The following is a 138516-nucleotide window of genomic DNA, read 5'->3' as shown; positions in this document are numbered from 1 at the left end:
GGAGATAAAGTTGAGAAAATCCAGTTACTACTGTACACATATCAGAACTTTTGTTTTAACAAAAATGACAAAGCCACAGCTAAGTCTAATAGAAGAAGTAGGAACAACTGGTATAAATTTCAGTGAGCTCACTTATGTTTGCCACATATGGTCATCATAGACTACCAACCAACATATGTTAGCTTGGGGCTTGAGTTTACAGTTGAGTCCATGGCCATGCATTCTGACTACTTGTTGGCTCTCAAATGCCATCTTTTGCCTATCACCAAGTTGAGCAATAGCTATAAATAGAGCTATCAGAAAATGCATAAAAGTTGTGAAAATGTTTGCAATTTTTATTTCAATTTTCACTAGTATTTCATTCCAACAAAAAAATTTCCATCTAGTGGTACGCAAAGTCTGCAGGATATTATTAAATAGTGTGATTAATAAGCAGATTTTCAAATATTTTTGGAGCAGATGATCCTTCTCATACGTGTATACAAGCAGTAATCCACTAGGTGGCAAGCACTACCAAAACGGCCTTTGGCAGATGCTGGTCTATCATTGCTTTAGACGATACAATATGATGAGTCATCTGCCTTAAAATAAAATTACAAGGTTAGTAGACATAAAACACACAGTCATGTCAGAATTTATGTATTTAGTTTTATATTCTTTTAAAGGGCCCACTTAAAATACTGTATTTCTTCATCTCTGATATTAGAAATCATTCTTTATTGTGCTCTACCTCAGACTTCTTAAACCCCTGTTTGTAACTTCCGTGTGAGTACAAGCTTGGTTAAAAGACGCAACAAAGAGAACATAAGAGCATGAAAGTTTAGGGATAAGCTCACACACAAGATATGAAAGTAGCAAGGATTAGAAAAAAACAGGAACTTCCAGTAGTTTTGCCATTTGATCTTGCAGTCTCACATAAAATTTGACCCTAAAAAAGTGAACATTAGTGCCAACTTCAAATAACCAAAAAGTAAAGTTCTCCCCTCTGATACATGCTAACAGCTTCTGTTCTTAATTTACTCTATTTGTGGATACTGGCTTTGTAAGCATGTGTTCTGATATATTCCACTGAATATACTAGTTTCAGTACTACTGAAAGCTATTGTGTACATGGTATGCAAGTGATACTTTTTGATCTGGCTTGCTTACCTGTCCTCTCAGCTTGAGCACTTGATCTTTTTGTTAAAAAGATCAATTGCTGCTGCAGTTAAGGGATAGCTCATAGATCACTGTTGCAATGGGATCACTAATACTGTCTGGCTACTGTTTCTGAGCAGACATAGAGAATGGGATTAAAAACACAAGAAAATGTACATGAGTGTTCACTGCTGTTATTACTGCATCTGTAACGAGGAATTTGAACAAAAGTTCAGTAAGATACAGCCCCCAAAATCATTTTAGTCTGTCCCAAATGCAAGGCTTCCAATGGATAATAATTTATATAATGTTACAACTGTCAGGGCCCTGAACACACTAATAGGCCTTAATGGCCCTGACCAGCCTCAGCTGGGACCCTCACCCACACGCCCCTGCCCATGAGTCCAGGGGCTCTAATTAAGCTCAACCTGGGTGCTTCAGTCCTTGCCTGTGCCCCACTGGACCTGACTTCCTGACTTGGTTTCTGCCTGACCCCATCACCGCGGACTTGCCCAGTGATCACAGGACTCTGACCCTCAGTGGGTCTGGTTATGACCTGTGAATTGACTTTGCAGCATGACTGTCGACCTTCCTCAGCTCCATGAACCTGCCTGATGATGTTGAACCTGGTTGCCATTTCCATGCCTGCCCTGCTCCCAGCCAGCCCTTGCTGCTCCCTGACAGCAATCTTCTTGTATATTCAGCCTGTACTCTGAACTGGATAGATCATTCTTCACGGAGTATTTGCTGTAGACAGGCAGTGGCTTCTCCATTTATAACTATTTCTTCTCTTCATATGGTTTTATGGAAATACTTTGCTTAAAAAGCCTTAAAGTTACATTTTAGTTATAATTCACCAATAAAGGATGAGGTGTGTGGAGTGAACGAAGAGGTTTGCTGTACAGCTACTCAATAAAAAATAAAGGACCTTTTTTTCTGTGTTTACGGAGTGATACGAAATGATACCATCACTTCACAGGTCTCCAAACCTAATAAGAGTAGCAGCTGGAAATGTATGAGTATGCTTCTCACAGTTTGTAGCAACGTAAAATCAGAGATAAATCTTGTCCTCACTTTATTGCATACTGTAGGCAGAAGTTGGAAGGGCCTTGCAAAACAAAACTGCAGCAGCTTTCAAAATGCTGCAGCAGGAGACTTCCTAGCTCTTTTGTCTGTACTGACAGTTATGCAGCTGGTGACTGAAAATAACGACTGCGGCCCAGCAAAGAAGGCACCGTTATACATGGATTTGGATGAACTGTTCTCTGCTACCAAGCAGTCGGACCCTGACAATGGCACTGCAAAAGCTTGGGAAGAATCTGCCTATCCACGAGACTGTAACTGTATAACCAAAAGCAGTATTTGGCTCAAAGAGGTTGCATTACAGACCTAAGCACTGCTACCCTATCCTCAAATAAATGAGAGAAAGTTCACAGGCAATACAGGCAGTCAGCCATTCCCACACCAACAGGGGTTCAAATCCCCCACAGTAGTGTTACTCCACTTTGAAAAAAATGTATCTTTAAGTAAGAGTTGCTTCCAGAGTTTTTAGTGGACTTCAGAGACAGTAGAGTTCAATGTTATTCCAATCTCTGACTGTACCTGTATGCTGTTTGTACCTGCTTTTTCTATAACATCAAATACTCTGGCACAGAATTACATATAGTGCTTATTTTGATTTCTTCCGTCGTGAGCCTACGCCAGTCATCAGGGAGTCTTGCGTACTCTCTTTGAGCCTCTTTGTAATTTTCAATTGTTACTCAGGTACTAATGCAGAAATGAATATAGGAACCTCTATCAGGGAATCTACACATGGTTTGAGCTCTTCGCAGCAATGCCCAGCTCTCCTTCCTAAGTTAAGAGGTGATTACAATCCTGTAAGAGTTCAGACATCTCTTCACATTTTCCCTACAAATTGCATTATTTTGCACTTACTAACATTAAGCTTTCCAAGCCACTGAGTTACATGTGCTCCATTCACTAAGTAGCATTTCTTTCCTATTCCAAGCTCCCTTCTCCAGTTCTTCTAAGGACATTTTATTCCTAACTTTGTATAGTTAGTTATTTGTATTATACTTAGTCTTCCTTTGTCTATATCTAGATACATTTAAAATACCCCTAATCAAATTACTAGTAATATTTTTGAATATGTAGGACTGCAATAATAAAGAATACCTTGGAGTTTTGATCTAACATACTGAATTTTCAATTAAAAATATTTTTTGTGGCTTTAGAGTCAGTCTGTATGTAAAATACATAAAATCTATCCCACCAGCTACATCCAACAATTTTTGGTTACTTTATAATCTGAGGTCTGACTCATTTTGAGAGAAGACAGCTTGTGTAGCCTCTATACAAAACACTAGGAAAAGCAGAAACTTCAATTTGTTCTCTTTATGGATTTGTTTATTCAGAAAGAAGCTTTGAAATAAAAGGCTTTGAAAGGCTGGCAAGCTTGCTGAACAATAAGTTGTTTTTCTTTGAAGGCATATTATCTTAAAAATTACAAGAAAACCTGAGTGTTTCTAATGAGTAGAACTCTTATTTTTGAGAGAAAATAAATGGAAGAGTTTGCAAGGATATTTTTTGTTGGTTTTTTTTTTCCTCCTGGGGCTGCCTGTTGCTCTTATGTGGAAGTTTCCTGCTGATTTGACTTTTTATTCTGCTGTGAGACTGATGCCAAGATTTACATGATTGCTGTGGATAGGAACTGGATTTAGCATAAGGAAGGTAACTGCTTTTCCCCTAGGGAGAGACAGCAAAGGGAAAGACACAGTGGGGCACATAGACAATATTATCTGAAGCTACATTCTTGTTCAATTATTTTATTCAGCCTCTATTTTAGATTATGCTGCAACTACTAAAAGGCAGGAAAGCTACTGGCCTCAAGCCAGGAACACAGATAAGCAAAGAAACTGCTTGTGTTTTAATGCAAATGTCCAACTATAATGGAAGCCATATACTGTTTCTATATAGAGCTGACCATAGTGCATCTTGTAACATACGTGTAATTAAGAAAAACTGTCATTAGGATTTGCCAGGTAGAGATTTTCCTTATATGCAGGGTCCTTCAGCAGAGAGAAAAGGGTGATTGTAGAACTGTGCATCATTACAGTTATTTTAGCAATTCATTGTCTGTATAGTCTTTTGTACATTCTTTGATTTTGGATTACATGCTCTGAACGTTAAAACAGGGGTTAAGATTTTTGCTTATAAGGCAGACTTGTGCAACATGACATCATTTACAGCCAGTTGTCAGACTGTTGTCTTTTGTTAACCTACAGTATCTATGGAAAATGCAATGTTTTGAGATACTGAAATATGTTAGCATCACAATGCAGGGAACTCCACAAGCAAAGCAAGACTCCACAGTAAGCAGACAATAAATACTGAGGGCAGAAGGCAGCTTGAGGGAGTTTAGCACTGAGAGGGTATAGGTTTTCAAATGTGATTATTAACAGAACATTTAACAAAATTTTAGTAGTTTTTCTAATTAAATCATATACAATGAATAAATAAAATTAAATCCCATAAATCCCATAATTAGTCAGTAATTAAACAAACCAGAAATAAATATTATCTACGTGGTCTAAAAGTTTAAAACCAGTAATTGGAAGACAGGATCATATTACTGAGGTAAAAGTTCTGGAGTTCCTGAACTAGATGTATATAATAGAAAAATGGGTAAGAATTCCCATAATTCCCTTTTCCTTCAGTTAGTTGCATGGACAACTGTTTATCCTGATATTAAAATCAAATCATCTAACTGGAATGACTGATTTTATGTTTTTGCATCTTGATGATTGCAAAGTTATGGTTATCTCATGACATTTAGTTATTAAGGATAACTGATCCTTTAATTAAGTTGTGCCTGTTGCAGTATTGGTTTTGCTGCTAGAAAATAGCACATTTGAGATACTCAGTTATCATCTGCAAAATTTTCAAAGGGCATTTCTTGGAAAAAAGTGTCATCTTAGGGCCACTGCTAATAATTGCTTGGTATTTTTGCATATGCTAAAGATTACCTTTAGTATCAGTGTTTCTTGAACAGAAATTTTAGCAAAGCCTTGAATTGGGGGTATATAGACAAGCTTCCTAGAGTTTAGAAGTTTATCTGAGCAGTTGGTACTACCCAAAGTCTCAGTGAACCCTCCATTCTACTGAGACTCCTCTGAACACAGACTTATTTTGAAGAGAATCCTCATAACCTGATACATAGCTAGAAAATTACCATAAGGGTTATGGCAGGCTCATTAGCATTGATCTACCTTCCAGAACCATTTATTTTCTTTTCAAAACATGGTAAATTGAGACTTGGTTTGGGGTTTTACATTTTTTCCCCCCTTTTAGAATGGAGCGATGACATGGAGCTTCTCTGTTTCAAAACCTCTTATTTATTTTTTACTACCTCCTGCTATGTCACATTTGACTTTGATTTCTCTTTCATGGGGAGGTGAGCACTGTGGGGAACAACAGGTGCCTTATTTCTCCCGTCTGTTTTCCATGGTTGGCTAGTGAGATTTCTAATGATGAAATTCAGGGCAAGAGGTCTTACCAGGAAATTCAGAAAGTGTGAAGTCCAGCTCCTGTGAACTATTCTGACCTCCTAAAAATCACAGGTTGTAGGCCTTTAATCAATAATTCCCATATCAGTTCAGAAATTGTGCCTCAGGTATACAGAAAAAAAAAGGCAATTAAAGACTTTAGATGACAGACTATTCCTCCTACCCTAGATACATTGTTCCAAATTGTAATGAATCAAATTTTTCACTGCTAGCTCAAACTGTCACCATATTCATTATGTTCCAACAGAGTCCAGCAGGCTCAGTGCAGAGGCAGAGCAAGTTCACATTTATCCCTGCAAAATACAATATAAAACTATCCTATATATGACAAAGGTGGCTTTAGGACTTCTTTGAGATATATGTGCTCACATAAATTTTCACAATTTCGTCTGAAAAATGAAGTATTGTTTAGTTTTGTAAAGATTTGGAATAAAACTGACTTTCGTAACAGGATAACAGGTCACTTTCTTTCCAGTAGTTCTTTTGGCCATTTCATTCATGCGTATGGTTCAGTGCAGGACTGGGACAAAACTACCAGCAGCTGACAGCACTCCTTTGCCTCAATTCTTTTCTACACTTGCAGCACAAGTCAGGGAGGTGACATTATGAAGACGAAAGACAATTCATCAGATTGATCAGAAAGCCAAAACATCACATCCTATTTCCATCCAACACAGAAACCTGTACGATGAGATGTTTTAAAAGCAACCAACCGGCCATGATTACAGTTAGCAATATAACCAGGAGAGCCTTTCTGAAAGGAAAGGAAAAAGTGCCAATGAAAAGGAAACAGTATATGGAACTATATATACACCACATCAGTGGAAACTAGCTAGAAACATAGTGCTTTCCTATAAAATAGGAAAAAAATGTCAAAACTCTTAAATATACGTGCAAACTGGACTTCAAGCAGAAAACCAGAAGTCTTGCTGGCAGCTTCCCAGCTTCCCAGACTGCTGCTGCTTTATTAACTGAGTCCTATTGAGCTATTTTTGCAAAATGATGAGCACATTGCTCCTATACTTAATAAGAACATATAAATAAGTATATACTGCAAGGATATTTTCAAGAATATCACTGCATGTTGTTTCATACTGGGTAAAAAATACCTGGAAGGTAAACATGAGTTTATAACAGTATATAACGCCTTCTTCCACTACCACTGTCATCTGTATCAATCATACAATTGGAAATTTAGAGATGTCAAATGATGCTATATCAATTAATTACATAAATGTCACTGGTTAACTAAATCATTCCACATTAGTTTTAGGGTACTCAGTTTTGCTTTGTATGACCAACATATCTTATCTCTGGCAAGAGACTGTTTGTTTTGACATAGTTTCATTTGACAACTCATCAAATAGCTCGATTGCTAGACTCTAGTCTCACTTTTCTCTTTCTCTGCCTGGCTGTAGCAGTGGTCTGCCAGCAGGTCTAGCTTTGTCCACTGCCAGGTTCAAGTGAGTATTCAGACCTGGATTGAGAAGCTAGTCCAGTTTCTGGTAGACACACAAAATGCATAGCAGAGATAAACCACTGCAGTCTGTGGTTCCATATATATTTCCTGACATATTTGATTTGGGTATACTTTCTTCTGTATTTGGAACACACAGATTTCTACACTGCCAAACAAATACTCATGTCAGAGATACTTGGAGTATGTTATTAATTTTTCATGCTCCTCGACTCAAAGGTACAAGCACAGATATTCTCACAAAACAAGCTTATCTGCTCATTGTGACTTACTGGATTTTTATCAAAAAGTTTCGCAATGAAAAAGGCTCACAGCCAAGGTACCCATGCAATACGCAACCCTATCTGTATATAGGCAGGTGATCTCTGGATAATTCAGAATGACATGGAAGGACAATGAAGTGGAAAAAAGTAAACAGGTAGGCAACTTTTACAGTTGTTCTCCATTCCAGAGACTGCTACTCTCTGAGATAAATGCTGCTCTGGAGTGCCATGATCACTTTACAATTCCAAAGCAAACTGATGATCAATAGTTGTAGGAAAGTCTTACAGTGTAAGTTAAATGTACTATGGGACATTAGAGGAAACATACAGAGAGCAAGGCAGGTACTACTTTTTAGACTGATATTTCCAAGTATTAAGATTCTTCTTCAAGTGGAGTTTTAATGAAACTCCAATTACAAAAACTCTACCAACATATGACAATAAACTCATCCTGTAACATAAAATTCAGGCACCAAAAAAGACAGAAACAGAAGTTTTCTAGAACATGCCCTAGGGTGATAATTTCTGACACTGAATAACCTACCAAATTCTAGGATATCTATAAAACTGTAACTTGACATAATTCAATACAATTTAGCTTTTTATTGGGAAGTCAGATGGACTCTAGAATCATAGAATCATTTAGGTTGGAAAAGACCTTTAAGGTCATTGAGTCCAACTGTTAACCTAGCACTGCCAAGTCCACCACTAAACCATGTCCTTAAGCGCCATGTCTACATGTCTTTTAAATACCTCCAGGAATGGTGACTCAACCACTTCCCTGGGCAGCCTGTTCCAATGCCTGACAACCCTTTCAGTGAAGAAATTTTTCCTAATATCCAATCTAAACCTCCGCTGGTGCAACTTGAGGCCGTTTCCTCTCATCCTATCGCTTGCTACTTGGGAGAAAAGACCGACACCCACCTTGCTACAACCTCCTTTCAGGTAGTTGTAGAGAGGAATAAGGTCTCCCCTGAGCCTCCTTTTTTCCAGACTAAACAACCCCAGTTCCCTCAGCTGCTCCTCATAAGACTTGTTCTCTAGACCCTTCACCAGCTTTGTTGCTCTTCTTTGGACGCGCTCCAGCACCTCAATGTCTTTCTTGTAGTGAAGGGCCCAAAACTGAACACAGTACTCAAGGTGCAGCCTCACCAGTGCCGAGTACAGTGGGACGATCACATCCCTAGTCCTGCTGGCCACGCTATTTCTGATACAAGTCAGGATGCTATTGGCCTTCTTGGCCACCTGGGCACACTGCCGGCTCATACTCAGCCGGCTGTCAACCAACACCCCCAGGTCCTTTTCTGCTGGGCAGCCTTCTAGCCACTCTTCCCCAAGCCTGTAGTGCATGGGGTTGTTGTGACCCAAGTGCAGGACTACTTCACTTCCTCTGCATTTGAGGCTGTCTCATATCTCTAATACACAAGAAATTAAAGTTTGACCTTAGTTACACACTCCAAATATTAACTTAAAAGAAATTGAGTTACTTCAGAGTTTATGGATATAAGCTCCTTAAACATGACTGTACTTCACAAGTAATCAAATTATCAATACAAAATATGAGGAAAGAAAAAGAACAAATGTTAAGTGAAGTCATATATTCCAATAGTTCCTTGACTGTAGAGAAATACTACACTTTTTTTTCCTTTTACACATCTTACTATTTATCTGGTTTTTGTTGGCTCTTTTAAAAAATGTATAACTAGCTTCCACAGCCCTTTATAGGAAAATATTTCCTTTGACTCATCTAAGTTTTTTGGTAGTTGAAATTTTCCACTTTTTGTTGATATAGGGATGCTGCAATAATACAGTTATTTGAAAAAGAAAATTGGACGGCTTTGCACTGTATACAATATTTGCATACCTGAGGGTTTTTAAGTGATTCATTCCTACGAAGATTAGCTAAAGAAAGGAACTCTGCCTATCTACTTTGAGTTTAGACATCTTTTAGAACAAAAGAATTAACTCACAGCGGTGCAGGTACATACACACAAAATGATAAATGGTACATAAAATGGCAGATTTTGCCCCAGGCAGTAGGTAATTTAAGATATCTAAAAGCTAGCATTTGAGCCTACAGTTTGTCATGATCCAAAACTTATGGATTAACTTTAACACCTTAAAAAAGTTATCTATAAACATAGAACATGCTAAATCTATTATTTTTGCCAAATGTCAAATTGTCTTTTATTTTGGACTATTAAATTACACATCTAATAACGGCCTAATAAATCACCTCCAACTGTATAAGCAACTGTAGAAATGCACAGGTAGCTGGCTTTCACAATTAGAGAGTTCTATTCCTCTTCCTGGAAGCACAAAGTTTTTTCTTTAATGCATATCCTCCTGACCAATAGATACTACATAAATAGCTTAGAAATGGCATAATTCTGCAGACTGAAGGTTTTTCTGAAAAGGAAGTGCCTTGACTACTGAGTGTATATGTGTGTGTGTGTGAGTGTATGCAGATACATACATACATACATGCACTGCAGTATATATACTGTAGAATCCACACTTCGCTACAGTTGTTCTTCCACCAACTTCTGTGGAGACAGGAGTTCAAGGAGTGTTCTAGCCAACTGTCTTCTTAGACCTTCAGGTGAAATTACTAAGGAAGGGTCCTAGTTCAGAACGCCATGCTCCACTACTGTCTTTACAACTATACAACCTTAAGAAACTGACTTGGAGATGCCACTGTTCACTCTCTTACCCCTGTCCACAGTTCTTGCTGACTTTATAAGTAATTTTATACAATTGCAGCATTGTGTAAGCAATGGACTATCAAAAGCTTGAATGTTTACATTCAAAGTTAAACTGCAGCCACAGAATGTAACTATTAGAGCTGTTATGAAGTGCTAGTTAACAAAAAAATTAAGGACGTTCTCCCTGAAGGTACGTTTGGGGTTTTTTGCCTTTTTTTTCCTCAATTGTATTGAGAAGGACATCTTAAGATTGTTGGTCCAAAAACAACATAATTATTTGAGATTTTTCTTTTGCTTACTGCCAAAGTTATAAGATAAATTATATAAGCTGGATTTCAGCATGCATTTTACTCTGAAACAGGTTTTTTGAAACACTGAAGTGCAGCTGCATTTTTCCTCTGAAATAAAGGGGTTCTATGAATGCTGTCCATATTTCAGACTTATAAATCCAGTATGTCTATTGTTTATATAATAAGATTTTTTCCCAACTATTCACCTCAAACTTGACTTAGAAAGTTAAACATATTTTTTTCATATGAATTAACTAGCAGGGCAGCTTTATGTGCCATCATTTTGTTTGCACTGATGGAACTGACTGTTCTTCTAAATGGAAGGCAGTAATTAGTTTTTGATGCCTTAAAAGTATAATAAAATCCAACTAATGCTTATTCAAAGTTGTATCTACACTGGAAAATCACTGCATAATGAGATATGGTAAAAGCCAAATCCCAAGTGCTACTCTGCACAACTGCCCTTCAGGTGTTTTTAGTGTATATTTAAGCACGAGTTAGCTTCTGCCAGTTTGAGAGGACTCATCCTTGTATTCTATTTGTAGTAAAAAAGCCAGCCAGAACGTATAAACATTTGCCATGATTTAAGCATTGCTTACCGATAGACTTATCATCAGTTGCCTAAGCAGTTGTCTAAGCTGTTGGGATCCAATTTTGCCAGCTCTCCAGAGCTCTTCCCTTAAAACTGTCTTGTTCCATGACGCTTACCAAAACTTGACAGTCCTTCAGTCACTGATACACTGAAATCACTGTCTATCATACTGGCCAATATTGTCTTGGGTTTTTTAATACTAAAGTGTCTACCTCTGTCCAACCTATTTTATACTTGGATTATAGGACCCGTCAGTGAAGAATCATCTTTTTTGTTTTTATTCGTATAGCCCATTGTACAGCAAATTCCTTGTTTCTGACTGGGGCCTTTATTTATGTCAGTAATACAAACAAAATAAGAAGAAAGCTTTTCACTGAGTACAGTAGATAAGGTCCGAAGTATTGACTTCAACTGAGTTCTATGACTGAAGGTCTAAGGGGATCAGGCCTACATTTCTACAGTAAAAGTGTCTGTATATCACCCCAAAGATGAAATGATGAATACTTCTGCTTTGCTTGAAATAAACACACTGTCTGGATGAGATTTTTCATCAACATTCCACAAGTCAATGTTGTTTATTACAGTGTTATCACACACATGCAGCCATTTGTTACAGAATAAACAAAATGAAAAATCTTTTATATTTCACTGGGTCAAAAATCACTGGCAAAGATGTGCTGCAATTCATTACTATGTTACTGGAAATCTAGCTTTCATAAACATGAAGCTTCCTTTCTCGATATACAACCAAATCACACCGAATTTGATGTCAAAGAGCTTATCTAATTAGTTTTCATTGACTTGAATATACGTTTATGTTTCTTGGCTGTTGTTGTAAGTTTTACAACAGTGTTTTTCATTAGAGGTTGGCAAAAATATTTAACCATATCTTAACTGGACTCTTCTGCACAGTTCTGGTTGCTGGGATATTCTGCTAAAACATCTTGATTCTTCAGAACAGTTTTGAGTATGATAAACCCTAATCCACTATCTTTATGCAGCTGGACACAGGACTGAAAAAAAATCAAGTTACGAAGGCTTGCAGAATTAACAGAATAGTCCTAATTGTGTGCATTCATGTTCTCTATGGGTTCACTCAATGAAACATTGGAGAAAGCTGATAAAATGAACATATTCTATCTTACAGTAAGGATAAGATAAGAATAAGCACATGGGCAGAAGAACTTCCATGACCTCCTGCCCCTTGTTTCTGACTCAGAACTTCCTCCTCCATCATGGTAATGTAAGTGTCAGCAAGGTTATGTGGTAAACTGTATTAGAATACTGATCCAGTTCTTCACATGATCACACAACCAACCAGCCCAATTAAGAGAAGAATATGGGTGAGAATGGGTGTCCACAGTGAGACCTACTTTAGCCAGGAGAGTCAATGAAAGAAATGTTTATGTAAACCATATCCTAAGTTAAAATGACATATCTTAAAGTAACTTGCGGGATTCTGTAAAAGTGATCTGCACTTGTTCAATTAAAACTGAATTAAGTTTTAATTAGAAGTTTGTTTAGTTAAAAATATGTTTTAGTGCAAACAAGGCTTACAAATAAAAGATAAGGAAAGGATGACTTGGATAAAATCGCACTTTTTACATTGGCAAAGTCAATCAGGGAACAGTGTTTAAGAGAGAACTGCAACACTGTGTTTCTAAAATTTAAAAAATGTATATCACAGGTTTCCTGATCATGTGAGAAGTACAACACACTAGAGCGAGCCTGACATCTCAATGTGTGGCAGGAGATATACAAAACACAACGTTAAAAAAATCCAGTAAAATTGTAAAGTTTTGTAGTATCAATTCTACAGATCACATTACCTCTTGAGTCCAGAGACAGAATCTCATAATGCGATCCTTTTCCAAATAAAACAGGTATCCAAGTAAAAGACAGTTGTGCTGTTTGACCACAGTTTTCAAGGGGACTGTTGACTTTGCATGTGTCCATTTATGTGTGTCTACTTGAGATGTGTTAGGACTTTTTTTTAGAACTGTTGAACATCCATAATTGACTGCTAAAGTCATTATAGTTCTTGGTATTCATTTTAGCTACAAAATTAAACCCTAAAGTAATACCCCTTGGTCACCAAAAATTAGTGTCACTTTGAGAGAAATAATAATTTCACGATTTTATCCTCACTTATCTCCTATCTTTTTGACAACTATTAAAATATATATGTTTTATATTACTACACTCAAGGCTTCAAGTACAAAAGCTTTTTTGTGGCAGGCATTATATATATGTTACTAACATCATCTCTGACTCACATAGTTAATATTCTTGTTAAGAGTATCCAATTTGTCATTATCTTGTTCAGCAGTTCTTTCTATTTTCTATACCATATTAACAAAGGTATATAAAAACCTTTTCTCTTCAACTCATTATCCATGGATAATTTCTTTGCTCTGGAGTGGTCTAGTGTCGTGCTCTGGAAGTTGTTTAAGACATATGCAATATATGTAGGATGTTCCTGCATCAATATATTCTAGCACCATCATTTTGGCAGGTCTTTCAGTACAAAATCAGTTCTGATTTATACCTAACACCTTTATTCTGCGGCCTCAGAAATTTCTTCCTCCACACTTCCCAAGTCTCCTGACACCTAGTTTCACAGATCTGGTTGTCTTTCTGTTATTTGCTTTGGACAGTCTCTTTCCACTTCAAGCTAAATATGGAATAAAGTATTTCTCCTTAAATGCTTATCCTTTCTCTTTTCCTGTTGTTACTGTTACTATTGCAAGCTTGCACATTTGGTAGCATTTTAGAACCTTCTATTTACCTTTCAAGACATTTCAGACTATCACAATATTTTTGTTCTTATTTTAGAACATTTAGAAAATCAGAACCTCTTTCTTGCATTCAAATGCAAAGCAACAGCAAAGAGAACCTAGCTGTACTTTTAAAAACTCAGAACACCAAGGTCTGATTAGTATTCTGAAAGAAGCCCTTTAAAAAGGGAAATCTGGGGAACATGTACTTTTGTGCACTACAGTACAGTGCAGAGACCTTTGGCATACTGATGACAGAATCTGCAGATTCCCTTTTAGCTCTCTAGGGAGTTCTACGAATTTCAGATGCAGTAGTCCATGGTTCAATTTCTTGCTGGAATGGATTCTTCACAAGTAGGGATAATCCGTCATTTGATGTTTACTCACTTGGATACATTTCTGTATTCCATATTGGCCATACCAGGCTTTGCAATGCTTATTTATTCTTGCCAGAATGCTCTCCTGCATTAGCTGATTTTATTACACTCACATGGTTGAAATGGCACTTTTATTCTATGACTTTCTTTTCATTAGCTTAAAATAACTTTTCAAAACAATTACCTCTAGGCCAATACTTCTCATGCTTGTTCTCAGACTAACAGTCACATTTTTACCATTTTTAGTTTGAAGAGAATGCATTCAGTAGTTTTTGAGGATCAGACTTTCAAATATATACAGATACAGTTGTTTTTATTAAATATTTACTGATTATAATAGTTCCTTATTTCCATTCAAACTTGGGGTTTTTTCCTTCTTAATTATAAATAAGTAATATAAAATAACTCCTCAAATACCGCTTTCAAAATTTTTTTGTTTTGAAATTCCTCCTGTGGTTTGTCTCCTCTCCGGTTCTGTTAAAGTTATAAGGTATTTAGAGTATCTTTTGACTTGACTCACTATCTGAATTTATTAAATAAAACTAATAATAACTTCAATGTCTTTATTATATGAATTATGCATAAGTTAATATACATACTATATGCATGTATTGATATATTACTTATATTACATCATTTTAATTTATATAATCATATATTGTATTGTAATATCTCAGTTAAAATGTATCTTAATTACATAAAATAGATGTTAACATTGTAATTTTTAATCTATAGAAGCTATATAACTAGCTAAGATTTCAAAAGATATGCTGTTCTCTAGGTAAATACAGCACAGTGTAGCATAATATATAACACGACATTGTATTATCTTATGGTCAATATAACATTTAACAATAATGCAGTTTAAGGAAACAGATTATTGAGCCTGAAAGACAGCAGATGAAGATGGGAGAAATGGAAAAATTAGCTTTATGCAAACCTTATGCTGTACCACCTGCCAGCTTGTGTCACGTACTCTTCAGCCATCACTGAATCTCCTGTGAACAATGGAAGATTCAAAATAAATCCAAATCAGAATAAGCCACAGTTTTTACATTAAAAATGGCTTAGTCTTCCTTAATGATTATATCTTGGGTTATCCACTATTACTGAACTGACAAATTTAGTATTGGTTAAGAAACTTCTAAAAGCATTTCCAACATTTTCTTAGCAGACACTGAATCAGAATTTTCAATTGCTGTAGTACCATATAAAAAGTCTATTTAAAATGTATTTCAGTCAAATGCCTGACATAGCAATTTCTCATCTCTCAGCTTCCTAGTACCAGCACTATTCTTCACAGTGTAGAAACAATTCAAACACGCAAAGAGTCACATCAGCATTCTGTTGAGTCCTACATGTTTCAGCAAATAAAACAAGGTGATTTGACAATCCCAGATATAGCTTAACCTTTTTGGATCAATAAAAAGCCAGTAAATTAAAGCATTTCCTTTCATTTTACACAATATTGTGGAATTTATTTTAATAAAATGAACTCCAATGTCTAATTGATTGGTTTCCAACAGTAATTTAGAGACAGATTTTCAAAGGCATGAAAGCCTATTAAGAACGCATCTAATTGATTTTTAGAAAGAGTTGAGGACTTGATCCTGTATTCACAGCAGTCGGCAGTGAAATTTCCATCAATTTAAATAAGAACAGGTTCATACCTGCAGTGACTAGCTGCTACTTATGCCTTTCACATTATCCCTTCCATAGCTAGAGATCTCTTCCCATTTTTTTTGCACAAGTAATCTACACACTTGATGTGAAGTGAAAATGCTAAGAGCATATATTCATGTCAAAACAAAAGAGGAAAAAAAATACTGATTTTGTACACGCACTCAGTATAATTTACCTTACATTATAAAAAAATAACAAGTCACATTTGCAAAGAAAGGTAATGAAAGTTTTAACACTGAAGATGAGTGAACACACTGCAACTGCCATTCAGTTTTATGGTGCCTCTCTTCACTGAAGTCAATGGGATTATTTACTCATGTAAAACAACCAAAATGTTGAATGCATAGTTTAGTTTTTAGGTATTTAGAAGTAAATAAGTTTACTCAAACAAGTTTGAGTAAATATACATAGAACTATTGCTTTACTGCTGCAAAAGTGAGGAAAATGTTATCAAATATTCAGTTCTATCAAATGATCAAATACATTATCAATAAATGAAACACTGTGATCTTATTCTGTTTTTAGTAAAGAAATGCAACTGAATATTTAAAATGTATTACTCTCTAGGGAATAACTGGCTTTTAAGAGAACTGTCACACTGATATATGCAAAGATCAAAAAGTAGCGGTAGTGTTAGTGTTCCAAATTCATCTAGATGAAAAAATAAGATAATCAGGTGTAAAAAATTCACAGTCTTATGTTCAACACAGTAAAGGATCAATTTCATCTAAAGGCCAGTGGAGTGTACACCATATCATCTGATCCAAAGTAGTGACCTTCTTGATTCAAATGCAAAATGCCTATTCCTATTGCAGATGGAATTCACCAGGACAAAATGTTCAATAGAAAGATTACATTTCCAGTGGGGCAGAAAGGTATTTGTCAGTGTCTCATTACAGCTTTGATATAAACATCTTGGATTTCAATTAGCTTTGAGATAGAACGGCAATAATCCAGCATTGAGACTACAGGGAGATCTTCGTTTCTTACACCATTATATGTGGATTTTTTTTTCATTTGCAGTAAGATATTGTAAGATTTTCAAAAGAAAATAAATAGAAGGAAATAGCATTCCAGTCATTTTAATGTTGGAGATATCACTTAGTGATGTCTGTCTGATAACTTTGCACTAGGAGGCGAGGGTGACATCATTTACATTTTTTCCAGCATAAATGAAAAGTGCTGAATTCCTTGAACCGTAAGTGTCCCATCAGTTCTTCTACCCTCACTGTCCCACCTCCTATTATTAACATACCATATCCACTCTGATGCTTTTGATCCTTTTCTATGAAAAGTAATTTGCCTTCTCAATGGAAATAAATACGAAATTTGCTTTAGTACATTTCAGGAGTTCAAACAATAGCCCACAGAAATTTCCACCCTATAGAGATCATCTTTTAACTTTACAAACTTAGAATTTGCATTCATTTAAAATGTTTACTTCTAAATATTATTTGATATTTAAGAAAACTAGTCTGTTCTTCTGAGTTGATCATGGAACTAGGAGTTGGAAGGGCATTTTTTAACTGTCACTTGAATATCTGTGCCTGATTTTGAGTTAACTCCTGTAAAACTCTGGATAATATTTGTTACCCTTACTTTATACCTGTGTCATGAGGGTAACTCTGTGAGCTTATGAAATGTGGCAGGAGGAAAAGCTCAGAAATCATGCAAGTATGATTCAGTTGTTGATTTCTTTGTTAGTAAAGAAGTTATGATCTATGCCATGCAGATCTGATTTTAATAACACTCAAAATTATATATGGTGCCTTCCATTCAAAAAGATTCCTTTCAAATATCAATTCACATAGCTTTAGCTGTAAGAAATATTGTTATTGAAATAAATATGGTTAATTTGAAACATTAAGAAACTGAGACTAAGAGGAAATAAAGATATGTCTGTAACCTAGGAACCAGTGGCAAAAACTACTGGTGGCAAAACACCACTTTTCCTTCTTTGATATCAAGTTGAAAAAGACATGACTTACGTCGCTTGCCCCCACAATTCCAGAGCAAGGACAAGAGCTGGGAAAATGGTCCCTTTTAAGATGAATTGTTCTACGTACTAGCCACAAGCTTCTTTCTCTCAGAGAAAGAAATTCTACAAATTCTTGATTTATCAGTAAATATAAAAATGATAAACATGAAATTACAAAATCGAATGGATCTGTATTTTTTACTTCATCTTGAGCTCTAAATGGCTGTTGTAAATATATCACAACAGTTGGTCAGTTACTGTCTGTGGACATACACAATGAACTAAGCAAGCATCTATAATGGGTTTTTTCCTCACTCCTGAATTGCAGCCACCTTTAAGGTAATGAATAGCAAGAAAAGATATAATACTTTATAACTATAGTGAAATTAAAAATAATTTTCCTGATTAATGAGAGTATTGCTTAAATATCACATACTTCCACTGACTTTAAAAACAGCTGTAAGTACATTTTGCTCCTACATACAAATCTGTAAATATGTGTTTGAGCTTGCTAGCATTACTAGCATACAAGATACTAACAAAAATAATGTTGTTTAATTTTTGTTATATCACTATAAAAAATTAGATTTAACAGGTTAGACCCAGCTTTGTATACGTAATGCAGAACAAAAACTGCCAAATCATACATGTAGATTTTTCCAAGAATATCTGAACGTATTCTATTTCCTGTAAAATAAATGCTATAAACATATATTTAATATTTTATTATAATGAAATGAAATATAAATTTAAAAAAATATTTTTCTGCAAGTATAATGTAGTTGAAGAATTGAATTTTTTCAAATAGTTTATTTTTTGCAGAGAAGCAGAGTTTGATTGTAAACTACTAAAGCTGCATAAGATTCCAGACTGCTGTTTCATAATAAGGTGTTGCATGAGAAGAATTACATCAGTTTGTTTTTTTCTTCCCGTACTCACAGCACCATAGGAAGACAGACTTGGAAAGAACATCCAGAGATCTAGTCCAACCTGCTTTAGCAGAATCAGTGTACTTTAACATATAATAGCTGTCTAATCTCCTGTTAAAAATATCCACATAGAAGAGATTCCAGTAGCAAATTTAACAAAACAAAAACACGAACTGCTTTCTCTGAGACAAACAGGCTCATATCTTATAAAACTTTTTCTGACAGAAATGACAGATTTGACTGCACCGAAAACTGAATACTGACAGCCATCAAGACCTGTGGTGATGATGCCTATGGTTAAAAGCATTTATTGGATAAAAATTTGCGAGCAGTAGAGTATCCACTTATACACATACATACCAGCAAAATATACCTTATTTACAGGAAATTGTATACTCTCAGCCTTTAAAAAACTGAAAGCAGTAGCTGTTTAAATTTCTAACATTATATAATGTGTGCGTTTCATTGTCTTAGTTTTCTTGAGTCTTAAAATCATGTGTCATGGGAAAGATGTACACTTACTTAAGTCTATACAAGTTCACACATACATATTCCATTTACAAGCCTTACAGAAGGCCTTTTGCAGTTTTTTCTCTTTTTCTGTCTTAATACAGATGCACTAATGTAATCAAGGGCATTGAATGATGTACCATTCAAACCTAAACAGATGACTTTTGTTCAAAATGTTTTTTTAAAAACAAACTACTTGCACAGATCAGACTATTTCACGAGAAAACATAACCCAAAACACTTGTCAAATAGATTAAATAACAGGATACTAATGTGGTCAAATTTTGTTCAAGAAAATTAGAAAGATCAAATTTATCCTGATTTTTAAAAAGCCAACAAACAGGTTAAGACAATATGATGTGTTTGTCTAGAAAACTAGACAAAACCAATCTAAAAATAAAACAAAGGAAATCCTGTTTGTTTGGAGTATACAAAATTAAACTAACATTAGCCCTAAACTAGCAAGTAGATGGGTTTAGCTATCCAAATCATATTTACTAACATTATATGTGGTTTGAGTTTAAAACTTTTCTCTATGATTTTTTCCATAGGAATGCATACAAATTTTGCAGATTCTCAGTGACTGATTTTAACATTTTTGAAACGCAACAAAAATCTGAACCAAATTCAAATACAGTTTAACAGCAACAGTCTTCATTGACAGCCAACCAGATTTTCAAAATAGAAGTTTTCTTGCATAAAAACCTTTGCAAGATCCACAGGAAATCCCCTTACAAACATTCCAAATTATATAAGGCCTAAACACCACTGTTAGCACATTACCTCTGTGAACAAGGACGATGAAGTTCTGTCACACTCTGGTAAATATTCAGCCAGAGAAGGGCTGCTTCCAGTTTGGACCAAGTCTCTATAGATTTGTTTGGGACATGGAACACATCCCTGTTATCTTGTCCCTTCTCACTGCATTTGCTCTGCCACTTGTGACATGTTCCAGCAGGGTGCTTACTATAAACCAGATGGCTGCAGTAATTGTTACAGAAGATTTACTACGCCATCTCCTTTCTGCTCAGGTGTTTATACACAGCCTAGGAGCTTGGGTTCTGCTAGTAATAAATACATTTCCAACTATCTACTGCTTTGCAACTTACATTAAAAGTAAAGATTTATTTAAGTTAAAAAGTAGGAGATATTCTGAGAAAATTTTTATATTAAAAATTGCTGTTCATGTGTTTGCTCTATAGTTTAATTCCATGTAATTTTTCAGACCTTCTTCCAACACATTAGCAAGTTTCTTACTAAAGACCCAAAAAAGGAACAAACTCTATCTTTACTTACATTGCTGCTAGCAGTAAAACGACTCCTTGGCACCAGTCTTTATTGAATAGAACTGATTGATGCTGTGAGCCAGTGACTCAACTAATTCTCAAGAGAATGTGAAAACATGAAAAGCTAACTGTTACAGTTAACAGTTACAGAGAATAAATATTACTTTGTGGTAAGAATAGAAGATATGAACCTAGGAATCCTAAATTCTAATCCCTGTGGTCTTGCCACTTAGCCTTTTTAACTCTCTTATTTCATTTGTAAATAATTACGAAGTACTTGATATGGGTTACTATTTAACATTTCTAGAATGAGATAATTTGTTGTCACTAGATGAAAAGTGCATTCATTTTCAGTAAAACTTAGTATTTTAGTGTGCCTTTGTTCATATTAATTCTAGTCTAAAATATACTTTAGGATTATATAAGATACCCCTTTTATTTACATACAGAAAAATAATTGAATTCTTAATGAAAAGTTTTAAAAAGCCCCTGGAAAAAAGTGAACACTTTCTCTCTCCTTATTTATCCTATTGTCTTTTTGGCTAATAATGCTAACATAATACAGACAAAAGGAACTCTGTTATCGTCTTAACCAATATTCAAACATATTGTCCCTTTGATGAATACACAAAACTTCCATAAAGGTTAATGGGAGACAGGTGCACAAACTGAGGGTAGAATATAGCCTGGAATACAACATATCTGAAAATAGCTCCTTTTGGCTGATCTCTTGGCAGTTTTCATATTCTCTCTTAAAACCATTACAAGTAGTGCAAGTTTTGGTGCATTACAGGATCCCTTAAGAAGCTCCCATTATCTCCTCTCTTCTTAACCACATAATAGAAAAAAATGAGAGTACCATACACAGACCACACCAAGGAAGGAGAACTTGCCTTGGAATTTTTCAACTGGTAAACCTATTTTCTATAATGCTTAGTAGTGAATCACTCTTAAGTGCTGCACCATTCACTAGCGTATGTGTTTAGTGCCAAAGGTTACCAGATTGCAAAAGTGTTCACATCTCAGAAAGGACACATCATTCACCATCACCTTATTTTGACACAACAGAAAAAAAAAATGTCCATCTAGCAGGAATAGGAAAGGGGGGAGAAGGACAGAGAGAAACCTATATTAGCAATGCAGCAAATTTTCTAATGGAAAAGCACAGACTATTAAATGATACTAGAAAAGCTGTATCTTTATATTATGGGATGAGATCTTCTTGATTATTTAACTTCCAGTAAGTCTGTAAGATGGACTTTTCATTTTCCTGAAATATGAGAAAAAAAAAAATTAAAATGGAGCCTTAATGGAGAAAAGTAGGCCAGCTGCCTTTTCGCAGTCTCTCGTACTGCTAGAGAGGACAGCGCAGCAGTGGCAGTTACTTGAGGAGGGAACTATCCTCTCCAGCATAGATCTTGGGTTCATGCTCCAGAGCAAATCGCTGTTCTCCAGCAGCACAACGAGGTGACAAAGTGAGGGCCCGCTTGCCTTTGCTATCTACTCTTCTTCCAATTCAGGCAGCACAGAAATCTAATGTTCTCCAAAAGACAAAAGTAGAGGCTCTTCTGAATCGAATGATATCTTCTTGTGTTTAGTCTGGATTCCTCCCCATCTGCAGCAGAGATCTGATGTATCTTTATCGTTCCTTTACATGTCTCAAAATAACTTCTCAGGAATACATTAATTCTGTTTCGTGGGCACAAGTACTTTAAAGCCGGTGTTCACATCTTAACCCAACCGTATTCATCCTAGACCCAATGCACAGGATGGGTGCATAAAATCCCCTACAAGCGGTTTTCCTGGTCCTAGATACAGAAAGGGTCCACCTCACAGTATAACTTCTCCACATTCTTAGAGACCATTATAAAATTGGGGTTCACTGTACCAAAAGATACTGTCACCAGGAAGCTGAGGCTAGAAGAAAACACTCACTTGTAAACATCTACAACCAGTACACTTTCTCAAGCCTGTCCTCCCACCATATATCTTACGAGCCTTCCAGCTGATGAAAAATGTATCAGATTATTTAAATTTAAACTGCTATTACTTGTGAGATCAATGACTGCTAAACAATCACAAATGTATGGAGTTAGCATTCTGTCAGTGTTTGTGTCACTGATAAACTGGCCCAGATAGATAGAGCTGTTTGAAAACTATAGCTATCATTTACAAAGAAAAAGGGGAATGTCACTGCTACAAAAATTATCTGTTGTAGTTACTGTGTTCTAAAATGAAAGACTAATGTAAAAAATAATAACATGACCTTCAGCAGATATATGTAGGCTCAGGACCAAGAAATATACTTCAGTGTTGAAGATCAATTACCAAAAATCAATTGGCTAAATTCATCACAAATGTGAAATATCTGGCTCCTACATTCATAATTGTAAATATAAACTTGAAAAATATTACTGGAAAGCTTCAAATACAGAATTAATATTTTACGGCCAAACAAGAAGTATATGTAAAATACAGAAATAAAACACATATTCCTGTTCTCAGGTGCACACGTTATTGTAAGTGATATTAGAAAATTCTGGCAAATAAATTCAAAGACAACAGCTGTTTGTGGAAGTTCATTACTATCATCTTCATATTTCCATCTCTGAAGAAAAATGCAACTCCTTCTCTCGTACATCATAAAATTTTCTTTGACAGTTTCACTTATAGTTTCTCTGAATGGTAACATCCATACTCTTACAAAATGCATGGGGGTTATTCAATGATCAGAAGTCATCTAGAGAACATACAGGTTTTCTAACTTTTCTTAAGGTATTGTATGAACCCTGACTCACATGGAAGACTAGAGAGGAGTAAATAATCAACACTGATTCCTGCAGCAACTGAAGTTCTGCTGGGAGCTATCCCAGTAAAGTACCAACCAACCTGTTCAGTTTATGATACATAACAGGACTGCAGCCTGACAGAGCCTGACTGCAAACGCAATCTTTTTCCAGTGCTTGTCAGCAGGAGTTCAGAAGATATACTCACCAGACATAAATATTTGTAGATCCAGTGATTTTAAATACATTATTCCAATTTGTAATAGCAGAAAATGTAACCCTCTCTGGAGCTGATAGTTATTGCCTCTAAATACTTCGTTTCACAGAGTGTTGTGAGCACATGCTCCACTTGAACTATACAAGCTGTCCATATTAATTCTGCTTTGGTAAGCACAGTTTTGGAAGATCAGCAGTCCGAGGAATCAAGCACATCGCTGAGATAGTAGTCAGTAGCGCTAGCTCAGCAGTTAGGAAAAAAAGGCAGAAAAACTTGACGTTTCCACAGAATACAAGTGGCAATATACTTATTAACTTAGGATGACTGGGGAACAGCAAAGTCACCTACTATCAGTTGGTACTTGTATCAAAATGAACTGTGTAACCTCATTCCCGCATTGACGCTCATTGATGCAGTTCGGGTTTGGCACAGCTTTACCCCATTCAGCACACACAATGAAGCAGTCCGCTAATGTATAATGCCATATCAATCTGACAGCCTAACTCCACTTGCTGACATGCACACAAAGCTATTTAGCGTGAGTAAATTTGTCCCTAGCCTGACACTCACAGCAAATCAGGCTTTTATACATTTTATCCTCAGGTCACTGAAGTGATTATGGCTACCAGCCTGTCTAGCCTACGATTAAAATCATACAGTTGAATCAGTGTCCGCTTCGGGCTGACTCGTTTCACTGCCTGGCTGCCGGCAGGGCGGCGGCTAGCGTGGAACCCCACTCCCCGGGAAGCCAAACCGAAGGAGAAAGTGAGGCCCCGCACAAGCGTCCCGCCTACGCCTGCTCTCCTCAGGACCGCCCGCCGCCTTGGGTGCGAGGCGCAGCGAGGCCCCCCGTGAGGCGACACCGCGAGACCCCGCCACGGTCACCGCCCTCGCGCTCCCGCGGCCGGGCGAGCCACTGAGCTGCCGCTACCAGCTAACCAAAGCAGAGCGCGCGCTCGCTCGCTCGCTCGCTCGCTCGCTCGCTCGCTCGCTCGCTCACTCACTCACTCACTCACTCACTCACTCACTCACTCACTCACTCACTCACTCACCCCCTGCACGCGGTGGCGCTCGCTTGCCGGACTCCGCGGCCGCCGGTCGCTGCTGCCGTGTCCCCCCAAAAGACTACAGCTCCCATCATGCAATGCGTGTCCGCGCCACATCACGCCGTAGGGCGCGGAGGACGAGGCCCGCCCAGCGGGGCGCGCTGCATCTTGGGCGTCGTTGTTCTCAAAGCTGCTTCACCGGCGCTTCAGGGGAGGGGTTCGGTGTTAGGCCTCCGGAAGCACCCTGTCCCCGCGTCGCTTCGCGCTCGTTCCCCGTGTGAATTCCTTTCAGATCGCTCCTTCTGACGGTGCGAACGAGGGGGGCGTTGGTATCTGAGCGCACCGCGGTCCTGTAGGGGCCTCCGTGTCATTCCGCAGCTCCTGTAAGTTTCTGCGCATCCCGCAACGCTTTCGGAGCTGGTTTGATCCTCGGCGCCCGCCGTAGGCTGCTGCCTGTCAGGTGCCGGCGCCTTTGTGGAGCAGCGGAAGAGGAGCGGTGCGCTGTGGCCGAGGGGCGGTTGGAGCAGAAGGAGGTCCCGCTGCCAGGTGCGCGGGGGTCCCGCGGCGGCCGAGCTGCGCCTGGCGCCGCTGCCCCTCCCGGCTCTGCGCCCCTGCTTCCCGGTGGGGACCCTTCTTCTTTCGGCCTCAGCCTGTCGAGTGAGGGGCGCGGCAGCAGGGCGAGGCCGGGCGGCGGCCCGCGCCGAGGCTCGGTCCTCAATAAGTGGGAGAGGGTACGGGCGGGCTGCGGTAGTGCTGGCTTGTCCTGGGCCTCAGGGTGTGGCAGCGCCCTGTCAGGGTGGGAGTGCGCTGCCAGGCTCCCTCCCCGGTACGGCCCATGTGAGATTTAGGTGGGGAACTTGGTGCTGGCGGCACCTGGTTCGTACTGCTGTTATCTTCAGGTGGGGCGGGGTGGGCGCTGCTCTCCTCAGGGATGGCTCGGTTTGTATCGCTTTGCTTTCCTGGCTCGGCATGAGAAAGACGAGTGGGGGCAGGAATCCATGGTGTGGTGACAACGCGCCTTCCTAGTGCTGTTTTAAAGTGACACCGGAATGCCATTTGAAAACCAACAGTAGGATTTTTTAAATTTATTTATTAGCACTTAAATGTTTGCAGACAGCATGGAGGAATACATACATTTACCCCAATATACATACTACTAAGTATATTGGGGTAGATGTATGAGGCTTGCATCATTTTGCATCCTTTTCTGTGCTTAGATGTGCTATGCAAACACTTGCAGGTATTCTTCATTTTGAATTAGTGAATAGTTATATTATTAATGCTTAATCTGATCTTTGTTATCAAGCTTAGTGTAAAAGCATTTATAGATCTGTCTTCTGTTGTAGAACCACTTCTGCACTTTCTTTACTGACTTGGATTTGCTTAAAACCAGTAAAGTTAAGCTTTTATTCACACAGTTTTTCATGCATGTGTTCTAAATCTTTGAGTTCTGAAGTGGGTTTTTTTCACCTTTTGTTTACTGTTGACCTTCTTGTCTGTATTTAATTGAGTTAGTTGTGTAGCAAAACTTTTTGTAGAGTTTTTGTCTTTAAAAGATCCACCAGTTTCTTAGCAGTGTACAAAAAGTTTGGGGAAAAAAATTGGTAATGCGCATATTTTACAGATTTTTTTGACCATCACACTTGTACTTACTTTGCCTTGCAATTTATAGTAATTCTACTAAATCTTTTAATAAATCTGTATTTTGAATCCTACAACTGTATGTAGAAAGATACATAGCCTATATACTGCTAAGTTATAGCGTGCCAATATTTAAGCTGTTGAAGTAAAAAGTAAAAGAAAGATATTGTGTTGGTACCCTCCTTGCTGTTTTCAGTCTCATAGCTGGCTCTGTAGCTGTACAGAATCCTATGGCAAGATCAGATAGCCCCATTTTCGGTGCCTAACGTTTCTTTCAAAGCAGTTCCTTCAAACGGCATCAGAACTACCTTAGGAATGGATGCTGTCACCATGTCATACTTCTCTCTGTTTGTTTTAAATCAATCCCTTTAGTATTGAGAATGTGTTAAGTGAAAGAAATGTGGAAATAGGAATGTGATTTTTTTTTTTTTTAATTATTATTTTAAGACTCTTCACAGTTCTGGTTTTAGTAAGCTAGTGTAGTTTCTTTAATGATAGCTTATTTAAAGGAAAGCTGCTATCTTAAAAAAACCAAAAAAAAACCCAAACAAAAAAAAAACACAACACGAAAACCAAAACAAAAACCCAAACCAAAACCAAACAGTGGTATGATTTGTGTTGATCAGTGTTTCAGCCATGTCTGACAAAAGTGAACTGAAGGCGGAGTTGGAGCGCAAGAAGCAGCGATTAGCTCAAATCAGAGAGGAGAAGAAAAGAAAGGAGGAAGAAAGAAAGAAAAAAGAAGTAAGAAATAATTTTCTGTTTGAAATTTGACTGTTTGCATATGTAAGCTGCTCAAAATTTAAGGGTAGGTTCACTTAGTCATTTGCTACATGTTATTCAGGGAGTGTCTATTTAATGGTTGGTTGCTGATGCAAATGTAGCACTTTCATTTTCTGGTAAGAGCAAACATCTACTGTTTTCTTTAGAATTATCCATATGGTAAGTTAGATTTTTTTTTTTTTTTTTTAAATCCTGCACTTGCATGAAGTTTGGATTTCTAAAACTACTTGTGTGCTATGGGACATCATTAATCAAATCACTGTGAAGTATTGCACAAAAACTCTGCTTAATGAGTTGTGATGGTGTTACTTAAAGAACTCATTTCTGAAGTGCAGTTCCAAGGACGTCCATATGAATTGTCTGACTGTCAGTATTGTTATTGTACAATGTGCTATATTCTTCTGCTCTTTGACTCATCTTTAGCCTGAATTTTAAAATCGGAGCAACACTCAGGATGCGTATGCTACTTGTGTGTTAGACTTCGTTTGTTAACAGTCTTCTGGATTTCCCTCTGCTAAAGGATGTGACAATCAGTGATTTATTACTATGTTTCTCCTGAATGCAGATTGTACCTCATAAATGAAACTTTTGCTGGCATGTTTTGGTGTACTTTTTCAAGACTTCTCTGTGTTTTGGTTATGATCTTGTAGGTGTTCTAAATTAATGTATGACTGAAGACTGGGCAGCTGCCAGCTACATGATTCGGACAGAGAGGGAAATATCTCAAATTATGTTCTGATGGTCTTGTAATAATGTAGTGCCTGTATCTGAGATTCCACATGTGATGCAATAGTTTATCAGTTGAGAACTTGCTCTAAAATTTGGGAATTGCTTTTTTAAAAGGAATTGTGCAGTAGATTAGAAACATAATGTGCAGTCGTGTGAGGAGCAAGTAGTCTTTAATCATTGCATAGGGATAGAATAGCTTGGTCTAGATATTGCTGCTTCTCTTAAAGACTTGTATTTCTATCATCAATTTATATTTACAAAAGTATTCACTAGCCAATGAATGAGTTGTGAACACCTTAAGCTATGAATTATATTTCTGTAATTGAATAAGCAGTTAAATGAGTGTGGAAAGATGTGGAGTGTTCAGCATCTTTCACAGTAGAGCTTGCGTTATTTCTAAATTATGGGGATGAGGGTGTAATTTTTGTTTTTTTTTTCATGCAATCTAGCAGATAATAACACAACTTAAAGAAAACTACTTCAATGCCCTGTAAACTTGAAGTTACTGCAATTTTTTTAAGACTTTCTATTTTTTTTGTGAAACCTGAGGTCTAAAAGAGAGCTTTCTCACTAAACAGCTTTTTGATGTTTTTGTTTTAAAAAAAGCTTAAAATGCACACATAGACAATCATCACTTTTACATCTTACATGTATTTTCTTAATTGCTACACACCTTAGCATGTGCTTTATCTAGCCAAGTGTCCTAATACTTTCTTGACCAAAGAAGGGTGTCTCTTACTGTCATTCTAACCCAGAGTGTTTTCTTTGACACAGTTATTGTCATTTCAAAATCAGAACAACATGACTGTGTCTACTGTGTCTCTAAAATACTTTTATAAGCAGGTACATAATACTTTTTTTTAGTCTTTGCATTTTACAGTGCTTAGCATTATTGTAAAACGGTATTGATCTTATGAAGTGTCAGTCATTTGACAAATGAGAAGACACTTTTTGCATGTTGTATGTCGTTTAAAGACAGTACCAAAGCTACAAAATTTTGTGATTCCTGGACCATCAGAATTGCTCGCGTCAAATATCTAACCTATATGATGAGAGGTTTCAGTAGTATAAAAGAACCTATGAGATCTCAGAAGTAAATGAAACAGTTTTTAATACCTGTTAAATGCTATAACTTTATTATTGAATTATTTTTAGACTGATCAGAAGAAAGAAGTTCTTCCTGTACAAGAAGAATCTGATCTTGAAAAGAAGAGAAGAGAAGCTGAAGCATTACTTCAGAGCATGGGGTTGACACCTGAGTCGCCTGTTGGTAGGAATGTTAATATTAGTTTGAGATAAATGTTTGGGGGTTTTTTGTTTGTTTTTTTGGGGGGGAGGGGTGGTTTTGGGTTTTTTTTGGGGGGGTGGGTTTTTTGGTTTTTTTTTTGTTAGGATTATGGTATTTATACAACTAGCATGAAAAGTCTTTGGACACTATTTTTGGGGGTATACATGTCTGGGTTTTGTACTGTTTTGTCCTACATGATCTCTGTTATAAATGTCAAGTGATGTGCTTCAGTACACATTATTAGTACTATTTTGTAAAAGATATGTTTTACACTTAGTGGATTATTTGGAGTCTTTTAGTTAAAATATATAAATACCATGTATTTGTTGTTCTTTTTTTTTTCCTATTTTCCCTGCACATTATTCTTCTGTCTTTTTTTTCCTTTCTCTTTTTCATAATGCCAAATTTTAATTCTGATATTTTTGTGCAGAGTTGGCTTGTTTCCTTTCTGCATCTTTTACACCCTAATTTTCCTTATCTCAAATACCTGACTGACTTTGGAGTAATAGCAAGGCTAAGTATAAAATTTAATTATCAAGGATGATGATTCATATCTGTGCCACTCTAGGATGGGTTAGCATATTGGTTGTTGCTTTTTGCCTTTACATAGCCACATCTCTTTGAAAGATGAAAGCGAAGAGGGTGATAATTCAACTCCACTTTTGATCTCTAGCTCTGGAATCTAAGGGGTTTAAAACTTATTTTTCAGTTTGGCTCAATGGTGAGGGTCTGTTTCAACTGGATTTGCAAATAAAGAATAATAATTTGTTATGGATATAGTATATCTGTGACTATATCATCATAATTGCTTTTGCATAGTCCTCAAGTGTTCAAAAGTGAATGTGGAATAGACACCATTACAGCTGCTCCCATTCCAACAGCCACAGCAGTCATTTTTAGTAGTTTGAACTGTTCTCACAGTTTAGAGACTGCATTTGGGCTATGTTAGCACTAGTGTACAGCATTTTAAGTAATTAGTTCTTACCTACTAGAGATTGTGTTTGGCAGACTAACAGTTGAGCACTCTTTTGTGTGAGGTTTTGCTAAGGCAGCTGATGAGACTCTTGGAGAAATGCATATGGTGGTGGTTGTTGGTTTTTTAAATCTATGAGAGAGAATCTAAAAACCACAGGATAGTCAGTCCACAAAGCATGTCATTGCATAGACTTAGAGTAGCTGTTCGTGAAAAGCTCTTTGAGGTGCTGGGATATAAGACTGGGGCACACCCCTGCGAGTGTTGTATTTAATTCCATTGAGCATCTACTTAACCACACCCTTCAATGTACACAGATTTGCAGGGAATTCATTCTATTCCCTTTCAAGATACCCAGATCTGATCTGGATCCTAAATCAAGCTAAAATGTCCTACTCGCTACCTTGCAGTAGCATGCCTGAGGCACAGGCTTCGTCTGCTGACTGGATACTGGCAAAGTATGATAGTACAGGGATCGTACACCTGAACTGAAGCTAACTTACAGCTGACCAGTTTGGTGTGCAGATAGCTTGAGCTCGCATTGTCGGTGTAGGGGGATAGCTTGAGATTAGATTCCTTCATAGAAAATTGTATTAAAAATTCTTAAGGCAATTACTGTCCTGTTAACTGCCGGAGAGAGGTGGCTCTGTTACGGGAGAAGGGACCTTAACAATGTAAGTATGCTTTTGATATCTACCACACTCGTTATGTAAGAAGCCATAAGTAAGTGAACCAAAATAACTTTCAAGAAGGTAGTATAGTTTCATCCTCTGCTGGGGCAGGTGGAATTTTACTTGGTCTTTTCGTAAGACTGTTGGTCTTTATATAGGTTTCACCTCACTAGTGTGAAGACTTTCTTGCAGTTTGCCCCACAAGAGGGCACTGTAGCATCGAAACGAAGCTGCTGGATTCTTTTGGCCGTGCTTACTGCTAGAGAGAGCTGACTGACTTTTGGAAATAGTAACAAGATATGTTTCTAATGTCACCCCTTCAATTAAGAAAGGGTGACATTAAAATGTCGTCGTTTCTGATAACCCACAAAAATAATGTAGGAGTATAAAGGCCTATGGGCATTTCCTGTAGTATAAATTATTCAGTAGATGGCGATGATGAGTTGAAGAACATTATATATACTCTTATATCTACACGTATACACTCGTATTTATATAGATATATGTATAAAGTGTAAGTGTGTGTATGTTTGAAATTATGAAGTATAACTCTAGACCTATAGAAAAGTCTCTCCTGTAGGAGGAATGAATTTTTAATAAATTGAAGAATTCACTGTGATTTTGTAAATTTAGGGTAGAATTTTTGTCAACCAGCGTCGTGTCTCTGTTTTGGGATGGGATGGAAACATTCTTCAGAATTGGCAATATACTTGTGATTTCAGGAAATTATCTAGAAATGTTGCAGATCTAAATTCAGAATTCTCCCTTGCCTGACCCCTGACAGAGTGGATACCAATTTATATACATAACTTGTGTTCAGTTGATTAAAGGTTCTTTTTAAGGGTTGCTAAGGAGTGAATGTGTTCTATGAATGTTTTACATGTTGCTGAAAAATGAAGCATATAAGGACCTTCAACACACACCCTGATTCTTAAGCATAAACCTAAGTTTCATTAAATAATCAGTTTCACTATTTCTAAAAAGAAAAGTTGAGAGAAATATCAAAATAGCTTTGTGTTTGTATCAGATTGCACAATATCATTCACATTACATATCACAGTTCCAAAAAACATGTCGCTTTTTAAACGGTAATTGCAGTCTTCATCTACATGCTGAAAATGAACTGACTTTTCAGAAGTTTCAATATAACAGTACTAGACTGTTTGTCAAGTAAAAAGAAAAAACACAAAAATCCTCCAAAACCCAACACTAGAAACTTTGTTGTAATACACAGGATTTATGTTGATTTGATTCAAACTAGAACAAAAATAACAGTATGCTGTATGACAAAGCTACTTTTTTTTGGTCCACACTTTGGTGATTATATATTTTGAAACAAATTGCCAGTTAAATAAATTCAATGTCTAATTTTTAAGAAAAACTGATGTCAAAACTATATTAACAACTATCTTCCTTTTATGTTTAAGCAACATGGTTTAGTGGAAATTACCCTTTGAAAATTGATGCCATCATTTGTCAGAAGCTCAGTTTAAAAATATATTTTCAATTCATTTTCTCTTAAATGTCTTTCCCTCCATGTCTTTTTCTATGCTCCAGGTGCATAAATGCCAAATAATTGCATGAAAGTCCAGCATGAATTGTTAACATTGTCTTTTCCCCTCTCTTTCTACTGTTCATTTTCATCCATGTATTTTTTGTTTGCCATCACTTTTTTTTAATACTTCATGTTAAATTAATTTGAAAACATCCTAAGCTGTGCAACCTCTGCGAGTAGTAACAGCGGATACCTGTCTGTTTCACTATTTAGTCCCTCCTCCTACCTCTCCGTCTTCCAAATCTGTGAGTACGCCAAGTGAGGCTGGAAGCCAGGACTCTGGTGATGGCGCTGTTGGATCTAGGTACGTCACTTTCCTTGTTATATTCCTTTACTTAATACTCGTGTTCTGAATAATTAAGCTTTAGAAGAAATCAAGGTTAATTACTTGATTATAATATAATAATATGAGGTTACAGTGTTATTGAATCTGTGAATAGTGACTGTTTCACAGAAGTACTTTACTTTAAAATTTGAAATGCAACTATACTTCCTAATTTGAAATTGCCAGCATTAACATGGAGTTGTTTAAACTTGCAAGTTTAAAGTAAAATGAGTCTGAATGTCTTGTGGTAATGTTCTTGTAAGCATGGATGTCTCAGGACAATAGAAAACTGGAAAAGTCCAACTTCAGGGCTCTTCCCAGCTTTTTCTAAAGGAGGGTGTGTATGGATGAAAGGCTATTTCCTTTTTCTCTCTATTCTAGTTGGTCTGATAAAAGATACTGTCTACAAACTTTGCATTGCTTCTGATTTTAATTTTTTTCCTTACTCAGAACAGTATCTCTCATTATTTCACTTTGCAGCCATCCCTGTAACACAACTATATTACTCACAATCTCTCATTTGGCCAAAACATAGCACCATTTTAGTACAGCCACAGTTTTTTTTCAGTTCCAATACTTGCCACATCTCTTTGACCATTTTTTTTGTGCATGCCAGTTTGAGAAATGCTGCTCTAAGGAGAGTCAGATAAATATTTGTGTTAAACTAGGAATTCAAAGTGGCAATATGGGTGATAAGGTGGGAAACACTACTTCCAAAGGGTATTTCTACTGTTTCCCATGCACAGTCTGTGAATAAGAGCAGTATTTGCCTATTAATATTGGTAACTTATATTTTCTCAGCAAATTAAGTTCATGTACTTAAAACTTACTGAGTATGCATTCTGGGTGAAGTTTAGTTACAGGACAGTAACACAGTTATCATCAGTTACTTTTGTGCTTATATGAGTAGTTGTTTTGGAGAAAGAGTGGATACTTACACTGGTTTGAAACATCTTTTAAAAAGACTGCACTAACATCTTGTATGCATGTGGTTTATGCATGAATAACTATATACAATCTTAATCTGAAAATACTCAAGATTTTAATGACCTGAACAAAGGTTACAAGGTGCCTATTTCTAAGTAGCAACCATTAAGTTAAAACAGAATACATCAGGCAGTGGATATGAACCCAAACTCTCTTTCTTTTTTTAACAGTGCCCAGGTGTGATCTTGTGATAGCTTATTCACTATGCAATTGAAGTTCACCCGTCATGTTAATAGAGAACCAATATAATTGTTCCTTAACTGAGTAACAAGCAAATTTTAAATTATTTGAAATCTGTGGTTATTGCTTGTTAAATTGTCATTTTATATTTAAATTCACTGTCTAGAAGAAAAAACCAATTATTTGATGATGACTTTCTTAAAAAAAAAAAAGAAATTTCTTTCCATTCATACATAATTTAATTTCAATATGAAACAATATGCATAGGCCACATATCTGTAACTGAACGCCATGTTGTGTACTGAATTTATCTCCACCTCAGAGGTGTACTGTGCTGTCTGATTGTATGTTCCTCAGACATAGTAACATAATGTTGTATGCGTACACTTACGAAGCCTTGAGAAAACTCATATCCTAAGCCTCTATAGCTTCATGCATTTACAAACTTTAAAACTAAATCTGTCTCTTGATGATTTCCTAGACGTGGCAGCATAAAAAGTTTGTGGTCTTGAAGGTGTGGAGGTATGAATGTATAGCTAAATTGAAGGCTATGTAGAGTCACTATTAGAGTCCCTTTGCTTATTCTCCGACCACTGGATAACATTCTTCCCCTCACCCAGTAAACAGCTGTCTATATCCTAGTCTATTAGTACAAGTTTGTACAGCATTCCTAATGTACACATACACTTGAACCTGAAGGTTAATGGGAAAAGTTGGACTGTGTGGTATCCATTAGTGTTATACCTGGTATTTCACAGGTGACTTTCATATCAATGTAAGTTGTGTTAGAAAGCCCAAGTTGTTCCACTATGCTTGATAATCTTAAAACAAACCCTTTCATATTAGTATTTTCAGTTCTTTTTTTTTTTTTTTTTTTTCTGTGGCCATTTGTTCTCTGGTCATGCTGTAACTATACTTTACAAAGATGATCTCCTTTGTTAGTTTAGTCTTTTCTCCTCTGTGATGCTGAATCTTGCCAGTAACTTATTTAGTAATTAGTAGAGCAGTGTTCAGACTGTGTTCCTGCTGTTACTTCCATCTGTCTTGCTTTATTTTCATCAGTAAAGAGTTTTGATTCCCAGTTTGATACTGTTCTTTCTTTTCCTCAGTTAAGAGTATAAATTCAAAACTGGAAATTAATACAGTCGGTTTACTTTTAGGTTAGGTGAATGCTTCATAGAATTAGTTTAAATGAAGAAAATACTTTCTAGAGACATAAGAAGCATTAGGAATATGCCTGGATACAGAGAAGTTCAGGCATATGTGGAAGAATAGGAACTTCTGTTCACTGAAGCTTGTAGATAAATTCATTTAACTTAAGGCATAACTAACATCTTGAAAGCAAAAGGAACAGTATTTTGCATCATTTTGGTATGCATATAATAGGCAAATTTTATCTCAGTCTTACCTTTATTTTAAAATAATATCTCTGAGAAAGATTTAACGGTATATCCTGTACTGCTTGTTGACTTGAACTATTTTAAAAGGCAGACTATCCTTGGTACCACTGAAGCAACTGTTGAAAGTTAAAAGAATGCTTTGAAAGCGGGAAAGCAACCTCAGTAAGGGCTAGGTCTTAAGCAGGCACAAAAGTTGGAGCCTTTTAAATTTGTAGCCCTTTCCCCAACTTCCTCTCAAGTGGGATTGAAAAAGTTGAGAAAGTGTTTGACAAGTATTGCGGTAATGCAGTATTTGGATCTGTAGATAAGTTGTCCTTTGCAGAAGCAACATGAAGGTTGGGGTGGTGGTGGTTTGGTTCTGCTTTTTTTTTTTTTTTTAAATAGAAGATTGAACGACATACGAGCAGTATCCAGCTTGAAGTCTCAGGCATCAAATTAAACTCCAAGCTTAAATCTATTTGGTCAAGAAAAATAGCAGAGACCTAAAGAATAAGTATACTCAAAGTAATTAACTTTATGATAAAATGGTGTGTTTTCTGATGCACAAAATATATGAAAAGGTTTTAGAGATTTAGGTATTAAGCTATTGCTGTGGATGCAATAGCAGTTATGTAGAATGATTTGCTAAATATGAAGACAGTGGATTTGTAATTCTTAAACTATAATTAATTAATTAATTTTCTAATGCATACTTTCTACAAGAACAAGGTAGTGCATGACACACCTATATTTATAAGCTTTTATGGCATTGCCTGTACATTTTTGAGATCAACTTTATCTTTAGGAATTCTGCACCTGGTTTATAAGAACATTACCATGTATGGGATGGAAATGTAAAATTACCTTTTATTGACTTATCATAGTAAAATATTACATATTCTTAATTTTTTTTATTTGTTATAAAACATGAATTTAAGAAAAAAATAATAGCATCTAAGAACTTCAGAAAAAGCATGCATGTTCATCTGTTAATCGCTCTTATGAGCTTGTTTTAAAATTCTGCCTAAGCCTGATGGCAGGCAGTAGACTAAATGAAAATTTGTGGAGAAGGGATGAAGGCTAAAAATGAAGGGAGAAGGAAGATTTATTTCCCTCTTCATATTTCTTCTGATACAAAAGTGACTTGAAATGGATCTATTCTGTTCATTATTCCACATGACTGAAATGTGTTATTAATATAAAGCCTACTATTTCTAAGAGATTTAAATATCTTAAATGGAGTTGGCTCTAAATCAGATGACACTTATAAGCCCAAGGCAGTGCTTAACCCATAATTACTGCAATGTCACATCTTGGAAACTCTAGCAGTTCTCTGTCCCAGTGGAAATGCATTTTTGCCCCTCTACCAAAAGGCTTATGTGTTGACTCATTTCCTTTACCAATATGACAGTTTCCTCCACATATTTACTGCTCTGGGCAAGATTGCATTACGCTAACAAATCTGTCTTCATATGACATGAACAAATCTGAACAGATTTTAAAAGGAATTTGAAGTTTTTAATGGTTCTTGTCAGTATTTAAAATATTTTTATTTGCCTCTCATAAAGGCTATGTTTGTTTGCAGATCTTTAACTTTCAGTCTTTAAAATAATTTAATTCTTTTCTAATAGCTCTGAATTCTGTGTTTGCTTTTTAACTTTTGTATTTACTGCATGTATTATTGCACTGAATGTTTGCTGAATTTCCCTTAACTGATGTTACATTGCTTTGTTTCTTGTGAACAATGAAATAACTATAAGCTTACTGTAACTCTAGCATTTCATAGTATGTATTTGCTTCACTAATCTCTGGCCTTTTTTGCTAATGCTGCATGATTGTTCAACCTGGGGTGTCAGGACGCTGCATTGGGATACTGATCCATCAGTTCTTCAGCTCCACTCTGATTCCGATCTGGGGTATTGCATAGATTTCTTATATTCCCTCTTTCATGTACTTATGGATAATAAGTATAAGAGCTTATTTTTTAAGACTTCAAGTTGTTGTTAAGACACTATTCTGTAAGTAACAGAAATTCACTATCCCTAGATTTAGTGCAGTTTGCTTGCAATGGGAAATTTTTATATTATTTAACATACATAAGATGCTTATTTCTAATAACAAAACTTATTCATGTTTTTCTTTAAGTCTTTCTTTGGCAAAATGTAAACTTTAAGAAGTTATTTCTTTAAATAAAAAGCTTAGAATAACTATTTAAAAACAGTGACTTCAATCTTTTCTTATAAACATGTTTATAAAAGCTGTAGCTCATTATAAGCACTTACTAAAACCCATATCATGCTATAAGAAGTATGATTCTGCCCACCAAAACCTTTCAAAAGGGGTTATTCTTTTTCTTTCGCTTTTATCTTAGGAGAGGGGTGGATAATAATAAACTAAATTTGATACAGGTAAATTGTTGTAGGACCCATGCAGTATTACTACAATACATACTGAAATTAGCTTTTATAGGAAGTTACAATAACTGAATTAATGTTGAGTGGTTTTTGGAAGTACATTATGCATTGTAGTTTGATACTAGCTACATCTGCATTTATAGTATCTTCCATAAGCTAAAGTCAGAAAGCTCAGAGGTTTTCAGTATTGTATTCTGGAGTAATGTATAACGGATAAATCACTTGTCAGTGTGTGAGTTTCAGATTAGACTTGCAGTTCTGCATTCTAAATAGTATCTTAGAGGTAGACAAAAAAGGGTGGCAAAGTGAAAAGGCCTAGGAAGTGCATTTTCCTTCAGAATAACTAAGCTGTTTTTTAAGCTTTAAAATCCTAGAACAGTTGCTGTACAAACATGACTTGTGAGCAGGTCTGTTCCACTGAAAATAGGGATGTCATAAATGTAGCAGTAGCCTAGTCAACCACAAAGAGCAAAACTTTAAAATTATATAAAAATACCTGGATTATAGGATATATGTATTTGCACATCTTTCTTTTTGTCACAGATGTATAAATAGCTGCTGATTTTAAATAATAATAAGAAAATATTAGTCATAATCATGTGATTTCTTCAGAGTTAAGTTTCCCCTGGATTTAAGTTTGACTAAGCAGTGCTGTGACATGGCGACTTGGGTATTATTCTAGGCAAAATGTGAAGTAATTCATAAAGTTAAATGTTTTTTCTGATTTCTCTATTAATTTTATTTAGACGTGGACCTGTTAAACTTGGAATGGCCAAAATAACACAAGTTGACTTTCCTCCTCGAGAAATTGTTACATATACAAAGGAGACGCAAACACCAGTTATGACTCAGCCAAAGGAAGGTGAATAGTTAACTTATTACAACCTACGTTATTTTTCTTTTATTGTAATGATGATGACTGAATGAATTAGAACCAGCACTTGTGATCTTGAAACTTAATAAGGTAAATGAAGGTTGATATGTGAGATAACTGATATAAATTCTATTATTAAATTCATATAGGCCTTGCTTAAGAGTGTTACTGTCATTCTTATTACTAGTACATGGTATTTTCTCACTCCTAGCAAATGTTCAGATTAGACACTGAGTTGCTTAATTAGCTGACAACTGATAAATAAAAGTGGGATATATCTTGCATTTATGACACCTAAGAGTCCACACACAACTTACTTGAAGGCTGTGTATCCTTACAACGAACTTAGCAATTAACCCCCCACACTTTTTAAGAATTTTTTTTTTTTAGCTGGAGCTTATACATTGAGTTTTAAAAGAAGGAAGTAATTTCTTTATTAACCTGTCTAGTTTCTGTTCTCAGCAATTGAACGTATGCTTTCTTTCAGTCATTACTTGTTTGCTTTTCAGAAAAGAAATTTTTCCAAAGAAAACATAGTTGGCTAATAAATTTGCTTTTCAATGTTGAAACACTTGAATTTAGCTGCAAATGAAAATACTAATCTTGACCTAGTTTGTATGTAGTTCTACAACAAAATCTCTTAGTTGTTTAATATGACTGACTTCGAGTATGTGTCTTTGCTAGCAATTTTAGGACCTAATTTTACATTCATAGTTTTGCATTTTCCTGCTCTTTGGTATGTGAACTTTTGGGTGTTTATACAAGGAGATAAAAGCACTTTTTGAAACATGAAGAGAATACCTAACTGAAATCTTATGCTGGTGTTTCCAGAAACTGTGTCATTTACCTGAAAGTGTAATACAAATTATATGGTGTAAAGTGTAATACAAGTGGTGCAGAGTTGTTGTTGCTCCAGTCTACATCAATATGCCGCTCTTGTCTGGAGTGTGTCTTGAAGTCACTTTGGCAAGTTTAACTAGATGCAAATGACACTGTGAATGAGTTTAAGTGGGGGGGAAAGGAGAGGGAAAAGAAAGGAAGTAAATTGCAACAATTATTTGTGTTGAGAAGTTTCTTCCCTTCTTATCTCTGGATCTCCAGCATAAGGGATCGGTGTGTCTTCAGAACACAAACCAGATCTTTCAAACTTCATTATTCAGTGAGCCAGAATAATAGAGGATGTGCTTTTTCTCTAACTGCATTTCTTTACCATTCTTTGTTTTATCTGTATCCCTGCACAGATAGGCGTTTGAGGTTTTCCTGCTTTCATTTCTCCCATGCCCTTACCTTTTCCTTTCTCTGATCCCTCAGGTTTTTTTCCTCCTCTCTGTCAGGTCCATGGAATCTGAAGACTTAATTCATAGTTTATGTGCTTGAAGAGTTTTACTTCTGCTGCTGGCTGTCAGTGGAAATTGCCTGGGATTGTATGATCTTAGTTTCACACTCAGTGGATAGGCTGTAGTTGAGGTTTACTGTAGTGGAGTTGGAAAGATGGGTCATCTGTGTTTCTGCATTTACCAGAAAGCTCTCTCAATACAGATGTTGTCTCCTGATCCATTCCACCTTAAAAATAACACTGTCTTCTTGAGGGCCATCATTGTTATTTTATGTATGTGTACTTCACAAAAGTCACTTACAGATGCTTTTTTCATCATTTCAGTGTCAAGGATCTTTTTAAGGTCTGTCTAAATACATTCATAATTAAGCTCAATGTTCACAATTTACGATGACATCTGAAATAGGACATAAGTTTAAAAAAAAAAAAAAAATGCTGCCTCCAAAAAAAAAAAGGGAGTCACTAGGTGAGAGATTTTGATTATGGGAAGAAAATTTTGAAGTCTTTAAAACAATTGATAAAAGCAATATGCTGAACTTTCAGAGTACAACTAGATAAATTAGGATTAGATAGACTGTACCTCATTGATTCTTATTTCTTCTCACAATCTGAGTTGTGGTTTTTATTTATTTTAGTGAGTATACTGTAAACTAAAGATAATGTTACAAAGTACACTCGAAGGTTGAGCTTGCAACTGAATTTACACATACAAGTAATTTTCAGTAGCTCCCTTATACAGCAACAAGTTACATCTCAGCTAGGTTAGATCCAGTGTTCCCACATTCTTATAAAATGGACTGGACCTTTCTTAATTATCCTATCTTGAGATTTTAAAATGTTATTAGAGCTGTGTTTTTGAACAAAGGAAAATACGAGCAGTTTTATTAGATATGCTGTGCAGTCATTCTGCAGGTTTAGGTCTACTTGTGCTGTAGGTTGAATTGTGCTAACACTGATTTTGGGGGGAAAAAACCAAAACACCACAACAAAACACCAAACTAAAAAAACAGTCCTCTTCGGACTTCTGTGTGCCACAATGGTTGTGTAGTTATATTGTAAGCTGAATTGGGAAACATTCAAACTACAACCAATCTGTCTGGTGAGACAGATAGGAAGTAGCAGTAAACTAGTTTTAAACTAAAACAGTTCCTAATTGTCATGGAAATATTTATGGCAACACGAAGTGAGTTACATAGGGGAGATTTCATGTCCTCAACTTAAAGCTGGCCTTCAGAGATGCCCGTTTTGGATTCAGTGTAACAAACAGTTAAATTTAAATAATGAGTGCCTTTCACCTGAGCAGTTCTAGTTTTAAAATGTGAAGGTCGCTTATCTCAGAAGTTGATAGAAAAGACTGCATTCAGTAGTTGAGAAATCCAAAACAGGAAAATTCCATAGTTAGAGAAGGGAGGTAGACTAAGTTAAATATAAATATTATTGTTCATGCTTCTATATATTGCAGACATGTTGCACCATTCTAGACAATATTCAAATATGAAGTAACTCCCCCCCACTATCTTGCAGATACAAGACTTCTTCGCTGCAACTGTTCTGAGCCAGTGATCCTCTCCATTTGTAATGAAAGAATGACCAGTTTGCTATGCAGCCCTAGATGCTAGAGCTAGAATGTGACCTCAGTGCTAGTGGCGCTATAGCCTCTTTATGCTAAGACAAAAAGTATCACTGCTGGAGTTATGACTTTTCCACATTTCTTCACCCCCACCCCTTTGAAGTGTTGTATCCAAAATAGTAGATAGCCTTGTCTTTCTCTTATACAATGCCTGGCTCTTAATTTTGAAATGTGACACCTCCTTAGGAGGTGGAGGCGTTTAGTGTGCTAACAGTTCTCACAACTTCCATTATTTTATTGCAGTACTAATATGTTGATTTATTATGACCTCAAAGTATTTGAGAAACTGCCTGTCTTAGGAGGATTGATTCTTTTTATAATACTGTAAAACAATAAAATCAGGATCTCTCCTAGAAATCAGTTTCACTCTATGATTAGAGATTGAGTCATCTTTAAAGTGCTAAGTATTTTGCCACAGGAAATCATTCACTGTAGTCTGAACGGTATGGAATATTAAATTTCCCCATTAATTGAAGTTAATAAACATGTTTCGCAGTTCTTATAGGAAGGTGCCCACATGCAAAGGAGACTTAGAAGGTAAATCTGCAATACTTGTTTTATGGGCTTTTCGTATGATGGGTGTAACCCGCTGCTGCTCTTTCCTCAAGAAATCCATTTCTCACTTCCCATGATGCTGTGCATAACACTGCCTGCTTCCCTCATTGTCCAATTTTGGTGGACAAGTTTTTTAGTTTGTGTGGTCAATTGGTTATTAGGGTTGTTATTTAGCCTCTACTTGGCATGCTCTATCAGGCAGCAGATTTTCAGATCTGCTTTCTGAAAATATATTTGAAATTGTGTTCCCTTCATACACTCATTTCTTTCTAGCAGGCAGCAGAAGCAGTTTCAGCAAGAGAGATGCAATTCAGATGTGAACTCTGGTATATGTCTTAATGTTTTGCAGGCTCCATGTTGGCCACCACGCAGAGTACTGTAATCATTGGTGCTAAATTTTTTTCTTATCTGTACTTCTTGCTACACTGCTCTCTACTATACTGTTTGATCTCTTCCTTTGTGATTTGCTAACATATTGTTCAAATTCGTGTGGAAAGAAATGAGTCACCAGTATGCCCAATAAAGATGTGTTATGACTCCTTGAAGTAGTTAATCCAAAGAAAGACAGGCATATAGGGGAATATGATTCTGCTCAGCGCTCACAATTAAGGCTTTCCCTGGGCTAATGGGATACTTGTTATTTAGTGCTGCTGTACAATATTGTGTGTGTGCAATCACAACTAACTGCAGACGCTATGATTGCATTAGCTCTGCTCTTTGAGGAATTACTGTCTGGTAAAGTCTCCAAGACACTGAATGAAAATATTAAGCATTTTTGTCCTTTTAATTCTGACTTAAGCAGAGTAATAACAATTTGGTGTATAGGATTGGCTTCTTGGATGCTGTTACAGTGAATGTAGCATTTTTACATTTTAGTATTTTAAAAAGAAAGAATGGACCTTTATACATTCATATATTATCCTGTACATGCCTTAAACGTACAGTGAAATATAGATGGGAAAACTTGATATCAAGACATTCGGCTTAACAAAAGCCACCCATTTCACAGATGATTTAACTTTGATTAACCTACTCTGCAGCAACAGATTACTCAGACAACTGGAACTTCACTCTATAGTGTTATTGCTAGGTGCAGCCTAATTTACAGCACTGCTTTTCTTTCTGTCTTGCCAAAATATATCACAATTTTGATGTTAACTTAAAGTAAAAATTCAGTGGTTCATTAAACCTGTTTTTAGCATTCATTGACAAGAAATTTGTCGCTATTAAAGTAGCTGCTATTTTAATGCAATCTTTACTGCTCAGTTTGTAACCTTAGATTCCCTGTTCGCCTGTCAGAAATAACATGGAGTTAAGCACTTAGCATATTATAATGAATATTCATCAATATGTTGATGTGACATAGAGTCCCATTTCCTGTCTTCACGGGCCTACGACTTTTCTAAGTCTTAGCAGCCTTTTTTAAAATGCGAAATTGTGTTTGGTATACTGACAATTGAAGTGGCATAAAATGCCAGTAGGTACAGTCAATAATGAATGAGGAGGATGAAGTTAGGCAGTGCCTTTAAGTTTTCCAAACTTGCATAGCTAACTTGAAATAAATGCAGTACACCACTGTATCGTGGGTTCTTGACTTAATAGATGTGGAACTTTTTTCAGAAATAGGATGTCCAATCTTTCAGTGTTTGCTGGGTAATATATTATTGTTATGCCAATTCCTTGCAAATACCAGCACCTGGCCTGTTATTAAATAAATTCAAGATAAAGGAGACACAGGAGAAGTAATTAAAACAAATTTACCTCTTTTGTTGTCCAACAGCTTCATACTGCCTTTTTTGATTGTAAACTTCTGTGAGAAAGCATCCTAATTTCAGATAATGAGGTTAAGAACTTGTATATGTGGTGGGTTTTTGTTTTGTGTTTTTTTTTCTCCAGATCCCCTAATGAGAAAGTTTGCATATGACTTTTCTTTAGAGAGAAGGTTTTAGATTTATGTAGTTACAGATAAATCACAGTGAGATGACATGTTCAATTTCAAGTCTGATACTTTGAGAATATTAAAATAAGTGCTGTATCCTGCATTTAAATGCAGTAATATCAGCTGGCTGTATGCAGTGAAAGTACTATGAAGGAATTTAGATCTCTGTATAATATATGCCATTTATGTTTCAAACATTAAAAGGCAGGAGCAATCAACTATATGATCTTTTGAATAAAATATGTAGATTAGAAGGTCACTTAGCACTAAGGGGTTGACCATCTGCATTTGACAAGAATTTGACTCCTGTCACTGAAAATGGTACTTAGAATCAGTGTAGTATGACTAATGGGGGGTTGGGCTGAAATTTCTAATTTGGGACTTTCAAAGCTAGAATAATGTATCCAGGGTGAGCCAAAACCAAATTTCTAAATTTGAAGGCATCATTTAAATCTTCAAGATTGATTGGCAGGGCAAAGAAGAGGGGGATTTTTATCCAAGTGGCTGTAATGTGAATATGTGGTCCTGTATTTGTTGTTCTCAAAATCATGTGTGTTAACTCGTATTACATTTTTTAATTAATCAGTGTTCACACCTATAGTGATTTGACATTAAGAATTCCATTCTTTAGAATTGCTACAAGTTATACAGTTTTCAGATTACTAGTCCGCTGTACATGCGAATCCATCTAAAAAGGAGCAGTGTCTTTCTGATTCTCTGCGTGATTATTTTGCCCAAAAAAGCTTTCATTTTTTTTTAAGTAGCACAAAAGCTGTAATTGGCATGCTTTGTAAGGAAGTGTCAATGTGCAAGAGAGTGGAGATCACTAAGAATTCTTTTACGCGTTCTTTCCCCTTTGCACCACCGCCTCCTCAGCAGGGTCACTGAGATCACTAGCTTTTCTTGAAATGGCCATTTTCACTGGCAGGTGCATTATACCCTGTATTTTCAGATTGTTTTTCCATTCTGAATGTTTGGCAGGTTGATTGCTCTGGCTGCATTGACGGAGAAAGGGCTGACAAATGCGGTTGGGCTGGCTGAAAAGACAGTGATTACTGTTTTCCTTTGTGGCTGATTGAGGCCCTTGAAAGGAAAGATTTTAACCTTCACCATTTGGTTCAAAAGTATGAGCATATATTGAAATCATTCATGCCATTTATCCTAGTTCTGTAAACTTGTCAGAACGTAAAAATCGCTCAATTTCAAGTAATGTAGGATTGGCATACGTCATTATCATTTTGATTAAGTTGGAGTTTGTATTATTGTGTGCATTATATAGTGTCATTTAAAGCTTTCTTTCCTGCAGGTACAGTTATATTTTTATTGCCTATACTATGGAGTTAGAAAGATTTTCAGACCTCTTTAAACCTATCACTATGTGTGTGGTTTGGCAGCTGGTATGGCCTACAAGCTGTATTTTGTTTGCAGGGTAAAGGCTTGTCTGTAGACCTCCTGGAGTGCTGGTAATTGCACAGGCTTGCCATTGGGGAAAGACATGATTGGAAGCAGTCAGGCAGAAAAATGTTGTGCCATCCCATTGCCAGCTCATAGCAGAGAGACAATCCTAGCAGTACCATCTGGTTGTTGCTATCTAGTCAGCTGGCCTAGCTGCTGGGACCATGGCTTGGCAGCTGGTCCCCATCCCTTGACCACCTTTCCCCCTCCCCCCCACTTTTTTTTGTGTGCTTGCATGTAGAATTTTTTTTACTTTTTTTTTTTTTTTGTTAGATAACTTTGAACATGGGTCAGGGAGATGGCTGCAACAAGCAAGCCTAGTCCCTGTTGAATACTGTCTCATTACTTGTGATGAGGCATGCAGCAGACTCCTGCTGCCGTTCCCTTGTAAACAGATGACATAACTGTTTAACCAATAAAAATAGTCTTTTCAGAAGCTTATTCTAGAAGGTGGATGAAGAAAAGCCAGGAAGTGCATATTCCACAACACTAAGTAATTTAAAGTTATTTTCTGGTTTACAGTATTCAAAGAATAAAATCTAGAAATGCAGAAAGTGCTGTAAACCTTGTCAGTATTCCCGAACATTAACATTGCAATTAGGGAAAACACATTTTGCTGTAAAGTTCTCATTGCCAAACATGATACAGATAATGAGACTTGCATTTAGAATGACAGAAAAAATGTAATCTCCCTGCTATTATCTTTAGCAAAATTTGCCTCTCAGAATAGCAACCTGAAAGCTAATGTAAGCCATCTTCATGCCATGTGAAGACCCATTAGACTCTGATGGTTTCAGATCACAAGTAAGCAGCTGCTCTGTAGACTATTTTAGACATTTGATTTTTCTTTATTCTGGAGCATTAATGTGTCAATATGTTACACAGAACATACATCCACCACATGGTTTTGTGTAGAATCATAAATGCTTGTAACAGAGATTTCCACTTTGGATTCTTTACAATTTCTTATGTGTCTTATGTCAGTTTATACAACTACATAATTTAGTGCAACTAAAATCCAGGTGTAGACAGTGTTCCAATGATCTTTTGGTTTGAGATAATGTTATCCTGGGGACTACATTTTACAAATATAACCATTTTAAGCTAAATGATACCATTTTACATCAGTTTATTTGAGATTCATATGGAATATTACTGTTCCTCTTTAAAAACATTGACAGTCTCACCATAATGTTTCTCCTTAGATGAGGAAGATGAAGATGATGTGGTTGCACCAAAACCGTTAGTTGAACCTGAGGAAGAAAAAACCTTAAAAAAAGAGGAGGAGGAAGAAGGTACAGTTCACCTCAAGACATTCTGAGTGTGCTGTAAAGAAAGACATCAATACATTTTTAACTTCTTTTCTTTCCATTAAGTTGAAATTAATTTGATTTACATTTTAACAATCAGTTAGCAAAATATAAAATGTAAAAATGTATTTAAAATCTAAGGATGTTAGGAAACAAATTTTCCAACATCATGATAAATACTCTCTTTTTCTTTCTTGGAAAGAATTGGTGAAAGTATGCAGTCCAGAGAATGTATGTATAATTCTTTTCCAGCTGCCCCTCATGAACTTACAGAAGAGGAAAAACAACAAATTTTGCATTCTGAAGAATTTTTAAGTTTCTTTGACCACTCCACAAGGATTGTCGAAAGAGCCCTTTCTGAGCAAATCAACATTTTCTTTGACTACAGTGGAAGAGACTTAGAAGACAAAGAAGGGTAACGTGCACGTTGAATGCTTTACTGTGAATGTGCAATATTTGTAATGAAAAAGTGATCTACGATTAATATCTGCTAATTGCCTTTATAGAGAGATTCAAGCAGGAGCAAAACTGTCCTTAAATAGGCAGTTTTTTGATGAACGTTGGTCAAAGCATCGTGTTGTCAGTTGTTTGGACTGGTCATCTCAGGTAAAAAACAATGCTTACATTAAGCTGTTATCTTTGTAAATTCTTCTAGTTCTATGCGCTTGACCCTTCTATAAGTACAGTTGATTCAGGCTGTATTTCTAAATGTGTTCCTTACATGCTCCATAGTTTGCAAAAAGTAAACAGAGCTGTTAATCTTTTGTGAAAAGTAGCAAAAGGTTTGTATTATGAAGAAAGTCTTTGGCATGTTTGTTTCTGGTTTATGGACTACTTTGTAGAGGTAACTGTTAGCTTCACTAAAAAAAGCTCACTTAAAAGTACTGGTTTTTACATTTAAAAGCAAGTTATGATGAAAGACAGAACAAGACTGTAATGTGTATGTTAATGCTGTTTTATGAGCTAAATTTGAAACAATTACAGCTTTAACTGACAATTTCTCATTTATATATAATGTAAGGTGGCTTCTGTTTTTTGGTGGGTTTTTTGATCCTATTTTGGTGAAAGGAAACAAAGATTCTAGGATTGCCTGGGCCGTTAGCTAGTCATCTTGCTTACTTTGAGTCTTTTTCACTTATTGTACAGTACCCAGAATTACTTGTAGCCTCTTACAACAACAATGAGGATGCACCTCATGAGCCCGATGGGGTGGCCCTTGTATGGAATATGAAGTACAAGAAAACTACCCCAGAGTATGTCTTTCACTGCCAGGTATGATTCTGTCTCAGGAGGCTAAAGATTTTATGTTGATGAACTTGAACAAGTACCTTCCTTATGCTTCTTAACATAATGATTTCGCTGGGCTGGCATTCACTTTAACCACATGTATTTGCAAACAGATGTTGATAGCTAGAGATTTCAGTTCAGAAATGTTATTTTGTTTCAGAATTTCTGACATCATTCAGAATTCAGTCTTGTTTCAGAACTCATTTTCTTATTTTAATTTATTTAAAAACCAAAAAACCTTCTTGTCTAATGGTTGAACCACATGCTTTGTATGTAAAGGGATTGAGTGGGATTGTATACTACTAGAGCTTAGTTTACTAAATAAAATGAAGATAGCCTGAGGAGATGGAGCAAGGATGAAAACTAGAAACATATGCATCAAGAAAAAGGCAGATGGAGGTTTTCTAGTAGTTTTCTGAAAGATAAAAACATGCAAATCTCTTCCATTATGCCAAGCCTGGGATAGCCACTTTATTTTCAAAATGCTGTAATTCTGAAAAATTACATAGTTGAATCAAAATTTAATCTCGTGTTGTCAGATTACTGTCAAAGCCCAGATTGCAAAAGTAACTTTATGGTATCAGAACAGGTTTGTACATTTTCTAAGAAAATGACCACAGAATGTGGCAAAACACTATTAAAGTCTTGTGCATTACTGGGCCTTCCCTTCCTAACAAACTATGCTAGGAGGAATACAAATGTATATATATGAAAGAAAAGAGGAGGAAAACTTCATTTTATGAATACAAATTAAAACTAAAAGACAGTTGGGGGTTCACAAAGGGTTTGTGAATCCTTAAGTAATTGGACAGTGAAATAGCGTACCGAATAAATCTAGGCAAAGAACTTCCTCTGATATTTGGTCCCATTTTCTTTAGTTTTAGACATAGCATCATTGAATGATAGTTTTTCGTGTATTTTGTTGGTTTGGTTTTTTTTTTCCTTTCAGTCAGCAGTGATGTCAGCTACATTTGCAAAATTTCATCCCAATCTGGTGGTTGGTGGCACGTACTCAGGCCAAATAGTGCTCTGGGATAATCGCAGCAATAAGAGAACCCCAGTGCAGAGAACTCCACTTTCAGCTGCTGCTCACACGGTAGGGGGTGAAATATCTTCAAGGACTGTTCCCTGTTGAGATGTATTTAACCTCTAGGAAACTCTGTCCAGCACACTTGATTGATAATGCTTAAATGTTTATGTCCATATTTTGCCAATGCTATCACTGAAGAACCAGGCTATTCATAAAAATCAAAGTGTCAGATAAACAAGTATCAGTTTTATAGGGGAGTATTCTTTGTACTGTACTGTGATCAATCTTTTATGCTTTGTTAAATGGTGAAGTTGTATATTTTACTGCATATTTAATTATACCAGAATTGGTTGTTACTTGGAAATTCCTTTTTCTGATTAGTATTTTACATTTCTTAGCACCCAGTGTACTGTGTAAATGTTGTTGGGACCCAGAATGCTCATAATTTGATTAGTATCTCAACTGATGGGAAAATATGCTCTTGGAGTCTGGACATGCTTTCCCAACCGCAGGTAAGATAACTTTGGATATATATAGTATGTATTCCAGATGAACATTTTGTAAAAACTTAACGAATCTAAAAAGCGTTAATAAACATTTTCCCAAAACACAGAATTATACTTAAGGTAGCTTGATAGGTATTAGATAAAATATTTCCCCACCTGTGGAATCAAATATTGTCTGTTGATCCTTTTGTATATTTTTGTTGCACTTAAGTTAGTGGTGAACGCAATTTTAACAAGAAATAACTCTTATTCCTGCCCAATTCTCTACAAGTAAAACAAAAAAAACACCTCCTATTGAGAAATCTAAATGACTTTGTAGATGTTAATATTTCAATTTTTTTTTTTTTTTTTTAAAGTAAGTTGCTGATATTTTCACTACAGGATAGCATGGAGCTGGTTCACAAACAGTCCAAGGCTGTGGCTGTTACCTGCATGTCCTTCCCTATTGGAGATGTCAACAACTTCGTTGTTGGCAGTGAAGAAGGCTCAGTGTACACTGCATGCCGTCATGGCAGGTGAATACAAACTTTAATTATTCAAAGGAAATAAAAATAGTGAAAGGATGAGTCCCTGCATGCTTTACACTCCTAAAATTATTTACTCCTTTGTCTTGAAGGAGTTCAAAGTAGCTGTATGTGCATTTCAGTGCGTACTTTTTCCTGAGGAAGAGCTTCATTAAAAACAGAAGAACTTGGAATATTGAATTGGTACTATGCTGCCTTCAGTGACTAGGAGTTGTTTGTGTTGATGAGGGCAGCGTAGGTCACTGCGGTTTTATTCATTTGAATTGTAGCAGAACATTCCAAACTTTGTATCGGTTCTGTAGATAATTGTACAGTAACATCACGCACAAATCTTAAATTGGCTAGCTTTTCTCCTGCTGTTCAATCTATTTTGAAATTGTCTGACTGTATCTTATCAATTGCTTTCTTAAATATAATTGAGTGTCCAGGTTTCATCTCAAATACACATCACCCTTGCTGCACAGCTTTTTGGTTCCAAAATACCCAAAATTGTATCACACTTGTGTAACATCCTTCCCATCTGCTCTCCCCTTCTTTTTCATCGTTTCTGATAGGAGGCTATTAGGGATATATCGTTACTGTTTTATGTCTGAACGCTGCGTCCATAAGATACATGCAACTTCTCTTAAGTCAGTGCAAGTTTTATGCTCATTCCTGAGGACTGGATTTTGTTCTTTGTATGAATGGAAGTTTTAGCTATTGCTTGTAGAACAATGTAGTTAAATGTGTGGACTGGTACCTGCTGAATGAGTCTCTTCTCCCTGTGGTACACTTTGGCACTTAAGGTTAGCAGAAAGTAGATGTTGAAGTTAAGGTCCATATTCAAGCCTGGCCTTCTGTGATCCTGTTGTGATGAAGCCTTTTGCAGTGGGGTAACATCCATACAAAGCAGCAAAATCTTCTTGTGGCTATATTTAAATTGCATTTCAGTGCTATCTCTGTCTGCAGATGTATGGTTTCCAGATAAATTAACCTTGGTTATATATTCTAAAACAGCAAAGCTGGAATCAGTGAGATGTTTGAAGGACACCAGGGACCAATCACAGGTATCAACTGCCATGCAGCAGTTGGACCTGTAGACTTCTCACATCTTTTTGTCACCTCTTCTTTTGACTGGACAGTAAAGCTTTGGACAACTAAGGTAACTTAGATAGTTCAGTGGTTTTCTTCGTAGTCCTTGACACAAGGTGGTGCTATAATGTAAGCTACTTAAGAAACTGAAGTCAGATCCTGTGAAGCTCTCTAGGTTCCTAGCAGCAGTCCTGCAATGAGGAGACAGCTGATGAACAAAACTATAGTTAACAACATAAAGCTTTGCTTTCAGATTGTACATCATTTGTATACCTCTGATCCATTCTGTTCATCCTTTTGCCCTTCGTTATCAACGATTACAATGTAATCAAATGTATATCATTTTGTAAAATGAGTTACTTCGTATTATGCATAAGGCAAATGTTTTGCTACAATTTTGTGGAGGACTAAGGGACAGCACCAAAACTGATGTCGGTTAAACTCCACGAGGCTCACAGTTGAAATATCTATCATTCCCGTTGCCAGAACTACCTCTTTCTCTGTTAGTTTGATGCCTTGAGGAATGCAAAGCAGAGGAAGCAGAGTTAGAATCTCCCACTAATAGTCTGAAGTGCTGTCACTGAATTATCATTGGCTTGATTTACAAGATTCTTAATGCATTAAATTTAGAACCTCTTACAATATTGGCTTGCTACTGATTGTTTTATAGTAGCAGCCAGCAAAAAGGCTGCATGCTTTGGAAAGCATCCCTTTAATAATAGCATTAATTTTTGGCTGCTTTTTGCAGAGGCATTTTTTAAAAGTAAGTCAAAATGTGAATCACTTTTTAGTTATTGCTGATAATGCTGTTGCGAAGTTCTATATTTTGCTTTACCTGTTAGCTTTATAATTTTGAAGTGCAGAGTTTGGGTATTGCATTGTTATGTTTGCTTTTTTCAGAATAACAAACCTCTCTACTCCTTTGAAGACAACTCAGATTATGTTTATGATGTGATGTGGTCTCCAACTCACCCTGCCTTGTTTGCCTGTGTGGATGGGATGGGCAGACTTGACCTGTGGAATCTCAACAATGATACTGAGGTGAGGCGGTCAGGTTAACAGTCAAATGTAGCTGGAAAAGTGTTTGTACACTTCGGAAAAAAATGTTAGTTTACCATAGCATTTTTGTTTGGGTTTTTGTTGTTGTTCTTAAATATTCTGTAGTTCCAGTAGTTTCTGTGTAATAGATAGCATTCTTTGATTACGGGGTTGTAACTCAAATGACTCCTCATAATGAATAACAGCAGTAATTAAATTGTTCTACCTGTAACGAGCGCAAAACATCTGTTGGTGTAACACTGATCCATGTTGTGAAAGTGATTCTAGACCTCCCCCAATATGGCCTCAGCAGCCTATAGCTTAACAGCGTGAACAAACCTGTTACCCACAAACCACTGTTGTTCCTGTTGCCATATTACTATTGCCATAGTAATACTGCAGTGAAATTGTAATGTGTTTCTAAACTTAAAGAATTGAATGTTTGGGTTTTCTGCTGTGAGTTACAAACTTAGTATAAATCTTTTCCGAGACTTAAACTTGTTGGAGGTAGGTGAGAGGAAAAACCTGACAGATATTCAGTACTTAAATTTCACTTTCTTAAAACCGCATATAGAAGAGCGAGCAGTTCTGTAGGACCATATGCCAGCCTATGGCTTCAAATTGGAATTCGCCAGTTCTAGCCTTTGGACAGGATTTGACCTGCCAAAGCAGCTGATTTCATCCCTGCCCTCTGTCATAATCTTTGAGATCCCAGGGCTCCTCCTTGCTGTCTGACTGAATGCATGTCTGTGCCTCCTGTCGTGTGACAAGAGTGCAGATGTGCTTTTTGATAGAGGGTGTCTGTACTTTGGCCAAGGGACAGAAGATGTGTTTGTTTTGGTCATGTCACTGGTGATAGCTTAAGGCCACCGAGAGACTTTGAGATCTGCGTACTCTGCCTCAGTTGAAACGTTGGGCACTTCTTTTGATACAACACTGAGGGACTAAGTGTGTTCTGTAACCTATAGCTTATGGAATCCTCATGCATTTTTAGCAATGTGTTTTAAATGGATACAGGTGCCAACTGCAAGCATTACTGTGGAGGGCAATCCTGCTCTGAACCGTGTGAGATGGACGCATTCTGGGAGGGAGATTGCTGTAGGTGATTCAGAGGGACAAATAGTTATATATGACGTGGGAGAGGTATGTATGCAATGTATTGTGCAAAGTACATTACAAAACACTCGAGCTTCTTTGACTTTTATTTAGCAACTTGCTCTTAACTTTTTTCCCCTGTGATTAGAGGAATAAGGTTTAATTTTTTATTTTCAAATTAGTGTTTCCTTTTTATGTCTATTTCAGGTATTCTAGCATAACTTTTTAGCATGCTATCTGGCAGCCAATCAAAAAGTAAAAATGTTATTGTAAGGCTGGTGAAATAAGATGAAAGAATTAATGGGTTTGTTTGTAGAGATTTTATCTTCTTTGTAACTGTGGCGCATGTGAATTCTGACCACAGCTTGAGAAGTACTGAACAAAAAATTTTGCAGTGAGGCAGTCCAGACTTCGTTCCTACAGGGAAGCTGTTGCTATTGCAATGATGTGTACTGCAGTAGTACGTAACCAATTGATGGGATGAGGATACGGCATTAGTATTCCCCTTTGCAGGCAGTCTCACAGATGGAGACGTATCATGCAAGCTTGTAATAGTATCATTGCATACTTAAATACAGGATTCTCAAATTCTGCTTCCTTTATTAGTTAGAGCTTTTCATGTTCAGACTATTTTAAAAGTTATACTAAATAAAGGTACGCTTTTCTATTGGAACCTCTTCTGAACATTACTTAAGCACTCTGCTGTTCAAAATGAGCTCAGTTTTTATTTATCAGTAGGTTTAAATAATGTTCTCCTTGTCAACAGCAAATTGCCATTCCTCGCAGTGATGAGTGGACTCGATTTGGTCGAACACTGGCAGAAATAAATGCTAACAGAGCTGACGCGGAAGAGGAAGCTGCCACCCGCATACCGGCGTAGATCTTTAAAAACAGGCAGCAGTGGTAGACTTGTGAATGATTTGATACAAATCTTAAAAGTGTAAGCATGTGTCAGTTCAAATAATAGCTTAAGGGAGGACTATATGGATTCAACTATGGACTTTGAAAATGTATTAAGATCACTGAAAATCACATCTTGCATTGTCACTTTTTATATATAAATTACAAGCACATTCTTGGATTTGTGTAACTTTTAATACAGTTAACTTTGACTTTGCAAGGAACTTCTTTTGCTGAAACACTAACCTGGTGTAAATCTGCTATAGGGCTTCTGAAATTTCAACTTTGTAACAGTATCTATTTCTGAAAAGTAAAAGTTCTGTTTCTAAACCAAACTTTCTATATTACACAGACTAACTTTCATTAGGTAGTAAATCTCTGAAGCATTCTTTAATTTGAACTCTTCAAATTACCCATGGAAATGCATGCATATGTTCCAAGTAAGTTTCATTGTTTATATATAGATAAGCCTCAGACTCTGGTAGTGGGTAAATATATGTGAATAAAATTTGTCTGTAGTTCCAAACTTATTTGGTAATTGGACCTGAATTAATGAAATACATATTTAATACCAAGTTCTTTTGTTTGAATTGGTGCATTAAAAGATGAGACTGATTCGTAAATAAATATTATATGAGCACTTGTCAGCTGCCCTGACCCCTAATCTGTGTCCCTTCAGTAGTTTGAAAGTTCCTGGGAACTGCTGCTTTCATTTTACTACACGCATCACAGAGTTGTTCTCTACCCCCAACCTCCACTTCCTACCATGGCAATCAGCCAAAAGGAAAAAGGCTACTGTTGTCAAATTTTTCTTTTCCAAAGGATAAGGAACTAGATTTTGACTTAATTTCTATAGCATCATGACTTGCATTCTGTTAACTACAGACTTGCTGCGAATTTTCCATATTAAGTTAAAGAAAGATGTTTTCATTGCTTTTTTAACCTTTTTATTGAAACAAAACCTCTCAATGGCTTGAAACAGAATGGTTGGAATTTCTGTTAAAGGTTAAATTTTTTGAGTACATCTTTCTTAGGACATTATAAAGTTTCCCATCAAGACTGGTTTTGGGTTGGGGGAGTTGTGTTGCTTGTGGTTTGGGGTTTTTTTAGTAAATATTCCGACTTGTACTGATTAGGCACTAAACCAGCATTGATGCCTTTAACTTAGGACTCTCGTTTGTTTCTGGTATTCTTAATCTGCTACAAGCTTATCGCTTTGCCAGAAGAGCTGTTTTATATGCTTAAAAGTAGGAAACAGGGTTATATTCCTTAATCAGCTTTATGTCCAGAAGTATTCTTATTGTTTCTTCATTGTTTGTGCGTTAAGTTTGTTTTCTATTTCTCCTTGTCTCAGTTCTGTTACAAGCAGCTCATAGAAACACAGGCAGCAGTAACAGCAGTTCTGTCTTCAGGAGGTTCTCTTTTTCAGTGGGTTTGAAAGTGAAATTTATTTAGGCTTTCATTGGTGTTGCTTGTCGAAAGTCCCCCCCTCTTTTCAATGCAAAGTCATGCTGTTCAGTTTGACATTTACCTTGTATGTTTTCCTCAACCTTAGGAGAGCAGCTCTCTGGTCAGTTGAGAAACATGTGAACTGTATAAAGAACAGGCACATCATGTGATGATTTTTACTCTTTGGGCACAAGAATTCTTAACGAGCAGAATGTTCTGTTGTCTTGCTGGGTTTTTGTTTTGTGTGGGTTTTTTGTTTTTTTTTTTTTTTAACTGAGATTGATGGAAATGTATTATTAAGTGAGAAGTAACAGACTTATATTTTCATAAATCCAGTAGATAAAGCTTTCTTTCAATGGATTGTGGCATAAACATATAGGTCATATGGCATTAGTTTTATGTAATTTCAACAATAACTTTCAACAGAACTATTCTGTATTCATTCCTGCTTGTGTTCCTCCCTCTCAAAATAGTTGAGTACAGGTTAAAACTGTTGCAAAAACCCATACCTGCAACATTAAGAGACCAAAAGTGATGCTGGATACTGTAAATGATCATCCTGGGAGCCACACTGTCCAGTTTTGGAGCTGTAAGAAATACAAATGCTGTCTTGCATTGTAAAGTCTCCTAAGGCCTTGATCAAGTCAGTCAACAAGCTGTGACTAAGATTAAATGCCAGTGGGTGCCTGCCATTTTTGTATCTATTAGAAAAGTGCAGAACAAAATACATAGATAGGGAGAGTTCCTGGGAAGCCTGTCTCTAGAAAACTGCACAGAACAGGTAATTCTTCAAACAGGAAAAAAAAAGACAGGAAGCCTTCTAATGGGGTTATATATATATGCACATTGCAGAATGGTTATATATATATGCACATTGCAGAATAGTGACCAAACTCCCAAGTTCAATGTGTTGTAACCTCTAGCTCACTAAATATTATTCAGCACCAAAAGATTTTGCATCTTGCTTAGAGCCTAGAACTGAAGGAGGGCTTGCCTGTGTTTGTAGTGTTCAGTTTTTAAGAAGCTATTTCTTCATAAGCTGACTAAAATGCTTCATCTTGGTCTGCTTTCACCTGAGCAAGAAAATAACAGAATGTCAAATCAACTTATACAGCTGGGATACACTGTACTCCAGGATGTTTAACCCTGAAAGAAACACGTAAAACTAAAGACTGGAGGTCGTCATACTACAGTAAGCAAGGCTAGAAACCCACCCCTCTCTTCTCTGACTGTATGGGCAGTATAACTACTTTTCCTTTAGGACCGTAGAAATTTAGACTCTCTTATTTCCTCTGACAGTTTTGCATTTAAAAATTGCACCAGATGAACTTTTGGCAGACATTAAGCCAGTTAACGGTTCAAGCTTTTCCTTTCTCCTCTCCTTTTACTTAGCATTCCACTCAACTGGAAGTCTAAACAATCAAGTTTGCATGTAAAAAGAATATAACAGTAAGTCTCTTTTTTCCCCAGAATAATCTTTCAATGGTAAAACAATCTAGAAATAAAGAGAATGCCTTCAATTTTTTCCTATAAAAAGTTTTCCGTTCTGGAAAAAAAAGCACTCCGAGTAATAAATCCTGTAAAAAATTCTTGAGTCTGCTGATAACTGGCAACTATCTCATTGTGTTTTAAATATGCTACCATAGAGGTAAGATCTATTACACATTTAGTATTACCATGTATTTCGAGGGAATTCCTTGTTACAAAGTAGTGCTGCAAAATAAAATATTGTATGTGCTCATCTAATTACTGTGTTCTCTTACACTTACAAGCCAGCATATTGCATTTTAATACCTTTGCTGTAACTAGCAGTGAAATGCATTCCGTCAGAGGCTATGTCCTGTACTGTACATTCATTAAATGGGTGCATCTAATCTTTAAATTTTAATCTGTGATCTGTAATCTGTGGAGGGGGGCGGAAATCACACTGGACAACTTTTCTGTAAACACAAAGTAGTGAACTGACTTAAGTGTTTTTAAATATTTTATTGTCATGATTGTTAACAAAACACCTTCAAAACATTCTGTACATTTCAAACTATTTTGAACTGCAATACCCATTATATAAATGTATGTGTATAGATGCCATGATGTCTCTGTACAAAGATGTACAATATGTACAGTAACATTAAATGCAAGCTGTGCAAGGCGAAGTCTAGGCTACAGATTCATGCCACTGGTTAAAACAAGGCATAGAACCACAGCTTCAATCAGTTCCTTGTGTGCAAATAAACAAATAAATGCAGGTATGTATTAATATTAGAAAGGAGTAATTTGATTTGCAAGCTCAGTTCAGCTAGAACGACATGCAGCTGACTGGAAAAGATACAGTACTACTCTTGTGAACTTTTTCCACTGCATCACTTCGTTAGGTTGAAACATCTTTTCAGGATTCACCTGCTACTTTTTGAGCTGAGGTGATGCCAGGAGATCGAAACTTTGGAAGATATAAACCAAATTTATTTTCTATACCAGCAAATGTAGCTGTAGCAAGTCTGTATCCACCTATGTGCTCAGGGTTAACCGGAGGAAGATCTGAAATTCGAGTTTTTGGGGTAGGTTCTGATCCAGCAGGCTTGCTGTTTGAAGAAAGAAAAAGAAAAAAAAGCCTCTCCTTTATTTAAAGTGTTTTCTTAAGCCTGAATAACTGTACGAAATCTAAATACTTAAGGCTTTTGTCTGAGTATGGAAGACTTAAAGCTGCCTTAATTAATTCACTTCTATGGTCAAGTAAAGTTGAGTTCAGACCACTACTTAACGGGAAATCAAGGCCAAAACTGAAGTTACATTTTTACTGGTAGCTTTGTAAATTCTTTTAAATTCCAGTGACCCGGGGAAAATGGACAAAATATCTTGCTACAATGGAAATACAAATCAGTGTATCTAAATATGAAATGGCTCTTTACCTCCTCATCTGTTCAGAAGTAGCATGCAAGTTTCTCAGTTATAGAAGGATGGGGGGGATTTTTTGCATACTGCAATTTTAAGTACAGGTGCTCAAAGTCACCAAGTTTAAGTGGTCCCATGCATGGAAAAAAGTAAGTTAGTTTTGTTTGTTTTTTTTTAACTTGGCAGGTTTTTTGTGTGAGCTAAAAAGCAAATATTTAACTTACAGGCCTCCAAAATCGACATAAAACCATCTCTGCAGAAGTTCGTAAGTGACCAAAGTAACACCAAACTGGGGTGAAGATCTGAACACACGAGCTGTTAAATATTACAAATCACAGTGTCAAACAAAGAAAAGAATTTCTCAGGAGAAGCTAAATATTTTTAACACGATGTTACGTTTTTCAGAATCAGACCTTGTAAATACTGCTCTAATTTGAGTCCTTAACAAACCAAGTGCTAATTTGCAGGTTCGGGGTCAGCCTTAATATTCAGAGTGCATTTCTCACCTCCAGCTCCCTTCCAAAAAGCCGAAGGGCCTTCTTCCCTTAGAATCTTTCCAAAGCAGTCAATAACTCCACTGTATGTTGTCTGACCAGCGCGAGCTGCCACTTGCAGTCTTGTCTTGATGACATCAGCAGGGGTTACCAAAGAAGCAGCAGGCACACCTTTTAGAAGAAAACCACATTTAATTTGCACAAAGAATCTTGTAAAAGATGAAACACTTCTAACTGAAAAATACAACTGCAAACTTTAATATTTTTTGCAAGGATTAGACATTACTGAAAATGCAAGTTCTTACACTCGATGCTAATATAAACTGTTGTGCTTGGTATAATCATTTTGAGTTTCTTCTAAATTTAAAGGCTCTAAGTGATAGTAAAGAAAATAATAATAAACTATCAATCAACCGCAATTCTCTCAACATCTTCTAGCGGTCTGTCATTAACAGTAGTTTCAAAAAGATAAAAGAGGCATTTTTAAATTCACACGTATGCTATATATGTATTAAGAGATATCCATAACAAAAATTAGTTGTGCAACCTTACTGTATTTGTTAATACTCCACAACATTTTGCAAGTTACATAGATGATTGATTTGGGAACTTGGATACTACACATCCATTTGTTAAAGATGTTAATAAGAAAACTACTACTTAAAACACATATGCCGCAGAAATATGTCTGTACTGCTGTTTGGACCGTTCTGCAGGAGAATAGATGCTGCTTACTTCAATAGGCAAGCCATAAAAAGACTGAGGACAATGAAGGTGTTTTACAAGTCTGCTGAGTACCAACAGCATGATATTAGCCAACAGTGATGGAAGAACAAATCTCCACTTCCAAGGCACCACTCTCAGCTTTCTAGTCAAAGGAAAGGAGAAAGTTACACAGTATGTAACTGTGTGATCTGAGATATTTCTGAATACTTCTGCGTACTGTAAAAATTTCATCCTCTTAAAAAGAGGAACCATCTTCTGACTAAGAATTCTGAAATTGATTTTGACTTGTTGAACTTTTACAGTTGATTAATATTGAATTAAAAATTTAACAAGTCATTGATCTGCATAGGTGATCATAAACTCTGAAGTGTCGCTGATCAATTCAGGAGGTTTTAAAGGAAAACAGAAGCAATGTAGTTAAGCCTACAAGCATACACTAATAGCAACCATATGCAGATTTTCCTTTACAGGCAGATAAGTTCAGACTGTATTCTTCCCTGCTGCGCATGCGTAACAGGATTAGATCGAGCAATCGGGAATTTGAAATTTGCAATTCAGAAAGGCAGATTCCTGTACATGCTATAAAACTAGGCCTACAAGATTTACACACATTTTTAATAGGCTTCATCACTTAGTATGAGTGACCCAGAAACACTAATCAAACAAATAAAGAGAAGCTGTAAAGTTTGCAATCTAAAAATAAAAACAGTGAGTCCTTATATGAAATACAAGTTAAATAATAATATTTATATGTGCTTGTATGAGTACAGTAAGCTAAATAATTTTCCATTCCTGGCAGCTCTGCATTACTTGAGAATAAACAGGGCTACAAATCTGTTACTAGTTTCCTAGCTGGTCTCTCCCTTCCCTCTGGCACGATGAACATACCAACTGGCAAAGAGCAGGTGCAGCCAAGCTCTGTATCAAGTCCAATATGGGAAACTGCTCTTTACACACAGAGGGCTCATGACCGATGTATATATAGTGATTCCTTATGACTGTAACAAGTAACAAAAGGTCTGTTCAGCCCAACGATGTTTCTAAACTGCACGGATTCCAACACCGAATCGTTCACGATTGAGAGGCTGCAGATATACCTGGTTTTCATCCTAGTGATCTAATCCTTGGCAGTGCAGAATCTGGCCATCTGTATCCACATTTTTAAATATCCACCACCACAGTTCCTACATCTACTATTTTTATACCACTTGCTATTTAGTAAAAACTTTTTATCACAGCTGCTTACTCTATACTAAACATTTTTGAGAAGCCTTAAAATAGTTTAAATTTCAGAGTATGATACTTCAACTTCAGCTTCTTTACAAACTAACGCCCTATTTTTAGCAATTACATTTGAACAAAGTTTGTTCTCAGTTATTCAGGAATCCAAAACTAGGTAAGTCATTTTCTTCTTACCTCTTATGATCTCTCATTTTATGTTCATCAAAGATTCAAATTAGCCTTCAACTCTGAGAGCACAGTAACAAGTAAAACCCCATTGAGACAGACAGATCAAATTTGACTACAAGTTGCTGAGCTGCATTACGCTGTTTATCCACATTATGCAAATGTAATTAGCTCTCATCAAAATTACATCGCCTCCCACTAAGGATAACAGTGATCAAATTTAGATTACATCAGATACAATGGTACAGTACCCTTCCTTTATATGGGGCTACTGAATGAATATTAAATATTACTCACTAAAAGAAAAAAAATACTTCTAGAAAACATTCTGCAAAATTACCTGCAATGGCTCCAGCCGTAAGGAGATTAAGCCCTCCCACATGGCCATTTTCATCAGCAAGCATCAGTTTACTATGAGCATAAACAGGAAAGTAGATTGCAGAAAAGGGAATGTCTCTGAGGAAACATGCTTTGGCACCCTATCACACAGAAAAGAGACATAATACAAATAAATTTTGTAAGTAAGGTTAAAATTGATATCCAGCAAGCAGCCTGAGCCCAAGCAGTACCAACTCTTTTGATCTACCAGGTAAATAACACCGAAAATAAAATGTCTCAGAAAACAGAAGATGTAGGGTTGAACTTGAAAAAAGAATAAAGCACATCTAAAGTAAGTTTCTAGAATGAGGAAGATTCAAGGTTCATGTCTGATTTCAGTAAGCAATACGTGACATCAATCCTGACATCAGAACCTAGGATAGATACCTTTTACGTATGATGTGTCCAAACCCAATGAAGAAAGTGACAAAGGTCTGTCCTTACGTCTTGCTGACAACAACCCACAACCACGGAAACAGCAAGACATGTCCTTGCATGCCACTTTTTCCACCAAACACAAAAGCACTACTAAAACATCAGGACTGTAAGACCTCATACTGATCTCCACTGATCGTCATCTGGTTGACTGAAGAAGCTGCACTGGAAGGTTAGCAAAAAGAGGGAAACCGCTGCAAAATGGGAGCCGTTTAGTAAGGGGAAGATACGGGGAGACAAGACTAGCGGCCTATGATAATACTGCAAGGAGTAGCTCCTGGCCACAAACTGGCATTAAAGAGTTCCTTAACAGAACTTTGCATGCTGTAGAAACAGTGGAATACTCATAATAAAACGTATCTAATATTCTTCTTTTAGCAACTTCAGTCATCAGTCTGTTACCAACTAAAATAACTCCTTCTGTACAAAGCTGAAATAAGCCCTTATATGTCAAAAAATCTCATTTGCATACCCTGAAAGCATGCACATTACAAAAACACCACTCCTTGCCTAAATACCCAACTGGTATACTCCAAGCCAGCAGCCTCCACACAATGGACCCACCTGAGGTCAGTCACTCAGTAGTTGTATTGACACACAGCACACATTACAAACCCTACGTGGCTTAAGCAGAAGACCTGATAAAGAGAAACTCGTTCCTTCAATTATTTTCACGCAGATACTTCATGCTCTAAAATGAGTTCTTACAGTTATTCACAAATGATAATGCAATTCTAAAGAACAGCAGAATTTTCAGTAAGCTCAATTGTTTAATTACTGCAAATAGAAATGGTAATTTTGTCTCATGTACCAGAACACCTGTGATCTTTAGGAAATGTAATGGTCATGAATCTCATCTACCAAATTCAAAACAAACACTTCAGCTCTAAAAGTAAATTTGCACATTTTTATAGTATTATTGCAGGTCTATAGACAAATCACATAAAACAATGTTTTGTAAGTGCACAGCTAATGTAACTGCTGAATTTACGTATTACCCCTTGCACTGGCAGGAGATACAGGAAGAAATACTCTTCCTTGTTTAAGAAAACTAATAGCTTCTGCTCCATTACATCTGATCTGTAATGATGGTAGTAAGTATACCTGCAGGGAAGGAATCTGTTGACTGGCATTCTGCTGAAGTACAGTACAGTATGGGCTTTTTTTTAGTGGAATTTGTTATTGACAAATCCCACCACTTAACCTCTTCAAAATCTGAATCCTACTAAACTCCACTACTGTTTCACTGCTGTCAAATTATTAAGACAAAGAGAATATCCTGCTGCAAAGATAACAATAGAGATAACAGAGATTCAAAATAAACGTAAGAAAAACACACAAGGAAAGCTAAAGAAACTTTTCACAAAACCCCACCAAATGAAATGATCAGTGCCAGAAGCCAGCAGGTCTGCAATACAGGACTCCCTGTAGCTTGGCATAAAAGCCCAAAGGATAGAATGGGGGAGTATTTTTTTGTATCCTACTGCCATTAATATAGAAGTGGGTTTTCTTCAGTTTTCCACTGTGGGGCTGCCCTGCAGGAAGAGATTGGTTTTAAATTCAAAAGATGTCTTTGTTTTTAACAGTTTTTATTTCAACAATGTAAAAGTTTAGCATAAAACATAAAAAAATGAAGCCACTCAAAGCAGAAATACATACCTTATAAAGACCAAGAAGGCCTAAATCTTTTATAACAGAGAGGGCACTGACTCTGGGTCCTGTAGTAATTTCTCCTGCTACCTGCAACCGAATCTTTACAATCTCCAGAGGATTAGTGAAGATGACCTGGGAAGCTCCTGCCTGCAAACACAAAGAAAAAGAGAGTAAATTGCGTTACTAGAGCATGTGGTGACAGGTTGACTTTTGCAAGGTGCTGAGTGCCTTCACTTCTCACTGCATTGGCTGATATTCTCATGTAAAAATATATGAGAAACATTTAATAAAGCATCTGCCTGGAAGTTAAAAGCCCCGAATCAGAAATCATGGGTTTGTATGAAATAAATTTTTACATTTATAGGTTTATAGTCCACAGAGGTGGATTAATTCAGTTTGTCTCTGCTTTTCTCCTTGACATCACTTTCTAGAAGTCGTGGCTGTGTTTAAAAGTCTACTAGATATTACATGAAATACTAAACTAAAATAATCATTAGATTTCTGCTACTAGAGCATCAAACACATATAAAGAAGACCTTATGTTTATTCAATAATAATCCATCACCAATGTGTAGACAGGTTATTTGCATTTAGTGGTGATGCTGTTTAAAAGGTAAATTTGCATTTAATCGTGTAATTGTAAATTATTAGAAAAGGTGTTTGGAGTTTTGTTTAGCAGCCTTTAATTGTCCTAAGTGGAAACAAAATATAAAATTTAAATAGGAAGAGTAACATTTCAAAATATGATACTAGATAGAGACATGAGTCATATCTTTCTCTGAGCTGAGCATGACAGATTTTACACGCAGGAAATGTTCTGTCAGCAGTGCTGAGGGACTGTCTTGCAAACTTCCTAGCAATAGTGCTGCAGAGCTGCTTCAGATTCTGCACTTTAACCAAAGAATTTCGAAGAACTATGTTTCAGATTTGAGAGACATTCAATCTGACAGTTCAGTTTCAGAAGCATGTAAACCTATTTAAAATGGCATGTTTAGATTTCTCCCTGGTTTGCTGTAGGTAACTACCATTCGCTTCTGGAGAAGTGTGTCGTTCATCACAAAACAGCTAAATTTTACTAAGCTTTCTTTTCCCCCCTCTTCCTAAGCCACCTTTTTTCATTTAAAAATTAAAACCACTTCCTTAAAATTTATGGCATATAACTACTTGAATACAGCCAACTTTAAAAAGCATTTCTTCCACAATCTAAAAGCTCCTCTTAATCCTGATCTATTCCTCCAACCCATCAAATTTTAGTGAAGGAAAAAGATGCAGAACATCTGCAATTAAAGGTTTTTTCCACTTCTAAATTGCCCAGGAAATAAACTCTCTTTGTGATGCTGGGGGTGTGTATGTGTGAAGTAAAATCAATAGTCTGCTACAGCACCTCCTGGACAGCATGCATGGTGTTCTCTGCTAATTGATTCAGAACTAATGAATGCTAATCCTTTCTGCCTCTAGCACAATCTTCCTCTCTCCAGCAGCAGGCAGAATAAACGTGAGATTAGCCCTGAAGCATGCCTTAGAAGTTGGTAACTTGAATTATTCTAGACTTGAGACAAAAGACCATTGCAAGTCTCAACAGCTCTTACTGAGAATGACCAAGCACTTCGGTAGTACCTACGGGATGGGGGCATGAAGCATCACAATCTTCACGGACCAAGCATCCGATACTTCACTGAACCTTCACTGAGCACACTGCCACCCTTTTATTGCAAGCCCCATTTATTACTTCACTCAATATTGACATTTAAAATCATCATTGTTATGGCTTTATTAAAGCACCTTGACCCAAACAGTGGGAGATCAACCTCTGCTTTTGATTAATTATCTATCTCCACTGTAGTAGTTACTGTCTTTAACACTTCCCACTCAAATAATCGGTCTAGGTTGTTAATCTTAGTTTTATTCCCTCACTTCTTCGCCTCCCTGCAAGAAAATCAAAGCCTACATTTTTGTGGCCATTTATTGCAACCATCAAGAAGATCACTAGAACTCCCAGACCAGCCAAACTGATCCCATCTTCTCTGTTCCTTGGACTTACTGCATTGTGTTTACTCAGTTACCTGACACCACTCGTGTCCAAAGCCATTCTTCAGATTCTCTTTACTTCTCATCTCACCTTTTCCTTCCCAGTTCATACACACCTATGCATGCAAGATGAAATGGCTGTCCTGCTAGGCAAAGTTCCAATCTAAATAAAATTTATAAAATTCACACCTGGCAAGTTCTGTTAAACAATAACCAATTTTTTTGTTCATATTGCATTAAACAGAAAGCCAATTTCAAATGTTTATAATTTCCCTACATAATTTTTAAAAATAATTTTGGTAGATAAAACATTAAGCAGAATGCTCTTACTACATAATACAATGTACCACACAAAAAATTCAAATAACTTTAAATTTAGACACTAAGCTAGAAATTCACGCCTTCTAGACAATTACCAGCTACCTGCCTATTAAATATGCATTCTTTGTTTACATATATGTGAAATTCCATTTTTTATTTTTCATGTTATAAATTAGCACATCCTGCAGAGCAGACAAAATAACTCTTTCTATTTGCCTAACACCCACCACAGAAACACAAACAGGGCAATTCATAAACATTTCTATTTTCTACCCTAAATTCAATCTTCCTGCGATTAACATTCTCCTCTTCTAGGTGCACAACTGCCTACCTTTCTGTTAAAATCAGCAACAGCCCTCTTCTGATACAGAAATGAAAAGAGAAGACTCTAAACATGACACGTTTTAATAATTTAGTAGCAATACTAATTATACATACAATGTTACAAATTGTATATAGTTAACACAGAATCTTATATTATGACATATTAACATTAAAATATGGCTCGATGATTGGATTATTGAACAAAATAAAATATAAGGAAAACCCTAACATATGCTTATACTATCAGTAGAAAACCATTTGAAAAGCTCTTTAATTACTTTAACACTTTGAACGTTGAGTATTTACAGTGTTGGCAAACTTCTCAACAGGCAGCTTTCTCAAAAAGAGTTGTAACTGTAAAACCCAATTAAATACTCCCTATTAGCAACATGTACTTCTATCCAAGTCTTGACTTTTCATACTGCTATATTTGGAGCTCAGCAAACTTTTCTGCACAGCAGTGATTTGATTCACGTGAAGAGGAGTACTGAATTCGTTGGAGTTGCATGAATGTGTTAGGTCCTTAGACACATCACAAGTACAGATAAGACAAGCACTGGTTTTAATATAGAACATGTAACACAAGAAAACTCACTTTTTCATTGTGTATTTTTTTAAAAATGAATGCGAGGGTTGTTTTTTGTTTGGTTGGTTGATTTTTTCAAGGAAATGGTTGCCTATCTATCTGAGGAAGAACGTGTGAGGCGGAGAAGAGTGCTGCCTGGGGAACAGAGGAAGAGCACTCCCCAGAAGAGGGTGCAGAGGAGAATGACACAAAGGATCTCCAAATAAAAATGAACTGGCAGTGTGCAGGGCTGCAATACAAATCTCCATGCTTCTGTGCAAGTCATTGGCAATCATCGTCATTCTTTTTCAAAATACCTTACTTCAGCTGTCAGCTATGTATGTTAAATACACGTGCACATGTATATACACATAGAGGTATATATTGCAGTCCTTGAATTCCTTTTGGAGAAGGTGCACTAAATCTAGATTTTCCCCCATAAAAACCTCCCTTCACACATAAATTACAACAGACACTTTAAAAAAGGTTGACAAATTTGTTTCTGAATGGAGGTTATTCATACACATCAAAAATACCAGTAATAAAAGCTTCTACTTAACCTTAATGTCATGTAAAATAACTCTACAAGGAGCAAATAAAGGAACTAAATCTGACAGCAAAGGTTATGAGAGAAAAGATGTAGTCTGAGATCCCACAGCAAATGCCCCATGACATGCCAAAGGCTGAAGGAAATACACAAATGACCCTGCAACATGAGACCTCTTGCCCTTTCCAATTCCACCCGAGAGGCATACGGTACAAAGGGGGAGAGGCCTATTTCAAGCCCTTCCTTCCTTCCTTCCTTCCTATTTGAAGCCACCACATCCTGGACCACAACTATGTCCCATGCACACAGCTAAAATAAGATGTTACTTAAAACAGTCTAGTTTAAAAACATCAAAAGAACTTGCACTTCTTTCTCAAGGCAAAGCTGTCATTGTTCATGCACCTACAGTAAGCTTACTGTCTCTTTTACTAAAGAATAAATCTCTCCATATCTTTAAATGTCCACAGTCGAGATCAAGATAAAGCAGTAAAGTTTAATTCTGCTTCTAACTTTATCTATTTAAAGTCTATTAAAAGAAGTAGAGTATCTTCAAGATTTTGAAGGAAAAGTACTGACAGCTACAGTTCTATATTTTTGTGTTTGTTAAATAAAAACAGTAACATTTTAAATTATTTTTTCAAAAATAAATATTTGACACATTCCTATTTGCCTGGTAAGTCTATATACATGTTTCTGTGTATGTATGTATAAATACATATGAAAATTATTTTTACAAATATACCAAAATACTTAGACCAAATGTTACATTTAATGTTTAAATATATAAGGGTTTTTAAATCAGTGGTAAATTTGGACATCTATGTGTATGCATGTGCAAACACCCCCCCACCCCCCCAATCATCAACAGATGCATTGCCAACACCTCCAAGAAGGGTTCTTAGACCTTTTCTGTCTGGCACCCCACATCCTCTTTCCTCCCTGTAGCATGAATTGAAAACGTCCTTCTGATGAAACAAGATTCATCCATTCAAAATACTAAGCACTATGCACACTCCATTGACGGGAAGAATCCATTTTTCTACTGTGTAACTCACAGGAATTACAACTTAAAATCACAGCATCTTTGTCTACTGTAACAGTACTTATGAATCATTTACATAGCATTAGCAGTCTACTTCAACATCGCTTCCCAACTAAGGACGAACAGTTGTCCTACAGCACCTTGCCCTTCATGATGTACTCACACGCGTCATGCATCTAAGTTCCTTTGCGAAGCACTGTCCATATCAGGTATGTGCTCTCTGCTTCCCCAGCTGCTGTCGGGATACAGGAAAGCATTGCCGAAGCCTCACTCAGTCCCCCTGCAACTCAAAGCTAATGGTAGCTGAAAACTCCAAAGGCAGGAATGCAGGCTAATCACTGAATTACAATGAAATGTCATTCAATTCATTACAGTAACAGTAGGGAAATAAATTGTTTGCTCTGAACATGCCTAAGTGCAGATAGTGCTGTTGATGATTAACAAACCAGCATACTCTTGGGAAAGTAGGAAGATGGGATATCAGTTTCATCCATCAGGGACCAGAGCTCTTTCATTGACAGGTATGACCTGACTGCTGTAACTGAGCTGCCCCACGTAGCTGTTCTGCAGATTTCAAATACAGCTACAGCTTGGGAGCAGCTGGGAATATTTGGGCTCTGACAGAGCAGACCCCACACTTCCCAATGACATTTACATTGCCCAGCGGCTAGCAGGTAGGTTTCAAGGAGCACAGGGCATGGGCTGCCTGCGGGAGGTCCCTGCCCTGCAGTAAGGAAGGAAAGACAACAGACAGGCAGCTGACCATATAAACAGGCCACTGCGTGGGCAGATGTCTTTGTTAATGGCTACGAGAATGAAGACATTTCCTCTTGCTGGGAACAGGAGTTTATTCCATAAACTTACAGGAGCTGAAAATAATTGGAGCCTGAGAAGTAAGATTTTGGCCAGAAAGATCTAGTCTCTCGGAGTTACCGTTTCTGGAGGAGGCACACGTCTGTGGGCAGCCCCTTTGCTGGATAGCATAGCACTTCTTGCAGACACTCCAGAGCTGAGGGTACTGAACAGCCTACGCAGGTTCTCTGGAATCACTACTGTCTTAATGTCAAAGGTTTCACCTGTCCTCATGTGTGGGTCTTAGAAGACTGTAGCACCATACTTTGGCTTTGATATGGCACTGCCATCCAGAGAGGAGAATTTGCTAGGTCTGCTGGAGCCTTTCCCAAGCTGCCTCCACTTCCTCACAAGAATTTTTTTTTGTTCCCGGTTCAGGACTGTGGCAAGCACAATGTGCTTTTGTATGGCTCACAAGAGGGTGGGCTTTCAAAGGTCAGGAAGGCCTCTGCTGGAAACCCTATAAAACACTGAAAACATGGCTTGCTTATCTTGCTCATCCACTACCAGTTCCATACCAGAAATGATGAAAAAGTGCATTATTCCTGTTAATCAGGAGAAGGTTCAACACTAAACACAGGCAAGTGATGGTCAGAGATAGTAGTAAGTACATCTCTGAGAACTACATATGGGCATAATGCTCTTTCTTCTGATGTTACGACAAGGTGAAAAGCATGTTTTGAATTTAGCCTATATTTATAGCGTACTATTAGCAAAATATTTAAGTGTCAAACAATAAAGAAAAGCCACAAAAAACCAAGTTACCCAAATCCAGATGCTGAAAATAATTTTGGCATATATAAAACCCAAACAGTCCCACACTAACCCATCATTTTGTACTAACAGAGAGCAAAGGAATAGAATACAGGAAAAACAAGGAAGAAAGGTAGCATCACCCAAACAGAAAGTCTTGTGTGCCTCTGCACATAGAAATGGACTAAGCTTACTTGTGGCACTTCCTTGGATGTAACCGTTGGTTATGTCTCATAATATTTTGTAGAAAAACAGTCAGAACAGAAAAGAGCTGTCACAATGAGGACGAAAAGGACTGAGGATGAGAAAGAGAAACACTAACATATCAACTTGCTACTGCTTTAGTCAACTGACACTGTCAGACTTTTAGAATAAACTTTATGGGCTTGCTAACAAAGATTCTGGTATTTAGGAAGAAATGAAATTGCTAAAATTTCAGTGCAGAAAGAAAAGTCATCAACTGGTAAGATATCAGATGATCTAGAGGAGGCTACAAAAAAATGAACATCCTTGAGGTTGCTAAACTGTGGCCAACTGCTCTCCTACAGAGGCCAACTTTGCTTAAAATTCTCCCAGATTGAGTGAGATAAGTATTACCCTGAAAAAGGAGACGAAAATATCAGCTAAGACAGTCAGCTAGAAGAAAAAGTTGTGTTTGGACAGATTATAAATCTGCTCAGCTTCACAGAAACATCCACATTTCTGAAAGCTTACCTGAAACTCAGATTTCTCCCCAATTTTTGCATGTTCACTACAGTAAGACAATAAAGTTATTCTGAAAAAGGAGTACCTACCAGCAAGTGGAAACCCTCTAATGTAGATTGAATTTAATATTATACATTTCAGTACAAAAGAATGTAAAATAATAAAACTGATTATCAGATGTTTGATTTTAATTATGAATTTGACCACAACACAGAGAAAAACACTAATGAATTATATTCACTTCTGTTACAAATGACCTGTATGTGCTTTCTGTGTTACCGAGCTTTCCAGAAAAAGGTTAGTCTTTTGCTAGCTATACATCACAGCTGCTTTCTCACATTTCTCAGAAAATAAACTTTGTACACTGACAGGTGAAGACTCAAGCATGTACCAGGCTGCCAAATTCAATCAGGCAGAACTATAAGCAGCCTCCCTTCAGGGCTGCTTCTTTGAATTAAAAGTTTGCAGAGGTCAACAACCTTTCTGCCCCAGGTTTTGTTGTAAGCTGAGGAGGTTTTATACCAGCCTGTCAGCCTACTCAACTGGAAGTTATTAGTGTTCTCCGCTACAAAAGAAACCTAACTCAAGCCTTAAACATTTTATAGGGTTAACAACTGTTGGGGAATCCCACAAATGAAATTAGCCAATGTGCAAAACCAAAAAAAAAAAAACCTATCATCAATATCAATTCAAACCACTTACAGATTCCTAAGAGATCCACTGAATTACAGCCCTCAATCTCAACGAAAACACAATTTGTTTTTGAATTGTATTTACATGATGGATGTAGTTAGCGTCTGGAGTAACGTAGCTACATTTTATATGAAGTCATTTAAACAGAAAATTCACCCATACCTGTTATCTGAAAGATAAGACTACACTATTCAGTTTTTCCACATTTTCACAAACAGAAAAAGTTCACATATAGCAAGTTGAAGAGTGTATTTCTTTTCCTTCTTAAAATCTTCAGCAAGAAATAGATTTTTTAAACTGTTCTAGCTTCCCGCCCCTGCTGAAGGAAACTCAAACATGATCTCTATAATCCTTTCTTAAGGACTACCTGTATCTTTCCAAACTAACCATGAATGCCAACTCAAGCAAAAAAGTATGGAAAGGGAGAAAAGGCACCCCTCTTTAGCCTTTTGTGAATAAAACCACTGCTGAAACTGAAAGTTAGAAACTGGGCCAAAAAAAGTTGTTCAAGCATGTAATTCCAAGGGAACTCAACTCAGAAATACGCAAAGCTTTCCAAACAGAAGAAGTACTTTTTTTAGTTCCTGTGACTGGGAGAAAAAAGAACAGTTCTGTTCAAATCAACAAAGCACACCCATTAACTGTCATTCCAACTATACTGCACGTGACTGAGAATCAATTTTTCCTAGTAATACAGGATGGATACTTACACAGCCTCCAGCAAGGACCTCTGCAGGGAGTGGAATGGAACCATCTCTCTTAGTAAATTTGTCTCTGACAAAGTCATTAACCTAATAAAGATACAACACATTACACATAATTTTAAGTTATTTTTCCTCCTTACTAACATATATCAAGTACATCTGTAACCATATATATTAGAGTGCTTGTAAGTGGTCATCTTTCACACATTTTAGGAAATAAATCCTGTGTATGTTAACAAACAAAAGGATGCCAGGAAAAAAAAAAAAGATACGTACAGTTAGCTTAATAGCCTTTTCTGGAGCAACACCTATCAGCTGTGGTAACAAGCCTATAGAAACAAAGACATCATAAGGCAACATTATCTTCCTAATACAGAAACTAGTATTTTATAAGAGCTCTACAGAAATGCCTTTCTGCACATGGGATATCCTTTGAGGTGGGTAGCATTTAAGTATGTGATGCTGCTAGAGCACTGCACATTCATACCAATACAATTTTATATTAAGATTCCTGTTGAAAATGGTAATGAAAAGGGTGACCAGATCTGCCTTCCAAGCAAGGATCACAACCAAGTCAAGCTTGATGCTGTTGCTGTACAGAAGGAAGAAAGGGTAAGGACTGAACATACACCTTGGATATGTCTACTACATAAGAGTTCGTTTGACTTTTTTAGCCCCTCAATATCATTTTCCCATAAAGTTTGCAATTACTTTTTAAAATAGGAGAGTAACTGTGAGATATACACATGACTATGATAAATTATCAACTCACTTCTACTTGACTCACCAACCTGAGTTTTCTGAAGGCTCCAGTCAACTAAGGATATAAAGGATTTTCTCTTGTTCAGTCCAACATGGTAGCATGAACTTCTTTAAACCCTATTACTATTAACTATTTTTTATCTCACCAAGAGGAAGCATTAGTGGACAGAAACCGATTTTGAAAAGGCTCTTGCTCCTGGAAAATAGCTACTATCAAAATGAACTGTCATTTGACAAAAGCACATACACTTTTCTAGGAACTAATAGGTTTAAGAAAAAAATCAGTAGATGGCAGTCTTAACTTCCTAACATACAAGATTATAACAGTTATCTGTTATTTTTAAATCCATTTTCTCCACAATCATTCTGGTGTATGTATAGATTATAAAACTTAAAAGGCTTTATTTTTATTAGAAGTGTTCATTTCCTAATGTTATTCCATGGTTAGGGAATATCAGTTTCTCAAAAGTGTTTGCCAGTTAACTAACAAAAAATCCTATGCTAATTATATTAAATATCAGATAACAGCAATAAAACTGTATTGATGCAGTTTTCCACTGCCCATTAAGTGAAAAGAACAATAGCTAAAAATTCATTTAAAATGTTCAAAATTACCAAAAGTACTCAGCCTGCAGAATTCTTATACTACTTCCTTAAAAGGAAGCTCAGAGCAAACGCACCTAAATAGAAAGTGCAGCAGCTAATATATGCAGTGTAGTGTTTTCTTCCAACATAGTACTTTCCGTGCGATTTACAGACTTACAATGCTGAGGAAAGGTAGTTATTAAATGCAAAGAAAGGTTGACAATAACAAAAAGAAATGCTGCCCTCCCAGCCTGAATCTCTGATCTACCACTAAAAGAAAATCCAGCTCTGCAGTGCCTACACTTTAGAAACCCAAACCTGCCAGACAAAACACCACAAGACAATCCCCCCACTCCCTTTTATTCAGCTGAACTCACTGGGCACACACATTTGGTGTGCCAGAGAACCTGGGACCCTGCATGGTCTAGTGAGGGACCTTAGAACTACTTCATTAGTTCTGAAGTTGGATGCCAGGATTCAAAAGTGTCATGATTTTCTTGACCAAAACTTATAAGTTTTTATTTTTAAATACGAACTTTCCAGTATGCATTCAGTTCTATTTTTTAAACTGCAGTAAGCAACTACATTGTACCGTTATATTACAGCACAATTAGGATAATCCAGCTGTCCTGGTTTCGGCTGGGATAGAGTTAATTTTCTTCCTAGTAGCTGGTACAGTGCTGTGTTTTGGATTTAGTGTGAGAATAATGTTGATAACACACTGATGGTTTAGTTGTTGCTAAGTAGCGCTTATCCTAAGTCAAGGATTTTTCAGTTTCCCATGCTCTGCCAGCAAGCAGGTCTACAAGAAGCTGGGAGGGAGCATGGCCAGGACAGCTGACCCGAACTGGCCAAAGGGATATTCCATACCATGGAACGTCATGCTCAGTATATAAACTGCGGGGGGAGTTGGCCGGGAGGGGCAGATCGCTGCTTGGGCATCGGTCAGCAGGTGGTGAGCAATTGCACTGTGCATCACCGGGGGTTTTTTTCCCTTTTTTTCCCCCCTCTTCTTTTTCTTGTTATATTCCTTTTCATTACTATTATTACTATTATTACTATTACTATTATATTTCATTATTATTATTGTTAGTAGTATATTTTACTTTAGTTATTAAACTGTTCTTATCTCAACCCATGAGTTTTACCTTCTTTCCCGATTCTCCTCCCCATCCCACTGGGAGCTGGGCAGGGGGAAGTGAGGGAGCCGCTGTCTGGGGTTAAACCACAACACCAGCTCAGGAATATAAGAACCCAGTAACAGACCCACAGTCAACTCCATAAATGTTTCTGTTGTTTAGTTTAATGTACTTCCACAGATCATCTAATTCTAGGAGTCCAAGACCTTAATAACATGATGATCATTAACCGTAACATTTTCAAAACAACTACATGAACTACTTATGCTAAACAATCTTAAAGACAATTATTAGACAGACTATTAAAAAGTTTAACAAACTGACATTCTTTCAAACAAGCACATTTTTTCTCAAGTGTAAAGCATTGCTTTTAACTCATCAACAGAATCATCCTTGATTTCAAAGTGTTTGAGAAAGGTTAGAAAACAAAAATAAAAATAACAGATGATCAGTTTTAGAAGCTGCTGTGCAAAACCATGTGGTTGGGGGGTGGGGGAGGGAACAGAAAGAAAACAGTACTGTAGAACAGCACTGTAGAAATAGTCTCATAAACGTAACTCAAGGAGTATTTGCTTTTGTGAAAGATTTAGCAACAAAAAAGGAAAACAATTTACCAGTAAGACGGAATTTACGGAGATTACAGCTATTTCGTTAACATTTTCACTTACATATTCCTCCCTCTACTCACTTGCATAGCAAAATCCTGCAAGATTACAAAAAACTCTTTAGCCAGAATCCACAGACTTTCACATGCAAAAACTTCTCAGATACTGTCCTTAAAAGACACTGCCCAGTCTCTTCATTGACAGAACACATTGCAAAGCAGGAAAAAAGGCTGTGACCATCACAGAAGTGAGTGTATTTGCTCCAACTAAAAAAAAAGTGTGCCAATTAATAAATACCTTACTGATCCTTATGAAAATTGTGCACTTCATTAAGTTACATGAAATAACAACTAAAAATAGAGAATTCAACTAAATATCAATTTCAGAGGACTGGCTAGCATGTACCCTCTATGCAAGTCACCTTACTGATGTGATAAAAACCCTTTCAGAACCTTCTCCTAAGCTAAAACAAGATAGCTTTCAGTCTAACTGATAAAACTGATAAAAAGTTGCTTTGAATTCTTAATCTGTATTTTAGAGGAGGGTTTTTTCTTTTTTTAAATTACAACTTTTATGAGTTCCACTGTTGATATTTTGAAGTAAAATAGAGCAACATACTACAACAGCAGGATGCAATTTCTCGTTCACTGGATAAAATCATAAAACAAGTCCCACTATCTGCAAAAGTATGAGGTATAAGATCTGGCATCCAGTTTAACAGGTACATTTCAAAATTACTGTCTTTTGTCTCTTAACAAAAAATATTTGCAGTAAAATGGATCTTTATTCCTCAGATGCTAATCTGCTCCTCATGTTTGCCCCCAGCTAAAAGTTACAATCATCAGTTTGAGATAACAATCATGTCCACAACACTCACCCCAGAAATTAGGACTTCAAACAATCTAAGCAGCAAGGAGCAAATCAGTAACAACAAAAAAATATCCAGTTTTTCCCAGCAATTGTTTATGATGAACAGTGCTTAAGGGGAAGATAAATATTGACCTCTATGAAACCGAAGCAAAATTGTACACGATATCAAGTTTCCTGGTTTTCCCATAAGAAACTAGCTGTTGAGGTATTAAACAAAACAAAGGCAGAAAATTCCTGACTTAGGTATTTTTTATTCACTTACCTCTGTAAAGACCAAAAAAGCCTTCAAAACGCAAAACCTTTTTAAAGCAGTCAAAGCTGTTTTTATACATCAACTCTCCTATGACTGAACCAGAGGAGCGCTGATTCTGCATACGAGTTTTCACCAGGTCTATGGGATATACCGCAGTAGCACCAACAGCTGTAAGAAAGCATTTGGAGTATTATTTCTGCAACATCATTGCTGGTGTAGTATATAATTATTATGATGATTTTCTACAACACTTATTTAAACACAAAGAATATATAAGTTGGTAAGATCTCTGATATGTTGGAAGTAAGAAAGGACAATACTGAAAGCCTAGAAAAAAGTCTCAAGGAGAATGGATTACACTATTACATAAAACAAGGTGTGCAGAACAAAGAAAATCAATCTGAATTACCAATAAGGAAATTCGTTACTGGAGTAGAGTTTCAGAGGACTGTGGAAGGATACTAGAACAGAAGCAGTAAGGAAAGAAAGGGAATGGCACAACCAAAAGTGGTTCCACCCTCCAATTCACATGTATAACTAATAAATGCACCTTAGATGAGACCAAGTAGTCTGGCAAGACAGTGTTAAACTAACCGAAGCTTGGAAACAGAAACCAGAAATATTACTCACCTCCAGCAATTGAGCCCAAAGTGAACCTGTAAGCTGACTCAGCTGCCTGGAGCCAGATAGGCCTCCCTAACTCTCCAAAAGATTGCTGTGTGAAGGGGGGGAAAAAAAAAAGCAAGCTTGAAAATCTGTATAGGAAAACAAAGATGCCTGTGAATTGGCTTTTATAATGTTACAGAAAGAATCTGATAAAAATGGGTAGTTTTATGTTAAGGACGAAAAAAAAAATTAGTATGTAACTTCCATTATGCCTAATGAATGAAGCACATTTTTCAAATACTCCTTTCAGAAAATATTCTTCCTTACATACTCCTAGTATAACTGAAACAACTATGGTCAAGAAAAAGTAGACAGAAACTCAAATCAACTTTGCTACTTTCCATTCTGTTGCCTTTGAATTCATACGGCATGGAACCCCCTTTTGGCTCAAACAAAATTCAATATCTCAAAAGGAATTCAGTATCTCACAGACAACATCTATCAGCACGAGATATATTTTAAGATTACATATACATTAATACATAGCATAAATATGACATTTCACATCTTCAAAACAAGCAAAAAGTCAATTATTCCCCAAAGTATTCTCCACAAGACTTTTTCAGGCAGTTGATAATTTACAGATACAATGATAACCTCACTCACTTCAATCACATACACTACTAAAAATGTATTAGTGTTCTAAACAAATACAAGTCTGCACAGAAAATATTTGCAGAGACTCATAATCATATTATGAGATGGTTATTAGAAACAAGGTAACTGATAAACAAGATGTAAGTGTTCACAAACTTGCACTATAAAGTATGCAAGATGGGCCAAATTTTCTTCCAAACATAAATAAAGGGATTAGAGAAGAATTTATATTATGCAGTATAACTTGTCTGGGCTATATAAGTGGCCAAGATATTAACTGTGAAATTCCACATTAAAGCAGATACTAAAGCTCATCGCCCAAACACAAACCTGTTTTTCTCAAAAACACCCTGTATCGTTAGCAGATGCGCTCCTGACAGCACAGCTGGAATGCATACAGACCTCAGACTGCTACAGGAGGCTTTGCTCTGATGCACATTATGAATTCTCCACAAAGATTATCGTATGCTCATTTCACAGCTAACTCACCAAGGCTACTTAACTAAGTTACATTCAGCCTACTGAAGCTCTGAAAAGTGGAATACCCACAGAAAGACAGCATGTACCTCAGTGTAAGCTACTCTGGACTGGTAGTACACTGGATGTGCAAAAACCTGCCTTTATTGCATAATGTTACACTGTATGTACACAATGTAGGACAAAAGCCTATGAGATTAAGATGGGATCATTACCTGTAAAAAACCATGAATTATATTTTATACAGTTTTTCCACAGAAGAAGAAGATACAGCTACCACCATTTCCTTCCACAAGACATTTTCCTCCCCCAACAAAATAGCTTAAGAGAGAAGAACAGAGAAATTCTAGGTAGCACCAAAATTATAAACTGCACATGTGGACCAGCATAAAAAAGCATAAATCAAATGTATTGCCTTTACAAGCAAATAGAAGCAATAAATCTGAAGAATGTTCTCACTATTCTCAAAACACTAAATTTTCCTATCTAAAAAAAACCACAACACAATAAAAACAAAATAACCACAAAAATAAACTCTAAAATACAGAGGTATTTCTTTTGATTCATGTAAATAAATGATACATGCAATAATAATACCCCGAAAAGGCTTAGAAGCAGGACTAGTTCTTCATTCCACAAAAATTTTCTCCTAGTTTAGCACATCTGCTTCCTTTTAGCTGTTTTAAGGTTATTCTTTTTCTTCTAAGCTCCACACAGTTCTCATCAAAATCCAATCATTAAATTCAGACATTAATCTTAATTAATACGTCACTGGATGTTAAAAATCAAATTCTTTCTGAAGGAAATGTCACTTTTATATTATTAAATAAGTGTTCACAAAGTTTGCAGTTTACTTGTGTGTTCAGATGGATATGTAAATGAATGTAATTAATGCTATAGCTTTCAAATCATGAATATTTATAAACAGAAAATTACTGTAGCTGTCATCCCCATAGGATATTCAGCTGCTAGGCTTTAAGAAAATCTTACACAATGAAAAAAAATTGACAATAAAGTAAACATGGTTGAAAGCAGGCTAATTTCCATTTCCACTCTACATAGAGTGAGTTTATGCAAAAATTTAGATTTTCCTTTAAGAAGGATTTTTAAAATCATATAAAAGTGATTACAGATTTGTTTTCTTTTTCCAGGGACAGCTGGACCTCACTGGGATGATATTGTCCCGTCCATGAAGGGATACCTTTCATTTTGTCAATACAGTTAAATAAGGTAATATAAGGTTCACTTAGGATAAGGTCTAGTAAAAGACTGTTCCTTATAAATCTCAGAAAATGAAATTACTTTGCTTTCTGCTGTCCTCTCGTAACACAGAATGTAGAACAGGATGAAAATATAATGTATTACTTCAAGAGTGTGAAAAGAGTATATTCTGTTCTGGTGATGAGCGAAACCTTTATCAGTGAGCTCATTTTATAACAGTGCCAAGCTACAAAGGTAATTCTGAAGTGTAAAATAAAACAAGTCAGTATTTTGTCTACTCAGAAAGGTGAGTGCCACAAAGACACTGATTAAAACCAAAGTTGGCAGTTAGGAATGTAATTACAAAACTTCACCAAAAATATTTCCTATTAGTCTGGATAAACGTTGTATACACATTTCTGCATTAATCCATTCCATCATTCTAGTCTTCAGGAATCCATAGGAAGACTGTTACCACTAAGCAGGTTTTGGACACTTATTTCATTGGCTCAGATATGTCTAATCGCCTAAGGACAACAGAGCAGTAACATTAAGAACAGACCAGACACTGCGTTTCAGACCAATTTGTTTGAAAGAGAACTGAATGATCAAATCCACCTGTAATAGCAGTAACCAAAATACACTCAAAGTCCCCTATATGGAAGACTTGCTATATTCCGTATAGGACAATTTTTCAGCCATAGCAGTTGAACTAATTCAAGATTTTCCTGTCACTGATACATATCCTAGATTTTGTAGTGGATATAACTGCTTAAAGGAACCTCTTAGCAATATGCATAAAAAGTGAGCTGAGAAATAAAAGGCTTTATAAACGCAAGCTTTCATTTTCAGATAGACTCCTGGGACCCCTCATCCACTGGCAAATACGGGACATCCATGTGGCAAAAAAGGTACAGGTGATTTTGTCACTGTGCTGTGACTTTATCTCAGACCACCCTGCAGCAGTACTATCTGTCACTGGCATCACCAGGGTAGAGAACCTCAATTTCACTTTATGGGAAACAGTGTAGCTTGGAATGGCCGACAAAGGTATTGCTGCCAGGTGCATGTCCTCCTGCCCCAACAGCCCAGATGGCTGAGCTACTTGGGAATCAGTTGCTGAATCACTGCAATTCTAACGCAACTCATCACCAGCGTCAGATTGCCATAAATGCTGAGCTGCAAGATGTGGTCATTCAGCAGTTGATTCCTAAGAAGCTCAGCTGTCTGCATACCAAGTGAGGTGCAGGCAGCTGGGAGCAGAACCCAGTGCAAGCCAGGCTATGCCCACTTGGGAACTGGAGCCCCAAGATATCTTGATAGGGATCCCATAAACTCTTAACACAGACTGAAAGAGAGAGAACTGGAGTTTAGACATTGTAAGAAAATGGGAACCTTCGGGATGAAAAATTACCTACTAAGTACACAAACATGCATTTAGTCAAAACTATGGGATATGCTCATACAAGATCTTAAGAATTAGATATCCTACTTCCCTTTGTATATTATAGAGGGAAAGGGGATGTGGAGACATCCTTGGAGCAAAATGCCCCGGTTCAGATTAACACTATTGCATTTTCTTGTAAAGCTTACTCGAGAATATACAGCTCTGTGGAACTGCAATTTCTCATTAAGTTCTAACAGTAAAAATAAATAAAAGATTGCACATCAGAAACTTTTAAGATCAGATCCTATTTTTTTTGTTTTGCAACCAGCCTATGTATTTTATGATTATGCAACCATGTAATTCACCATGTATGTATGTATGTATGCCTTTCTGAATCTGCTGTGTAACCGTTTCAAGGATTTTCTTGAGTGCATTATTATCTTTACATTATTAACAGTTCAGTTAATTCCTCCTGAATTACTCTCGTGAGAGCAGTCACCTACAAAACGCTTCAGAAAAAGGATTTCCCTAGAATATATCTGGAATGGAATGGAATGGAATAGAATACTTCTACTAGCAGCACAGCAGATGCCCCATTATATTGCGAGCTTCAGTATCAGCAGTACTTCAGATTCAACCTTAGATGAAGGTTAAGGTAAAATTTAATTCACAACTTAACTAGCATTAGACAGATCTGCTTGCAAAAGAAAACCTCTCAGATTATATGTTGAACCAAAAATACAGTGAAGATAAGCCTCCAAGATCTAGATTTCTTTTTAACACAAACTTGAAAGCTATCCTCCTGAAAGTGAGCAGTATGGTACCCAGTAACTGTGGTGGAAAGTCTAAACATAAGCTAAACACCTGCATAATGTTTGGTCCTAAATCTTCAGTTCTTAGTTGTAAAAAAAGCCATCGAAGTAAGAAACAATTTATATTCAAAATCCTACTGCACAGCCTAGGACTCTTACGCTGTACTATACATGTATATGTTTACTATGGAAACTATGATAAAAGCAAAGCTAGCAAACATGAATGTAAAGGTCTGGTGAAATGGAGGGTTCACATTCTACTCCAATATTTTTCATCTTCTAATTCAACCCTTTTCATCAGTCCCAATAAATTTGAATTCCCCTTCTACTGTCTAGGTCAGATAGCCAACAAGTACAGTAAAATTCAATGATCATTTTAGATAAATGGTTAAGCCAATCATTTCATCCAGTTTTTCAAAAAAAGAACACATTTATAAGCCTTGCATTTAATACTCATATTTTTTACTATCGTATGGGGTTTTTGTGGCAAGGTTTTGGTAGCCGGGGGGGGCTACAGGGGTGGCTTCTGTGAGAAGCTGCTAGAAGCTTCCCCTGTGTCCGACAGAGCCAATGCCAGCCGGCTCCAAGACGGACCGGCCGCTGGTCAAGGCTGAGCCCATCAGCAATGGTGGTAGCACCTCTGTGATAACATATTTAAGAAGGGGGAAAAGAAAACTGCGCAACTGCAGCTGGAGAGAGGACTGAGAATATTTGAAAGAAACAACTCTGCAGACACCAAGGTCAGTGAAGAAGGAGGGGAAGGAGGTGCTCCAGGCACCAGAGCAGAGATTCCCCTGCAGCCCATGGTGAAGACCATGGTGAGGCAGGCTGTCCCCCTGCAGCCCATGGAGGTCCACGGTGGAGCAGATATCCACCTGCAGCCCGTGGAGAACCCCATGCCGGAGCAGGTGGATGCCCGAAGGAGGCTGTGACCCTGTGCGAAGCCCGCGCTGGAGCAGGCTCCTGGCAGGACCTGTGCACCCATGGAGAGAGGAGCCCACACTGCAGCAGGTTTGCTGGCAGGACTTGTGACCCCGCGGGGGACCCACGCTGGAGCAGTCTGTTCCTGAAGGACTGCACGCTGTGGAAGGGACCCACGCTGGAGCAGTCTGTGAAGAACTGCAGCCCGTGGGAGGGACTCATGTTGGAGAAGTGTGTGGAAGGGACTTAAGTCAGAGAAACTTATGGAGGGCTGACCCCCGTGAGAGGGACCCCACGCTGGAGCAGGGGAAGAGTGTGAGGAGTCCTCCCCATGAGCACGAAGGAGCGGCAGAGACAATGTGTGATGAACTGACTGCAATCCCCACTCCCCGTCCCCCTGTGCCGCTCGGGGTGAGGAGGCAGAGAAAATCGGGAGTAAAGTTAAGCCCAGGAAGAAGGGAGGGGCGGGGGGAAGGTGTTTTAAGATTTAGGTTTTATTTTCTCATTATCCTGCTCTGATTTTGATTGGTAATAAACTAATTTCCCCAAGTCAAGTGTGTTTTGCCCGTGACAGTAATTGCCGAGTGATCTCTCCCTGTTCTTATCTTGACCCATGAGCCTTTCATTATATTTTCTCCACCTGTTCAGCTGAGGAGGGGGCGTGATTGAGCAGCTTTGGTGGGCACCTGGCATCCAGACGGGGTCAAACCACCACACTATCTAAAAATAATTTTATAGTTACAGAGTTAGATTACTTAGTGAAGTGAAAGGCCTTTTCAGGAGTGAACAAATGTATTCACAGTAAGGAATCAAAGTATCTATACATGCTCACATCTAAACAGGTCACCCTTCAATATGACACCTAATATCTTGTTTAGACACATACTCAATAGTCTGCCCCGTTTCTATCCTTATAGCAATACACACAGCATGTTTCACTTGTTAGGAATCTGTTTAAAGTATATTATTCTTATTTTTCATATGCAAGTACATGTAAACATTCACTTAACTTCAACAATTTTATTCTTCTTCTCCCTACCTGCCTCTGGAGTTCTGCCAAGTTGTAAGGTAATGCACCTTCAGCCAGCGGTGCTATTCTCTCAATATCTGCCAAAGTTAAGCGCCTTTACACAAGGCAGAGAAAAGCAAATTACTGTTAGATAAAACATCAAACATATTCAATACAGTATTCCTGGCCACACCCCACAGAATACATCCTGAGTTTAAAAAAAACCACCTGTCATATTTGAACGCACATCTAAGAAGTCTGCTACACTGCAATAAAGAATGCCTGGCGTTAGAAGAGCATTCTCTTCTTGTAGCTCGCAAGTGGAGATAAAGGGAGCTTGGATTATTCAGCAGCAAGGTCTTGATTACTAGTAATAAGGGATATAATACACATAATAAACTACTTCTAGGTATTGCTACCTAAGATTTTACATGCGTTAAAGACCCACGCAAAACATCATCAATACTTCAAGTTAATAATACCAGTGTATTGCAGCCTTTTGGGACTACTGTAATGTATTTTGCTATTTTATATGTATACCTATAATATGACAATTAATAATTGTGCTTCATATACACAATTCACTTACAAAACCCATGCATACACCAAAGTCAGTTTACATTGAATAAATTACTGTAATGAAATCCAATGGAACACAAAACTTTTTAAAATTAAGATGAAAATGAGTAGTTTTCATACAGAAAACAGCAAAATAATGATTGTAAAATGATAAAATTAATTATTATGTTACCCAGTAACACTGTATAAATCTGCAAGTTGGTAGAGAATATCTATTTCCAGTGGTGTAACTTGTCCAAAGTGGATTGCAGAGTGGGTAAATTCCTCTGGATTTAAAAGGGAAAGAGAAATAAAGCAATTGTGTTATCTGTCAAATTTCCTCTTTAAATGCTCACAAATAACTTTAACATCATAAAAATGAAATCTATCACCAAGAAGCAAAACCCATAATGCAAAGGGAAAAGATATCTTTAGGAGAACATCTGTCTTGAAACAGGCCTTTGCAACACAGAGCAAGTCTGATTCCACAATGGTAAGAATTCATCAAAGTCAACAAAAATCCTCATATTAGCAAGCTTAATAAAACCACACCCACAATTTGTGATTCTTGTTTCTGAAGTTCTGCAAAACAGAACAGAACAGAATAGTGGTCTATTATTCACAGTTTTAAGGGCAACTGACTCTCATCTATTGCCATCGTGTCCAGATTTCTTTCTCTGCTAGCTCTGAATGACCCCAAGCTTTGGTATTCATGTAGCCAAATTACATGACATGTTCATGACATACCTGGCAAGCTACAGTAATCAAGTCTGAGCTACTGTGAAAACACAGTAGCTTTTTTTTCACAACACAAATCCAAGCAAGGTGTATTTATGTATCTGCACCAAAAAACATTGCTAGGCAATTTGTTAGCACAATTTGGAGGATGAGGACAGGCATTCTATGCTTTCCTTTAGGGATGAAAGGTATGCAGAGCATATGAACATAAGCCAAACAAAGAAGAAGGGGGGGGGGGAGAACTTGGCATGCTTTTTACCACACATAGGCTTGGCTGGTCCCATCCATACAGGTAATAAAATCGGTGATAAAATCTGCCATAAAATGACTACAAAAGCAGTCCACTCATGCCTGCGGCAAGACTGAAATATGGCAACCTTTCATATGCACAGGGATTAGCTATGTCCTAACAGACAAAAACTATACATAAAACCACTCAGACAATTAAGCACTAAGAAGTTACAAATTATTACCATTTTTCTAAAAAAGATTTAATCATGGATAAAGCAACTAGACCTAAAACAACATAGGGATTACTCATGATGGATTTTCAAACTTAAATCCATTCTATCACATTCCCTAGGTACTTTCTACCTCTAAGCAACCATGCATCCCTTTCAGAGAGTGGTAAAATCCTCAATAATATACTGACTTGCAGTTATCCATTCAAACTAATAAGACCAACACAGCTCCCGCCAGAATCTCAATTCTTCTCCGTAATGAGCTAGCTGAAAATCATTACTAACCTGTGAGGATGAAAATCACCCTCTAAACACTTTCACAGTAGCCCTAACCTTGCATACTATTGCAGCTTCTCACTTGGCTTAACCCATATGCAACACCACATTACAAACTGGACAGAAATAAAAAATTAATAAAATGTAGGAAATGTACTTTACCTTTTGTGACTTCAACATCTTTTCTTGTACCTGCTATATTACTGTATATCTTCCTAACAAGATCCATGTTATTCAAAAGGGCATTAAATGCATTGAAATAGGAGAAGCTGACCTGATGTGAAACGGTTCCACCAGCTACCTTTAAAAATTAAACAAATGCAGTTAAGTGCCTTAAGCCCTTTTACAACATCTTATTACAAATTACAGAAACATCCATTTGGGCAAATAAGGAAAGAATTAAAGATATATTTCTATTCCTGTAATTTTAAGATATTTTTAATAGAAACATGAGGGGAGAATTATTAGACAGGATACTATTTTCTGGTAAAAATTGAACATTAGGAAATTATCAGGAAATAATCATGTAAGTAGATTATTAAATTTATCTGATACACACACTAAATGTGTCACTGAGTATTTTTCTAATACTCTTTATTTCTAATAGAGAAATGCATGTAAATGCTGCTTTAGATAAAGGCACTAACTGACTTCTTGCATCACATACAGCAGTGACCATTTATTTCAAAGTCTAAAGTTAGTGGATACCATAAATTTTATGGAAGACAGTATACCTTATTAGTTAGGCAAGGCAAGATTTATAGGTAAAACAGTAAGATAAAAGTTATTACTTTATATTTTATATAACTTTCATGCTTATATACTTTTTATACTATATACTTTTAGTTTATAACTTTTACATCATTACTTTACCTACAGATCTTGCCAGGCTATCACAGCTGTAACCATTCTACCTCCAGAATCTACATACTGATTTTCCAAATTCTGATCTGAAAGATCTTACTCTGTAAGAGTATATAAAAGGACAAAACTGTAAGTAGTCTCCACCTTTTGAGATCTGTCATATATTCAAATATAAAAATTAGATGCTTTTGACCTAAATGAATGTTCTTTCTGTGCCAAGTATAGTTTGCCCTGCTTTAGTGGAAAGTATAGTAGACTAACTCAAACTGTTTGCAACAGCACTTTAAGCATGTAAACTGGACTGCCAAACTTTTCCACTATTGCAGCCAAGGAGTGCTGCCATGTTTCACCCTGCCCACTCTGTTATGAAGGTGATAATCTCTAGCACCAAGGCAGTGATAAACAGGTAGGAGAAGACAAAGTGGGAGAGAAGCAATAACGTCTTAAAACATTACACCTATTAAACACTGAATTCAAGGCACTTTTGTTTACACTTACTGAAACTAAATTTTCTTCCACAAATGGAGTTAGCATATGTGAGCGAAGGGTAACCATGATGTCATTGAAGTCCAGCCCAGTTATCATACCACTTTTATTTTTGTCCTTCAATGCAAAGGCTTGTCTTGCATGTTCTGACTGCAGCTCCTAGAATGAATATTCAGAAATAGCAGATTAGAAGCAAATTCTGTAACTCACTGTTCACAAAACTCTCACTAATTTCATATTCTTACAGCATGCCTCAGTACTTCCGTGCATGTAGACCACAGCACAACTGCAGTTTAAACTTAAAGGCCAGCTAAACTAGAACCAGAAGTCTGCATACTGATTCTATGCACAGAATCATTCCTCTGTCAAAGAAAAGCCTCAATTCAACTGTAAGGAAATATGCACTTTCACTAAATGATTTGAGAAATAAACTTCACATACCCATGTCCTGTCTGCTATCTATTCCTTTATTAAATACTTAACTGCTAGAGAAACTTCTGATATTGATCTTAAAGACTCAAAGTGAGCTGATCTCTTACACATCCAAGAGGAAATATGACTGGGCTATTATAAACTAACTAATTGAAAAGTACTTGAAAATAAACAGGAGGACAGTGGAAATTATATAATATAGATTTAGACTGCCCCCAACAGCTGCCTCCCATAATATCAGAAATGGTCAGTCATTTCAGGCAATTTAAAACTCCTATACAATCTGTAAAAACCTTCATATAAAGCACACTGCAGTAACCTAACCTCAAGATAATAGTGATGGTTGTAAATTCTATGTCCAGAAAAAGTTGTTTCCTTCTGTTCAAGCAAACAATAAAGCACATTCAGCTGTCATTCAGACCTCTAGAAGCAGCTAAAATAATAACCATGTTCTGACAGACAGTAAGAAGAGGGCAAACTATCTAGCTTGTATCACCTTTACAGTAATTTCTCAAGTCTTACAACCTCAAGATCAAGGTTTTCTAGATCATGGTGCAACAAGCTTGCTCTGATCCAAGTCCCAAACCGCACAAGATGCTGTTAGACCAAGTAAGAAAAACAACCTGATGTAAAAGGAGGAACAATAATATCCAACTTTTGTACATAGTGAAATTACCACAGTCCATACTACCTTTCCGTACTAAGGGTTTTTATTATATGATGACAGTAAAAGGTTACTGTATCTTACATGACAGTATCTTGGAACAGCAAAAAAAAACCGGAACAGATATTTATCACTTTGCTCTGGGTTCCCAACATAAAGATTCTTCTCACTAGCAATCTGATTTTTTTCTGCATTAGTGTTCCAAATTCGTGCCTGGGATCACTTAAAACATGCAGTATCAAACACAGGACACAAGTTTATTCCTTGAAAGTAACATCAAGTTATACTGCAGCCTTGAAAGACTGTGCCAAACTCCAGTATCTCAATTTACAACATAGACTTCAGATCCTACCTAGTTAGACATGTTTTTCTAGAATCTGCTCTAGATCTATTTTTATCCTGGACAATAATTACAGATTATATCAAAGCACATCTATCACTCCCTACTTTTAAGACAGTATGTCCAGAACTATTTTGTACAAAAGGCCAGCTATGGAAGTACATTATCTATTTTTCTTTGGGTCTACTAGACAGAAAACTGTAAGTAATACCATGAGATGATCACTGCACGTTAATTTATGGAATTCAGTGCAATTACCTACAATTCTGCGAACTCCCTTCTCATGGATTATAATGTATATTTCTCCTACTTTCCTCTTCTTCCATCCTTTATAACTGATGTCTTCCTTTACTTCCTCCTAGTATAATGTTCAATTCATAGTACGTTTTTAACTTTTTGGCTTAGCAAAGTCCAGTTCTAGGAGTGATATCCCTTAAAGCCTGATCCCTAGAGGGTGCTTCAGCAACGTCTCAGGAAAGCAGATTTGCCTCCTGCGAAGCTGGCTGCATTTAAGACCAAACTCCCAACATATGTGTGGTAGCATGCATGCCAGTGAGAGGAAAAAAAGGGTATTAGGATAACATTTACAAAACTAAAAGAAATGTTAAAGAAGCTAAAACCTTTATATGGGAGGTTATATGGTTAATAACAACTGGTTATCTTAAGGATGCAATCTTTCTCTGGTAGAGGGTAGTTTTGCTATTAAATTCCTATGACAGAAAAAGTAGACTCTCAATCCAGTTTAACAACAATCAGTAAAATGGTTAATTTCATAAACAGTATATTTAGTCCCATTCTTTTACAGGATGGTATTCAAGTTAAAGCACAATGAGTACACACTGCTTACAGAACTGGTATGGAGAAATAACAGTTCATCATAACTGTCAGGATTAGTATCAGATGATGATTATCACTACCAGAATAAACTCAAAATTTATAATGGTATTAGTGTATTATTAGAAGTGAAAATGAATTTCAGTTCTACTTTGGAAGAAGGTTAATAACTGACCTGAAGAAACTGAGTGAACTCTGAATAGTTAAGGTGCTTCTTCCTGTTATGTCCAAAATGCAGTCGAATGAACTCACAGTCCCAGTTGAAGGGGATTTGAAGATGAATAATAGTTTGTTCAAATATTTCTTTGACATTTGCTTTGGGAGAGGGAAAAACAACAAGTGAGCTTCGGGGTACAGTAAATCTACAAACATTGCAGGAAGGATACAAACAAATGATGTTTTAAGCAGCTGTTTAAGAAGTGTTTTAGTTTGTTAAGAATAATTGCTAACCAAACCTTTACAGACCTGTGTAAGAACGCATTTGCGACACAACGTGATACTTTTTGTATTACCGCATAAAACCTTGGAGCGAGTGTTTTATTTAGTTTTAATTAAGAAGCAATTTCCCTCATACATGACAAATAAGAGCTATTTTGCATTCTGATATAAAAATCAATAGTGGTTCTCTGTCTCTGCTAGGAGTCAAATTAAGCCCTTTATCAAGAGCACGAATACCCGCATTACAATCTCACACAATATTTGTCATACTAAGTATGGTTTGATTGAAACTTGATTATTACAATCACACTGTCTGAATATGTCTATTGAAGATAGGTATAAGAAATGCCATCTAAAACGTATCATTAACTCAGCAGAAAGCACCTTATTAAAAGCTTTTGATAAGGCCTTAGCACAAAAATCAAATCCTATAAAACATAATTGGTAGTCTCAGTTATTAAAATGTTTTAAGATAAGTGAAGATAGAGATGTCCTCTTTTAAATGAAGTAAAGGAAAAAACTGTCATTTCAGAATATGGAATTCTCCGTATGTACACTGTACAACTGAAATCTCAATGCCAAATGCATTATCTGAATTCAGTCAAAAACCTTATCTGAAAAAAAAAGCATGCTTTATTCATACACAGCATTGCCATGCTGCAAAACAAGCGTGCTTTTTGTGCAGATTGTCCAACCACATAAACAGTATAACTGGACATCTACCCATACCACATGAACACTTTTCAAAATCTACCTCAAAGTATCTGAATTGATTTGTTTTTATCAACTAACCTAGAACCTCCAACCAACCAAAATAAAATGCAGCATATAGCTTAAATTTAAAACAACGTATAAAATATTGTAACTGAAAACACACCTCTTCTTTTATATGTTTAGAATAAGCAGTTCTGCTAAAAGACAAAATGCAATGAGAGAACTTTAATATCATTTGATAACTCCATCAAGAGCTATTTACTTGGAGTAAATGTGTTGCTTTCTCTATGCTAAAGGACTACTTGATTCATTCATCCCTTCAATTCTATAGCCATTCTACTAGTTCTAGATCAATACTAGGCAAATCACTATTTGGTTTTATCTTTTCAGTGAGGAAAGGAAGAGGAATGTTCAGAACAAATCTGCCTCAGAACAGGGACATACAAAGTAGGACTCCTTGGCTAGATCACCTGCTTCCCAGTTAGTTTGGGATTACATATTCAAAGGGCAGATTATGGCTAGTAAGTGATTTAACTGTAATGTAGCCCTTACTTAAAGGTCATACATAGACTATAGTCAAAAAACTGCAATTTAAACCATAGTTTCCACTACAATGTAGGCTAAAGGAGTTGTTCAGGTAAACAAGAAACTTAAAAACTATCCTGACTACTTGTAACTGTCCACTCATATCTATTCACCAGTATCAATATGCAAGGTGAGGGTTAAAAAAATGAGAGATAAAGCACGCAATACGTGGTGCTAAACTATTTTATTTTGCCATACTTCCTTTGAAAGTTTTGTCTGTAGCAGATTTATTCATCATTGCTAGAGATCAAGGAACCAGCAGATGTAAATATAAATTCCCCACCTACCACTAATTCACTGCAGCTTCTGACCAAGCTACCTAGGGTCTTCATGTACTACAAACACAAGCAGATCAGTGCAGCTCACTATTGAGCTTGCAAAATGGCACTGAACTGTGAATGGAACAGAATACAGGCCTGCTTAATTGGATCTATTGGCTTGGCTACTAATGTACAGAGTGCCAACTAGTGACTACTTACACATCTGTGAAACTGACTTCTAATACATACTGAGTTCTCCTAATGAAAACTTAGGAAAGAACGTGCTGAAGTAGCCAGAAAATTTAAATTGTATTTTCAGTTGTTTCCAATGATTGCTTCTTTTAACCTTAGAGAAAGGTTAAAAAAAAGTCTCACAAAAAATATTCATAGATGCTCATATAGACAGATCTTCCAATTATTTTTAATGAGACTTAAGCCCCTGGTCTTTTCATAACTCTCATTCAAGCATTTAATTGTATACTACTTAACTAAGAATCGGTTTCCTACGCTATAGATTTATTCTTCTTAAAAACATTTACAACTAGTCGTCAACACATCACAAGTCAAGATTCTTCAGCACATAAAAATAATACTGGTAAATGAATTAACAAATTTATATTCAATAGTTGAGTGTATTGGTACTTGAAGAATCCCAGTAGTGGCTAACTAGCTTTAATAAATGGTATCCAAATTAGCCTGTTGCCTCCCTGAAAACTGAGGTACCTTATCCATTTTTCTTCCACAGGCAATTGCTCACAATCAGTAACATGTACTGCACGCATTACAGTAGTCTGGGTTTAAGGATATGCTGTTGTACCTAATGCTTAATTAATTCCACGTTGGCTTTCTTTATGAAACATTTGGGGTACAGGAGCAAAACCGCGTACCTGTTGGGAATAACTGACACAGTTAAAACGATTGAAATTCTAAATACAATTTTCCAAAGCCATTTGGGATTCTCAAACATCTCTAGATAAGCACTAAAATTTACTACTTCTACCCAAGAGTAGCGATGTTTTCTTCACAATATATCAAGAATACCTTTTTAATCCAATTTTGTTGGCTATTCTCTTATATTAAAGGAAATAGCCATCACCACAACGAGGAACTTGTGTGATGAGAAGCAGCAAACAGACAATCACATTTCAGAAATTACACATAATGTGATCATCACCTACACTTTCACCACTTTGAATTATGATCAAATGTCTTGTTTTTAATTTATTTTTTTCACAGCAGAAGCAAAGCACTGACAACAAAGAAAACAGGTAACATTAAGGTACAGATGCTGGGGTTTTTTGCTTTTTTTTATCTCCCTCAGTCAAAACCCAGTAATGCTTCTAAATTAAGATAAACTACAAGTACTTCAAATTTCCAACAGTGCTATTCTGCAGGGGGCAAACAGCAAATTATATTTAAACCCTTTCATTTTAGTATGACATTTTACAGAATGCATTCATTGTCCCTGTCAATACATGTTGCTCATTTACTAATGTCTTCTCCTACTCTTTGCTCACCTTTCCGCAGTGGCATTCTTTCCTACTGAGCTGATAACTTTCTTTCCAGGCTTATAGCAATGCATTTTCTTCTGAGATAGGCATACAAGTCAGCATCCTGATGACATACTCAACTTACCATCAGCCCCAGGAACAATAAACCTACTACTCTAGTGCACTAGTACATTACCTCCAAGGCGACACGCATTCTCTCAAGATTGCTTCAGAATTTCCCCACCCAATCATTTTAAACAAATTATAGATGCCTGGAGCAGCTATCTGCAGGCAGCATACATGTGACTGGCTCAACCTCCATCAAACACCGTTACCTATTGGGCTCAGAAAAATGATACAAAAACCCCAAAGTTTTTAGGCAATACTGAATTTCACAGGAGGAGGAAGAATACTTCAAGTTATAAACACTACAATGTCTTGTTGATAGCCCATGGTGGGGATGAGCTCAGTACCCCAAGTAAGCCTTGAGATAGTACCTATTATTTATTCTGACTTATCAGCTCCCCAAGAAGCAGAGTGGAAACCTCACACAATTCCAGTGCCATTAACCTGTTAACAGAGTTTGCCATTCCCTCTCACCAGTGATGGAACATCAATCATGCTTGCTAGAGACACAAAAATATAAATGTGATTGATAGTTTTAAATACTAGCATAAGTATGCTAAAGGTTTGTTGTTTAATAGGGTTTTTTTTTTAATCTGTCTACTCAGTCATCTACAGTCCCATTGTACATATTTCAGCCTTAATGTACATAATGCATTTTAACATATTCTATGTTGCTATTTTTCACTATTTTTGCTAACAGCAAGTTTTACATATTTCCACTTTCAGGTATAAAATAAAAAAATCATAGTTAAAGGCAAAAGGACTTTTTTTGTAGCACCTGATGCAACAGAAGTACATTAAGAGTGATCCAAATGTAAATAATACAATAATTACTTTGATGTGAGAACAAAGTGACAAGTGGCAGGAAAAGTGAGAAAGCTAAACTAGAAATAGTTACATTGTATTTCTACTCTTATTGTAAAAGGATTAGCGATTCTGTTTAAGGTTAAGATTAGTGATGGCCATAACAACAAATTGTCAATATACACAATTTTAACATGGAGTTCTCCTTTTCCATTCCCTCTTACTGACTATGGTGTTGAACTTAATACTATATTATTATTATAAAAAATAAGGAGGGGGTCCCGTCCTGCACTGCTCACAAGTGTTTAAAACTGTGGTTTAAACCTTAAAGAATCATACAACAGGAAAGAAACAAACAAAAAAACAAAAAAACCCATGAGGACAAAAGAAAGTCATAACATACAGTGACATTTCCTACATTATCTGCATGTGTTAAGCAAAAGACATCTTGAAAACAGGCAACTAATGTATGGCTACCAGGAAGCCAAGAAAAACAGCAGTTCTAGTTTACAGCACACTTGATAAAAACATGTTTTTTTCTTATATCCTCAGATCTGTAGCCATGTGATTATGAGATTTTTTCTGTTTACATTTTAAAAGGTTTCCAGCCTTTATGGTTGCAAATGATATTTTATATAGCAGAACTCTTAAGATTAAATCCAAATCCTAGCATTTTCAATCCAATTGCTCTTTTGGAAATGGGGGAGGAGTGAGTACTAGGAGTGATCTGCGTTTCCTGAAAAATACTCAAAAGCAAAGAACTATAACATATATTCAACTCCTTTCTCTTGTTCTTCTCACTCACCTTCTTCCGCTGTTCTTAAACGCTACGTCCTGATTAATGGAAATCTGAACTTTCTCTCCCAGATTAAAATTTGTATAAGAAAATAGATGGACAAGATTTCAGTATCACTGTATATCCAACTTCTGAAACTATTACATTGATGTTTATTATTTCAGTTCACCAATATCACGGTAATCTTCACATAGTTGCATTACTAGGTATCCAATCCCCTTACTCCCCCCAGTGCCTTTAAAGAAGAGGTCATTATACTCTGCAAAATATTTTTAATTAGATTTTGAGCTGCAGGATGTTTTTAAAACCCTTATGTTCAGTTCCACAAATATTTTCCAATTATCTCCAAAATAATGTAAAAATTCTGAGTACAGAAGAATCACGAACATGAAAGCAGTAAAATTGTTTCAAAATCTCATTATCTTAGCTCCATCTTTCTATCCATACCAGCATGGGTATTTCACTAAAAAAGTGTCTCTGAAATTCTCCAGTTTATCAGAGAATGGCTTTCTTTGTGGTGACTCTACAAGGAAGAACAGCTGGAAAAAGCCTTCAAATTGTACATTCCAATTAAAAGTGATACAGTCCAGATCATTCTATGATTTGCCGAAGGGAGAAATTACAAAGAATCCTTTTACTTCTAGTTAGACAACCTATTTTTGAGAGAAGTTTCAGTGATAGTCACAGACTTCACCTTTTAACCACAGTAAGGATTACCTGCTTCAACATCAAAGCAAACCAAATAGCTTGAGCAGATTTAATACTCAGGTTTGCTTTAACCTGAATTCAGGTCAAAAGACCTGCACAGAATAGCAATAAAAAGAAGTTTGCTTAGTACAATAGCATTAATTTTATGGAGTGTTTTTAAATATTTCACTCATGTTAAGTAGCTTAGTCAGTTACATCCCATTATCAAAAAAGCAAGGTGGTGGTCAGTCTTCTCTGGCTATAGATACCACCCCGTAACAAGAAAGACAATGCATGAAAAAAATAAAATCACTTCTCTTTATCAGCTTTAGCTGTTACTTGTAAATATTTTATGGTTAAAGAAATACTGTAAGAGCTCATCAGCAACACACTTCCCATAAATATTCACCTAGGAATCATTTATGAAGACGTACAAGCATTTGATCAGGAAAAGAAATGCTTTTTTTGTATTTCTCCATGATTAAAAAGTCATTTAAACTACACTGTCACTTGTATCAATGGGTTATGAAAATCATCATTTTATTGCTTTTTATTCACCAAGCTGACAGCAAGTCCAGTGCAGCTGAAACATGCAAAGGGTACTGAGCAGCACAGTTTGCTCGTACAAAGTAGGTCCAATTTCTTGTTCTTGCAATGGACCTCCTATACAAATATTGCAGCATACTATCTGCACATTTATGGCAGTCATTCATACAGGATTTCTGGATGTCCAAAACTCCTGGAAAAATGTCCCAAAGCAATAAGAAAGTAGATGACATTAAAGTGACAGAAGGCTTCCTGTTTCAACAATCCCAATTAACATATGATATTGCACAAAGACATTGATTAGCACAGCATAGCTGACAAGTATTTCTACCAAATAGTTTCTAATGAATCATAAACTTTGTCCTCTTCATTTCTCAACTCATAAGACAGAAGTTCTTCTGTAATACAATTTAATTAATAGTTTCCTCATTGGAGAGTTGGAAGCTAAACTCTTGAAGAGATAAGTGGCAGATTGAGGCTCAAGGGGACTGCAAGAAGCTAAAGTGCTCAAGTATGGTCCGAGTCCATGTCAGTAAATAAATCCTAAAGAGATGTGAACCTGACTGGAGCAACTTGCTTTCAAATACAGAGCCAGCTCCAAAAATCAACAACTATACTTAACTTTCTCCAGATAACTGAAAATTTGAGTAGTTCAGGATATTTTTTGAAAATGCCATACAGTCATACCCAAATGATTTTGCGACATTATCTCACATCCAGCAAGGCCAGTGTTGGGTTCAAGTTACTGGCCTAACAGACCCAAGTTGATTCTGTGTTCCACTCTCCAGCACCCCCACCCCTTGCTCCAGATGCACAGTGCAGAAAAACCTCGGTAAATCCATGTCACTTCTGGCAAGACTTACTGGCTTGAGTTAGCTTTGGAATCAATGCAATCACATCCACATGGCATTGCATCTGAGCTAGAAAATACTGACTCATGTTTGCTCCCATAACCAAGAGGGTTTATCTGCAGACTGGATACATTACACACTCATAGAAGAGAGCTGACTTGCCTGACAGCAATTCTCACACCAACTGGCTAAACTTACTCCATTTCAGTATATTTCTAATAGTTTATTACAACTTTTAACTTTAAGATCTAATTTTATATATTCTTTTGTTTTTACATGAAACTAAACTCTGTGCCTTTCTGTTTATGTGGTGTGAAAATGAAAGAGTGCAGGACTCATTTATAAAATAGCCTCTACAGGCCACAAGACTGACTTGGAAATTGACTGTGGAGTTACCAAATTCTGAACATGTCATCATTCACATTTTTCCCACATGCATTAATTTGTATGATATGCCTACGAAGTAAGAATAAGTAGCCCATGTTACAAACAACAACAACAAAAAAGGCAAAAAAGCAACAGTAAACGTGGGAACTGTAGCACAAAAATATGTACCACTGATATGTTACAACATACTACTAAATATAGTAATAATTGCAATGTAATTAATTTTATAAAAACAAGAAACCAATAGTAAATTTTAAATTCCCTAAAGAGTTTCCTATTCAAGATTTATCAGCCTTATTAAAAAAAAATCAGCAAGAAAGATATGGAAAAAATAATGCAATTTTCTGTTTTACAGTTTCTCTTGTTTGTGTTGTTCTTTTAGCCTTCAATATAATGATGTGCTCATAAAAATAACAATCCCCAGTCTGACTGAGGAATCTGTATACAATCTGAAATTAATTTTTTTTCATTTACGGAACCAGCTATTTCAAGTGCATTCATGACAGCTACAAAGTGCATATCCCCATTTTGTGAGATTATTAAATATACCATCCTTAACACAGTCACACTGATTGTAGTAGTTTATCTACTTCCTAATGACTGCATCTATTGACTTCACGTTTACTTAAGTTCCAAAAGATCTTCTTTTCAAGATGTTGTGTATCCAAATTGCTTAGTATTTGACCCTTCAGTTATGTCTGTTAAATTACATCGTTAAGTCAAGCAGTTTCTTTCCATAAAAAGATCCTTGCATATTTTTTTCCAACAAGTTGCAACAATTTTCATAAGAATGAAATGGTACAAACAGCAAGTGGTTACAAATCCAAGCATAGTTTGTATTTTCTTTATTGAGAGCTTTATTCCTTTGGATAGAAATAACATTTAATTCTCATTCCATTTTATTAAAATTCTTAGCATTGATTTATCTGATTTTCATCAACATACAAAGTTTTAAAAATAAAACCTCCTTAAACTGCAACGTTAATAACAGTTATTTAGCAACATAATAAAGCAGTATAGTTAGCCTGAAGAATTTTGTCCAATTACTAATTTATGTGATTAGGAAAAAAAAAAAGTAACAAAACTTAAAGGTCATATTTTCTTCCTAATTTTTCAAATATATGATCTAGTTGGAAGTTACACTTGTAACATTAAAGTAAGATTTGCTCCTCAAGAAAAGGAACACTAAACTAGGAATTCAGAAGATTAGACCTCCTTCATTTCTATATTGAGCTCTTACTGTATCTAATGACAATTCTTCAAAGATATGCGGAGATCCAGAACATACTTTAAAAATCCCTCATCATTGAAGGAGTTCAAAGTCTATGACACAGAATTTTACTTAGGATGACACTGAACAAAACAGCATTGTATTAACTACTTCAGGAACATGAAAAATCCTGATTCAAGAAGACAGAGCAAAATATATTTTGTTTCTCTGCATTTCTTAAGCTTGTATCACTTGAAAGAAAAAAAATGTTTTACTCATGCAAACTCTTAGGAAATCAGTACAGTACTGCACAATATCCATTTCTATGCACCAATGGTGATGAACCATTATTATGATTTATACTATCATAAACACTTTCTTAAAACGTTTTTCTTTAGATATTCTTACCAAATGTTACTTCTCCATTGCCACTCTTGTCAAATAACTGAAAAGCAACAATGAATATTGCATCTGGAGTACACAAAACAGATTCAAATGCCAAAAATTCTTGATAGGAAATCAACCTACAAAGGAAAATACAGAAGTTATAAAGATTTCAAAAAATTATTCACAATACCAATGATATTTTGTGTTTGATGATCTAGAAAATTGCATGGTCCAATTATTAAAATTCTTATATAAAAAAATATAAGACACTACACTAGAAACTGAAAAAGTATTTGTTACATTTAAGTAGTTACTTAACCTTTATGCAACTCAGTTTCTTCCTCTACAAAAGGACTGAATTCTTCATCAACAACAAAATATAATCAATTCTCAGTGAATACACACAATTTATTACCTTGTAATTATAAATGTAACCAGACAGCACTTAAAAATTAAGACATAAAAAACCCACAGAAATTCTACCACCACGAAATTTACAGGGCTGTCATTATATTACTAATTTATGTATGTATTTCTACTGAGAAAGGAAAGACAGCTTAATGCACCTATAGGAATATACTATACAATACATGTATTTTCTTAAAACAACATATAACATTCATAAAAAACAAACAGGTTCAGAAAAAGTTATACTTTACTACGTATATAGAAAAAATATTACACTTCAAATATAACATGAACCACAAAGTCATGTACTTGAGGACAAGAAAAAAAGAAAGAAACTATAAGAACGTTTGGACTTAAGGACAGGTAGACATGACCAAGGCAGGGAAGGATTTGAGTGTAACAGCAGATCACAAGATTCTGAGCTGTGTATGCAAGACAGTCACCATACAGAAAAATGCAACTCAGGATGCATTAGGAAAGCTGTTTCTGTGCGAGATAAGGAAGCAGTGGTATCCCCAGATAGGGTTCCCACACCATCTCTGGAACACTGCATGGAAATCCAAGTCCTTGTGTTCAACACACGTAAACTTAGACTTGAATGTATGCACAGGTAACTTACTAGGATAATCACAAATAACTTTTCTAGAGGAACTCAGCTTATTCTGACTAACAGAAAAAACATTTAGAAGGGATCCTAATGCTATATGTAAGAACAGCTGCAGAAAGATAAGCCCTAAACCAGGAGAAGATAAAGTATAATGTTGGCACAAGAACAAAACCACATATCCATAAAGATATTTAGAGCAGGCATATACTGTGGTCTTTCCAGCATACTGCAAGCAAAAGCCTTAGGTTTTAACAGCAAAATTGGTTTATTAAAACTGTGTGTTTCTATCCTTGTAAAAATAGGGGACTTAGCTTGGTGGCTTAGAATATTCCATCCAGTTACAAGTTCCTGAGCTCAGTTTATAGAAATAAATGATGGGATATCTATTTTAGCATCAAATAAATTATCAATGGGAATAAGAATTTTAATTACATTTTTTTAAATTAAAAAAAATTACTATTTCAGTAGATGCTGTTAAAACATAGAATATCACTGTAGATGGTACATTTTCCTAGAAAACATACATAATTCATCTGAACTTAGTACTCTTCATAGGAGATCATTAGCTCACAGTGATTACTTCACACATATAATGCTTACTGCTAAAGAGCAGCAGAGGGAAATTCTGTTCCCTACAGAAAAAAGAAAAAAAGAAAAAAAAAATCAAGCCACACTATTCATTAGTTTATCTGGTCTTTCTCTGTCAAAGTACACATGAAGCAGAATTGAGATACTTTAAACAAGGTTACATATGTTAACATTCTTGCATATATGCATTATTCAGAAAATACAGGAAAAAATGTAGTGATTTTGAAAGGAATTAAGATATGGCAAATAGAGAATTATGATATGAATTTGTCACACTTTAGCCACAAAAATCAGGGATGTGAGAATGGTTCTTCAGATGCAAAGTCAATTTCATCCAAAGGATGATCTTGATAAATAAGGGTTTAGTATCAGAGAAACAGAATATCCTTTAAAATAATTGTAAATACTATCATTTCAAAATATACCTCACATACAAGCATAAGCCTGACATACAAATTAATTCCTAACCAGGAAGCTTTATAACTGACAAAATCAAGTGACGATCTCTGTAGAATGCATTCGTAGAAGCCTGAACCTGAAAGAAGCCGTCTTCAGAGGTCTCACTTTAACAGTGCCTACAGCAAAAGGAGATAGACACATTCAATTTCCTTTCCATATATTCAACTTGCAATGCCTAAGAGCAGGGATATCCCCTGTGATCCTCCATTATCCATTAGGGCAGAGATAACAGGAGCTGGATTAAAAAGAATGATGGAGCTTCCCACCCAATTGCTACTGAAGTATCATTCAGTGAACCCACCGCATTACAGAGTCCATAACAACATCAAATCACTCACCTTTCATTTTATCTGTCACATTTTAAAAAAATTCCTTTCCTCTTATTTCTTCTGTACCGTTACCCTTCAAAAGCACACAAAGTAAGCCGTGTGTTTACAATTCTTCTCTACTTTCCTTTTTTCCTACTACAACTCTTTGCTCTTTTTTTCCCACACAACATAGCTTTTAGACATTATGTATAGCTCTGTTGTGACTCTCCATTATGTGAAACATCAACTCTTTCTTCAGGACTTAGCTTAGGAACACATTTCCAAATTTTAAGAACGATCTGCTGATAAAAAGAGTGCCCAGAAACAAGCAATTAAAATGAAGAATTTTAAATGACTACTGTGAAATTTTGAAGGTTTGAAGGGAGAAGAAAATCTTTGATTTTAAAACCGCAATACCTACTAATGTTAACTGACTTAGGTAATTGAGAAGCTGGTTTTGGCACACATATATATTATTCAGAGAGGATATTTATTCTAATTTCAACAGTAGCGCCTGCACTCTGAAGAAATAGAAATGCTTACAGCATCACTGAAATCTCATTGTATTAAACACATAGCAGACAAGGTAGTTTAGGCCAAATTCTAATTTAGAGCTCATCACATTGATTTCTCAGAACACACATTTGTAACAATGAAGAATAAACACTTTGAAAGTGAACAGTCATCTGTTTTAAGAACTGCCTTACAGAGTTCCACTAAAGCAAACCAGTTTTGTACTGTAGTAATGGGAGAACACAATAGTACTCCGGAACAGTTAAGTAAGGATCAAGTTACCATCAGGGAAAAAGTAAAAAAACATTTTTTTAAACATATGCCTACAGCCAGCCAGTTCCAAAATGTGGTTTTTTTCTAAAGTGCCAAACTCAAACCTAAATGAAATTAAAAAATATTAACAAAGAAAAGTTACCAAGAACATTTTGAGTATTTATTTGAAGGGCAAGCAAGGCTAAGAGAGTATGATAGCACATACAGGAATTAAATTTCGTAACAGAACCCAAAGCTTCTCAATGATTTGCTGTGTGACGTTGGGCTGTCATTTAATTTACAAATGTATGTATGGAATAGGACAACTGATACTTCCTTGGACTTCATAAAGTAACTTTAAGTCCTTGGAAAGATGTAATGCATTCCCGAATTCAGTTGAAGATTACAATAATTATTCATGCTACAGATGAAACTCTCTGTGCAGATGATATAGTTATTAGAGTCTGGATTTTGATATATTACAGCTCACCACAAATGGAAGAATGCGAATGTAAAAGTAAATAAATAAACCAATGATGATGATGATGGGGGTATAACAAATTCTTCACATGAAATACAGATTAGCGATAAATATAGATTAAAACATTTAAGAAAGTAAGTTTCAGACAAGTATTCAGACAGACAAACATTTTGCACTGCAGACCATATGGTAATAATTCCCATTCCCACTGTTCCCATACAGAAGTAGATAAAGCACACTTACCCATGTTTGATTATCTCACTTCAAATATTACCCAGATTTAAAAAAAAACAAACAACAAAAACTTATATTCACAGGGAAAGCAACAAAAAAGTGATGTCTCAATGTAAAGTTGTTGTAGCAATAAAACAAATTTTTGATTTCTTACTGTAAGAAAGATCCTTTTATAAGACATTTTCTGAAGAAACGCACACCGTAAAAGATAACAACAGCCTTCAGAGAAACAAGATACTCAACGTGTTCATTTACTAGTCATCAATTAGACTATTATTTCAACAGATACATACAAAATAGCCTTTTCAATCCATAACAATGCAACAAACCGCAGCCATGTTATTTGCATTTATCAAATGTATGTATATATCAAATGTATTATCAAAATGCTGCAGCTTTATAAAAAAAAAATCATGTAACATTACATGAAACAGGAGATCCTACATTTGTCATTTAGTGTAAAATGTATACAGCATATACAATTTCACTTGTAAAGCACAGATACTGTGCAAGCTGCTCAGGATACTATGCAAACTAATAATATATTCTAAAGCAGAACACAGGAAAACAAAAACATTTAAGTGATGTCAAAGGTCAGATTTAGACTCACAAATCCAAGGAAGTTAAGAGGCTTTCAATTCAAAATAAGTTACATCTATATATTTATAAACATATTGTATACTATTTTAACAGCAACTTTCTCTCTTCTCTACAAAATACCCACTCCCTTCTGCATTCTTGACCTGTTCTTTGGTCCATCTTAACCTTCTCACTTTACTTTAACAATGTCCACGCTTCCTACTACAATCCAAGGCCAAAACTAGAAGCCCTACATACAGTAAGAGAAAAGGCTCCTTTGAAGGCGAGTTAGAGGGTACTACCTCAGCAGAGTGGACATTTTGTAAATTAGTTTCAGAGAACTGTCTAAAAGCAAGTAATATCATCTGTAAGCAGAGTTGGAAAAGCTTTATGTGGTGTGACCTTATCTTGATTAGGCAAACACCTTCTTCTTTCATAGAGTCATTAGTGTCTCTCTTCCCTAATAGCCAGCACTTTAAAAAAGACCTAATGATTTGAATGGTTTGATTTGAATTGCACACTACAGAAATAAGAAAGCTTTTCCATATTTCCATGTTTAATCACAGGTACTAAAGACTACATAGTATATAATCACGGATGTGAGTATACAGAAAAGAACTTTTCCAAGGCAATCACACTACATTAAACTTACTTGCAGTTCAACTTCCTCTGGATTTGTAGTAATTGTTAAAACTCCATTAAAACAAATCTTAATTTAAAAAATGCACGTTAAACACCACATTTTTTTCCCAATTTCCACAAAAGTATAGTCTATTGTACTTGAGAAAAAAACTTATCATCTAAATAAGCTTAAAGCGTAATAAAATCAATAATGTATTTTAGAAGATTAAATTATCAAACTCATTCACTCACGCATTTACCAATGCATTACAAGCTTCTAATGGAAAGCAAAATTCTCACCCATCCTTAGTTTGATCTGCCACTCCAGCCAACAGCTGCACTGTTTTAGGATTGTAACGTGGATCTGTATAAAGTCCTAGGTATTTTTGCACAAAATCTTCTGCAGTCATGTAATGCTCACCATCTTTCTCAACACTGGCATACTAGAGTAAAAATAAAAAACAAAACCACACAAACAAAAATTAATCCATTTAGATGTTAAGTATCGGCGATTACCAAACTAGTATCTTTACTGAATATCACTGTGAATGGTGCACAACTGTCTGCATGTAACTGCTCTGAAATTAAAGGGCTTGATTAAACTAATAGCGTTACTATACTAGTTGCGTACCACCAACAATCAGATTATCCCTGTAGAACAGATGTGTTCACATAATGACCAATATCTTCTAATAAAAAGACAATTACATATTTTCAGCTTTCCATTTGCAGCTACACTGTGAAAACACAGCACATAAATTTTCTTACAATTTCTAGTAGCAGATATCTTCTGAATAATTGTTCCTGATCATTATTAGTTTGGAAAATATATATTATTTCTTTTCTCTTTTTGTGAGAAATAAATTTTCAGATTAATTTTTATCCTGAAACTAATGGTTTTGGCATTTTTCATTTAAGTAGAAATTCACACACACAGACAAAAAGGATTTGAGTCAACTGAAATGTTTTGAGTTTTAATTTTATTAACAATAAATTTTCAAATAAAAATCACAGGCAAATTTTAAATTATAGAATTTAAATATTAATAAAACTAACTAAGAATAAAATAACCAAGTACATCTTTATTACTTGTACACCAACACAACTGCCACACATCTGTATCAGTATTCTTACTAATCAGTTTTCTGTTTCAAATCATTAATCACTGGTTCTTATCTATAGGTCAACTTTTAATTTAAAGTGAACTTTTTAGCATAAAGTAAATTCCATGCCCTCAGCTGTCCAGTTACGCTGGGTAATACCAATCTTGAACTAAGAATGTGAGGAGGCAGGTGTAGAAAGCACCACAAGTGATGAATAAAAGGGAAATGTATTATGAAAGTTCATACCCCTCAGATCTTGTTTCAAGATGGCAGTATAGTTGCAGGAAAAATTTCTTGTAGTTTATTTATGATATGACAGTAATCTTAGAAATAAAACCTAAGTTTTCAGATTGCAAAGTTAAACTATGTTTGCATCCTGGAACACAGGAAAATAGCTCACAAAAGATTTCTAGTTCCCTAAACTACTGTGACCCAATCCAGTTTGATGACTGAGTTTGTTTCTCAGCATTTTTGCTCACAAAACCTGTAAGCAAGCTTATTTAATAGTTTTAAATCAATCTGTTCTGTTCACTCTCTACTGTACAGTCTACTTGTACACACAATGATCTAAATGCAGACCTTCAAACATATACATGAACTGTGTTCGTTCTGAGAAAGTGAAGTTACAAAACTACACAGCTGTTTCATTAGAATTTTGATTTCCAATAAAAGTAGTGATTTTTAATTCATTTGTAAAAATGTAATTCACCTTTCTAGGTTCTAGTCATTAAAAGATGACCACATAAGCATTCTCTGCAGAAAAAGAAACGGCAATGCCCCCCAAGACCTATAGTGCAACATCTATGCTAGTGAATTCAAACTTCAATTAATGGCCTTATCTGTAATTTTTAACTTTTCCACCGTATACTGCAGTATCTTGATTCAGTTGACACAGCTTTATGCGAAAGAGTAACAAAATGGGCCCTTACTCTGCCAGGGACCCACAGGAATTAGAGTATTAACAGTAAGACCTCCACACAATGCCTGTTAAGGTGTAACACTCCATTACGATAAAGGGGATCATTCACGTCTCATGCTTGTTTCAGCTGTATGCAACCCAACGAATGCAGTCAGGACATTATTTCAGCATAAAGGAGCTTGCATCAGCATCAATGCCTGCTTAAGCATCTCCTGTACCTCTTCCACAACACCAGCCCCTCACATCACCTCATCAACTCTCCCTCCTCCACCCTATAGCTGTGATGACAGCTGTTTACAAGACTGCACTGTAAACCAGATTAGTGAACTAATGCAGAATTAAACTAGATGATTTCCACAAAAACAGGAACACAAAGCAGTGGACAAGAACCCTTTAATTCAGCGGTGCTGCCGACACGACAATATAACGAAACTGTGGCTTCATTGAATCAACTCTGAAAGGTTCTCTTCTCAGTCATATGCACAAGTGACTAAAAAAAATGCATTATGAAGCACAACTCTGCTGCAAGACATGCAATCCAAAGAAAGTTTTATGTATGAAGGACCATCAAACATGCAGAATATTGAGCATATCTTCAAGAATAATGGAATTCAACTGTATGACAGTAGAGTGCATATCAAAGACAGTTAAAATCTAAATATCTTTTTTTCTTCACACACCAATTCATCCAAGTTTATTACAAATAGTGAATTGTTTTACAATAAATACTGTGTCTGGGAAGTTTTGTTAAAAAATTTTTGAGACAAAAATAATTAACTGACAGATACATTGATCTCCATACGAGAAGGTCATGGTATTTTGAAAGAGCTTGGCAGCGAGCCACTAAACTAAGGCCTGACAAAGTAGCTAGGCTATTCCCTTTTGGCATGTATTTACATTTGTCCTCAAGTTATCTTTTCACCATACAACTTAAGTCAAGAATCTTTTAGCACAAAATAGGCAATTGTAAATTATATCTTAATTTGCATATAAAACATAACACATCACTTAAATCTGTATTTTCCTCAGTCTTGAATTACATTACTTTATAACACAAAATTCTTACTATACATTTATAGACTGTCTCAGGTAAGCACTTGATGAATTTGCATGAAACTTTTTTTTAAACATCATCACATAACATGAACACACAAAACTCCTACTCTACTTGTACAATATAGTGCTAGGTATCGCCACACTTTCAGAAACAATGCTTTCTTTGAAAAATTGGTTAGTTTTCAATTTAAAGGGATTTTCTATCCCAATGATTTTATCTGGGCAGAGGAGAAATAAGTTCCAAAACAAAAGAGACCTATGAGTACTCTTAACATATTTTTTTTAAATTAAGCTAAGCTATGAGCAAGAGATTCAGGACATTTTTAAGCGGGGGGGGGCGGGAGTTTCCTGTATTAAAATTGGAAATTTTTGTTTCTTTCTCGACCTTGCTGGAACAGGTTCCACTTGCACTCAGCAGGCAGGGAATAATTCAACTATATTCCCCAAGGGCTGACTGTGTCTTGCCTAAGAAAAAAGAATGAAGGCTTACTAAGAAATCTGATAACTGTTGCTCTACGTAACTCTTTTATCCTTCAGTGAATTTCTATTTTGTTCCTTTATGGTTGTTACTGAAGTCAGTGGTTAGCAAACACCTGAGAGGTAACTTATTTGATGGTGCACAAACACGAAACTTCAGTGCCTGCATTTCATAGTTACAGGATTAGCACATCTTTTTAATACAAGTCAAACTTAAGATTTTTAACAGTTTAAAATAATAAAAAGAAATATATAGCAAGCTTCAGAAATTCTAAGAGAAAGGTATATATCAAGCATCCATTAAGATACAACTTAAACTGGATGGACAGAGGGCATGTGCACATTAGAGAATACACATGAACAGAAGGAAATTTAAGTACACCCTCTATGAATAAGGTGGATGACGAAGAGGCCTAGAGTTCACATCTTCCCTTCCACCCATTTCCAAGGGAAGCCAAATTTAGGAAGGAATGCACGACCTTTAGCTGAAGCTCACAGAACAGGCCAGCACTCTCAGCAAAGAGCACAACATATCTGACCCCTGATGTGTGCAACACTAGCAATATTTCATAACAAGACTCTCTACAACTTAGTCTTGGAAAGAGTGGGTTCTCTTCTAATTTTTTTAAAGTTTGCAACTAAGTTTGCTTGCTACCTATCAAACAAAAAACACAATTTCAACCTCAATTATAATCAAATATAATCCAAAAGAAATATAAACTCTCTTCCTATGCTAGACGAGTCTGTGTTCTCTTTTTTTACTGCAAATCTCAGATACTCAAGAGGAGACAGGAGAGCTTTCGTATTTTTCATTCCTCAGAGCACAAAACAATCCACAACTTAATTTGCATGTTTCTTTGAAGATTACAAGATAGACATGGAGAAGACCAAAAAGCTGTTTTAAAACCAGACTGTCTGCTTTTTAGGTCAATAACACATGTATTGTCAGAGAGACAATTTCAAGATCCAGTTGTACAATGTTCTTCCTCTCCACTTTTCCCTGTATGACCAAAATCAAGGACTTCAAACAATTACTTATTTCCAGAAGCAAGGAATTCTACTGACTGGAAGTCAAGAATCATAAAAAGCCCACATTTCCAAGTTGAATAGAGTATTTTGACACCACATTTCACTTTTCTGCAATCAAACATGCAAAAGGATCTTGCAAAAAGTTGGAAAAGAGCTGTGTGATGTTGTAGAACCACATATTTTATACTGTATTAATATATATTTTAAAAATGATATTTTCATGTTGCTTATTTTATTAACACACTCTACTGTATTCCCTACCTACAAAAGCTAAATGTCATGTCAACAATAAATGAACCTGTGATGGAAGATTTTTTACTAGAAACTAAATGCTGGGCTTTCACAGTTTGATTCCAACATTCTAAGTTTTAGCACTCCAGCAATGTTACCAGTGTAATCCAGTATGCAAAAGCAAAAATCTGCCAAAATCATGGTTGGGATATAAATTCTCTCTCTTAGGCAAAAAGGTCTCTCTGTCTACTTACCGTATGTGGAAACTGTTAGATAATATGGTAGGACCAAAAGATACATGTCAAAGATGAAATAATAGATTTTATTATTTACAGTATTAGCTCTAATACTTGATTTTATATTCTTTCCTTTTTCATAGAGGAAAGCTTCTTGCATATTCTGTGTAATACTCAACATAAAGGGGAAAGAAAAAAAGGTATTTTAGTGATTTTGGAAATATCAGCGGCCCAACTACGGACCTAAAACATAGTTATTGTTCTTATTCCATCTGCCCGATTCAAACCTTATTATCAAAGTTTTAGGACTGACTGGATTTTCCTTTCAGATTGTGCTTCACTGTAACTAAGGGGAGTGGAGAAAGCTTCATGCTGTTATTTACATATGTGAATTCTAAGGCCCTGCAAGGGATAATGTTATGAAATACATCAATCTTAAGAAATCAATTTTAAGTTCTAAAAACATTGCCAGTCATCCATCCATTTGTAAGAGGAACACATATAAACACCAAGGACAAAACATACAGCCATGGAAGAAGAATTTTTTTAGAATCTTGCAAAAGTGTATTTAAAAAATACCAGTACTTAGTTATGGTTATAATTATTTGCTTTATAGGAAATTAGAAAATACTTCAGAAAATTACTTGAGATTATCATTTGGAAATGATTAATCACGACTTGTGTCAGGAGCAGTTCCTCCTCAATGCCCAACAGCCCTTTCAACACACTGTGCCTGCAAAGTGAACTTTTAAGCGTCCCACAAGCATGACAAGCATATGATGCCATGGCAAACTGCTGCAAGGGCGAAAAATAAAAGTCTGTCAATCAAACAACATGAGACCAATCTTTTTACCTGCAAAAAAATATTTCGTAGTTCAGCAGGATCCGCTCTTTTGGTTGATGGCACCTGTAAACACAAGCAAGTTAATGCTTCGCTAGCTGGGCTACTGACAGAGTGTAGATAAAAACCGCCGTGTGCACTGATAAGGGCAGCAATACCAGGTCCCTTATCTAACCGACAGGGCGAATCTCAAACTTGATCCCTCTGTGCTTACTGCGGGACTCTACAGGACTCCAGTGCCGATGACAGCTGTCAGACTCAGGGCTGCCTGGAAGACGCGCGGCGCCCCGGCCCCACGCAACGCCAGCCGTTACCGCCCGGCGGGCCCAGCCGTTACCGCCCGCGCGCGCCGGATAACGGTCCTCCGCCGGGCCCCGCGGCGCCCCGCGCCCGCCGGGCCCTCGGCCCGCGCCCCCGCAGCCTCGCCGCTTCACCTCCGGAGGCGGAGGCAAAGCAGGCTGCGCTGCTCCTTCCCCGGGGCCGTCCCGCCATCACCGCCCCCGCTGGCGGCTTCCCCTGGCCCCCCGCGGGGCTCCCGCAGCAGCGGCTGCCTCCTCCCGCCGCCCGCCTCCCCCTCGGCCGCCCCGCGCGGGAAGGCGGGGGGTCCGCCCGTTTCCTCCTGCGACAAGCGACGGAGGGGGAGAGTCACCTTGACCGCCATGCTGCGCCCGGGGAGAAGGAGGAGGAGTCGCCCGCCGCTACCCACCCGCCGCGCCGCCGCAACAGCCGCCGCCTCAGCGCAGCGCTGTGGTAACGAGCGCTCTGCCCTGCCCTGCCCTGCCCTGCCCTGCCCCGCCCGGCGCGGCCCGCTCGCCTCGGCTGGCTCCCCTCAGCGGCCGCAGCGGCCGCCGGAGGTCCGCAGGGGCGAGGGGAGTGGAGCGGAGCCCACCGGTACCAGCCGTGGCCCTGCCTCCTGCCCCGCCTGCTCTCGGCGGGGCCCCTCGGCGGGCGCCCAGGGCAGGCGTGGTGTCGGTACCCCTTCGCCCCCCGCGTTAGCCGCCACACGGACCCACCGCGGGCGACGTTGGTTACGACGTTGGTTACGTTGGCATTAGCGCGGTTTGGACGGCGTGTCACCCGCCCCACCAAAGGCACCAGGAGCGCGGTTGTGGGTCCTTGCCTGGGGGGCTGCTGGTAGCACCTCCATAACGCAAAACTGAACTTTTTAAAATGCTACTGAAACTCATTTCTGGTTTAACAGATGCAGCCATTCCCTTGAGCGTCAGCAGAGCTATACCTGTTGATACCAAGTGCTGAAACTGTTCATAGACTGATACTCTGGCAGCATGGCTGCGAAGTGGTAGTAGCCCCATATTTCAAACGAAGCAGAGGCACAAAGTAATCAATTCTGGCTGGAATTCAGTAGCTTCTGACAGGCTCTTGTAATACTTCAGCAGTAGAGCACACTGACTTGCTTTGTACCTCAGAATTAAAAACATGCAGGCCACAGCCTCAAGTAAGGAGAAACTTGTACTTTGTTTGGACAGTTCAATCACAGTAAGTGCTTATAAAACCTGACTTAAACAATAATGTATGTTTTGCTGTACTATTTCAAGGGCCCAACAAGATCTCTTTTATTACGTCACTGGAAAACATAAAAAGGACAGTTTCTCTTATACCTCAGATAACACAGTGAGATGTAAAACTACAATATAGTAGTTGGGAATTTATAATGGTAGTCACAAGACAATGACTCGCATCTCTAAGTTTAAAAGAACTGATTTGCTCTAGAAAGCAGAACTTTTTTCGGCTATGGGTCAACAAAAACTTCCTGAAAATAACTGGGAGTTCACATACTACGTATGTGCCTATGTGCCAGCTGACAGCAGAAATAGCTTTGCTAGAAATCTGCCTATTTGGTAAGTATTGGACCACTAAACCATCTTGTTCGGCAAGTCCATATATATATATGCTAGTTGCAGAGTAACAGTGTGCACCAGAAAACAGACCCTTAAAAGCAAATTGCAGAAATCTCCATGGTCCTTCCAGCAGTGGCTGTACCAAGTGGTTCAGTATATGGCTTTTTTACTAAGGATAAAGCTCTATTTTTTTTCCTCGGTTGAAGTGTAACAGTGGCATTGAGCCATGAAGTCTGTATGTGAAGAAAGAGTGGAAGAGGTCGCTCCGCCCGCTCCAAAGCGGGAAGGGAAGACTTAGGCCTCTTCACAAAGGGTTAACGTTCGATTTAGCCCACGGCTTGGGGCCGGGTGAAACTGCCCCTGTCCAAAGCGCTCAGCGGGGAAGGCACTCTTGCATCTGAAATAGAAGCGGCAGTGTGGGACCCGCGGCCCCGGCCCCGCCGCAGCCCGCTCGCCCCGCACGCGGCGCCCCTCAGCGCCGCGCGCACCCGCGCTGCTGGGGCAGGTGCGAGGTCGCGGCAGGGAGCACCGCGCATGTGCGTCGGCCAGGCCGAGTCAGCCCGGGCTCCTGGCGGCGGCTCCCTGGGGGCGGGGCTATGCAAACGAGTAATCGGGCGGATGCGCTTCTTAAAGGCTCCCGCCGGGACGGTGTGGCGTTCGGGGCGGCGCTGGGCATGCGCACGGGTTACGCGCCTCGCACGGTGCAGCTATTGGCTCCCCGCTGTGTTTCGGCGGGCGGAAGCGGAAGTGTGTGTGTGCGCTCATTTCCGGTGAGTGGGCGCGCGGGTTGATTCGTTCTGCCCGGGTGAGTCGGCCGTCGCCGCTCTTCGGAAATGGCGGGTAAGTCCCCGGGCCTGGTCTGCCCTGCGCCGCCCGCCTGCGCTCCGAGGGCTGACAGCGCCCGCCCTGGCACCCTGACCGCGGAGGGGGGGGTGGTGGCTTGGCCGCTTGGGGGGACAGGTCTGGGCGCTGCCGGCGCCTCTTCGTGAAGGGGAGTGGGAGTGGGGCTGTGGGGGCGGTCGACACTGTTCCCCTCTGCCGGGCTCATGCGGACGCTGGCAGGGCCCCGGTGCCGCCCGCGCGTGGGAGCGATGTGGCCGGGACATGGGGCAAGGAAGCGGAGTGTGAGCTCGGGGCGGCCGTGGCGGGGCCAGCGGGTGAGGGTGCCGGTGAGGGCTGACCGCGGTGAGCTCGCACGACCGGGGAATCAGGTGTCTGGATGGGGAGCGCGGCTAACTTTCCGCCCCCCTGTTGCTGTGGCCTTGCTGCTGCCGGGCAGGCAGGCGTCCTCGGGCTCACGGTCCCCACGCTAAGTAGTGGTAAGCCAGAGTGTACCTCCATGTCCACTAGTTTGGTGGGGGTGGGAAGGGAATCAAAAACCCAGACTTGTTTTTACTTAAAGTTCACTATCTGAAGTTAGAGGAAGAAGTTTCTGATGAGGCTTCTGGAAGGAAGGTGGGGCTGGGTTTGTAAAGCACTTGAAAAATACCACCATAAGTGAATCGTCTTCTGTGCTGGATTATGCTTTGAAAAACAGACTAGATGCAATTTGTTTGTTATTTCCTTCCGCATCCGCTCTGGAAGAGAAGTGGTAACTAGGTAATTGTTGGTGGTATACATGCCACTGTAGTTCATGAACACTGTTTATGAAAATGACTTAATGCAAACACTTGAAATGCCCTGAAACATGTTACTTAACATGTTCTTTAAAAGAAACATCTGATAGACTGAATTCTTAATTTTTACTTACAGCTTTCAAATATGTTTTATTGGTAATAACTTAGAACATTTAAATATTTTTATTGTAATGCCCTTCATTCTCAGAAACTAAAAAGAGAGATACTTGTGGTCTGGTCTTTTAGTTCTTGTTTCCAGTTACAGAAAAAGTGTTTGAGATAAAGCTCTATATTCCTTTTACACGTTGTAGCATATTGCAGCTTTTTTAACCTACTTGTTCAGTGTTTTTGGTGGTTTTGTGTTGTGTGTTTTTTCTGGTTTTGAGAACCTTTTTCTAAATATGTTCCTGAATAATAGTGACACACAGATTGTACACCTCTTAACTCTTCTTCAAAAAAATCTTTTTTTTCAGGACTTACTGCTATGGAGAAGAAGCTGGCTGAATACAAGTGTAATACAAATGAAGCAATTCAGCTGAAACTAGGTAATGTCACTTCTTAAATATTGTGCATTTGATACTGGAATATTTTAGTACCTTCTTAAGAAACTTCCTTATACTTAAATACACCCAGGTTTTAATATGTACTTATTACTGTACATATGCAAACACAAGAATAGGAATAGATAGTCTAGTTTTGCTGAGACTACTACAATTAAAGTACACCTATAGAAATTCAGTCCTGTCTCTGCATAATAGTGTCATCAGCAATTTATTAGCATGTTGCCAGAGTGCATTGGAATTACATCTTGTCTTATTTTCTTGAAATATTCATTATGTTCTTTTAGTTTCCCTTTTCTTCTCTGATCCTTATGCTATGGTGCAGTCCTAAGTATGTGTCATCTTCATGGTGACCATAGCAACAGAACTCATTTCTTTAGGGTTACAAATATCTGATTTTATATTTTTTAACATCTCTCCCTTTCCTCTTTCTTTGAGGGGAAAAAAATATAAGCAAGAAAGAAGACTGAAAAGTGTTGTTGGGTTTTTTGCTGCCCTTGCCCCTCAACATCTGGATTACACAAGACATTTTTAATGAAAATTGTTTAAAATCTGAATAGAAAAAATGTCAGTCTTTTGAGAACTGTTTATTGCTCTCTGTAGCTAATTTGCTTACTAGGACACCCAGAATACAGACAGAATTACTGAACTCTTGGTGGACTTGCTTATATCTCAAACTTAAGCGCAGCAGTAATAACTTGAAGAATAAGGTGTGCCTGTCTAATTTTTAGTCTTTCCAGCCCTTCAGCAATTTATTTCCTTGAGCAGTACAAATACCATAATGTATTAAGAAAATAAAAGTAATGAACCTGTTAAGTACTTTTCAGAACTACTACTAGCAATCTGTTCCCTGTAGTTTAGTAGCACTTTTAATACACAATCACCTTTGGCTTGTGAGCCAAAATGTCATTATAACCAAAATACTTACGTTTTTAAGCCACTGTAATTGTGAAGTATTTCTCTTCCTCTTAAACATTATTTCAAATAATGGTTTTATGACTAGATCTAATGTTTTAATTTTGTCTTCCACCTTTCTAAAACCAAAGGAAAGAATGAGAGATAATGACATCTGAGTAAATTTTGTCTAGAAATCTGAGGAGCTACTATGTCAGGTTTCAGGGAGACTGCTAGAGGGTTTTTAATTAAGGTACCCATTGCCCATCTCAGCTAATATTTTTAGCTTCCTTTTTTCTTTCAGCGAGTGTAGATGTTCCACGTACAAATTCTATTAAGAGAAAAGATGAGAAACTACAAAGTAGTACCATTAAGAAAAAAAAAGCATGTATTTCCCACATGCATATAAAAGCAGTCATACGCTATCCTCTTCAGGGTCCTAATTTCTTCCATGGTGACAGTTCAGAATTGCTCTTTTGTTTTTGTTTTGTTTCTTTTCTGTTGTTTTGGTTTTTTTAACACTGCTACTTTGCCTCAAATCTGTTGCGCTCTGAATTAAACCTGAGAAGACAAGAGCAACCATTCTCTTTTGCTTTTGAGGGCCAAACTTTTATCTTGTCACTAGGACGCTCCTCATTTGCATTTTTCTCTTTGAATAATTCCTTTCTAACATTATCAGAAAAAAACTTTTTCTTCATCTCCACTTTTACTGGAGTAAAGCAGCAATGAAGCTGTAGTTCAATATTCCACATGCTTTAAAAAAAGAAGCTTTAATAGCAATATTAACTCCTACAACATTGCGTGCTCGTGCTAATGCAATATTAACTCATTCAACATTAAAAATGTGTAACTGTTATCTTGAGGTACTTGTGCCTTGTTAATGTGGCTGAACTATCACTTTAATGCCTAAGTTAAGAGTTATATCCCTTCCAATTGTAGGTAATTTTTTTAACTGCAAATACACAGAGGATGTTTGGGAATGAAGTTTCTCAGTCTTCTAAAATTTTTCCTAGAAAATCCTACTTTAATCTCTAATTTCATCCACTAATCATAAATCATATTTTACGATGGAAGAACTCCTGTCGCAATTGCTATGGAGCAACTGCTGTAACTCCATAAGCATGAATAAAATGCTTGTTTGGTAAGTTACTGAGTTTGAGTAGATGCCATTATAGCAAATATTTTTACATTACCAAAAGAAATCTTGTTTAATATTAGGCTTTGAGGAAAAGTAAAGAGTTGGGAAAAAAAATCACTAATTATTTTGGTAATATTGGTACACGTACAGGTATAGTATTGGTGTAGCTGTTTTGTATGTATCCATGCTGATTCTCCAAAACTTTGACATGAACATAAATGCACACAAACATTTCTTTCCATTCATCACTCCATGAAACCCCCCTACAGTGAAGTGTTCTCACCTGCATGTAGGAGAAGAATGGCAGAATGAGAAGGCAGCGTTGATTACATGATCGATCTGGCTTACTGTGGGAATATCCAGCTGGGCAGTGTCCTCAGTGTTCAAGATGAAGTTAAAGACAGTAACATTCAGGAGATATATATATGAAATATATACATGTATCAATCTGTGTCGATTTCTCGGTTTTATTCTGCTTAATGATTTGATCTGAGGAGATCAAACAACATGCATCTAAATTGCACAAGATGTCTTTATTTCATTTGTATGCCAGCCTAACATAGATAGGTTCATAATTGAAGTTGTCTGACTCTGTAGTGGAAGAATGCATGAACATTTAGCAGGGCATCTGTGGATAAACAAACTGAAGCTGATGACTTGGTCATGTTCTTCTTTCCCCCCCCCCTTCTTCTCAGTTCGCTTTCCTGAGGATTTGGAGGATGACAACACAACATTTAATCCAGAGTATAGCCATCAAGTGTTTGGAGATGAGTAAGTTAAAGTATCCAGAGTCAAATGAATGGGTCCGGAAGGGAAGGTTGCTTCCAAATTGTTAGAAAACAAGAAATCCTGCTATACCAAGCTATTTTAAATAACACAGCAATACTTCAATTTTATGACTGTAAAGTTAAACAGTGCCCTTGGTGCCTAGCTCAGAGTTTGAGCCTGTAGTCATTTTATATGCTGTTTTTAAGGTAGATTAGCAGAGAATGAAATACCTGATTTTGCAGTCAGAATTACTTGTTTAAGGGGGTATTGTGTTCATGGCATTTTTCTAAGATTAAGAAAGAATTATCAGTTCTTGCTAATAACTTTCACAGTAATGTGTACCAAAAAAACCCAATATCTAGCAACAGTATATCAATTTATTTTTTACTATTACATGGGATTTTTAGTGAATAAAACATAGAAGTCAAGTATTAACTTAAACTCACATTGTTGGCTGTTGTAGATCATTGAATGTTAACTGTATTGAATTTAGGGGTTTATTTTCTCTAATATGTACACTTGTAACCAGTTAGACATGCAGGGGATACAGAAACTGTAGAAAAGTATTGTTTCTTTTTTTTCCAAGTATGCTGACTTTCATTAATAGTGTAGGGAAGTTAGCCACTCTGTCCTTAGTGCTGAAGTGTCATTTAATATTTTCAGTAGAGTGATATTCAACAATCTGGCCATAGTTTCAAACAAAAAAAACCCACGCAAAAACCCAAAACAAACAAACAAAAAAAACCCCAAACCACTAAGGAAAATCCACATGCACGTATCTGTGGACTTCTTGAAGTAGTTAGGTTTCTTAATTTGCAATTCCTTTGAAAAGCATTCTAAGTACTCCAAGTAGGATGAACTACCTATGTTAATTGTAATAAAATTAGTTACACTATTACACATTTACTACAGCTATCATTGACAATAATTATACTTTTAGTAATGGGAGAACCCTCCAATCTGTCAGTATAACAAGCAAAATCTTGTTCTGGCACTTATATTTTAAATTTTAAATTATAAATGTACTACCATAAAAGGAAAATCTCAGTAAAAATTAACTATGCATTAAAAGAACAAAAAAAGGAACCTGTTTCTTTGTGAACATTACCATTTTCTGCAGTTCAGTTTTTTGCCTGAAAAGAAATTCTCTATACTTCACAACAGTATAGTGTTTATGGTCAGGGAACTCATATTTTCAAAGTGTAAAAAAGGCTTTTGTGTTCCATACCTGTTTTTTTGCATTTACTTGGTTCTACTTAGATTGGATAACTATATAGAAACTGTCCACCAGAACCACACTTATTGCTATGACTGGTTATCTATCTGTGTTTTATACAGTATAAATTGCAGTAGTGTATTCCAAAATATTATACTACACTGCAAAGTAAGTTTTAATAAATGTTACTGATGAATTAATATAAATAAACGTGGATAAGTTTAAGATATTGAAAAACATAAATGCAGTATTAGCTATTTCAGGTATTCTTTATTAAGCTGTCAGAGTAAGGGCACAGACACTGCCTTACGGAGTTCAGGAACATGTTCTGTTTCTCCACTAGAGGAGCAAAATAACTAGTAGAAATAGTGTAGGGCATTATCTCTGTCTAGATAGTGCACATCCAGTTTGATTCCTTTTTGCTATTAGGAAGCTTAGTATACCTCACTGGGAAAGATGATGTGAACTTCAAAGCCTCTTAAATGAAAGCTCTGTGATGTAAATGTTTTGCTGTGTATAGAGTTCCTGATTGTTCTTTTCTCCTTCCTCAGTGAAGTTGCTTTTGGCTACAAGGGACTGAAGATCCTCTTGTACTACATCGCTGGTAACCTGTCAACGCTCTTTCGCATCGAATATACATCTAAAGTTAATGAAAAGTTTGACTGTGTGGAGGTAAAGACAGAACCAGACCTGCACTTGAAATATTATTGAGAAGGTTTAGTTGTGATATGGACAAGAATTCTAGGTTTAGTAATAGCCCACCCAAATGTGATTTACATTAAAAGTAAACAAACAAAGCTTCCTTTGTTGCTAAGCTGAAAAAAGCTTTGAACTTCATCTATACATTTTCCCATTGTTCCTCCTTGGACTGCAGTACCATCAAAATTGTGTCAAACAGTACAGTCAAACATGAGGTGCTAATACCAAAGCCAGTTCCACAAAAAAACCACAACAACTTAGCAAGTCTGTATTTTTGTTAACTGTCTCCAGGAGGAGGACTAGCATTGGTGTTCTCTATACTGAAGAGAATTTAGTAAGGAGGAAAAGGAGGTTTCCATAAACACTTCACGAGGTAGGATACTTACTGTGTGTCTTTAAGTGGCAAATGTGGAAAACAAGTAAGGCAGAAATCAGAATAGAAACTTCTGGTTGGGTATCGTGTGTGCTTTACATCTTACTTAAAGGAATACAATAATACAATTACCTGCAGGATGTTTTGTTTGATTTTGGGGTTTTGATTTTTTTGTTTTTCTACTTTTTTCTCTTTTTGCCTGCAGGTTTTCCAAGCTTATAGAATACTTGTAGAAAAGGGTTGGGTTTTTTTCCTTCTTCTGTCTATATGCTCTCAGAATATTTTTTAGATAACCCCACAAAAGCTAAGCTAATCAGTCTTTCAGCCAACTGAAGAAAGGTATATGGAACTTAGAAATAGGAATAAAATACCTTCTTAACAATGTTGTTAACTGTTAAATACTTCTATAAGTACCTATACAGTTATTTAGAAAAACTCAGTTTTTCAGTGGTCTCTAATGCATTAAGAAAACTTAATATCATCTGAGTTTTACTTAGTTATAAGGAAGAAAAAATTGAGTTGATTTCTTTCCAAAAGAGCTGTTGCTGTGGTTATTGATGGATTTTCATAATAATTCATAATCGGTGGACTATCTGCCATACATGACAGGTAATCTTTGTGCTGTGAATAGATGGTGTTTAGGAAAGGACGGCTGTTTCTGCCTTTAACATAAGTGGTTACAAGTGAGAAGTTAGTTTTAATGCTCTGCAAAGTTATTCACAGCTTAGGATTTTGTATCTAAATACCCACACAAGCCCATTCAACAGCAGGTGGTTTTATTCTGTGATATTAAGTTTGGTTCCATTATTGCTAAAGCAGCTGCTACAGTCTCTGCTAGGGACTGACAGAAATATTTGTCCCAATACCACTATTTTTTTTTTTTCTCCAAGATCTTTTCAAACATGGGGTAAAAGATAAGATCCTGAAATGTCAAGAGCCAGAACTCCAGTCGTATTTATGCATCTTAATATCATCTTCCGAAAGATGGATCTAAACCATGTTAGTGGGGAAGGCTCAGCAAAGTATGATCATATTTTGAACAGAAGTTGGCATTTCATTTAACGAAAATAGACAGAATTTATCCCTTGGGTGGAGTTGCTTCTTTCAAATATCTGAAGAGAGGCTGCTTTCTTCTAGTGTAAATATTAATAGCATTGACCTCCAAATTGTTTGCTGCTTTGAGATTTGCAGCTGTTCGAGAATCTTCCTTTTCATCTGCATTTTATGATGGGGTGGGGGAAGGTATTTCAGTAACATCTGAAACAGTCTTTACTATAAATGTATTTATCTTGCTTTGCAGGTGATCTAATACATTTGCTTTACACAAAAGTTAATGAAAAAGTGTAATTTTAATATTGGGCATCTTTTCTTTTAAGTAATATTGCTGATCGCTCCATTGCTCCCCACTGGAATTAATACATATAATTGTTAGAGAAATTCAGCTTTCAAATATGTTTCTTAATTATTTTAAATTAAGTCATTTTGAAACAGCATCTACATGGTATACAAATCTCATAACTGCCTGTTAGTACAAGAATAATCTCTGTATTATCCAGAGTCAAATGCAATGTACAAAGCAACACTGCCCACTGAAGTAGTCCTACTACAAATCAAGTTTAGTTACAAGTCTATACCAAAATTCCCCATCATCACCTCACATGGTTCTGATTATGAAGGTAGTACATTACAGGCAGTACTTCCATGAATCATAAGCACAACAGCTCTTGGTGGGCTTCATTCAGGTTTTTGCACGCTTCATTGTAAGTGGCTTTGCCTATGTTTAACACTGCTGCAGTAGTCAACTGGATTGTTTTTCTGAACAGAAACTTGTGTGTCATTGTATGCATCCATGCCAGTTGGTAAGATTGAGTGCCTTGCTCTGATAAAAGAAATGAACCTCTCGCCAATATCAAAGAAATACACAAGGAAAGGCAATAAACAAATTTTGGTAACTTCTTGGATTATGAGCACCTCAGAGAGAAGTGTTTGGAAAGTGCCTACTAAGTAATGGATGTTTCCATTAAAAAGTACAGGCATTAATGAAACAAATTATTTGTATGCTGTTGCTATTTCAAGATTCCAGTATTCCAGGACTTACTAACTGAAAATTGGATCATTTAAACTTATGCCACCACTTCAACTGAGGATTCTGGGATTACCTCTGTAAGAAAGGGAGATCTTGTTAACCCTAAAAGTACCTGAAGAATATAGTTTCTTTTCTTAAATTATGTCAGGCCCCATTTCAAGGGGAGAGAAACTTTAGGAGGCAGTAGGTGAAAATATGTTGTAGTCATATAGAACTAAGGATTTTCTACTGCTTTATCTGCTAAGCCTCTATTCTCATGATTTAATTCTTTCTATTTTATGGAAAACAAGATTTTTCTGTGGTGTCAACCAGCGATGGATGCATTATCTTACATGCTTTCAGCAGGTGAAAGTTTGTCTTCCTTCTTACCACTAATGAAGAAACTTAGAAACATGAGGGGAGCAAAATTACTTAAACATCATTTATATAATACTTCATACTGCATATTCACCCTTTTTAGATATCGTCCACATAGTCTGAGTTATTGAACTGATCTTGGAAGTATTGTTTTAATTCTAGATTATTTTTACATGCCTTTTTCAGATATATAAAATGAAAGTCACTGCAGATTCTTAGTTGCGGTTTCCTACAGCTTTGTCAGCAGTGCAGACTTAAGATCTGTGTAAACAATGCACTTGCACAGTTTAAAAAAAAAAAGCATTTCTAAAATATGTTCCATACAAATACTTTTTCTTTGTGTAATTCGTCGATTCTGAAAAAAATGGCTGATTTTGTGTAATGCAGTTAAATCAGTAAGTGTAAAGAAAATATGTTTAACTAATATTGCTTTAAGAAGAATAGCAAAGGTTCCAATAAATGCATCTCCTTTGTTTTGAGAATGAAATGGATGTAGAGATTGTATGCATTTTAACTGGGTTCTTACACCAAGTATTGTAGAGCTATATTTTAACTGCTTAATAGCTCTCTCTACAAATATAAATATAAATGTTGGTAGTACCAAACCATTAAGAATAAAACTTGTTTGTCCTGAACTACATCCATCTTTCTCTACACTAAAAATGTAACTGAATGATAAAGTGCTATTCATTTGCAGGTGCATTGCTTCTACTTAAGGGACTATGGTTGAAAGGATAGGAATTAGTAGCATGTTGTATTAGCCTTTTGTAGTGTATTTTGTTCTAAGCATCTTAATTTCCCTGTTTTGAATGCTAAGTAGCAAGGGTCTTGGTTTTGAATTAATACCCATCATGCATGTAAACGGTGTGAAAGAGCTGCTTAGTAAGTTAACACAAAGTGTTCTTGTGTCAGTCCTTGTGGAAATAGATACAATACAAACATTACAGCTGAACTCACGGCAAACTCCATTAAGTAAAAACCTGGATTCATTGTCCAGAGGAAAGTTTGAATTGAATGTAAGCTCATTTTGTTGAATGTAATGTCAGGCTTTTAGGGGTTGTATTGAGGAGTACGGTTTTGTTAAGTTGAGACCAATTCATTAAGTTTTATTGCCTGGTGAGAAGCAGTAATACGTTATTGTGAAACTTCATCAAATATTCATGGTTAAAAAGAAGTAGTAAATGTATTCAATCAAGTGGTCTTTTTGGGGTCTGAAAAGGATTATGAAGTCTGCTCAGCTGATAGTCTCTAACTTCCACTTTGGTTATCTGAAAAGAGTAATTTTAATGTCTGAATTTAATTTCAGTGTCAGAATATTTCATCTTCCCCAGTATCTTAGACTATAGGTTAGATTTGCTGACAGTATCCTTAAATTATATTTTTATTATTTTATGTCAAACTTTGTTTTCAAAATGTTCTTTGATTAGAATGTGAGATTCTATCTTCTGAGTCTGTAATGTGTTTTGCAGCTGATCCTATAGGCAGGCATTTCAAGCAGGGAGACAGAAGAATGCAAAAGTGTGCTAGCTGTCACTTCCCTGTTTGGGAGCTAACATTTTTGGTCTTTGTCCCTTTTCCCCCACTTAGTTCTGCACCACCTAATACCTCTTGTAAGCTGCTTGCTTAGGAACCTGAGTTCCACAAGGCTATGTAGCATAGTCTTGGAGAACTGCTGGCTGGAAAGTCTTAGCTTCTGAATATGCTGCACTTTCAGAACAGCTATCAACACTCTTAGGTTTTACTTGAACAAACATAACAATCTCTAAACATAAAGGTGTTCATGAACTTATGCTGTAACTATGAGCTTTTTGATGCTTACAGTGGCTGGATTGTGAGCTTTCCAGATCTCGTCAGTGCAGCTCCTCTACTTGCTGGAAGGTCACTACTGAACGACAGGAACACTAGCTTTTTCGGGTTTTTTGTTGTTTGGGGGGTTTTTTGTTTTTTTTTAATTACTGTTAGGCCATAGCACCTCTCTTGTATTCATTTCTTATAGCACAATAGTGACATCAATGCTGTCTTTTTTCTAATCTTCCACTGATCCTGCCCCCTTTTGTCATCTCCAGGCAGATGATGTTGAAAGTAAAATTAGAGAAATCATTCCTCCTGGTTTTTGCACAAACACAGATGACTTTGTGTCTCTGCTGGAGAAGGAGGTCAACTTCAAGCCCTTTGGAATGCTGCTACACACATATTCTGTCCACAATGAGGAAGCTGGTGAAGATATAACATATCAGATATACAAGGTATGAAAAATAAGTTAAACTTCTGCTTTTGAGCAACCAAATCAAATTTGATTTTGCAGTGATGCACTTTCAGTAATGTTTCAACTATAATATATAAATACTATCATTTTACCAGTTTATTAATAATTATAAACATGTTTTTTTATATTGGAGAATTTAATTAGGTTTTGCATATTTTTTTTCCCTTACATCTGTGATAGGTTTCACCTGACTTCTCCTGGCTTTTTCCCTAGGCTGACATGACATGTCCAGGCTTTCGAGAATATCATGAAAGGCTTCAGACGTTCTTGATGTGGTTTATTGAAACTGCTAGCTTTATTGATGTAGATGATGAAAGATGGAACTACTTTCTAGTGTAAGTACAGTTCTAAAGCAACAGTGGACCTTATTACCTCCACAAAGCCTGCATTTTAATTGTGGCTCGCCAATTATTGGAGCAGTATAATGATATTTTTCCCAGGAAAGAAAAACCATTGTTTATGAGGCTTGAGTTTTCCTCCATTATGCTTTGGGAAAGCTTGAGAATAGAGCTGAATTAAATGCTGTTGTCCGTTAGAGCCCTGAATGTAGGCTTAAACAGTAAAATGAGCTTTGCCTGTGTTTTCTTTTACTTGCCACCTATTCATCTTTATAATAGGCAAGTGCACTGAAGTGCTGTAAAGAGGCCTGATTTATCCAAGTTGCTGCACACCAATTAAGTGAATTGTACATTCAGAACATAGCAGGTGTACCCATTGGGCCCTCACAGAGTAGCTTGCTGACACTGAAAATTCAGTTGGAGAATGGAAAAGAAAATGGACACTGCATGGGAGCGCGACTGTAATTGACCTGCTTGGCTTTCTGTTTTATCTGCAGATTTGAGAAGTATAATAAGGATGGAGCTACGCTCTTTGCGACCGTAGGCTACATGACAGTCTATAATTACTATGTGTACCCAGACAAAACCCGGCCACGTGTAAGGTAATTGGCGGCGTAACTCGTGCCTTGCCTTTTATTTCAGAAGAGGGAACTGCTGAAGTTCCCAATACTTGTTTATAATGGTGTTGATTTGTTTAAAAAAATCCCCATTATTAGCTGGCTATGCACTCATTTATTTCATTGTTCCCTTCTTGAAGCAGAGGGAATCTCAAACAAGTTTTGAATATTTAGCAATTTTAAGACTCCGTTAAAAATTATATTTTAACATGAAGATTGCTACACGTACTTTAATCTAAAATGAAATACCATTTTGTTTTTAAGCCTTTACATTATAATGTTTGCAAACGCATGCATTTGAACTGAAAATACATTCCTTTGTCTGTAGCCAGATGCTGATCTTGCCACCATTCCAAGGAGAAGGCCATGGTGCTCAGCTGCTTGAAACAGTTCATAGATACTATATGTCTTCTCCTACAGTACTTGATATAACAGGTTTGTGTTATATTTTTAACTCAGTTCACATGTTTAATAAGCAACTTGTAGCATTCACAGGTTGTTAGCCTGCAAAGTAACTTTCGTGTTCATTTGTCAGAATTAAATGGCCTTTTGAAGATTTAGCTTCAGCTCAGTTCAGGATTAATAGTACCCTGGTTTACAGAAGAACTGTATATAATGTAGCTCCTTAAATCCTTTACTTAGAGAACAGCACACCAGGAAAATTCAATCCCTAGCATGAACGGATTACCAGCTAATTAGCCATTTTATTGTGAGATACATGGCTGAGTTTGCCAAGAGATCAAGCTTTGTCAAATTCCTTGTTGAACCTACTCCTATTAGCCAAAACTCAAAATGGGGGGGGGACACCAAACTAAAATAGCATATTAATATTAGTGTGCAAGCCAAAATTTTACAGACAGTAAAAATCTGTAGAGAATTTGTGCTCCAGGAGCATGTATTGCTGGCTGAAGGCACCCATGGTATTAGAGGTGTGTGCACAAATACCTAAAAATAAAAAATTATTGAGGAAGTGGCAGAGGGGAAAAAGGGTGTATGTGCATAAAAAAAAAACCATTAAAAATGGCTACAAACATGACATCTGTCCTGTGGTTTCAAGTCCAATATTGGAAGAAATGCAGTTCAAACACATGACTTGACCATTCGATTCTAGGTGCTGTCTCAGACCTCATCTTAGTTAGAAATACTCCCACATTCTAATTAAAATACAATAGAACACTTGCTTTCATAAAGCATTGCTGCAGGATAATCCTAACATAAAGTAATCCACCTCATAGTTTTAATCCAGTTCATAGGCACCTAAGGAAGTATAACTTCGTTTATGCAACAGGAAATCATGTGCATCATGCATTTACTTTTTTCTTTTTCCTTTTAATAGTACAAAGCTTTACATAGCTTTTATAGTTGAGGATAAACAAAATCTTAACATGGTATTGCATAAATTGTATGACGTGTTCATGGCTGAGTGCCTTAAATGCAGGGTTGTAGCAAACAGTAAACGTGCACTAAAATAGATTTTAATTTCCCTATGGAATAAGGCAGCAGAAAGCTTGCAATATTCTACATGGCACTCAAGTTATGGAAATTAAGGCTTTTGAAAAATTATTTATTGTTCTTTTTGAGGGGAAAATCAGGCTGGACAATCTTGATGTGGCCAGGATATTTAGTTACATAGCATCTAAAATTGTGAAGTAAAGCCTTTAACCTTTCTGAAAAGAGGAAATGGAGATCTACTTAAGCTCTTTGAAAGAGCTAATGCTTTTAAAAAATAAATAAAATTGGAGTTTCGCATTTATAAACAGAACAAAATATTTGTTGTAACTTGTCATCCTGACACAAACGAAATGTATGCTGATAATGCTTACTGTACAGAAACTGCCTCGTCTTTCTTTTAACTGATCTGAGCAAAAAGGAATGGAATCAATTAACTTTAGTACAGCTTCTCCAACCTCTTGCAGAATAAGTGCTATAAGACTTGCCATATAGGATTAGGCCACTCATGCACAAAACATTTTAACTGATACAATCATCATAAGCATTCTCCAACCCAAAAAATAAATTGCCAGTTGTGCAGTGCTGCATATACACAGCAAAAACTTCTATCCTAGTCTTTCTTCTTGGTAACTTATTAGCTTTTGATCATCCTTAAACAGCAAATTTCAACTATTTACGGTAGTCTTCAAAACTGAAGAAAAACACAGCTGGCATATAAGCTATTTAGCAATAAATTCCACAATGCTAGTCCATGGAAAAATGAGTGTTGGGGTGGAGCATGACCCTGCTACTTATTTGTAGTAAGCCTGTCTAAACAAGTAAGGAAGGAAGAAAGAAATATGTTCACAACGTTGTAAGCATTTTCCTTCTGCATAGTTCATAAGTGGGAACAAAGTTGCATATGGGACCATGTTGATCTTCACCAAAGCTAGTTCTCAACTTTGGTGTTTTTTCTAAACCAACAGTTTTGATAGTTATGCTACCATTTTAAGCAAAATGGAAGTAACTTGAAATTGTGATCAGCTTTTGCTTAGGTCCTTCCAGCCTTTTAATTTTGGATAAGCTTGTCCTTTGGGTCCTTGTACCTTTCCCTATCTTCCTTGCTAACAGAGACTGTAACTTGTGGTCAATACATGTCTTTGGCTAGTTTGGTTGTATACAGCAGGATAGTTTCACTAGTCTTTTTCCACATAATTAGTTTGTGTTCTAGTAGTTCTACCACTCTGTCAAATATAGAATAGATGGAAAGTGAAATACAAGAAAAAGGGTTTATACATAGAGCAATTTTATTTTCCCAAGGAGGTGTTATATTCCCACGTATATTGTTTGTCTCTTAGAAATGTGTATATAATACTGTACAGTACTGCATACACAAAATATTAGAAGTTTTTATTTCTGCAAGCTCTTTAATATCTGCTGTCAAACATCTAAAACTTTGATAGCAGTACTTACAATTAAGCATGGTTGTTTATATACTGATACATACTGTAACTGCTTTTGTTTTCCATAATTCTTTGTAATTACATACCAGAGATGAGGAAACAAATAATGCTGATATTAACTATGTGCTTTTTTTATTGTTTCTAGCTGAAGATCCATCTGAAAACTATGTGAAGCTAAGAGACTTTGTTCTTGTAAAGCTCTGTCAAGATTTGCTTTGCTTTTCCCCAGGAAAGTTAATGCAAGGTTTCAGTGAAGAAATGATGATTGAAGCTCAACAAAAACTGAAAATAAATAAGGTATTAAATCAGAACCATTGTAGTTGGACATGTTATTCTACTAGTTTGATAAGAATAATTTAAACATAGAGGTGGAGACTTGGAATTTACACACTCTGGCTTATTTCAACAGATTTTTAGGATGTATCTGGAAGGGAGATACCTAGCTTGTGGTTTTAGATAAAATGCTTTTTTTACCTACGAATTCTGTTGATGTAATAGAATTTGACATGGTTTCAATTTCTTTCAAGTATATTGATACAAATAACAAGTGTTTTGGGAATGCAGAACGGTGAAGTAGCAAACAACTGCTACTAAGGCAGCTCTAAATACTTGGAGAACTAAACAGTTAAATTGAACAACTAAATTTTCTGGTAATCTCCTTAGTAAGTGATTAAACTCATTAGTGAGTATGGTAGTGAAAAGGCAGAGTTGCTTAATTAAAAATGTATTTGTGGTTTGATGAAAACTTTGAGGCTTGAGGTGTGAAGCCATATTCAAATGTGTTCATGAGAATGGTATAGCTTGTATAAGGAAACTATGTCTGCAGCCTTCTATGTTTGATATCTTAAACCTGAAAGGATAAATAAGTTGAGTTTGGTTTTTTAACAGCATCTAAACATGTGCTAGTGTAGCAAACAAATGATCTTCTTTTTGTTCTGCTGCTCAGCAAAATACTTAGTCTTAAATTCTGTTTTCATACAGGTGTAACAGTTAATAGTAATATAGTAACAACATGATTTTTTTTTTTTCCTTCCCAGATGTGATATTGCTGATCCTGGTTCCAAGAGCACTTCAGTTTTAACATTTACTAATTCTTTCGTTTTCTTCCCTAGTAAACAGAAAACTTTAAATATTGTTGTTTCATTCTCATATTTAGAACTTCCAGGGGGCCTTGTGAAGGGCAGTAGGTACATGGAGATTATTGAAATTAGCAAAGTAGATACTGCTTAGTAAAATATTGCTTCATGTCGCTCTAGTTCCAGTCCTTCAGTTCTTTGAAGTATTTTTGGACTGTCTTCTGGACTTTCTGCTACTCATTTACAGCAAGTCCTTGAAGCACCTCTACAGCTGGTGCAGCACTTAGAGAGATCAGACACTGGCTGCATGGCAGAAAACGGTTTTGAAGGCAAAACAAGAATGTTTATTCATTTAACCCATCAGACAGGAGGATGGGTTTGACAGAGGCTTTGTCCATGCCTCTGACTGTTTTCCGATGAGCTGAGGAACTACTGTAATCTTTCAATATTTCTCCACTTTGAGTTCTATTGAGTGACCTCTTATTCAGACATGGTTTTTATTCTCCTTTCTGTTGATTAGCAACACACAAGACGCGTTTATGAAATTCTCCGATTGCGTGCAACAGATATGGGTGATGCAGAACAGTCCAGAAGCTATCGGTTGGACGTTAAAAGAAGACTGATTGGCCCCTATAAGGTGTATATGACTTAAGTATCATTTAATACTTATTTCAAGGCTAATTATACTTGATTTTACTTTCATTTCCATAAATGTAGTTGATGCCAATTATGTTGCCAATCAACTACTATTAGTTATGCAGTGTTCAACTGACATGTATACAGATGCAGAGAACATTCATACATAGCAGTGCTGAAGATCCTGTGTTTGGCTCCTGACTGTTTCCTGCCCAATTGCAGCAGGAAGTTACTACTAAGCTTATGTTATCTAGCTGCAAGTGGCATTATGCCCAAAGAGGCTTAAGGGGAAAAAAATGTCAATTTCTTGAAAAGGTTAAAAATATCTTAAATAGACAAGCCAAAAATTTGGAGAGGTAAATGCTGTAATAACTTTACACTGCAGACTAGGTATAGTTTAGATTCCTGTTCTACTTGTTAGCTAGGTCTTAACAAAACAGCTTGCTAGAAGTAATCGAGCCATGTCAACAGAACTCCCTGCAGATGGAATATAAAATAATTTCAGCAGTAAAGTTCAAGCAAGTACTAAACTTAGCACAAAGTAATTTTCTAAGTTCCTGTTAAGTATGCTTCTCAGGATCTTCAGTATAGTTGGTCCATGTTGCATAAACCAACCCTTTGAGATACAGATTAAAAAAAAAATATATCCTAGTTGCTAATGGCATCAGTTTTTGTATTAAGAGTCAAAAGACCACAAATAAATCTAGGTTTATTGCTATAACTAGCGTGTTAGCTACTCTCTTCAATTAAGTACTTGCTAAGCAAACCAAAACCCTGTTTGAAAAGTTTCACAAAGTATGAGAAGTACCTTGATTAGCTTGCAAGCCTTCCTAAAGCAGCACTTACCCTGTTATACCAAAATAGCAAAACTTTGATTGGACTCATGTTGGACTTAGGGAGCCTGTTAGTAGAAATGAGAACCCAGCACTGTATTAAATACTTGCCTGATCTGGAGATAACACCGCGTCATGCTGAGTGGCAGGACCTTAATCAAAACACTTTCTATTCTCTTTCATGAGTGTCTTGTCTCATTTGCTAAATTTCATTCAGTGTCCACTACAAATAAGGCCATGATTCTTCAGCTAACAGGATTGTTATGTGGTTTCAATTCATTCACTCAGCACTGAAGTCCTATGGGGGAAATCCAACATTCCATAAGCAGCTTCAATTCTAGTGCTTCTAGCAGTTGTTTCTACTTCAGTCTTTGCATGCAATAAATGCATTAATAATGATGGATTTTGTATTGCTACATATGCAATATTGCTACTTCAGAATATTGCATTTTTAATTTTTCAGTTATTTCAATGAGGATTCAAAAGAATCCTTAAAGCAGCCAACATCCTTTCCCTGATTTTAAGTTTCATGTTCTGAAATACAGCCATCTTGTTTATGGTAGTTCTACCTTGTAAACAGCTTACTCATGCACTCATTTTAAACAATATTTCCAATAAATTTTAGTCATGGTACTGTTTTCAAAAACTTTTCGGAACTGCAATTAAACCAACTTTTAATATATAGTAATTTGGAGCGGGGAGAAGCAAATTTTATCAAAGAATCAGGAATATTACTGCATACTCTAATGCTGATATCATTTTTTTATGTAAAGCATTTAATAGCTTCATTTGAACAGTGCTGTACAGATGTAGAATAATTCTAAATTGCCACTACCTTAATTTAGTAAAAATGGTATTGCATCTTACAGCTATTTCCTGGCTAACAATAGCAGAAATAAAACTGTATGCAGAAACCCCAGATGAAAAAAACTCTAATACATCTATTCTCCTTGAAGTCTTCACATTAGCTAGGAGGCTGTTGCTAAAAATACTGAGATTTTTATGTATATGGCACCACTAGATTGGAATGACTGATACAGCCAACTATGCTACTCTCTGTATAACTAATACAGGAAATAAAAGATTTGGTATCTTACTGAACAGGTATTCACTCTAAGGTAGTTCAAAGGGCGAGCAGCTTGTGAATTTTCAGTTTCACTGTGGCTTCTCCATTTCTGAAGAGCTCTGCTTTTTATGCTTGTTAGTGGACTCTGCTGGTAGACATGTCTCCTTGATCATGTCTTTGTTCTTCATGTCATCCCTTTTGGAAGTAAACACCACTGCTGTGCTGCTTTTCTTAATCATAATACTTTGTTTGGGTTTGCTACTTGAGCAGAATATACTTTTCTGCCCAGCCCAATAACTTGCTCCCAAAGAATCCTCTGGAAACTGCCCAAGTTAAATGTCACTGATTGCAGGTTTCAGAATCTTGTGTACCTCGATATGCTGGTAGTATATTTGGAGGGAAATGGATATTGAAACAACTGGTTATCTGAAACATGTGGCAGAGGCTTGCTTTTTACCTGGAATCTGGAACTTAGAGATGGCCTAACGCCATCAGATGTAATAGGCATTTAAAAGCTGACACCTTTTTTCAGAGCTAATATTTATAATCTTAACAGACATTCCTGTTAATTAAGCAGACTTTGAATTAATTCTAGAATAAGGAGGTTTTAGTTTTTCTACTGACAAAGCTTGCTCAGAAGGTACTCATCTCTATTTTCATTTGGGCAACTCATCACATGTTTTGAGTATCTTACTCATTTTGACTGGATAGAGCTAACATGAATCTAAAATTTGAACAGCTATGCTGCTTTTGACATCCTTTCTACAAGGAAATGTTTCTTGATTATTGGCTAGAAATGTGCCTGGAGGCCTCATCAGGACTCCAATACAGAATCTCCTTTTCTGAACTGAGCTTTGCCTATTGTCGTGGTTTAACCCCAGCCAGCAGCTAAGCACCATGCAGCCGCTTGCTCACTCCCCCTGCCCAGTAGGATGGGGGAGAGAATCGAAAAAAACAGAAAACTTGGAGGTTGAGATAAAGACAGTTTAATAGGACAGAAAAGAAGTTAATAATAATGATTATAATAATACTAAAAGAATTAGACTATACAAGACCAGTGATGCACAATGCAGTTGCTCACCACTTGCCAACCAATGCCCAGTTAGTTCCCGAGCAGTGATCCGCCCCTCCTGGCCAACTCCCCCAGTTTATATACTGGGCATGATGTCATATGGTATGGAATATCCCTTTGGCCAGTTGGGGTCAGCTGTGCTGGCTGCATCCCCTCCCAACTTCTCGTGCCCCTCCAGCCTTCTTGCTGGCTGGGCATGAGAAGCTGAAAAATCCTTGACTTAGTAGAAACACTACTTAGCAACAACTAAAAACATCAGTGTGTTATCAACATTATTCTCATCCTAAATCCAAAACACTGCACTATACCAGCTACTAGGAAGAAAATTAACTCTATCCCAGCTGAAACCAGGACACCTATCTATGGGATCTGTGGGAGATTATAAAAGTTTTTCCGATCTTACTCATTTACAGTTTACTGTGGTCTCCACTCCTTCCTCCTAACCCTCAGCATCAATCATAGAAAGAAAACAAATTTTCCTTTGAGAGATAAGTGTGAAATTAAATAGAGTACAGAAGGGCTTTGATTTTGAGACAGATGGTAGAAGTGGAATAGTTTGGGAAAATTTTGTTGTTTTAACAAACTTTATGATTCCATAGGCATTGCAAAGATTTATTGATAAGATGCCAGGCATACATAATGCTTTTTTTTTTTAATGAAATGTTGAATTACGTTCCGCTTTTACAAAGCGAGGGAAGACTGAAGAATGGAAAGTAACTAAGGAACTGAGCAATTCAGAAGTAGACATCAGCTGTATAAAAGTATTTCTGGGGAAAGGAAAAACACCTCAAAATACTTTTGTATTTAAGAAATAGGTAAAAATATCACATATGTGACACAGCAAGGGGAACTCCTCATCTTCTTGCTGTACAAATATGTTTATGCTTGTAAATCTTACTGCATTTCAATGCTGTTACTGCTAATCTCTGGTAACTTTTGAATAATTTGTAACAACTTGTGAAATGTTTTCTGTGTACAGGAGACTTAAAATTAATTTTTGATAGTTATGGGGAAATTAGTTGGCTGAACAGTGGGCTCACCAGTGTGATTAATGTCAGCGTAGAACTAAATATCCTGGTCAATTTTCTACAGTCTAGTTTTTCACACCATACATCTTCAGTAGTAGCAGTACCATTAGACCTAATCTGTTTGGTTAAGGAAAAACTTCAAAACCATTTTTCACTTCACTGGTTCATTGGTAATAGAGAAACTGTGAGGCTTTAACAGAAAAGATGTCCTAATCAAAACTGTTACTGTTTTTCTTAGGATTAGGGACATCTTAAAGAACTAGATGCTGAAATTGAATAAATTTAATGAAATACCATATTCTTGATGATTATTGGTTGTGTTCAAACTACTATTTGTTTGATTTCTTAGAAAAAGCAGAGAGAACTTGCCAAGATGAGAAGGTGTCTAAGACCAGAGGAGCTGACGAATCAGTTGAACCAAATAGACCTAAACATGCAACATGAACAGTTAGAAGAGAGCTTCCAACAACTTGTTTCAGATTACCGAAGAGTCCTAGAACGACTTGCACAAGCATGAGGATCCTGCCTGTACAGGAAACTTGCAAATTTCTATACAGTGTTGTAAAGCACATCCTTAATTGCCACTTAACTGCAAAATATCTCATGTGACGTTTTAATCACATTAAAGGTGACTTGTGTTTCTGTGCATTTTGAATATTTTCTATTTTTGTGTTGTAGATTTTTAAATGTTGTACTTTAGGTTTGGGGGCACTTACTGCTGAAATAAACAATGTAGATTCTCAGATATAGTATCACTTCAATTGTATGAATTTTCTTTTACCCTTCTGTTTTGCCTCAAGACTTAGTAGATAACTGAATAGCAAAGTTAAGACATAAATCTAAGCAATATAAATATTGTATCTCTCTTAAATTTCTCCTAACTTGATCCTCCTCAGGCTGTTCTACTTGGATCCTATTGTACTGTGTAGGGCACGTGCACTGTTCGGTTTAATGTTGTGAGCAGGTTACAAGACTGGTTCTGTGGTCTGGCTGGCAAGCTTCCTGAGTACAGGCTCTTTACCCTTTCTTAAAAGTGGATCCTGCTCCCATAAGCTATCAGACCCATTCTACCTAAGCCTTTAAAGGGCCTTGAGCATATTCTTTTTCAAACCCTCAAGTTTTCAGGTTCATGATTTCAGGAAAATACCTCACAGCCAAGAATTTCTAAGGACTCCAAAACCACTTCTACTAGTGTAAGAAACACACAAATCTGTAGGAAGCAAGTGCCTTTATATAGTTCCTTGACTTTTCTGCTGTCCATTACTTCTCAGACTTGAGGTTAGTTCTTAAATATCCTGTTTCTCCTCCCTCAAAGGAATAAATTATGCTATCTTTTCTTGTAGTTCAGACTTCATTGTCTTGGCCTGTAATCAAGAGGACTTAATCTGAATAAGGATCATTGAAATTTATTAACCATGTTTCATGGTCCTAATGGGATTCAGGTCCAGCTTTCAAAACTGGAATTTGTAGATTGACAGTTCTCTACTACCATCTGATATGATGTGGAGAAAAAGTGTAATGTTTTCCACATGTTTAAAACTTCTTGTGGATTTTTTCTTTATTTATTTTCTATTAAATTCTTTTTAGAAATTTCAATTCTTCTGGCTAGGATATCTTGTCTCTATGATATGTCATTCGTCTACTGTAGTATCCAAATCTATTATGCTCATTAACAATAACAATTTTTAAAAGACCTCTCCTGATTGTAGTAGTAAGCCTGAAGGTAAGTTGTGGGATATGGAGGTTAGGGTGGGGTTGGTTGGTTTTGGTTTCTTATTGAACACGTTCAAGTATTGGTGATAAGCCAAAAGAGGGAAAGCTGAAGTGAAGAATTGTGCTTAAATTTAGTTTCTGCATAGAGGTTGTCGTGGTTTAACCCCAGCCGGCAAGTAAGCAGAAACTAAATTTAAGTATCCTAGCTGAAACCAGGACAGAGGTCCAGGATACTTCTTGTGCTTTTGGGGAAGTCTGCACTAACATTGCCTGAGCTTTTGCATTACTAAGGCTGAAGCCACTCATGAAGAAGCGTAAGCCTCTTAGGAAAGTAGGACTGACAAAAAACACTGCCTAATGGGCTGTTTGCCCACTTAGAGAGGTTGAACGTTGTTTCCCTCTTCATAAGTTACTTTTCTTGGGGTGGGAGGAGCATAAAAAGGCAGAAGAGTGGCATATCTGTTCCTTTCATCCTTCTAGTACCTGATGTGGGAAGGGAAAGGAGGTTTGTCTGCTCTCACCCCCAGGTTATATGGATGTCCCAAAAGGGCTGAGAAATGTCATGAAATGTAGGCTTGATGCTAGAGGTAGTGAAGGTTGCCATATTCAGTTGATGGTGCGGGATGGATATGAAAAACTACTGAGCCAAAAGGACAAAATCGCTTTCCTTAGACAAATAGTGAAACTTCTCTCACCCGGTGATTAGGGCAGATTAATCTTTTCATAACCCATCAGAATATTTTTTCCCTTTTTATGTTGACACTGTTGAAAGAGGTGAGCTAGTGCCTCCGGTTCCTTCAGTGGTAAAGGTGCAGTCTTAGGCTGAGCATGGTTTCTCATTCCAGTATGGTCTGGTAACATTCTAAGCTGTTGGGATGTGCCTGTGGACAGCATTTTCTTTCCACGCAAAGCTATTGTCAATGATGCCAATCCAAGGTTTTGTCCTAAGAGGTAAATCAAGCTCTGAAAAATGTTTGTGTTCAGAAACCTGGGTCAAACTGCTCCCTTTCATGTATTCTGAAACATAAAAGTTACTTACTGTAGATACTAGGAAACAACTAGCTCGACAACTAATAACCTGAAGAAATACAACAGAATACTTATAGTTTCAGAACTGAGAAAGCAAGCTACCTGAAGCTGCAAGATTTGAAGGACACTTTAACTGCTGTAGTAGGGGGAATAAAAGTCTATGTAGCTGAAGCAGTATCTTGGGCAGTAAATGTCCGTGCCTCCTATGAACAAACACACAAAAGCTGCTATGTGGCAGTTTAGGCAATTCAAGACTGACCTATTGTCTCTCTCTGCAATGTCAGCAGGAGGGTAAGCAGCCCATAATGTCTATACGAAGGATTTACGTCTGCTTATATAGATCATTTTTTCAATTCCTTTTTGTCTCTTAGTGAGACTTTGTTGCTCTTTATGCTTTTCCTTTATCTTATTGTATGACTGTCAGACACTAGAAGGCTTGAAAAATCTTATGGTGCATATTTTGCCATTTTACCTTTTCTCCCAGTGTCAGTTCTGACCTGATTTCATCAGTATCAAACTGTTAGAGCTAGAAATACCTGTTATATTCGTAAGCATATCACCTAAAAGGTTGGAATCTCAGCTTTCAAATTGAAAAATATTATTCTCTAACGCTACTGCTTTGTGAAACATTGCTTGCTAGGATAATTTGGACTTGAAGTTGACAAAAAGTCAGCATGGTAAAATATTAAAATCTGTATGTCATAAGCAAGTATCTGTTGCAGATATTTCCGTTTTCTCAAAAAAATCAACTGAAAGTCATGGAGAATGCTTTTTCCCCATGCCATCGGTATTTCCAGCCATTTTACACTGCTAGCTCTTTCTCCAATGATCAGAAAGATTTCAATCAAACCCTGAGTTCTATCTATTAAAATGTTTCATTTACAAAAGGCTATTAACCACACCAGTGGCAGTATTTGGAATTGTGAAGCTAAAAATTTAGTGCAACCAGTAAAAATGGAAGGCTATTACACAAAGCAATACAAATAGATGCAAGCTCTGCTCAGGCAGGGCATGCTATCTGCCATCATACTGGCTTATAACTGTGGAGGGAAAATTGTAGGAAGAGGCTTGCCTCCCTATCACTCAAATCTTTTTTACAATGCAAAAAGAAAAATAATGCAAATACCAGTTTCTACTCAAAACTACTCATTCAAATACATGCTTACTAGGTTCTTTGTTCCTTACGCTAAAGCCTTCAGTAACAGGCATTGCAAGAAATGAGACTGCAGACTCTGTATCTGAGCTTCCTTTTAGACCTATCGTGGTACAAGCTAGTGTAAAAAAGACCATTAATCTAGCAATTTCCAGATTTCCATGTTCAGAATATTTTTAATTCTCCAGACTAGAGAAGCAAAGAGAAAAGGGGAGAAAAAAAGTCCTCCTCCTGCTCTTCAAAGCTCATTTCAGATATAAGGAAATCCTTCCACCCAAATTGAAGGAATCTCAGATAACGACATGATGAAGACAAAGCCTTGGGAAGAGCATTTCAGAATTTCCTCTTTGCCGTTACAAAAAATCTATCTAGCAGGAGCAGTACTATGTGCTGTTTTTTTCCAAGAGTAGCACTAGCTTCTTTCTTTAGTAAATAAAGAACATGTAATGCTGTAAACATTCCTCATATAGGAGGTATGTGCTCCATTTACGGTTGTTGCACAGTTTGAGCTGAAGAGATAAAACGTAAAGGAATTCTACATCAATGGGAAGAGCTTGACATCCCCTTTTTTGTTTCTAAATGGTATGGCAATAAGGGACGTGTTCCATGTTCAATAGCTGCTATTTTGAGATGCTTGTCGCTCTTCCAGTTAAGCTTCCTCAGAGCTGTATGGGGTGTTCATGTTTTTAAAACTTTCATAGTTTCATGGAAGAGATAAAATCTTTGCCTAGAATGAATTGAATATGATAGACTGTGAATATGTCACTTTGTTACATCACAGCTCTAGGGAAAGCAGTTTGGTGTAGCTTTGTCTGATTACGTATGTTTTGTATCACTGATGTAGAAGGTTTTTGGTTTTTTGCAAGTTCAGTACTCCAAACTATCTACCGTGGATCAGATGAACACCAGTGCTGAAAAAGGGACACGTATTTGTGATTAGAGCAGGACCCAAACAGCACCAGCCTCATCAGCAAAAACTAATTTTAAGACAATCTTAGATAGGAAAGTCTAAGCAGTTTAAGCCTAACCCCAGAATTATCCAGCTGCTATACTTAAACTAGAAGCATGTATCTATATTGTGCTATGTAAGATTTCATGTATACATAAGGCATAACTCTGTTGTTTTGTAGACTGTTACAGACTGCTCTCAAACTTGCATTTAAAAGCCTAGCTTTATGTCTTCCTTAGTGCATCTTTTGCTTATTTTAATATCAGCCTGCCCAGCCTTGGGAGGAAATAAAGTTGAGATTCTACATTTAGAACATGATGACTCTGACAGCACAGAGCCAATCTAAGTGAGATGGGATGTGAAAGACTCTCCTTGAAGAACGTAACACACAGATGTGTTCAAAAGACCCTGGGCTGAAAAGTGATTTCTCCAAAGTTGCCTCTCAACCTGAAGCTCGGGACAGCTTGAGGTATCACTGCCCATCCTAAACATTTCAGACGATTTGCCAAATGTAAACAAAAACCAATTATATACATGAGGAAAAAGTGATGTATTTTCTTTTGGTGACAGAACTTGAACACAGCAGAGTATGATTTTTCAGGTTTGCTGTGTTAGGATATTGTGTATCTCTCCTTTTCTAAGATATTCATCCCCATTTTACTGGTATAAAACTCCTAACAAACCTGTGTCTGTTATTAATATTTCTTAGTAAAAGGAGAAAACCTGCATCTAAGCATAAATTAGAGACTACTGAATAATGACGGTTGTTAGGCTTAAGATTCATCCAGACACTGCAAAAAATACACAGTTCTCTTGGAATGTAATTGATCGTAATTCAGTCAATCCCCTCTTGGTTTCTGATATGCAAAAGGAATTGCTCCAGTCTAACCGCTAGCACATACCTACAAGTATTTGTGAAATAACCTGACACTTAAGGACAAGATAATTACAAAGGTGGTAGCAGCATAACTAGTATTATCTCCAGTTCTTGCATTTTGTTATGTCATCAACCAGTTTTCAGGCTGTTACAATATGGAATTTTGGTCTTATGGCTGCAGACAAA

The 138516-nt window shown here is 36.8% G+C and overlaps 3 protein-coding genes across 5 annotated transcripts; 2 read left to right on the top strand and 1 right to left on the bottom strand.

Annotated features, from left to right (window-relative positions):
• Positions 1-25641: 25641 nt before the first annotated feature.
• DYNC1I2 (dynein cytoplasmic 1 intermediate chain 2) lies at positions 25642-54733 on the top strand. Of its 2 annotated transcripts, XM_050900444.1 has the most exons (17): positions 25642-25687; positions 26886-27003; positions 28927-29041; positions 32472-32562; positions 36986-37045; positions 38290-38405; positions 46538-46627; positions 46895-47057; positions 47149-47248; positions 47789-47914; positions 48879-49025; positions 49358-49471; positions 49847-49980; positions 50986-51130; positions 51961-52101; positions 53116-53241; positions 53960-54733. In XM_050900444.1, the coding sequence occupies exons 1-17, from the start codon at positions 25668-25670 to the stop codon at positions 54071-54073; spliced, it is 1920 nt and encodes a 639-aa protein (XP_050756401.1). In that variant the 5' UTR covers positions 25642-25667; the 3' UTR covers positions 54074-54733. The 2 variants fall into 2 exon arrangements, with proteins under 2 accessions (XP_050756401.1, XP_050756402.1); XM_050900445.1 differs by lacking the exon at positions 36986-37045 and having other exon boundaries at positions 25644-25687.
• Positions 54734-57468: 2735 nt separating this feature from the next.
• On the bottom strand, positions 57469-109912 carry SLC25A12 (solute carrier family 25 member 12). Its single transcript, XM_050900443.1, has 18 exons — positions 109867-109912; positions 109230-109283; positions 103626-103768; positions 98297-98412; positions 89170-89309; positions 86737-86883; positions 85537-85675; positions 84093-84186; positions 83372-83456; positions 76903-76987; positions 76282-76440; positions 72335-72387; positions 72065-72145; positions 63531-63671; positions 61399-61537; positions 58938-59096; positions 58656-58746; positions 57469-58121 (listed from the first exon to the last, which is right to left on the bottom strand). The coding sequence occupies exons 1-18, from the start codon at positions 109876-109878 to the stop codon at positions 57929-57931; spliced, it is 2031 nt and encodes a 676-aa protein (XP_050756400.1). The 5' UTR covers positions 109879-109912; the 3' UTR covers positions 57469-57928.
• A 1902-nt stretch (positions 109913-111814) lies between these two features.
• HAT1 (histone acetyltransferase 1) lies at positions 111815-133826 on the top strand. 2 transcript variants are annotated; one of them, XM_050899988.1, is made up of 11 exons: positions 111815-111846; positions 113166-113237; positions 115980-116055; positions 117820-117940; positions 122850-123029; positions 123263-123384; positions 123885-123989; positions 124333-124439; positions 127044-127195; positions 128495-128611; positions 132959-133826. In XM_050899988.1, exons 2-11 carry the CDS (start codon positions 113177-113179, stop codon positions 133124-133126), a joined length of 1209 nt encoding a protein of 402 aa, XP_050755945.1. In that variant the 5' UTR covers positions 111815-111846; positions 113166-113176; the 3' UTR covers positions 133127-133826. The 2 variants fall into 2 exon arrangements, with proteins under 2 accessions (XP_050755945.1, XP_050755944.1); XM_050899987.1 differs by lacking the exon at positions 111815-111846 and adding an exon at positions 111858-111916.
• The last annotated feature ends 4690 nt before the right edge of the window (positions 133827-138516 follow it).

Source organism: Gymnogyps californianus, chromosome 7 (assembly GCF_018139145.2).
Source record: "Gymnogyps californianus isolate 813 chromosome 7, ASM1813914v2, whole genome shotgun sequence".
NCBI lineage: Eukaryota > Metazoa > Chordata > Aves > Accipitriformes > Cathartidae > Gymnogyps > Gymnogyps californianus.
This window is presented reverse-complemented; position numbering and strand designations above follow the sequence as displayed.

Excerpts from the sequence above, each read along its gene's own strand:
- HAT1 (XM_050899987.1), top strand. Across the intron at positions 116,056-117,819 it reads CATCAAGTGTTTGGAGATGA|TGAAGTTGCTTTTGGCTACA; the intron begins GTAAGTTAAAGT and ends CTCCTTCCTCAG. Across the intron at positions 117,941-122,849 it reads AAAAGTTTGACTGTGTGGAG|GCAGATGATGTTGAAAGTAA; the intron begins GTAAAGACAGAA and ends TGTCATCTCCAG.
- SLC25A12 (XM_050900443.1), bottom strand. Across the intron at positions 72,146-72,334 it reads AAAAGGCTATTAAGCTAACT|GTTAATGACTTTGTCAGAGA; the intron begins GTACGTATCTTT and ends TATCTTTATTAG. Across the intron at positions 63,672-72,064 it reads AGGTCCTTGCTGGAGGCTGT|GCAGGAGCTTCCCAGGTCAT; the intron begins GTAAGTATCCAT and ends TTGTGTTTGCAG.
- DYNC1I2 (XM_050900444.1), top strand. The coding sequence starts at position 25,668 with ATGCCATTTGAAAACCAACA. Across the intron at positions 49,026-49,357 it reads TTTCAGCTGCTGCTCACACG|CACCCAGTGTACTGTGTAAA; the intron begins GTAGGGGGTGAA and ends TACATTTCTTAG. Across the intron at positions 49,472-49,846 it reads ACATGCTTTCCCAACCGCAG|GATAGCATGGAGCTGGTTCA; the intron begins GTAAGATAACTT and ends TTTTCACTACAG.